General features: G+C 46.6%; 3 protein-coding genes across 8 annotated transcripts; 1 reads left to right on the top strand and 2 right to left on the bottom strand.

Moving 5' to 3' along the window:
• Positions 1-31,144: 31,144 nt before the first annotated feature.
• On the bottom strand, positions 31,145-92,249 carry TMEM67 (transmembrane protein 67). Of its 2 annotated transcripts, XM_029063309.2 has the most exons (28): positions 92,020-92,245; positions 88,308-88,396; positions 85,820-85,913; positions 84,542-84,641; positions 80,419-80,488; positions 80,247-80,321; positions 71,334-71,396; positions 69,466-69,620; positions 69,265-69,367; positions 64,616-64,702; positions 62,687-62,752; positions 60,905-61,061; positions 59,233-59,356; positions 53,289-53,394; positions 52,774-52,830; positions 52,590-52,688; positions 49,989-50,087; positions 49,605-49,691; positions 47,289-47,388; positions 47,052-47,191; positions 44,839-44,979; positions 41,122-41,202; positions 40,493-40,609; positions 38,846-38,962; positions 38,600-38,704; positions 37,679-37,781; positions 33,523-33,665; positions 31,145-31,420 (listed from the first exon to the last, which is right to left on the bottom strand). In XM_029063309.2, exons 1-28 carry the CDS (start codon positions 92,228-92,230, stop codon positions 31,340-31,342), a joined length of 2,970 nt encoding a protein of 989 aa, XP_028919142.1. In that variant the 5' UTR covers positions 92,231-92,245; the 3' UTR covers positions 31,145-31,339. The 2 variants fall into 2 exon arrangements, with proteins under 2 accessions (XP_028919142.1, XP_028919141.1); XM_029063308.2 differs by lacking the exons at positions 31,145-31,420; positions 33,523-33,665 and adding an exon at positions 35,078-35,331 and having other exon boundaries at positions 92,020-92,249.
• Positions 92,250-103,848: 11,599 nt separating this feature from the next.
• On the top strand, positions 103,849-115,023 carry RBM12B (RNA binding motif protein 12B). Of its 5 annotated transcripts, XM_039911806.1 has the most exons (4): positions 103,914-103,994; positions 107,931-108,005; positions 109,999-110,043; positions 110,729-113,532. In XM_039911806.1, exon 4 carries the CDS (start codon positions 110,754-110,756, stop codon positions 112,830-112,832), a length of 2,079 nt encoding a protein of 692 aa, XP_039767740.1. In that variant the 5' UTR covers positions 103,914-103,994; positions 107,931-108,005; positions 109,999-110,043; positions 110,729-110,753; the 3' UTR covers positions 112,833-113,532. The 5 variants fall into 5 exon arrangements, 3 of the variants coding, with proteins under 3 accessions (XP_028919630.2, XP_028919629.1, XP_039767740.1); XR_005659944.1 differs by lacking the exons at positions 107,931-108,005; positions 109,999-110,043 and adding an exon at positions 114,663-115,023 and having other exon boundaries at positions 103,849-103,994; positions 110,729-113,325; XR_005659945.1 differs by lacking the exons at positions 107,931-108,005; positions 109,999-110,043 and adding an exon at positions 113,940-114,492 and having other exon boundaries at positions 103,849-103,994; positions 110,729-113,325.
• A 2,940-nt stretch (positions 115,024-117,963) lies between these two features.
• On the bottom strand, positions 117,964-143,154 carry CIBAR1 (CBY1 interacting BAR domain containing 1). The gene is given in 10 exon segments (XM_029062870.2): positions 117,964-119,225; positions 120,863-120,982; positions 122,270-122,383; positions 125,420-125,443; positions 125,445-125,525; positions 127,299-127,304; positions 128,265-128,366; positions 134,697-134,765; positions 141,258-141,492; positions 143,040-143,154. Coding segments are annotated over 10 exon segments (861 nt in total). The 5' UTR covers positions 143,066-143,154; the 3' UTR covers positions 117,964-119,141.
• Positions 143,155-144,179: the final 1,025 nt, after the last annotated feature.

The following is a 144,179-nucleotide window of genomic DNA, read 5'->3' as shown; positions in this document are numbered from 1 at the left end:
TAGTGTACTCTCCCAAGCGTTTAGTACAGTGCTTTGCTCAGTAAATACGATCGAAAGATCGACTGACTGAACATCTGTCCTCTAATAATGCAGTCTCAGAACGGAGTTGGTGGGTCCCGTTTCTGACTCCGGGCGCGAACGGGAGTTTCCTGGGGGCCGAGTCCCGGTAGCAGAATTCCAGCCTGCAACCTCCGAGGCTTCTCCTCTCTCGGAGCGCCACGGTCTGTGGAAGAGACGTGGATGTGGCCTGGGATAGAAGCTGCTCTACCCCCTCGCCACCCTGGAAAGTCCTGCGTGATCCCATTTGGGTGGGTCGGGAAGAGACAGCAGGAGCAGTTCATTTTACAATTTTAAAAGTTCTGAAGTTTGGGATTGTTGGCTCTAAGGGGCCAGCCAGAGAGATGAGAGAGGGAGACTCCTCCTTGAGCTACAGATAAATGTGGATTCTAATCCTGGCTCTGACAATGCCTGCTGTGGAACCTTGGGCAAGACACTTGTCTTCTCTGGGCCTCAGTATTTTCGGCTGTAAAACGGGGATTCAGTACTTGTTCGAGCACCGGCTCAGACTGTGAATCCCGAGTGGGACAAGAACTGTGTGTGGATTCCCCCTCTAGACCATCAGATAGTTGTGGGCGGGGAATGTGCCTACCAACTCTGTTATACTGTACTCTCCCAAGCGCTTAGTCCAGTGCTCTGCACACATTAAGTGCTCAAAAGAGACGACTGATTGGTCTTGTATCATCCCAGAACCTAGCACATAAGGAGCTAGACCGTAAGCCCGTCAAACGGCAGGGACCGTCTCTATCTGTTGCCGACTTGTTCATTCCAAGCGCTTAGTACAGTGCTCTGCACATAGTAAGCGCTCAATAAATACTATTGAATGAAAGGAGCGCTTACCAAATACCAAAATGATTATTTTTTTAATTGTTGTTCCCGTTTTCTTATGCGGGCTTTTATTATTTCGTTCCCTCCTTGGGTGTCCTGCACTACATTTCCTCACCAGCCTTTTCTTTTAGATTGTGAATTCTCTGTAGACCATCGATCATGTCTGAATTAATAATCTTCCAAATTCCTCTCACTCTTCCTCTGGTCATTTATCTTCCCCCCTCCCCATACAGAGAAGCAGTGTTCCTTAATGGATAGAACAAGACCTGGGAGTCAAAAGTACAGTTGGATGTCCTCCCGTCACCTTAAATTTTACAAGTCCAAAACAGAACTCCTTATTTTCCCACCCAAACCCTGTCCTCCCTCCAACTTTCCCACCACTTCATTCATTCATTCATTCATTCATTCATTCATTCGGTAGCATTTACTGAGCACTTACTATGTGCAGAGCACTGTACTAAGCACTTGGAACGTACAATTCGGCAACAGTTAGAGACCATCCCTGCCCAGTGACGGGCTCACGGTCTAAACAGAGGAGACGGACAGCAAAGCAAAACAGAACAAAATAAAACATCATCATCAAGATAAATAGAATCAAGGGGATGTACACCTCATTAACAAAATAAATAGGGTGATAAATAATATATACAAATGAGCACAGTGCTGAGGAGAGAGGAAGGGGGAAGAGCAGAGGATGGGGGGAGGGGAAGGGGAGCAGAGGAAAAGGGGGGGCTCAGTCTGGGAAGGCCTCCTGGAGGAGATGAGCTCTCAACTTTAGACGGCACCACCATCCTTCCTGTCTCACAAGTCCAAAGCCTTGGCGTTATCCTTGACTCCTCTCTCTCATTCACCCCACATTCTGAATCCATAACTAAATCCTGTCGGTCCCACCTTCGCAACATCGCTAAAATCCAGCCTTTCCTCTCCATCCAAACGGCCACCACATTAATACAATCACTCATCCATCCCGTCTGGCGTACCGCATCAGCCTCCTTGCGGCCTTCCCAGCCTCCTGTCTCTCCCCACTCCAGTCCATACTCTGCTGCTCCGATCATTTTTCTACAAAAATATTCAGGACCCGTCACCCTGCTCTTCAAAAAACTCCACCGGTTGCCCATCCACCTCCGCATCAAACAAAAACTCCTCACCGTTGGCTTTAAAGCAGTCCGCCACCTTGCCCCCTCCTATCTCACCCCACCACTCTCCTTCTACAATCCAGCCAGCGCACTTGGCTCCACTAATGCTTACCTTCTCGCTGTGCCTCGCTCACGCCAGTCTCGCCACCGACCCCTAGCCCACCTCCTGCCTCTGGCCTGGAACGCCTTCCTTCCTAAATCTGACAGACAATTGCTCTCCCCTCCTTCAAAGCCTTATTGAAGGCACATCTCCTCCAAGAGGTCTTCCCTAAGCCCCTCCTTTCCTCATCTCCCACTCCCTTCTGCGTTGCTCTGACTTGTTCCCTTTGACTCCCTGCCCCACAGCACTTAAGTACCAATATGTAATTTTATTCATTTATATTGATGACTGCCTCCCCCGCTCTAGACTGTAAGCTCGATGTGGGCAGGGAATGTGTCTATTGCTATATCTTACTCTCCCAAATGCTTATAGTATAGCTTCCTGCCTAAAATGAGCACTCAATATATACAATTGAATGAATGAATGAAAAGGACCTGGGTTCCAATCCCTGCTCCGCCACCTGTCTCCTGTGTGACCTTGGGCAAGTCACTTCAGTACTCTGAGCCTTACTTCCTTCATCTATAAAATGGGGATTAAGACTGGGAGCCCCATGTGGGTCAGGAACCGCGTCCAACATGATTTGTTTGTATCCTCCCCACTGCTCAGTACAGTGTCCGGCGCATTGTAAGTGCTTAACAGATATCATTATTATCATTATTCATATTATGATTATTTTCTTCTGGAAGTCTGTAATAGTTTCTCCAGCTGACAGTTATTCACGTTCTAAGCTACTTTTCAAAGGGATGTAACAAATGAAGAGTTGGGCTCCTCCGCGACGCTACAGTTCGGGTGATTTCCCTAGACGTATCTGTTCGCTGGTCCTCGTTAATTTATGTAGTTGCAAGACAGGGAATGATGTAGGCATAGTAACTGCTGCTGTTTGGGTACACCCTTAAAAGTGGTGCATTTACTATAGTTTATGCCCTCTCGAAGTGGATATTTTGCTGTTCCATCATCTGTTTCCCCTATAATAAATTCTACTGTCTTTAAACACACAAGTGAAAACCACAGCTGACCTCCTTGTTATCTCCATTACCAATACGACTTCTCACATCTCTTCATAGAGGGCAACACAGAGAATTCGAAAGGTAAAATATGACCCACAGTTCCTGCCAGAGTAATGCCTCGTTATGAATGGATCTCAGTGGCCTTGGCAGGCATTTAAGATATGAAACCGCTGTTTTAATGCAGAGCGATGCAAAAGCAGGCTTGACTTTCAGGAAGCCAGGAAGGAGTACGTTTAACATTCTTAAAAGCAACCACTTGAACCTGTGTGAATTTCAATCTTTTCAATTTTCAAAATTATAACAATGTTTCAAGAACATTGGGCTTAATGGATTTTCTGGGTAGAGACTGAGTAGGCAGGGTTGATCTTACCTTAAAACAGCTCTTCTTAGCTGGGTCCTCATTTTGATTCTGCCTTTGGATATGAGCAGCTCCTTAATCGTGGTCCTTGTTAAACGTTAACTATGCGCCAAGCACTGTACTAAGCGCCGAGGTCGATACAAAATGATCGGGTCCCATATGGGGCTCACAGTCTAAGTAGGAGGGAGAACAGTTATCGAATTCCCTTTCTGCAGATGAGGGAACTGGGACACAGAGAAATTAAAGACTTGCCTAAGGTCGCAAAGCTCGTTGACATGGTCAGGGAACATGTCTACCAACTCTGAGAGACTCTCTCAAGTGTCTAGTCCAGTGCTCTGCACACGGTAGGCACTCGATAAATTTGATTAGTTGGCAGGGAATAGTTCGGGGAATCCATGGATCAGTCCAAAATAGGGTAACAGTCACACCAAACTAATACCTAGTAGGCTTCTAAACTACAGATGGGTATGGCTGGGGCTTGTATCTTTATCTCCGAGGGGAATAAAGAGATGGTTGTCGATGGATTTCACCGCTGCCAGTTAAAAGCCCTGAAATATACCTCAATACATCTGGGACAGTCAGAGAGAGATAAGCAGGTCCAGCGTAAAAAGGATAGACCCGCGATGTAGGAGAGTCCTTCTAGTCTCAGTTCTGTGTGACTCTGGGCAAATGATTTAGCTGCTCTGCACCTCAGTCTTCTCACCTGCGGGACAGAATTCCTGCTCTCCCTCAGCCAGTAATGCTTCCGCTAAGTGATGAGAACAATGATAAATTCATTTACCATCTCCTGTCTGCCTAAAATGCCAAGGGATGAGAAGCTAGCCTTTACCGTTTCCCATGAGCTGCAACACATCAGGGCTAATCTCTTTTTTGGGTTATTCACTTCCCTTTGAAGTGAAGTGACTTGCCCAGGATCACACAGGAGACAAGTGGAAGAGCCAGAATTGGAACCCGTGACTTTCTGACTCCCAGGCCCGTACTCTATCCACTGTGCCATGCTGCTTCCCAGATGTACCAGAGAAAAACCAGGGAATGTAGTAAGGAGGGGGAGGGACCCTTAGAGAAAGCCTGGAAGGATACCTACTCAGAAGGGAAGGTATGAGAAGCCATGGAAAGAGACACTGAAAGAGGGGTTGAAAGATACGGAAGATGTCATTAGTTCATATTAACTGATATATCAGTTGACTAGCTGTAAGTTCCATCAGTTCCTCTCGGTGAGATGGGACAAGTCACTTGATCTTCAGTTACTTCTTTTTTTTTTTAAAGATAATAATCTTAAAGAGTATTCTGAAAGTTTCTTGAAGAAGGTTATCATTGAAATGCAAGGTGTACTCATCTATTTGGATTGCTGAAAAACCTCGTCAATTTTAAGTGAGTCTCTCAAATAGCCTACCTGAAAGAGCATGTCTTGTTTCGCTTTACTGTCTGTCTCCCCCGTTTAGACTCTGAGCCCTTTATTGGGCAGGGATGGTCTCTCTCTGTTGCCAGATTGTATTCATTCAATAGTATTTACTGAGCGCTTACTATGTGCAGAGCACTGTACTAAGCATTTGGAATGGACAAATCGGTAACAGATAGAGACAGTCCCTGCCCTTTGACGGGCTTACGGTCTAATCGGGGAGACGGACAGACAAGAACGATGGCAATGAATAGAATCGAGGGGAAGAACATCTCATTAAAGCAATAGCAAATAAATAGAATCAGGGCGATGTACCTCTCATTAACAAAATAAATAGGGTAATGAAGATATATAGAGTCGAGCGGACGAGTACAGTGCTGAGGGGTTGGGACGGGAGAGGGGGAGGAGCAGAGGGAAAGGGGGGAGAAGAGGGTTTAGCCGCGGAGAGGTGAAGGGCGGGGGGGGTAGAGGGAGCAGAGGGAAAAGGGGAGCTCAATCTGGGAATTGTACATTTCAAGCGCTTAGTACAGTGCTCTGCACATGGTAAGCACTCAAAAAATACAATTGAATGAATGAATGATTAATATTAATAATAAAAATAACAGATTATATTTGTTAAGGGCTCACAGTATGCTAAGCACAGAGGTAGATGCAATATAATCAGAACACAGTTCATGTCCCACGAAGGGCTCAGAGTATAAAGGGGAGGGAGAAGAGGTACTTAATACCCACGTTACCAATTCTGTTGCCCAATTGTACGTTCCAAGCGATTAGTACAGTGCTCAGCACATAGTAAGCGCTCAAAAAATACTACTGAATGAATGAATGAATGAATATTACAGATACGTTTTACAGGCACGTCCCATTTTACAGATGAGAAACCTGAGCTAAAGAGAAGTCAAGTGATTCACCCAAGGAGCCAAGTGTTTGACAGAGCCAGAGTTAGAATCCAGGCCTGCTGACTCCCAGGCCCGTGCTTTTCTCACTAGGCCACACTGTCTCTCTCTTGCTGTTTCAAGAACCTCCTTTCATTTAAATTCACCCAGCAAGGGATAATAATGTTAGTATTTTGTTAAGCGCTTACTATGTGCAGAGCACTTTTCTAAGCACTGGGGTAGATACAGGGTAATTAGGTTGTCTCATGTGAGGCTCACAGTCTTCATCCCCATTTTACAGAGGAGGGTACTGAGGCACAGAGAAGTTAAGTGACTTGCCCACAGTCACACAGCCGACAAGTGGCAGAGTGGGGATTCGAACCCATGACCTCTGATTCCTAAGCCCATGCTCTTTCCATTGAGCCACGCTGCAACAGAGAATTTCCACAGCACCCAATTCATCTGTAACCTGCATCTTTCCTCTTCCCTGAGTGTCAGCAGCTTGGAGGTGACCCCACGGAGGTACTTGTTAATAATAATTGTGGTATTCGCTAAGCGCTTACTATGTGCCAGGCACTGTACTGAGCGCTGGGATAGATAGGAAGCTATCCAGGAAGTCGGTCAGTCAGTCAATCGCATTTACTGAGCGCTTACTGTGTGCAGAGCACCGTACTAAACACTTGGGGAAGTACAATACAATAATAAACGGACACATTCCCTGCCCTCAACGAGCTTTCAGCCAAGAGGGGGAGACGGACATTAATATAAATAAATAAATTAGGAAGCTTGAGGTCCTGAAGGTTAGTAAGACCTTCAGTGTTGGAGAATTGCAGCTGCCCTCAAAACCTTAACGATCCAGTTCTCGCTGCTCCGTATGGCAACTCTAGATAGCTGCCGTTACCGCGGAGAGAGAATTCCTGAAAAGGACTATCCGTCTCGCGTGAATCATCGGCATCAGAATTAGGGCAACGTGTACCTTTCTAACCTCTCATTATTCTCTTCTGCAAAGTGAAATGGTTTCAGTGTGTTCAATCATCCGATACCCAATTTCTAAAAGGAAATCGAAATAACAAGCGGATGGAGATAACGAGAGGAACAAGAGTAGCAGCTTGGCTTAGTGGAGACGGCACAGGCCTGGGAGTCAGAAGGACCTGGGTTCTAATCACAGCTCTGCCCCTTGTCTTCTGTACAAGTCACTTAGCGTCTCTGAGCCTCAGTTATCTCATCTGTAAAATGGGGACTAAAACTGTCAGCGTCAGGTGGTACAGAGACTACAGCCAAACTGAGGAACTTGTACCTTAGTACAGTGGCTGGCATATAGTAAGCGCTTAAGAAATACCATTTAAAAAAAGAAGAAATAATCCTCACTGCACCAAGCAACTCACTGATCTTTGATTATGAAGATGCTTCTGCTGAATGGGAGAGGTTAGGCTAACTAAAGATGCCGTTATGTCTCTAAAGACTGATGCTCATAGGACACGGGCAGGGAATAGGTCTGTTAAAGTGTTAGATCAAACTCTCCCGAGCGTTTTGTACAGTGCTCTGCACAGAATAAGCGCTCAATAAATACCATTTACTGACTGACACTCCATAGTCCACATGTGCTTCTGTAGAGTGGAAGCTCCTGTTGTATTTTCCCAAGTGCTTAATGCAGCAACGTGGCTCAGTGGAAAGAGCCCGGGCTTGGGAGTCAGAGGTCATGAGTTCTAATCGCGGCTCCGCTGCTTGCCAGCTGTGTGACTTTGGGCAAGTCACTTCGCTTCTCTGTGCCTCAGTTACCTCATCTGTAAAATGGGGATTAAAACCGTGAGTCCCAAGTGGGACAACCTGATCACCTTATATGCCCCCAGTGCTTAGAACAGTGCTGTGCACATAGTAAGCACTTAACAAATACCACCATTATTAGTATTATTATTATTACAGTGCTCGGCACCCAGTAAGCACTCAAAAAATACCATTCATGAATTGATTGATATGCCCAGAGAGTTTGTTTGTCATACTGATGTATTTACCATTGACGGTACACTCCTTTTGGGCAGGGAACGGCTCTATCTACTCGGTTGTACTCTCCCAAGTGCTTAGTAATAATAATAATTAATAGCTGTGGTATTTGATAAACACTTGTTATGTGCCAGGCACTCTACTAAGCGCTGGAGTAGAGACAAGCAAATCGGGTTGGACACATCCCTGTCCCACATGAGGCTCACAGTCTTAATCCCCATTTTACAGAAAAGGTAAGTGGGGTACAGAGAAGTGAAGTGATTGCCTAAGGTCAACCAGCAGACCAGTGGCAAGGCCGGAATTAGAACCCAGGTCCTTCTGCCTCCCAGGCCCATCACTATCCACTGGGCCACGCAGTGCTCTGCACATAGTAAGCACTCAGTAAATGTGATGGATTGATTTTTCACAGTGCCAGTTGCTGTTTGAAATCTCCCTCTTGGTCTCCCTCTCTTTCAAAACCTTCTGTTCAAGGGGAGCAACCCCTCTTCTGTATACAATCTGTCAGCTAGATGGTCTGCTTCTGTTTTCTCCCAGCAACGCACTGTTCCTCTGCATCGTCTGACATCAGGTTTCTTTCTCTGTGCTAAAGTGTTTGCTTGTCTTTCTTGACCGCGCATTCCTCTTTCAACTGACCATTCAGAAGCTGCTTGCCTCCAGCAAGTAGGGGAAAGCAGCAATCTCGCTTATAGAGCAGGTCAGAGATGAAAGATCAAATACCTGAGCCTCCGCCCTGCCTCTGGCCTGGAACGCCCTCCCTCCTCAAATCTGACAGATGATTACTCTCCCCTCTTTCAGTGCCTTGTTGAGGTCACATCTCCTCTGGGAGGCCTTCCCAGGCTAAGCCCCCTTTTCCTCTTCTCCCACTCCCTTCTGTGCCTCCCTGACTTGCTCACATGGGGCTCACTCACAGTCTAAGAGGAGGCGGGGGGATTTAATCCCCATTTTAGAGATGGGGCAAATGAGGCGCAGCGACTTGAAGTAACTTGCTCAAGGTCACATAACAGACAAGTGGTGGAGCCGAGATTAGAACCCAGGTCTTCTGACTCCCAGGCCTGAGCTCTTCCCTCTAGGCCAGGCTGTATCTCTAGTCTCTTATAATTCTTTGATTTCTAGCCCTCTGTCTAACCTGCCGTAGGTCAGGCCCCGTGTCCTTGCTTCCGAGAAGTCTCTAGACCTTGGCCCCTCCTGAACTTTGTTTGGCCAATGCTGACCTGTTATTAAGGATGGTTTTCTGAGTGTTATTTCACAATCTCAGTAAGGAAAACAATGAAGTATTCCAGAATTATCTTGTCAGTCGGTCGATCGTAGTTATTGAGAGCTTACTATGTGCAGAGCACTGTAGTAAGCACCTGGAGTTGGAAGGGAGTAAGTGGAGACTGCAGGTGAATACAATCCCTCATTCCAGGAGTTTGGATCAGAATAGGAGCAGCAATATAACAGACATATTCCCTGTCCATAGTGAGTTTACAGCCTAGAGGGGAAGACAGAAATTAATATAAATAAAGTACAGATATGGGCATAAGTGCTGTGGGGCTGAGAGTGGGGAGAAGAAAGGGAGCAAGTCAGAGCGATGCAGGAGGGAGTGGGAAAAGAGGAAAGGTGGGACTTAGTCTGGGAAGGCCTCTTGGAGGAGATGTGCCTTAAATAAGGCTTTGAAGGAGGAGAGAGCAATTGTCTGTCAGATTTAGGAGGGAGGGCGGTCCAGGCCAGAGGCAGGACGTGGGCCAGGAATCGGCGGCGAGACTGGCGTGAGCGAGGCACAGTGAGAAGGTTAGCATTAGCGGAGCCAAGTGCGCTGGCTGGTCTGTAGAAGGAGAGTAGCGAGGGAAGGTAGGAGGGAGCAAGGTGGCGGACTGCTTTAAAGCCAACGGTGAGGAGTTTTTGTTTGATGCGGAGGTGGATGGGCAATCGGTAGAGTTTTTTGAGGAGTGGGGTGATATGTCCTGAATGTTTTTGTAGAAAAATGATGAGGGCAACAGAGTAAAGTAATAATAATGTTGGTATTTGTTAAGCGCTTACTATGTGCAGAGCACCGTTCTAAGCGCTGGGGTAGGCAGAGGGGAATCAGGTTGTCCCACGTGGGGCTCACAGTCTTAATCCCCATTTTTACAGATGAGGGAACTGAGGCACAGAGAAGTTAAGTGACTTGCCCACAGTCACACAGCTGACAAGTGGCAGAGCTGGGATTCGAACTCATGAGCCCTGACTCCAAAGCCCGTGCTCTTTCCACTGCGCCACGCTGCTTCTCTGTATGGACTGCAGCGGGGAGAGACTGGAAGCTGGGAGGGCAGCAAGGAGGCTGATGCGGTAATCCAGGCGAGATAGGATGACTGATTGTATTAATGTGGTGGCGGTTTGGATGGAGAGGAAAGGGCAGATTTTAGCAATGTTGTGAAGGTGGGACTGACAGAATTCAGTGATGGATTGAGAACGTTGACTGAATGAGAGAGAGGAGTCAAGGATAATGCCAAGGTTTCGGGCTCGTGAGACAGGAAGATGGTGGTTCCTTCTACGACGGTGGGAAAGCCAGGGGGAGGGCGGGGTTTGGGTGGGAAAATAAGGAGTTCTGTTTTGGACATGTAAAGCTTGAGGGGACGGGAGGACATCCAAGTAAAGATGTCTTGAAGGTAAGAAGAAATGTGAGACCGCAGAGAGGGAGAGAGATCGGGGAGGAAATGTAGATTTGGGTATCATCCGCATAGAGGTGGTAGTTGAAGCCATGGGAGCGAATGAGTGCTCCAAGAGAGTGGGTGTAGATGGAGAATAGAAGGGGACCCAGAACTGAACCTTGAGGGACCCCCACGGTGAGAGGGTAGGAGGAAGAAGGGGAACCTGACAGAGAAATTGAGCCGGAGAGGCCAGAGAGATAGGAGGGACAGTGTCAGTGAAGCCAAGGTCAGGTAACGATTCCAGGAAAAGGGAGTGGTCCACGACGTCAAAGACAGCTGAGAGGTGGAGGAGGATTAAGATGGATAAGAGGCTACTTGATTTGTCAAGAAAGAAGTCATTGGTGACCTTAGAATGAGCAATTTCCTTAGGGGGCAGAAGCCAGTTTGGAAGGGTCAAGGAGAGAATTGGAGGAGAGGAATTTGAGATGGCGGGTGTTAATGACTCTCTCAAGGATCTGGGGGAGGAATGGTAGGAGGGAGATGGGGCGATAACGTGTGGGAGCCGTTGGGCCAAGGGAGGTTATGGTTTGTTTTTTTAAGGATGGTGGCTACATGAGCTAGTTTGAAAGCAGTGGACGTAAAGGCAAGGAGGGGAGGCAGAATAAGGGCCAACAATAGAGACTGAGAAAGAGCAGCTGGAGAGGTAGGAAGGAAACCAGGAGAGAAATGGACCAGCCAAACCAAGATTAGCTAGAAATACAAAGAGGAGGGAGTATTCCACAGTGCTAAACGTGGCTGGGAGATCAAGGAAGCAGAAGCAGCGTGGCTCAGGGGAAAGAGCCCGGGCTTGGGAGTCAGGGGTCATGGATTCGAATCCCGGCTCTGCCACTTGTCAGTTGTGTGACTGTGGGCGAGTCACTTCACTTCTCTGGGCCTCAGTTACCTCATCTGTAAAATGGGGATTAAGACTGTGAGCCTCATGTGGGTCAACCTGATTACCCTGTATCTACCCCAGCGCTTAGCACAGTGCTCTGCACATAGTAAGTGCTTAACAAATACCAACATTATTATTATGAAGGAGAATAAGCCTGAGTAGAGATCATTAGATTTGGCAAAGCAAGGGCATTGGTGGCCTAGGAAAGTGCAGGCTTAGTGGAGGGAAGGAGGTAGAAACCAGATTAGAGAAGCAGCGTGGCCCAGTGAAAAGGGCACAGGCTTGGGAGTTAGAAGTCTTGAGTTCTAATCTTGCTCCACTGCTTGTCAGCTGTGTGACTTTGGGCAGGTCACTTAACTTTTCTGTGCTTCAGTTATCTCCTCTGTAAAGTGGAGATTAAGACTGTGAGCCCCCCGTGGGACAACCCGATTACCTTGTATCTACTCCAGTGTTTAGAACAGTGCTTGGCACATAGTAAGTGCTTAACAAACACCATCGTTATTATTATGACTGTTATTGAAATGCCTCAAGGAGGGAGTTGGAAGGGAGCAAGTGGAGATCGCCAAGATCCGCCCTTTCCTCTCCACCCAAACGGCTACCTTACTGTTACGGGCTCTCGTTATATCCCGGCTAGACTACTGTGTCGGCCTTCTCTCTGACCTCCCTTCCTCCTCTCTCGCCCCGCTCCGGTCTATTCTTCACTCCGCTGCCCGGTTCATCTTCCCGCAGAAACGATCTGGGCACGTCACTCCCCTTCTTAAACAACTCCAGTGGTTGCCTAACAACCTCCGCTCCAAACAAAACCTCCTCACTCTAGGCTTCGAGGCTCTAGATCACCTTGCCCCTTCCTACCTCTCCTCCCTTCTCTCTTTCTACCGCCCACCCCGCACGCTCCGCTCCTCCGCCGCCCACCTCCTCGCCGTCCCCCGGTCTCGCCCGTCCCGCCGTCAACCCCCGGGCCACGTCCTCCCGCGGTCCCGGAACGCCCTCCCTCCTCACCTCCGCCAAACTGATTCTCTTCCCCTCTTCAAAACCCTACTTAAAACTCACCTCCTCCGAGAGGCCTTCCCAGACTGAGCTCCTCTTCTCCCTCTACTCCCTCTGCCACCCCCCCTTTACCTCTCCACAGCTAAACCCTCTTTTCCCCCTTTCCCTCTGCTCCTCCACCTCTCCCTTCCCCTCCCCACAGCACTGTACTCGTCTGCTCAACTGTATATATTTCCATTACCCTATTTATTTTGTTAATGAATTGTACATCGCCTCGATTCTATTTAGTCGCCATCGGTTTTTACGAGATGTTCTTCCCCTCGACTCGATTTATTGCCATCGTTCTTGTCTGTCCGTCTCCCCCAATTAGACCGTAAGCCCGTCAAACGGCAGGGACCGTCTCTATCTGTTGCCGACCTGTTCATCCCAAGCGCTTAGTACAGTGCTCTGCACATAGTAAGCGCTCAATAAATACTATTGAATGAATGAATGAATGAATGACTGCAGGTGGATACAACCCCTCATTCCAGGAGTTTGGACCAGAATAGGAGCAGGGAAATGGAGACGAGAGAGCTAGAGAACCATGGGATCTAGAGAAGGTTTTTTTTTAGTTTGGGGAATAATAATAGTAATAATAATGTTGGTATTTGTTAAGCGCTTACTATGTGCCGAGCACTTTTCTAAGTGCTGGGGGAGATACAGGCTAATCAGGTTGTTCCATGTGAGACTCACAGTTAATCCCCATTTTACAGATGAGGTCACTGAGGCCCAGAGAAGTGAAGTGACTTGCTCACAGTCACACAGCTGACAAGTGGCAGAGCTGGGATTCAAACCCATGACCCAAGCCCGGGCTCTTTCCAGGGAGCCACGCTGCTTCTCTATACTTGAGTGTGTTTGGAAAAGGAGTCAGCGGACACTAAATGACTGACGATGGTGGCTAGGGAAGAAAGGGTAGGAAAAACTGTTTTTAAAGGCGAAAGTGAGTGGGGTCAGAGGCACAGGTGGAGGAGGGCCTGGATTTTGAGAGCAGGAGGTGAAACACCTCTTGAGAAATGATTGGGAAGGATGAGAAAATGAACGTAGGGGAACGAGGGAATTATGGAAGTGAGAGGAACTTCAGCGAGCTCATGTCTAACGAGGTTGCCTTGGGCAGGAAATGTCACCGGTTTTTGTTGTATTGTACTTTTCCAAGCACTCAGTACAATGCTCTGCACACAATGTGTTCAATAAATATTAGTGAATCAATGAATGAATTTCAATTTTGTTAACAGAATCATTGGTGAGGTCACCAGAGTAAGAGAAGTGAACAGAGAGGGTATTGGGAGCTTCAAGAGGGAGATTTAAAGTCTGGAATAATTTGTGGGAACAATGGGCTTGGAAGTCAGTGAATTCCTGAAGATTGTTGAATAGAAGAGTTACAGCGAGTGAGGATGAGTTTGAATTGGCCAAAGTTGGCCTGGTGTCTATATTTTCTCCAATAGCTCCTTGCAGCTCAAGCACCAGAGCTGAGGAAGAAGATCCAGGGCTGGTGGTAGCTGGTACAAGACTGATGGAGTGACAGAGGAGTGATTGAGTTTAGTTCACGGGATAGGGCAGTGTCGAGGGGTCGGATTTGCACACCAAGGGAGGGGAGACTAGATAGGAAGTCCACGAGGAGCAAGATAGCTTGGGATAACCGTAAAGGGTCTATAAATGCCAAAGGTCTCTGTGTGGAGCGTCGGTGTGGGTGAATCGGCAGGTTAGAAACTTGGGGTCAGAGAAATGAATTTCAGAGTCGGTGAGGAAAAACAAGCTAAAATGACTGGTAATGTTCAAAGTGGCTCATGGAATCCTTGAGCTCCATGTAGGGAAAGTGCTGTAGAAATGCATGCTAACCTTCTCATTGTCTCTCGATCTTGTCTATCTCACCATTGACCTCTCGCCCACATCCTGCCTCTGGCCTGAAATGCCTTCCCTCCTCAGATCCATCGGATATCAGATTGCTCTCTCTTCCAAAGCTTTAGTGAAGGCCCATCTCCTCTAAGAAGCCTTCCCTGCTCTTCTCCCACCCCTTTCTGCATCGCCCTGACTTGCTCCCTTAATTCATCTCCCCTCCCAGCCCCACAACACTTAAGTACATATCTGTCTTTTATTTATTTATATTAATGTCTGTCCCCCCCTCCCCCCAGACTGCCCATTGTGGGCAGGGAATGTGGCTGTTTATTGTTATACTGTTCTCCTCCAAGCGTTTAGTACAATGCTCTGCACACAGTAAGTGCCCAGTAAATATGATTGACTGACCGACATTAACTGCTTGAAAAGACGAAAGGAATCGGGAGTCACATTTTTCAACATAATTCTGAATGAATAAATTTGAGATTCCAGTTCCTGGATAGAACAAAGGACTGAGGCCTCATGGAGGCTGACAGAGTTATTTTAACCGAACGTCACTCGGCTTACGTGCGTATGAGCTAATATGAGAGATGGCAGCCCACACGGTGATTGAGCATAGTCAAGATACCTTCCGTTTCTGGACCTAGTTTGAGGTTTAATTTACATTTAGCCACCTATATGGCTTGCATTAATAAATGGTAGTGGGTTGGAAAAAGGTTGGTACTTTTTTCATCAATTTTTTTTCTACTTTTCCATAAGAGGAAACCGTTAAGGCTCTATTCAAAAAGTATCCTAGGCATGAATCACCTCAAAATTGATGATACAGTCAGTTTTAGCATCCCGAATATAGATAACTAGGCATATGTATTATAATGCCTTAATTTCTCTCTCTCCATACATATCCATATCCATATGGATATACATATCCATATATGTATATCATTATATATTATTTAGTTCATTGACAACTTGCTTATTCAAAGATCATACCAATCACTGCGAGGTGATAATAATAATAGTGTTCATTTAGTGCTTACAATGTGTCAAGCACTGTTCTAAGCTTTGGGGCAGATACAAGCTGATAATCAGGTTGGACACCGTCCCTGTCCCACATGGGGCTCGTAGTCTCGATCCCCATTTTACAGATGAGGTAAGTGAGAAACAGAGAAGTTAAGTGATTTGCCCAAGGTCACACAGCAGACAAGTGTCGGAGTTGAGATTAGAACCTTGGTCCTTCTGACTCCCAGGCCCGGGCTCTATGCATTAGACTGTGCTCCTTCTATTCACGCACGGATATGTGAAAAATTCAGCTCTGTAGATGTACAATATTATTTTCCTAAGAAATAATATTGGTACATCTGATCCATTTTCTAAATATGACATCAATAATACTTGGTTGGCTAGGGAGCAGCTTTTTGAGTACGGGTAGGATAGTTTGGGAAATGCAGTAGCTCTTTCAGATACTAGGAGGTCATTGTTCTAGAGCACTAAATACTCAAAGAATATGAAAGCCTCAGTATAGTGATATATATATTCCGCACATAATATCCGTGGCCATTATAGAAAAGAAGATGGCATGCAGTTGATCTGAAGCAAGAAAAGCAAGGTGAGTTAGTGGAAAGATCATTGGTTTGGTAGCCAGAGGACCAGGGTACTAATCACAGCTCTGCCAGCTCTGCTGTGTGACCTTAGGCAAGACACTCAATTTCTCTGTGCCTCAGTTTCCTCATCTGTCCCTCCTCAAATCCAACAAATCACTCTTCCCTCCTTCAAAGCCTTACTGAAGGCACAGCTCTTCCAAGAGGCCTTCCCAGACTAAGCCCCATTTTCCTCATCTCCCCCTCCCTTCCGCATCACCATGACTCGCTCCCTTTGCTCTTCCCCCCTCGCGCTGCCCCACAACACTTATGTATATATGTATATATCTATAATTCTATTCATTTATATTGATGTCTATTTACTTGTTTTGAAGTCTGTCTCCCCCCACTCTAGACTTTAAGCCCTTGGGGGCAGGGACTGTCTCTCTTTATTGCTGTTCTGTACTTTTCAAGCACTTAGTACAGTGCTCTGCACAAGGTAAGCGCTCAATAAATATGATTGAATGAATGAATCTGTAAGGGATTAAGACTGTGAGCCCATATGGGACACGGACTGTACTCAACTTGATTAGCTTGCATCTACCCCAGTGATAATAATAATAATAATGATCCTTGTTAAGCACTTACTATGTGCTAAACTCTGTTCTTAGCACTGGGGTAGATACAGTTAATCAGCTTGGACACAGTCCCCATCACACATGAGGCTCACATTCTTGTTTCCATTTAACAGATGAGGTAACTGAGGCACAGAAAAGTGAAGTGACTTACCCAAGGTCAAACAGAGGACATGTGGCAGAGCCGGGATAGAACCCCAGTCCTTCTGACTCCCGGGTCCATGCTCTATCCACTAAGACGTGGTGTTTCTCCACTGTTTAGAACAGTGCCAGATGCATAGTAACCACTTAACAAATACCACTGAAAGAAAAAATAGTAAAAAAAATTTTTTTAATGAAAAAAATGAAAAAAACCCTACTGAAAGCTCACCGCCTCCAGGAGGCCTTCCCAAATGGAGACCTCCCTTTTCCTCTGCTCCTCCTCCCCTCCCCATGGCCCCTACTCCCTCCCTCTGCTCTACCCCCCTCCTTGCCCCACAGCACTTGTGTCTATTTGTACATATGTATTATTCTGTTTATTTTATTAATGATGTGTACAGACCTATAATTCTATTAATTCATATTTATGCTATTGATGCCTGTCTACTTGTTTGGTTTTATTTTGTTGTCTGTCTCTCTGCTTCTAACTTGTGAGCCCATTGTTGGGTAGGGATCGTCTCTATTTGTTGCCAAATTGTACCTTAGTACAATGTCTGCACAGAGTAAGCGCTCATTAAATACGATTGAATGAATGAATAAATAATAAAAATAAGAGGTGAGTGATTGGGAAACAAATCCCAAAGTTTGCTATCAGGGCCTGCGTGACCCACCAGGATACCAGGAAAGTCCAGGTGGGCAATCTCGGTCATGCCTGGCTCCTGGATTCTTCTTGCTAGTTTGGAGCTGGGAGCCAGTAAGAAGACGCTTGGATCTTCCATGAAGCTTGGGAGGAAGGAACCCAGGTTGGGGTGTGTTTTCATCCACTGTTCTGGCTCATTTTCCCAGGCTTGTGAGCGGCAACTGCCAAGGGAGAAGCAGGAGGACGCGTTTCCCTCCGGTGGAGAAGCAGCGTGGCTCAGTGGAAAGAGCCCGGGCTTGGGAGTCAGAGGTCATGAGTTCGAATCCCGGCTCGGCCACTTGTCAGCTGTGTGACTGTGGGCAAGTCACTTCACTTCTCTGTGCCTCAGTGGCCTCATCTGGAAAATGGGGATTAACTGTGAGCCTCACATGGGACGACCTGATTACCCTGTATCTACCCCCGGCGCTTAGAACAGTGCTCGGCACATAGTAAGCGCTTAACAAATACCAACATTATTATTATCCTCCTCTCTGGACTGTAAGATCGTCCCTCTAGACCGTAAGCTCATTGTGGGTAGGGAATGTCTGTTTATTGTTGTATTGTACTCTCCCCAGAGCTTAGTTCAGTGCTCTGCACACAGCAAGCGCTCAACAAATACAATTGAATAAATCAATCAAATGAAGCTATAGAAGGAATAGACTCTGTCTCTTCCCTTGTTCTCTGTTTTCCACCTGGGAGAAGATTAACCAGCAATGATTCCCAGTTCTGTTTTTGATGTCAATTTAATCCCGCTTGGCATTCAATCAGTGGCGTTTATCGAGTGCTTGGGAGAAAACATTATAACAGAGTTGGACAGCATGTTCCCTGCCCATTAGGAGCTTACAGTCTAGGCCAGTTTACTTAAAGGAGGGAGGATAATCCTGCCATTGCATCCAGTACACTGCTGTGCACTTAGTGGGTGCTCAGTAAGAACAATTGACCTCCTAATACTGGACTGATTGGTTACGAAGCCTCTACGAGTCTATTTGGTAACCTTAGAGTTTAAGATACATCATTGCTGAAACTTCCTATCTTATTCAAAATCTACCCACCATATTTCTCCACACATTTCTTTGCTAAACCCTTTCGGAAACAAGCTATAATGTAACTATAATTATTTCCTGTGTTACTTCTAAGAATTTTGAAGGGCCGCTCTAACAGAAAACACTCCTGCCAGCATTTGGGAACTTTAATTTTATGTGTCATTCAAGCATTTTGAAAAATGTGTTTGATTTTGCCTTTTTCTTTTGCAAGTGACCTGGTTCAATTGTCAACTAAGCAGTCAATCAATGGCATATATTGAGCGCCTACTGTGGGATGAGCATTGTATTAAGTGTTTTAGAAAGCTTACAGCACCTCTCAGGACATTGCAAACTTCCTAAACATGGGGGGAACAAGAGTGACTCCATTTTGTGACATTTGTGACCATTTTACGAGTGACCATCACTTGACTCTGGCAACAACAACATAGAAGGAGGAATCTGTGGAGGAAATGACCACCTAGAAAGAGGACTTTGAGGCGGTACTGAAGAAAGACTGCAAGACGTACACGAGATAAGCTACCTTGCAAAAACAGCCCGCAGGGTGGGCTCAGCCGCCCTCTCAGTAACGGGCTTGAGACAGCAGATGAATCGAAGTAGCGAATCAGGACCCGCTGCGATGCCTCTGAAACAACTTGACAACAGTAGATAAAAGGAGGAAGAAACAGTCCGTGGAGGCCGAACAACTGAAACAGGCGACGGTACCATCTAAGATGGTGTGGCCGAACAATGGAAACAACGTGGTCACCATGAGTTAAGAACCGGACCCTGCGCGGCGGCGGAAGACCACCCAAGACCCTTGCCGAGATCCCTATGGCACGGTTGCCGGGGACCACCTAACACTCGAGACGGAGTCCCACAGAGAAGCAGTGACACCCGGAGACACGAGCTGCCTCCTCTTCCCTAGGCGACCCGACTTGATTCTGGGTTTCCACCTCAACTGTCCGCCTCCCTAGCCTCGAGATGCCTCTGGTCTTGTCATGTTTTCGACTCGTCTCTGACCCATAACGGATCCATGGACACATCTCTCCCAGAACGTCCCACCTCCATCTGCAATCGTTCTGGTAGTGGATCCAGAGAGTTTTCTTGGTAAAAATCTGGAAGCGGTTTCCCACTGCCTCCTTCCGCGCGGTAAACTCGAGTCTCCGCCGCCGACTCTCTCCCGTGCCGCTGCTGCCCAGCACGGGTGAGTTTTGACTTGTAGCAGGTGGCCTTCTGCTCCCTAGCCACTGTCCGAGCTAGGAATGGAATGGATAGGCCTCTGCTTGACTCGCCCTCTCATCGTCGAGACTGGTAGAGGACTGGAAACTCTCCCAGTGCGACCCTGAGAGGGTGGCTCTGGTGTCCTATGAGAAACACAGTCAGGATCCAAGAGCTCCATGGTAGGCTTGGAATTTTGGACCTGGAGGGGGGAGGCAGAGTTGGAGGCCGCTCTGGGATGGAGGGGGAGGTGGCAATCAATCAGTGGTATTTATTGAATGCTTACTGGGTGTACAGCACTGCCCTAAGCAGCGTGGCTCAGTGGAAAGAGCCTGGGCTTCGGAGTCAGAGGTCACGGGTTCGACTCCCGGCTCTGCCACTTGTCGGCTGTGTGACTGTGGGCGAGTCACTTAACTTCTCTGTGCCTCGGTTACCTCATCTGTAAAATGGGGATTAACTGTGAGCCTCATGTGGGACGACCGGATTACCCTGTATCTACCCCAGCGCTTAGAACAGTGCTCTGCACAGAGTAAGCGCTTAACAAATACCAACATTATTATTATTACTAAGCGCTTGGGAGCGTACGACAGAATTAGCAGGCACGTTCGGCGGCCGCAACGAGCAGTGGGACGAAGACAGAGGCAGACCTTGGTTGGTTCTATGGCACCCCAATCTCTTCAGTCAGCACGGGGCTCTGCTTGGCTCCAAGAGACCGTCCCATTTGCCCTCTCCTTCCCCTAGCCCTGACAAGAAAGCCCATGACCATAAAACACCTACTTCAGAGTGTTTAAATAAAGTAGAGTGCCGAGCCCTTTTTACAGTCATCTTCCGGACAGAATACCAATTAGCGCGGGTGCCTCGGTGAGAAGTGAGCTGATTTTAGCTGGTGTTATCCAAAGGTGACTTACATTTGAATAGAAAGTCAGCGCAATCCCTCTACAGCTAATACAGGGGAACCTCATTATCGTCTCCCCTGGTAAAGCATTTTCTTAAGTTTAATGTTCCAAAAGGACTAGCCCTTGAAAGATGTTACTTAAGGTCTCTGGCACCATCCAAAAAGAAAAATAAAGGCATACACGAGAGCAAGACTATTGGGGTTTGGGGTTTGCCTCAACAGCTTTGGCTTGTCTTGGTGGGAAGGTAAAAGTCAGGCTGAGGATCTTAAATTTCTAGAGAATCTATTCACCGTTGGCTTCCAGCCTCCACCCTACCTCTCGGAGGGAGAAGAAGCAAGGCCAACCGGATAGAGCATGAGCCTGGGTATCAAAAGGACCCAAGTTCTAATTCCAGCTCCCCTACTTGCCTGCTGTGTGACCTGGGACAAGTCACTTATCTCCTTTACAGTGAAGCCCATGTGGGACATAGACTGTGTCCAACTTGATTAGCTTGTATCTACCCCAGTGCTTAGTAAAGTGCCTGGCACATAGTAAGCCCTTAACAAATACCATTAAAAAAGAAAAAAACTGAAGAGTCCAACATTTTCAGGGCACAATTTCTCATGTGAGGAAATTCCATTTTTGAGACATTGACCGATCTTTCCCCGGACACTATGCATCGCTTATTTTATCTCATCATCTTCCTCCCCTGGCATCCCTGGATCCTTAAAATTCTAAAATCTCTCCCTCCTCTCTTCCTTTGTCTAGTTTTCACCATCAAGTGGAATTTTCTGACATACTCCACCAACCCAAGCAAGGGCCAGGTCACAGAGGAGGACTCTGGAGATACTGCTGTCATTTCCAGACAGAAACTCCCTGCTCCAGACAATTTTTTGGGTTTTTTTATGGTATGTGTTAAGCACTTACTAAGTGCCAAGAGCCTTACAAAGCACTGGGGCAGATACAAGACTGGACACAGTCCAAGTCCCACATGCGGTTGGCGGGGGAGGTCCCAGTCATAATCCCCATTTTACAGATGAGATAACGGAGGCACAAAGAAGTTAAATGACTTACCCAAGGTCACCCAGCAGACCAGTGGCAGAGCTGGGACTAGAACCCAGGTCCTTCTGACTCCCAGGCCCGTGCTTTACCCACTAGGGCATGCTGCTCAGTAAGTAATTTTTTTGCACAATCTTCCCTGACCCCATTGTCTCCCACTCCTATCCCTTTGTCACCTCATCTCCTTCCTCTCTATACCTTCCCCGACCCTAATCTGGGATGAGCTCCTCTTCTCATCCGCCAGCCCCTGCCCCTGCCTATAATAATAAGAATTACAGTAATTATGGAATTTAAATACTTATTCTATGCCAGGCACTGTACTATGTGCCGGGGTGGACACAAGCAAATCGGGTTGGACACAATCCCTGTCCCGCATGGGGCTCACAGTCTCGATCCCCATTTACAGATGAGGTAACTGAAACTCTGAGAAGTTAAGAGACTTGCCCAAGGTCACGGAGCAGACAAGTGGTGGAGCCGGGATTAGAACTCATGACCTTCTGACTCCTAGGCCCACGCTCTTTCCAGTACGTCATGCTGGTTCTCTGCCCCTCTCTGCCTAATCTCCATCCCTGGTTGGGAAGATGGAACTGAGGAGAAAAGGTAAGGAACAGAAATAGCATGAAAGGAGTTGAGACAAGGTGCAGGTAGGGAGTGAGCCTGTTATTGGGCAGGGATTGTCTCTATTGTACATTCCAAGTGCTTAGTACAGTGCTCTGCACATAGTAAGTGCTTAATAATAATAATAATAATAATAATAATAATGTTGGTATTTGTTAAGTGCTTACTATGTGCAGAGCACTGTTCTAAGCACTGGGGTAGACACAGGGGAATCAGGTTGTCCCACGTGGGGCTCACAGTCTTAATCCCCATTTTACAGATGAGGTAACTGAGGCACAGAGAAGTGAAGGGACTTGCCCACGGTCACAGAGCTGACAAGTGGCAGAGCCGGGATTCAAACCCATGACCTCTGACTCCAAAGCCCGGACTCTTGCCACTGAGCCATGCTGCTTCTCTAAAGAAAGAATAATAATAATAATAATAATAATAATCGTGGTATTTGTTCAGCCCTTACTATGTGCTGAACACTGTAATCAATCAATCAGTTGTATTTATTGAGCACTTACTGTATGCAGAGCACTGTACTAAGCACTAGGGAGAGTACAATATAGCAATAAACAGGCATTCCCTGCCCACAACGAGCTTACCGTCTAGAAGGGGCAACGGAACACCAACAATACCTGTGGGAGCTTCTGGCAGGGGCAGTTGCTCCTCTTCCTTGATTTTTTCTTTAAATAGTATTTGTTAAGAACTTACTACATGCCAGGTACCGTACTAAGCACTTGGGGTAGATGCGATATCGTCAGGTTGGACACAGTCCGTGTCCCACATGGGGCTCACAGCTCAAATCCCCGTTTCACAGACGAGGCACAGAGAACTTAAATGAGTTGCCCAAGGTCGCGCAGCAGACGTGTGGCGGAGCCGGGATTAGAACCCAGGTCCTCTGACTCCCAAGCCCATGCTCTTTCCACGAGGACACACTGCTTCTCCTCTTCCTCCCGCTCTCCTCCAACCTTCAGACCTCTCACTTTCCGGGCCTCCGCACACCGGGAAAACATTTACATTTCCCAGATGTTAAGGGATGATGTGTACAGTCTGGTGAGACGGGCCTCCTGCATTCCTGGAATTTTTATACTGTGCCAGGAACAGCCAAGGAGGTACCAAGGGAATTAAATGTTGAAAATGTTTTGAATGAAAAGCTCCTTGTAAGAACAGTCCGATTATGGTTCTTTCGAAGGTTTACATTTGAAGGTCAGTTCTGATGAACGAGAAGTGATATTAAAATATATATATATATATATATGTATAGGCATATAGAGAGAGCAGGAAGGGCGCAGGGGAGGCCACGTGAATTGAAATGGCTCCGCGTCTGACAACAGCCGATTTTACCTGCTGAGTGAGTTCAAACAATCTGCTTTCCCAGAAGGGGCTGCTGTAATTGAAAACTACCAGTATGAACCCAGACTAATAGCATACCTCAGCAAGTGGCTATTCTCCTTCAGCAAAGGGAACCATTAGGTCACAAGCTTTCCTCTTTGTGTTTTGATCTCAGCCATTCCACCTTCTACCTAATGATCTTCTGCCACCGTATGTAATAACGGGTACGTTGGAGGCTCGAGAGGAGTAACGGGAGAACAAGAGCACGTACAATGGAGGAATGACAGAAACACAAAATATTTACAGGGTCCTTTATTTCTTCGGTGTTTCATTTCTATGGCATTTGTTAAGTACTTACTGTTCATTCATTCACTCACTCGATGGTATTTATTAAGCTCTTAGCGTGTGCAGGGCAGTGTACTGAGCGGTTGGGAAAGTGCAATACAACAATAAACAGTGACAATCCCTGCTCACGGTGAACTCACAGTCTGGAGGTGGGGGAGACAGACACCAACACATATAAACAGACATAGATATAGATAGATAAAATGACAGATATGTACGTAAGTGCTGTGGGGTTGGGGGTGGGGGAAAGAGCAAAGGGAGCAAGTCAGGGCGGTGCAGAAGGGAGTGGGAGATGAGGAAAAGTGGGGCTTAGTCTGGGAAGGTCTCTTGGAGGAGATGGGCCTTCAGTAAGGCTTTGAAGCGGGGGAGAGGAATTGGTGAATTTGAGGAGGGAGGGCGTTCCAGGACGGAGGCAGGACGTGAAGCAGGGGTCAGTGTCAAAAATGGAGATATGGAGGCACAGTGGGAAGGTTAGCATTAGAGAAGCGAAGTGTGCGGGCTGGGTTGTAGAAAGAGAGAAGGGAGGTGAGATAGGAGGGGGCAAGGGGACGGAGAGCTTTAAAACCAATGGTGAGGAGTTTTCGTCCGATATGGAGGTGGATGGGTAGCCACTGGAGGCTCTTGAAGTGGGTGGTGGGTGGGGGTGGGGAGGAGGGTTGACATGTTTTGAACTTTTCTGTAGAAAGATAATCTGGGCAGCGGAGTGAAGTATGGACTGGAGTGGGGAGAGACAGGAGGCTGGGAGGTCAGCGAGGAGGCTGATGCGGTAATCGAGGCAGGATAGGATGAGTGATTATATTAACATGGAGGGGAAAGGGCGGATTTTAGCGATGTTGTGAAGGTGGGACCGGCAGGATTGGGTGATGGATTGAATATGTGGGTTGAATGAGAGAGAGGAGTCAAAGATAATGCCAAGGTTAAAGGCTTGAGAGGGGAAGGATGGTGGTGCCGTCTACAGTGATGGAAAAGTTCACGAGTTGACAGGGTTTCGGGGGGAAGATAAAGAGCTCTGTTTTGTACATGTTAAGTCTGAGGTGATGGGAGGACATCCAAGTGGGCATGTCTTGAAGGCAGGAGGAGATGCGAGCCCGGAGGGATGGGGAGGAGATGTAGATTTGGGTATCGTCCATCCAGAAGTGGTAATTGAAGCCATGGGAGCGAATGAGTTCTCCAAGGAATGACTGTAGATGGAGAATAGAAGGGGACCCAGAACTGAACCTTGAGGGACCCCCACAGTTAGGAAGGGATGGGTGGCAGAGATAAAGCCCGTGAAGGAGACTGAGAATGAACGGCCAGAGACAAGAGGAGAACCGGGAGAAGACAGAGTCGATGAAGACAAGGTTGGATAACGTTTCTGGAAGAAAGGGGTGGTCTAAGTGCATGGCTCAGTGGAAAGAGCCCGGGCCTGGGAGTCGGAGGTCATGGGTTTGAATCCTGGCCCTGCCACCTGTCAGCTGTGCGACCGTGGGCAAGTCATTTAACTTCTCTGTGCCTCAGTTACCTCATCTGTAAAATGGAGATTAAGATTGGGAACCTCACGTGGGACAACTTGATTACCCTGTTTCTCCCCCAGCGCTTAGAACAGTGCTCTGCACCTAGTAAGCGCTTAACAAATACCGACATTATCATTATTATTATTAAGTGTCGAAGGCAGCTGAGCGGTCAAGGAGGATTAGGATGGAGTAGAAGTCCAAGTAGATTGCCAAGCACTGAACTAAAAGCTGGGTTTTATACAAGTTAATGCAAGTCGGATGCAGTCCGTGCCCCACATGGGGCTCACATTTATGCCTTAAGCAAAATTAATATAATTCATTTTTAAGAAAAGTATGCTAAACTTAATTGCTAATAAAGGGCTTTGATGCTTCTGATGAAAGGCGCTATAGAAACTGGAGCCAATCAATCAATCTATAGCCTTTATCGAATGTCTTCTGAATGTAAGTCACCGTACTAAGCAGTTGTGACGTAAAGTACGACAATAACGAAGCACATTTCGTGCTCTAAAGAATCTGACAATCTAAAGGGGGAGATACACAAAAGAGATTTACGGAGAGTGGAAAGCCAGAAGAACAAGCTAAAAGCAAAAGGCAGTATGGACACATCAGGGGAAAACAATTGAACGATTGAATGTTCACTAAATATAATAGTAATAATGGCATTTATAATTATGGTATTTGTTAAGCACTCACTATGTTCCAGGCACTGCACTAAGCACTGGAGTGGATACAAACAAATTGGGTTAGATACAGTCCCTGCCTCGCACGGGGCTCACATTCTTAATCTCCATTTTGCAGAGGAGGTAACCGAGGCCCAGAGAAGTGAAGTGACTTACCCAAGGCCACACAGCAGACAAGTGGCGGAGCTAGGATTAGAACCCATGTCCTTCTGACTCCCATTCATGCATTCATTCATTCATTCAATAGTATTTATTGAGCGCTTACTATGTGCAGAGCACTGTACTAAGCGCTTGGAATGTACAAATCGGCAACAGATAAGGCTCCCAGGCCTGTGCTCGATCTACTAAGCCACCTTGCTTCTCCAAACAGGGGACCCATCCCTACCCCCCAGTGCTTAGTGCTTAGTAGCTTTGCACGCAGTAAGCGCTCAAAGTCACCTTGCTTCTCCAAACAGGGGACCCATCCCTACCCCCCAGTGCTTAGTGCTCAGTACAGCGCTTTGCACGCAGTAAGCACTGGATAATTAGGTTTAAAGGAATGACTGAATGAATAAATGAATTCTAGAACTCTGAACTTTACTGCCATCTGATGCTCACCAAGTAGCTCTGCAAGGTAAGGGATTTCTCTCTGTAGCCGCACAGGCCCGACCAACTCACCATTTCTTTCCAGGATTGAAAAGAAGGCCTTTTGAGCTTTTCTTTTATAGGACATGGAGAAACTGAGTCAATTAAATGATGTTATTTAACTGCTCATTCTCCACTGCTTTCAAACATGTTCACGTATCCCCTAGGGTTAAAAACACAAACAAACCCTCTCTGACCTTTGACAGGCCGGAGCTGCCGACACATCTCCCCTCCTCCTTGAGGTGGCCATTTCCATCTGCTGCCTCCACGGCCTCTTCTCCAATTCTCTCCTCGACCCCCTCCAATCTGGCCCCGTCCCCTTCACTCCACAGAACTGTTCTAAGCGCTGGGGTAGATACAGGGTAACCAGATTGCCCCATGTGAGCCTCAGTCTCCATCCCATTTTACAGATGAGGGAACTGAGGCACAGAGAAGTGAAGTGACTTGCCCACAGTCACACAGCTAAGTGGCAGAGCCGGCATTCGAACTCGTGACCTCTGACTCCCAAGCCCGTGCTCTTTCCACTGAGCCTCGCTGCTTCTCACACTATTTGCATATATTATTTATTACTCTATTAATGATGTGTCTATATCTATGATTCCATTTATCTATTTTGATGGATAAATTTCAGCTTCCACTCAGTTGTGCAGGAGGTTGGACTCTGGCCAGAATAATCTGACAAATTCAGCCCCAGCTATGTTAACTGAAGCATAGAGTTCAGGTTGATTAAATCCCTCATGGCTCTGAGGGGGTGGAGAAAATAAATGAAGTAATAAATAAATGTACCCTAAAACTAATTCTACAAAAGGATGACTATAAAAGTAATGATAATTATGACATTTGTTAAATGCTTAACTATGTGCCAGGCACTGTGCTAAGTGCTCGGCTGGATGCAAGCAGATAGGGTCAGACAAGGTCCCTGTCCCACGTGGGGCTCACGGTCTCAATCCCCGTTTTACAGATGGGGTAACTGAGGCCGAGAGAAGTGAAGCGACCCGCCCGAAGTCACACAGCGGGCAAGTGGCGGAGCCGGGTTTAGAGCCCACGACCTTCTCCCAGGCCCGTGCTCTATCCACTACGCCATGCCGCTCCTATAGCTCCAAGATGAACTCTTCCTCTGAAACAAAATATTCTTTAAAAAGGCCAGTTTAATAATGCGCATGGTATGAAACTGATAAATGTCAGTTATTCTGGGGTGGACTTTTAATATAGCCAGGAAACCTGATCAATCTTGGTGTTATTTGGGGACAAGCAGGAGGAAGTTCCTGGCCAGGGGCACAGCTTGGCTATGGGGTTAAAGTTGGACAAATACAAATTTAAAGGCTTTCACCTGGCCCCCCGTCCTGCCTCTGGCCTGGAACGCCCTCCCTCCTCACATCTGACAGGCGATTCTTCTCCCCACCTTCAAAGCCTACTGAAGGCTCATCTCCTCCAAAAGGCCTTCCCAGACTAAGCCCCTCCTTTTCTCATCCCCTACTCCCTTCTGCGTCGCCCCGACTTGCTCCCTTTGCTCCTTCCCCCTCCCGGCCCCTCAGCACTTATGTACGTATCTGTCATTTTTATTTATTTGTTTCGATATCTGCCTCCCCCCTCTCTGGACTGTAAGCTCACTGTGGGCAAGGGTTGTCTCTCTATTGCTGTATTGTACTTTCCCAAGGGCTTAGTCCAGTGCTCTGCACACGGTAGGTGCTCAATAAATACGACCGAATGAATGAATGTCTGTCTGCCCCTCTAAACTTTAAGCTCTTTGTGAGCAGAGAATGTTTATTGTGATATTGTACTCTCCCAAGTGCTTAATACAGTGCTCTACACACAGTAAATGCTCAATAAATACAATTGAACGAATGAAAAGGCAACATAAATATACCAAGTGATTTATTACAAAATACACATTTCTGAGCAGTATAAATATATACACACTGTTTGAAAAAGCAAAAACAAATTAATATTTGCCCAAACCAAGATATCCGAAGTGTCTTTAGGGTCTAAATGATCAAATCAAACACACGACGGGACAACAGAAGTCGTGAATTTTACAGGTTAAATACCTTAAAATTGATTATTCTTCTACCGTACCTATAATTACGAAGTTCGGTGTTGAACTCTAAAGTCGAGCACCTTAAGACGATGTTATTTAATTTGTCGGTTCTGAAATCAGCAGTTGGAAAAACACATTTGAATATTTTTCTTATGTAATAAAACGCTGTTGGGCCACGACTTTAATACACCGACAACTTAAGACAGTTTCATTTTTGTTTTTAAAACCCAAAACTACTTAGAGCTGATTCTCCTCGTCATTCCTTGGCACAGAATCGGGTTGTCACAGGGAAAGAGAGAGGGGTGTGAATTCAGGGAGAGGGCCAGCTGGAGGTTTTCTGGGCTCCCACAAGTGACCACAAGTAGCCCAATGAGCCTAGACCACCCTGTTGTAAGAATTTTTAAAATCTTCACTGCAATTGAGGGTAGTCTATGTCCCAACCAAAAACGCTTCCTCTTTTAAAACAAGTCTAATCTAATATCCCGATAGCAATAACTAGGGTATTTGGTAAGCACTCACTGTGTGCCAAGCACTGTACTGAACACAGGGGTAGATACAAAGGAATCAGGTTGGACACGGTCCCTGTCCCACATGGGGATCAGAGCCTAATTTACCTCATTTTACTGATGAGGTAACTGAGGCATAGAGAAGGTAAGCGACTTGCCCAACGTCTCACAGCCGACATGAGGCACATCTGGGATTAGAACCTAGAACCAGGTTTACCGTAGTAAATATTTTTTTAAATGGCAGTAGCCTCATTCTTATAGTGCGGTGACTTTTTCTGCTTACAAGGAGGCCACTGAGTGCATTGCAGCTGTTATGCAACTAAGAGTGATTTTAAAAATGCCTTCAAGGGCATGAAGGGGAAGTCTGAGGAGAATGCCAACCCACTTCTCCATCGCCACAGAAAGGAAACGCCCTTAAATTATACATGAGTGGGTCTGATGAGCTGCTAAGGGGATTAAACATTGAGCAGAAAACCCTAGGGGGTGTAAAGTCTCTGAAGAGTTTGGAAAATAGACAAACCACCTTTCTTCTGACGGTTTAGACAATCCCCAGGCAGGGGCAGAATGCTGGGGGAGATGATGATCTCTTTAAGTTCTTCTGAGCTTTGTGATTTAAGGATTCTAATAATGAATTAGTCTGGCTTAGTGTTTTTCAACCTGAATGTGGGGGTGATTTGTGGTGGGCAGGGAACATGTCTGTTAATGCTGTTGCATCGTAATCTCCGAAGGGCTCAGTACAGCGCGGCTCAGTGGAAAGAGCCTGGGCTTCGGAGTCAGAGGTTGTGGGTTTGAATCCCAAAGCTGTGTGACTTCGGGCAAGTCACTTCACTTCTCTGGGCCTCAGTTCCCTGTAAAATGGGGATTAACTGTGAGCCTCACTTGGGACAACCTGATTACCCTGTATCTACTCCAGCGCTTAGAACAGTGCTCTGCACAAGGTAAGCGCTTAACAAATACCAACATTATCATTACAGTGCTCTGCATACAGTAAGCGCTCAACAAATACCACTGGTTGATCGATTATAGGCCCCGTCATAGTTTTTCTCTCTTTCTGCCAGAAGGTCTCCAGTGATGGTACAAGAGGTCAAAGGTCACCTAAATAGGTGCCCTAAAAAAGAGAAAAAGAGCCCCAGTCCAGCAGAGTAATTTCTTTGAGAAGCCTGCAGTGAAGTGAGTGAGGAAAGAGTGTGCAGCTGGGAGCCAGGAGCCAGGGTTCTGCTCCCTGGTTTTTCTTGATCTACTGAGTAAACTCAGGCATATCCCTTTTTTTCCATATGGTGTTTGTTAAGCGCTTACTATGTGTCAAACATTGCTCTAAGCGATGGGGTAGGTACAGGTGAATTAGGTCAGACTCTGACTCTGTCCCACGTGGAGCTCACAGTCTAAGTAGGAGGGAGAACGGGTATCGAGTCCCCATTTTACAGTTGAGGCGACTGCAGCACAGAGAGGTCAGATGACTTGCTCGAGGCCGCACGGCAAGCAATTGGCAGAGCCGGGATTAGAACCCAGGACTCCTGACTCCAAGGCCTGAGCTCTTTCAATCAGCCCGTGCTGCTTCTCTGTGCCTGTGTGTGTGCGTTTGCTTGTGTGAGTGTAAAATAACACCTGGCTCCCTGTAACTCACAGTGATGCTGGGAGGGTGAAGTGAGATAACCGATCTACCAATCGACCGATCGACGATATTTATTGAGCATTTACCGTGTGCAGAGCCCTGTACTAATTGTTGATGTGAAAACTCTTGGGACTAAAAAAGGTTTTCTACCACCTCAAGGTAATATTAGCAACAATGCAATTTGAAACCTCCAAAGAATCTTTAATATAATTTGATTGAATATATTTACTAGACTGAAATTTTAGTGGTCCTCGGGTGAAACGATTTTGGAAGACTGCGTGGACAAAATCAGGAACTCTTGTAATACTAAAATGTACTCTGATTTAAGTCCATTAATTCACTAATATCCCCATTAGATTGTAAACTCCTTGTGGGCAGGAATCTTCCAGAAACTTAGCACAGTGCTCTGCACGCAGTAAGCACTCAGTAAGTACCACTGACTGATTGACTCTCTGAATGTAAGGTACGGATTTAAATCCCAGGGAGATGTACCTTATTTAACTCATCAGGACGTTACTTTCAAATAAATCGGCCTCTATGCATATTCACCACTCTTTAGACAATTTGAAAATTTATGAAAATGTATAGGTCAACAACATTATATTTTTATACCACACAAAAAAGAATAAAAAACGATCACTGACATTAACATTTAAAACATCGACAAACCGACCTAAAGGTCATGACTTGTGTGTCACGATTAACACTGGACTAAATGCTGCATTGCTCCACTTAATGAATTAAATGAGAAATCTTTGGTCCACCAAGGTTTTGGAAGCCAAATTCCTCCGACCTACTATATTACGGACAAATCTAAAAATCTGAAAAAGAAAAAAATCAACAAAATTTCAGAAAGAACAATATAGAAAAATCAAGTAATTAGATTCTGAGCGTTTCTAATAATTGCATTATTTACCGTCATCTTCTGAAGATCTGGAATACGATTCAGTCTCATTTAGAAAGATCTCTAGTTTTAATTGATCAGATGCACAGAAGTGAATCGAATATTCATATCATCCCCCCTCTAAACAATGTCAAGAGCTTTCCTTTCTCAATAGATGTGACAGAACTAATTCATTTCACGTCATACAAGGTTCAATCTAGACTCTTGTGCCTGCAGGAGTCTGAAGGATTCATTTCAATTGTGTCTTTCTGAGCACTCTTTTTCATTTTTCTACCTTTAGGTGAGTATCTGTCTAACAAGGTACATTCCGTCTGGAATTTAATATGGAGAGAACCTGAATACGAGAAGCAGCACGGCCTAATGGACAGAGCACGGGCCAAGGAATCAGAGGACCTGGGTTCTAATTCCCGCTCCGAGATTTGTCTGCTGTGTAACCCTGGGCAAGTCATTTACCTTCTCTGTGCTTCAGTTACCTCATCTTGTTCTTGTCTGTCTCCCCCGACTAGACTGTAAGCCCGTCAAAGGGCAGGGACTGTCTCTGTTACCGATTTGTAATAATAATGTTGGGATTTGTTAAGCGCTTACTATGTGCCGAGCACTGTTCTAAGCGCTGGGGTAGACATAGGGGAATCAGGTTGTCCCACGTGGGGCTCACAGTCTTCATCCCCATTTTACAGATGAGGGAACTGAGGCACCGAGAAGTTAAGTGACTTGCCCAGAGTCACACAGCCGACAAGTGGCAGAGCTGGGATTCGAACTCATGATTTGTACATTCCAAGCGCTTAGTACGGTGCTCTGCACATAGTAAGCGCTCAATAAATACTATTGAATGAATGAATCTGTACAATGGGGATTGTGAGCCTCATGAAGGACTTGGATTACATCCCACCTGATTAGCTTTAGCCTAGCCCAGTGCTTAGTACAATGCCCGACACACATTAATCACTTAACAAATACCATTAAAAAAAACAAAACACCATGCAGCTTTGAAAACAATATGAGCAACAGAAATGATTATATTCATATGTCAAAAACACATTATATTAGATAAATTCATAACCTTTAAAATGTATACATGGCTAACCTTTTGGTGAACGGATCGCCATGTTTCAGAATTGAAAGTAGGCAAGTATTTCATTGGGAATGGAAGAGAAAAAAACATCATAATAATAATTGTATTCTTTAAGCACTTACTGTGTGTTAAGCACTGTACTTAACTGCTGGAGTAGATTTGAGGTAATCAGGTTGGACAGATGGGGCTCACAGACTTAATTCCCATTTTACAGATGAGATAACTGAGGCACAGAGAAGTTAAATGATTTACACAGGGTTACTCAGCAGACAAGTGGCAGAGCTGGGCTTAGGACCCAGGTCCTTTGACTCCGAGGCCACACTGCTTCTCAAAAACATTTTGGAACATTTCACCCTAGGGTGGCTTGGGGGTGGTGACCGAATCCTGGGTCCTCGGTGAAACTGGATATCTGATTTATCAAAGTGGTGGAAGTGATAATCGATCAATCAATCAATTGGGTTTATCGAATGCTGTGAGCAGAGCACTCTACTAAGCTCTCTACTAGACACGGTCCCATAGGATCTAAGTTCAAAGTCCTTAAATGTGTCACCAGATCTGTTTCGCCCTGCTGATGCCAATTGCTCCTGGTATTAGGAGAATGGGGGACCAGAGACCACCTCCACCTCCACCGCACCCCGACTTTTGCACGTCTTCTTTGAGAGAAGGATGAGATGGCGGTGACAGGCTACGCTAAGGGGAACTGGCAATCCATTCTGCTGACCCTTCAGGCTCCTAATCTTCAGCCACTCAGTCAATCGGATTTATTGGGCGCTTACCGTATGCTGAGCACTGTACTAAGCACTCGGGAGAGTACATGATAAACGGACACGTTCCCTGCCTGGCCAGACACACCTAAATTGGACCCCATTTCCTAACCGAAAGAAAACTCATTTTAAATTCTTCAGTATTACGTAGGGAAATCTGTGATATAAAATCTTTATCTTTACCTCCTGCTGTAAATACGTGAGGAGGGCCGCTAAGACAAAATTCTGGGAAGCCAAATCCACCACGGAGAAAAACAGTATATCGAAAAGGAGAAGGGTAGCTTCATTTCCATAATAGAGCACATGGCTGAAAGAATAACGTTCATCTGTGAAAAACAAAACACCATTTTATACAACATGAATTGGAATTCTTTTTAAGAGTAAGCAAAATTTTCGATTCAATTCTTGAGGTGTAGGTTCTTAAGAAAAGCTGAGGTTCCAGGCAAAGGAAAACAAGCCCCAGAGAAAAACTGTAAATGCTAAAAAACAAAATAAAACATTTTGATTAAAAACATTCCTTCTCGACAACCCCTCGAATCACAAGTTATTAACTTTAAAGCAGATTTTAACAAGACTTTGCACAAACTGCCTTTCAGCTAAAAATTAAATTAGAGAAGATAGGTTTTACAAGACCAATACCTGAGTAGGGCGATGACATTTACGTGAGTGAAGGAGAGCAAACTAAGTTCTAGGAAAAGGTAGCAAAATATACCAATGCTTCAAAGGCTAGATATTTAGAATGAGGATGTTGGATTGCAATGGCCTGAAAGCCTGTGAGCCCCATATGGGACTGGGCATTCCAAGCGCTTAGTACAGTGCTCTGCACACAGTAAGCACTCAATAAATACTTTTGAATGAACGACTGTGTCCAAGTTAATTTGCTTGTCTCCACCTGAGTGTTTAGTACAATGCCTGGCACGGAGTAAGCACTTAAATACCACAATTCTTCTTCTTTTTATTATTATTATTAATAAAGGCGGTCAGGGTATTGGGTTTATTATCCAAAAATAGTGCTCTTTCCCAAAATTTGAAACATACATGCTAAATTATCCACGGGTGAAGCCAATCAGACCAGAACACTCTGAAACAGTTAAATGGGTGACATGTGCAAAAGAAGAGGGAAATTATCAAGTAAACTGCTAAGTCATTGAGTTACAGTTGAAGGTGATTTCATGATGGATTGGCACTTTTTGTGCTACGGGATGCTAATAAAGCAAAATCTTTCAAGACTTTGAAAGATCAACGAGTGGTTTATGATGTCTCCTGATTGGCTGTCTTCATAGCTTAAATTATGAAGGCTACCGATCTTCCGACCGGGGGCAGGCGCCAGGGATAAGGGAGGTGGGATTTTCCACGAAGCTCCTTAGGAGGAAGGGAGCCGGGCTGATTGTGGGTGTGTGGGTCACCAGCGACACGGCCTAGTGGATAGAGCACGGACCTGGGAGGCAGAAGGACCTGGGTTCTAATCCCAGCTCTGCCCCTTGTCCGCTGGGTGACCTTGGGCAAGTCACTTCACTTCAAACAGCGTGGCGTAGTGGAGTCAGAGGACATGGGTTCTAACCCTGGCTCTGCCACTTGTCTGCTGTGTGACCTTGGGCAAATCACTGCACTTCTCTGGGCCTCAGTTACCTCATCTGTAAAATGGGGATTAAAAGGGTGAGCCCCATGTGGGACAACCTGATCACCCTTTATCTACCCCAGTGCTTAGAACAGTGCTTGGCACATAGTAAGAGCTTAACAAATACCATCACCGTAATTATCATCATCAGGGTATGTGCATCAGGAGGCAGGGACTGCCCACCAGAGGTGCATTCATGCATTTTCCTCCCGGCCCCTGGCTCTTGGGGAGGGCTCGTGCCACCGGTGGTCCAACTGCTCCTGGCTCCGGCCAGGGTGGGGAAAGCACCCACGGCTCCTCCTCAGAGCCCGGATCACGTGGCTCTGCCCTGGGGTGGGAAGAGGACATCAATCGAGAAGGCTTGTCTTGGTTTCCTTTTCATTTAAAAAAAACAAAAGACAAAAACAAGATTCCCTGGGGCTAGCAGCGGACTGAGGCAGGGACGACCCCCGGACCGGGGCCACTGCCTGGTCAGAGGGACGGCACCCGGGACTCCATCGCCGTGGAATAGACATACGGGGGTGGTGGTGCCTGACTGCATCACATAAAAAAACGTGAACCCCACGTGGGACAATCTCATTACCCTGTATCTACCCCAGAGCTTAGAACCGTGCTCTGCACGTAGTAAGCGCTTAACAAATACCAACATTATTATTATTATTGTTATTACTGGCAGGGAAAGGCAGCACCATGGTTGGTCGTAATTGAGAAGCAGCGTGGCTTAGTGGATATAGGTTCATGGCCATGGGTTCTAATTCCAGCTCTGCCACTTGTCTGCTGTATGACCTTGGGCAAGTCACTTCATTTCTCTGGGCCCCACTCACCTCATCTGGAGATTAAGACTGAGCCCCATGGAATAAGGACTGTGTCCAACCTGATTACCTTGTATCTACCCCAGTGCCTGACACATAGTAAGCGCTTAACAAATACCATTATTATTATTATTATTAATAATAATTCAAGCCCTTCTACTAGGGACTAGGAGAACTGATTGGATGCCCAGATGAATTTGTCATCCAACCAAGCGCCTCTTATGCAGATAATTATTATTATGGTATTTGTTAAGCGCTTACTATACACCAAGCACTGTTCTAAGCGCTGGGGTAGATACAAAGTAATCAGGTTGTTCTGCTTTGGGCTCACAGTCCTCATCCCCATTTTACGGATGGGGTAACTGAGGCACAGAAAAGCGGCTTGCCCAAGGCCACACAGCAGACAAGTGGCGGAGCCGGGATTAGAACCCACATCCTCTGACTCCCAAGCCCGGGCTCACTACTCCCACACCCTGTCGCGAATATCCGAGGGTCAGTGAGCCCAGGATTGGGCAGGAATGCCACATTTTCAGAACTTTAAGCTTAAGGACCAAGCAGAGCTCCTCAGTTACCTCATCTGTAAAATGGGGATTAAGAGTGTGAGCCCCATGTGGAACAGGGACTATGTCCAACCTGATTACCTTGTATCTACCCCAGCACTTAGAATAGAGCTTGGCACATAGTGAGTGCTTAACAAGTACTCTAATTTACTTTGCCATCCCAAACTGAAGATGATCAAGGAAGGAGAATAGGCAAAGTGACAGGGGTATGGGTTGTGAATATGGCAAAACACACTGTGTCAGAGTTATTATTATTAAGAGTAATAATAATAGTGACACTTGTTAAGCACTTACTATGTGCCAGGTACTGTACTAAACGCTGGGATACATACAAGCAAATCAGGTTGGATGCAGTCCCTGCCCCACGTTGGGCTCACACTTTTAATCCCCATTTCACAGCTGAGGTAGCTGAGGCGCAGAGAAGTTAAGTGACTTGCCCAAGGTCACACAGCAGACGAGCAGCAGAGCCGGGATGAGAATCCAGGTCCTTTTGACTACTAGGCCTGTGCTCTAACCATATGGCCATGCAGTTTCTAGCTGCCTCTCTACTGGTACCAACACATGTATATGCTCTTATACAATGCGGAAGGGGCATAAATGGACTAAAGACGGTCCACAGATAGGAAAATATGGAGGAACTGTGTCTCCCTTGTTAAACTTTTACCCGTGACTGGTGATCCCCAGAGGAATCGGTAACCTTGCTTTTAATCCCGCTGTAGGTTATCTGCTAAGAAAAGAGCTCTCACTGTTGTGAGAAAAGGACCAAACATTTTGGCAACCTGGAAATGAATTCAATGAACAAACTTGAATTTGATGTGGAACCTGTATTTATTGCTTTCCGAAATACAGGGCTGACATTGAGAAACTTCTTCCCCTTTTAGTCAGAAACTGAGAGACATAAAGTACTCCGTTTTTCATCTTCAAAGCCAGAGCCATGAGTAAGGTGGCAATTTGGCAGCCCAGGAATCTCAATTCAATTCAATTCATGGAATTTCAAATTCTTTGGCTGCTAAGACTTATTTTCGGGTTGCCCAGTTTGGTCTTCTTCCCGTGCAAAATCCCATTTGACAGCATTTCAGGGAGAAAAATTATCTTCTCAAATGAAAATTTCCACAGTAAAACTTGTCCTAATTTCACAATGACAAAAGCTGACAAGGAACCAACTCCCTTTCATTAATTACTAGAGTTTTCTTTCTCGCCAAATAAGCTGGTTAGATATGCCACACATTGTACAGTATCCAGAAATTACCAAGCAGGAAATAAATTGAGAATAGTGAGCTGCAGTCAATGCGCTACGGGGGAAACTTTATATGAGAAAATAAAGTGCATCGAAGGAGAGAGAAAAATACCATTGTAGAAGATGCTTTTTTCCATCGGTTCCATGAACTCCATACCAAGAATTCGTTCTAGGAGCAGTTTGTCTTTCACAAAATAATCCATTTCTTTATGGACCTAAGAAACAGGGAAGATAGTTTTTGGGTGAGCTAAATTAAGTTTAACCAATTATTAAAGTTACTCCTTAGCCTGTATTTACACAATGTGTTTTGGATAGACTGCTATGGAGGAATTAGGGAACATTCTTTCCACGACCCAGTTCTTTCTTCCCACAACTCAGGTCTGCTTGCATACTACGCAACGCGATGCCAGAAGAAACGGTTTTGCCTTTGAGCTCGGTGCTCGTCAAGGTGTGAGGAATACGATGCCAGTTTTTGCAACGTGTGGTCCTTTAGCCACATAATCCCCATGTTACAGGGGAATTGACTATATTTATTATACTTGGAGCAAAGGACTCTACTAAGTATTAGAAACACTAGGTACCAGGATAATAATTCAGCCTCAGATCCTGGCCCACAGAAAGCTATCTTAAAGAATGGAAGCTAGAAATAGATGGGAGATCATTGGAGAAGCCATGAAATGTGAAAGAAAATAAGGTAAATGATGAACAACAATGTGCAAAATATTTTTGGGCCCTGAGAACAAGTAGGACAGATTTTTCTTTTTAAATCTAGGAAAAAAAAGATCATATCTTTTTCTGATGGACAGAACTCACCCCGACATTTTATTTTGATCATCTCTATCCTTGTCTAGTTAATATCTAGTTAATATTTTAAAAATCCAATCTTTACCCATTCTTTAGGTAAATTTTTAGAAGTAAAGCAAACATCCTAAAAACATTTTTAATACATCTCCATTTCTGGCACCATCAGTTCAGTCATTTTACTTGCACAGTACCATTTTTATTTCAACATTAAAAAACCGCAAATACATACGTGATCTATGAATGAGCCAAGGAACTTATTCATGGTATGATATGCTTTAATACTCTGTTCAAAAGAAGTTGCGGAAGAACTCAAGAGCCTAGATGGGCCATTTTTCTAAAAAGAAAAGAGTGAGTTAGATGGGCTCAATATGCTTCTGGAGTTTTAATTTTATTAAATAACATACTAAGATATACCATAATTATATATAGACGGATAGATGTGTGTGTACGATGCATAAATTATAGTCATACTTACCCTCATTAGAGTTTCATGAATTTTATCATAATGCTGTCTCATCTTGTTTGAAATGGAAATCTGAAATGTCTGGCCATCTGTGCTGGGAAGCAAGCCTCTTTGGCTACAAAGGTTTTCCTGCACAATTGAAATAATTGACATTGAGACTGATAAATTTGTAAAATGCACGACCTCACTGAAGATCCTCAAAAAGGGATAGCATTTTTTCTTTATTAGGAATTCAGTTTCATTCTAAATCTCTGGTCCTAGTAGATCTTGTTTTTCTAGTCCAAGACATTTTTATTCAGTTTATCAAAGGAATATTTTGGTCTAGTTTGAGAAATCTTCAGTTGTTCACTGATCGAGTTCCTCTATCAGATTTCAACCCAAACCTTCATTTTCATTTTGCAAACTGTGCATTCAATTTGAAAGCTTTTTTACAGGGGACTGGTTTTTCTCTCTCTTTTTTAACCCTTCTCCTTTCAGATGCACAGAGAAAAAGTCTGTAAACTAAAATTAGTGCTAGGCAAATTTTGACAAAAATTTAGATTGTTTCCATTAAACAATATTTAACAAATATTTCATCCTATTTCCTAAATTAATTGTAATTTAAAAATACAATTTATTTTTATCTTCCTTTTCTCTTGAAAGATGACCACTTTGGAGAAAAGCCTCAAAATCTCATACTATAGCATGGCTGAAGATTTTTTCACATTAACATGCCAAATAAATTTAGCCGTACCATTTCAGTAGGATTTTGATTTGAATAGAGAGATTCTTCCCCTAAAGACTGTAAGATCCCTTGTAGGCAAAAAATGTCTACCAACTCTGTTCTACTGTACTCTCCCAAGCATTTAGTGCAGTGCTCTGCACACTGTAAGCATTCATGAAATCTGATGATTGATTCTCTCAGAACTAGCTCTTCTGAAATGTCTCTACATTTTTTATGGTATTTGTTAAGCACTTATTATGTGCCAGGCACTGTACTAAGTGCTTTGGCAGATACAGGGAAATCTGTTTGGACACAGTCCCTGTCTCCTAAAGGGCTCACAGTCTTATTTCCCATTTTACAGATGAGGTAGCTGAAGCACAGAGAAGTTAGACGACTTGCCCACGGTCACACAGCAGACACGTGGTGGATCCAGGATTAGAATCCAGGTCCTTTCACTCCCAAGGCCCGTGTTCTTTCCACTAGGCCACGCTCCTTCCTGGTTTTGTGAAAAGCTACAGTTTAACGTGAGAAATACTTTTGTGAACCCTCATACCAAAACAAATGACAATGTATAAGTTCACTGGTGTATAAGCAGCAACTTATGCATATTTTACTCTCAAACGTCTTTAAAAACTGAACAATAATATAGATAGAAATGCCACTTCATATGAAAGAACAAAAACATTGCTTAAGAATTTAAATATGATTCAAAAATATTTATCTCAATGATGGGTATGTAAACTAGTAATGCTGGAAATAAATTGAAGTTCCAAAGGTTTGGAAATCAGTCTGTGCAGCAGCAAAGACATCATTTACCAATATTAGAATCTCTACAGTTCAATTTTTCTTCTCTTCTGCAGGCATGGTATAATAACCTACAGACCAAGAGAGACCATCCCTTCCTACTCACTATAAAAAGAAAAGGATTACAAATATTTGGTACTATTTTTTCATACCGCTTCTCTCCTTAAATTCATATTCATTTCTTCCATATTGGTATCTGCATGTCCATGTACAGATCGACCATGTATATAATAACCAAAACATCTGTGTGATAAGAGAAATACTGAAATCTGCAAGGTAGGGGGAAAAAACCAACGGGTTAATATCCACATTTTTTTTTTAATTCCTTATAGAAATCCTGTCCCTGAATAGTTATCAAGTAAATAGAAAATGCTATACAAGAGGTTAAAAAAAAGTTGCAAAAGGCTTTTGAGAAATATTTGAAAATAAAACTTGACCCAGTAGAAAATTTTAAAAATATATAATTGATTGAAGGGTGTCAAAGGGTTTGTGCAAGGTACTACGTGCTAGGATTATGGGAGGGGAAAAGAGATGTTACTAAAAATCAGGCCTTAAATCACAAAACCATACAAAACAAAACCATACAAAACGAGGGCATCTGAACAGTCACTTGGAATGGATAATTATTTGTGGAAATATAATTCCTTGTCAATTTTAATTATGTGTAGAATGAACAGTTAACGGAGAAGCACTGAAAATTTATTAATTCCCAACCCCTTTCATCTCTAGTTTACTGAGATGAAAAGTACTCTCGACAAAGATAAGGCTAAAAGGTACTCACATTGCTCATGCAGCACAAATCAACAAATTGTCTTATTTTATCTTCCACGAATCTCTCAAAAAAGATAGCAAAGAACCCGATCTGAAACATTAAATCAAGTTTATACTTAATAGTCTCCGCCTTTTAATTTCCTTAAATAGCTAAAGTGCAGTCAGCTGAAGAGTATGGAAGTTGTAAGTGAGAAACTGCAATATTCAGAATGGCTCCCACCGGGTTCGTGGAATCCCAGTTATCATTTCTGATTCCTCCTTAGAAGATGAGAAAGGATCTTAAGAATACTTAAGGAAGCCCGGCTTTACACGCTGCTGGAGAAGCAGCGTGGCTCAGTGGAAAGAGCGCTTCAGGGAGTCAGAGATCACGGGTTCTAATCCCGGCTCCGCCGCTAGTCAGCTGTGTGACCTTGGACAAGTCACTTAACTTCTCTGTGCCTCAGTTACCTCATCTGTCAAATGGGGATTAAAACTGTGAGCCCCACGTAGGACAAACTGATCACCTTGTATCCCTCAGCGCTTAGAACAGTGCTTTGCACATAGTAAGCGCTTAACAAAAATACCACATCTCAAATGCTTCTTAGAGTTTCAAACCAAATCATTTGGGTTATTCATTCTGATTTTAGGTTAATTTTTGACCCAAGCCCAGGCCCAATTCTGTTGAGAATTTCTGATCACTATAAAACATGCCTTCAATTGGGTAAGAGAATAATGTTGGTATTTGTTAAGCGCTTACTATGTGCAGAGCACTGTTCTAAGCGCTGGGATAGATACAGGGTAATCAGATTGTCCCACGTGAGGCTCGCAGTTAATCCCCATGTTACAGATGAGGTAACTGAGGCACAGAGAAGTGAAGTGACTCGCCCACAGTCACACAGCTGACAAGTGGCAGAGCCGGGAATCAAACCCATGACCTCTGACGCCGAAGCCCGAGGTCTTTCCACTGAGCCACGCTGCTTCCCAACATATGTGAAGTTCATATGTGAACAAATATAGCTTTAATCATCAATGCTTGCATGCACTTTGAAGAAAGCCAATGAATTTAGGGATGCAGCGTGACCTAGGAGATACAGTACTGGCTTGGGAGTCCGGCTCTAATCCTGGCTCCTCCGCCTTTCTGCTGTGTGACCTTGGATAAGTCACTTCACTTCTCAGTGCCTCAGCGACCTCCTCTATACAATGGGGATTAAGACTGTGAGCCCCATGTGGGCCATCCAACCAACCTTGTATCTACCCCAGAGTACAGTGCCAAGGTCACAGAGCAGACCAGTGGTGGAGGCGGGATTAGAACCCAGGGCCTCTGACTCCAAGCCTGGGCTCTTTCCATAGGCCACGCTGCTTTCTAGGAGTTCAAAGGTGTACACAGGGGTTTAAGGATATCTCTACCTGGATGTCCCGCCGACACCTCAAACTAAACACGTCCAAAAGAAAACTCCATATCTTCCCACCCAAACCCTATCGACCCCTGTCTTTCCTATCAGTGTAGAAATACCACTATCTTCCCTGTCTCACAAGCCAGTAACCCTGGCATTATCCTCCACTCCTCTCTCTTATTCAACCCACATATTCAACGTCACCAAATCCCGTAGATTCTACCTTCCTAACGTTGCCAAAATCCACCCTCCCCCTCCATCCAAACTGCTTCCCCCCTTCCCTCTCCTTCCCACCCTCTACTACTCCCCCTTCCCCTCCCCGCCCTACTGTGCTCATTTGTATATATTATTTATTACCTGATTTATTATATTAATGAGGTGTACATCCCCTTGATTCTATTTATCGTGACGATGTTGTCTTGTTTTTATACGTCTGTCTCCCCCCGCTTAGACTGTGAGCCTGTCATTGGGCAGGGACTGTCTCTATCTGTTGCCAAACTGTCCATTCCAAGCGCTTAGTACAGTGCTCTGCACATAGTAAGCGCTCAATACATACTATTAAATGAATGATTCAAGCACCTATCTTACCCCACATGGACTCTTGCATCTGCCTCCTTGCTGACCTCTCTGCCTACTGCTTCTCCCCTCTCCGGCCCATACTTAACTCTGCTGTCTGGATCATTTTTCTAAAAGAGGGTTCGGTCCACCACACCTCCCTCCTCAAGAACCTCCAGGTGTTGCCCATCCTCTGCGTGGCTCAGTGGAAAGAGCACGGGCTTTGGAGTCAGGGCTCATGAGTTCGAATCCCAGCTCTGCCACTTGTCAGCTGTGTGACTGTGGGCAAGTCACTTAACTTCTCTGTGCCTCAGTTCCCTCATCTGTAAAATGGGGATGAAGACTGTGAGCCCCACGTGGGACAACCTGATTCCCCTATGTCTACCCCAGCGCTTAGAACAGTGCTCGGCACATAGTAAGCGCTTAACAAATACCAACATTATTATTATTATTATTATCAAACGGAAATTCCTCTCCTTTGGCTATAAAGTACTTGATCAGCTCCCTCCCTCCAACCTCACCTCACTGATTACTACTACCCAGCCCACACACTTTGTTCCTCTAGCAGCAGCTTGCTCACGGAGCCTCCGTCTCGTCTATCCCGCCACTGACCCTTTCGCCACCTCCTTACTCTGGCCTGGAGCTCCCTCCTTCTCCATATATGCCAACCCACCACTCTCTCAACCTTCAAAGCCTTATTAAGATCGCATCTCCTCCCTCCAAGAAAGCCTCCTGGAGGGGACTTTTCCTCGTTAAACCCTCTTTTCCCCGACTCCCTCTCCCTTCAGCATCACCTGTACATTTGGATCTGTACCCTTTGAACACTTGACAGTCACCCCACCCTCAACCCCACAACACTTACGTGAATATCTGGAATTTATTTACCTGTACAGTGCTTGTACAGCATAACTAAGGCCTTCTAGGCAGTCAATAATATTATGTGCTTACTGTGTACAGAAAACACTTAACATTAATGATTGACTGATTGCTTAGATGGTTTTAGTTAACTATAAGGCATTTATTCGGCCCAATGGAAGCTATTTTTCACTAAGGCTGAAAAACCACTCTGGCAGTCAACGCGTAGCTCTGCATCCTCCTGGGAAGACTAATAATGATAATAATGTTGGTATTTGTTAAGCGCTAACTATGTGCCGAGCACTGTTCTAAGCGCTGGGGTAGACACAGGGGAATCAGGTTGTCCCACGTGGGGCTCACAGTCTTAATCCCTATTTTACAGATGAGGTAACTGAGGCACGGAGAAGTTAAGTGACTTGCCCAAAGTCACACAGCTGACAAGTGGCCGAGCAAGGATTCGAACCCATGACCTCTGACTCCAAAGCCCGTGCTCTTTCCACTGAGCCACGCTGCTTCTAATCATCATCTTGTGATTCTTTATTTAGTTGATATTGTGATATGATGTGCTGAATAACTTTAATGGAAATTGAATAATAACTTAGTGGTATTTAATTTTACAGAACATCTGTATGTAAAAGAATTTCAGGTAGCTTTTCCAGATGTTCTGGAACTGATAATTCATAACCTACAATTCTCCGGGACAACGTACCCCATAATACAGCGGTCATGCTACCTCCCTGTAGACTGTAAGCTCCTTGTGGGTAGGGATCCCGTCTACTAACTCTGTTGTATTTTACTTTTTCAAGTGCTTAGTACAGTGCTTTGCGTGGTATGCCCTCCATAAAGACCACTGATTAATTTTTGATGAATATGTTATGGCTCTACTGTGAGGTATACCTGTATTTGAGAGACAGTGTCATTTTCAGAATAAAATACGCACAAACCTGTATCACGGCGATGGCTAGCCACAGGGCAGTAGACACAGCGTATCGCAAAATACGGCTAGAAGGAGCTATGTAGCTATCTGCGCTTCTCGTAAGATTAGATGACGAATCCATTAAAGCCAAATTGCTGAATCCGACAACCTAAAAATACAAAACAGATAATCGTTGGAACCTGAAAAATGTTTCCGCGTTGTGAAAAATTTTCCAGAAATCACGCGTTCTGAGTCATACAGGTATCGGAGGGACTTGGGGGGCATTAGCTTTTACCACTATTGTTTAGGATTTTTATTTATAAACAGATTCGAATCCCGGCTCTGCCACTTGTCAGCTGTGTGACTGTGGGCAAGTCACTTACCTTCTCTGTGCCTCAGTTACTCATCTGTAAAATGGGGATTAAGAATGTGAGCCTCATGTGGGACAACCTGATTACCCTGTATCTCCCCCAGCGCTTAGAACTGTGCTCTGCACAGAGTAAGCACTTAACAAAGACCAACATTATTATTATGATTAGTACAGGCTCTAATCACCAGCTATTTCTTAGGTGACCATTAGTTTTGTTGCTATTAGGCACTTTTAATCGGTGAGGACTCCTACCTAGCCTCTCCGTATCTTGCACTGGCAATGTGCGACAGAATTAGAATGTAAGAACCAAGCCTTTGCTTATTAAGAGGTAGCACACTGAAGACATTAGGCGAAGAACTTCTACAGGCATTCAGCTCTTCACAAGTCAACTTCCCTTCAAAGGAAGAAGAGATAATCCTTTGAATGAAAACTTACTACAAAACACAAATGATGATAGACGCTTCTAACGATGCATTTTCTGCAGTGAGCATCTTCAACGGAGAAGAGATATTTTGATCACCTAAAACCCTGCTACGGAATTCCAAAGAGTTCATGGAATCTCCAGTCCTGGAGCTTTTTATATAAAGAACAGAGAAACCTCTGTCCAGAAGCTTTGGCCATGCTATTACTCTACTCTATGAACACCTTCATAAAAACTACCTTAATACAGTTTCTCAAAAGACGGGGATTCTTCTCAGAAAAGAGTAGTTCCAGGAGTGAAAAGTAAACTCTTGCAGTGGGAAAGTGTGTGGGAAGGGTGAAGTGAGGAAATACCAGGTGATAATTTATTTTCAAATTTCAGACTTCTTTGACTGTAAATTGGGAAAATTCCTGAGATTATTTTCCAATGGGAATGACAGACTAAGAAGTTATTGGGCAGTGTTTTTATCATTTTTAAAAAATATTTATTAACTTTTAGTATGTGCCAGGCACTCTACTAAGCACTAAGGCTGATACATGCTACGCTGGTTGGACACTGTCCAAGTAATGATAATTATAATAAGAACTGTGGCATTTGCTAAGGGTTACTATATGCCAAGCACTGTACTAAGCGCTGGGGTAGATTCAGTATAACCAAGTCCCACTTGGATCTCAAAGTCTTGTGGCTCAGTGGAAAAAGCATGGGCTTGGGAGTCAGAGGTCATGGGTTTTAATCCCGGCTCCGCCGCTTGTCAGCTGTGTGACTTTGGGCAAGTCACAACTTCTCTGGGCTTCAGATACCTCATCTGTAAAATGGGGATTAAGACTGTGAGCCCTATGTGGGACAAGCTGATCACCTTGTATTCCCCTCAGCGCTTAGAACAGTGCTTGGCACATAGTAAGAGCTTAACAAATACCATCATTATTATTATTAGTAGGAGGAGGAAGAATAGGTATTGAGTCCCCATTTTGTAGATGAAGAAACTGAGGCACAGAAAAGGTATCTTGCTCAAGGTCAGACAGCAGGTAAATGGCTGCTAGGATGTGTGGCTCACAGTCCCACTTGGAGCTCACAGTCTTAATCCCTATTTTACAGATGAGATAACTGAAGCACAGAGAAGTTAAGTGACTTGCCACGGTCACACAGCAGACAAGTGGCGGAGTTAGGATTAGAACCCAGGTCCTCTGACTCCCAGGCCCGTGCTCTTCCACTAGGCCTCGCTGCTTTTTGATTATTACCTCATTATGATCCCGGGGACCGCTTTTTAGGTATGTTCTATGCTTCAGCCAAACTAAAAAAAAATCCCTTCTTCCTTGGTTACATTGGAGCACTGGGGACCGTTGCTTTTACAAGGTAGATCTGCTTTAACTTTGGATGATTTGAAAACAGTGTCACTGAACATTTACTGAAGTATTCAGGATGCCCATCATGTACTAAGCGTTATGTATACCTCCAGAAAGAAGAGGACGGCAAGCACTTGAAAGAGAGGGTTAATTTTTCTCACAGTCTGAATTTCATTCCATTCATTTGCCACAAAATACGTCCTCCATATGCTCACAGGAGCAGTCGTGCTTCGTACACCCCCTTCACCTGTTCGGGACAGGAAAAACAAACGAGAAAGCTCTCACCTTTCTTTACTTGGAAAGCATAACCGAAGAACTGCCATACAAGTGATCACTTAAATTACCTTCGACGGCTTTAAGAACTTTGCCTTTGGGTCGCTCCCAATCAATAAAGAAGATATCGATGGTCAGTTGGGATATAAACTTGTGCAAAAACTGCAAAGCCTAAGAATGCCAATCAAATACAAACACAAAAATGACTTGGTTAGAAATGTTATTGGGGGAAAAAAACCCAACAAACCCAAGGATAGTACTTAACATACAGCTGTCCATACTGAAATTTTTACACTCGTGATATTTCAATTTGGGGCATCTTTTCTCTACAGTATACTTGGACAACTCTATTAAAGGAAATATGGATTCAATGTGACAGATTTTAAAGAGATGTCTGAGGCTATTCCTCTCTTCCATTTCTTTGGACAACTTAAGGCACACTAATATTCATAATAATAATAATGTTTGCTAAGTGCTCTCTCTGTGCCAAGCACTTAGTAGTGGGATAGATACAAGATAATCAAGTGGGACATGGTTCTTATTCCACATTGGGCTGGCTGTCTAAAAATGAAGGAGGACAGGTAATTAATTCCATTTTGTAGATAAGGAATCTGAGACACAGAGAAGTAAGTGCCTTGTCCAAGGTCACACAGCAGGTCAATGGCAGAGCCGGAATTAGAATTCAAGTCCTCTGACTCCCAGGCCCACTCTTTCCACTAGGCCATGCTGCTTCTCTTCTTACACTTTTGCTCTAACCTTGGAAGAACTGAGGAACAACTGATCACTCTCCTTTAGACTACTTTACAATAATCTTTCACATTCTTGAAATCCACGATTAAATCCCACACTTATTCTTCTTTTAATAATTCCTTTAGCCCTTATCTATAAGGCTTATTCTCCAAACTTTTCGGCTTTTATTGCATCTTCCTGGATCTTTTATTTTCTCTATATCTCACTTAAGCTGTGAGACTCGCTGTGAGACTCCCAAACTAGACACAAATTCTACTAAATGCCACATCCGTGATGGATATAAAGGGACGATTGTCTTAGGATTCAAAGACACTAGCAGAATGCAGGATCAAGTTTGCTCTTACTTAGATGACTAAGTTTTACCAATTTCAATTATTGTGGGGTTTTTTTTTCCCCTTGGGTTTTATTTAGGGTGATTTTGCAGTGGGACAGCACTATCAATTGCATGACTTTTTCATGAAACATAAAATAAATGTTCTTGAAATCACCCAGAGTTGCTTGTCTTGATTAGAAACTGTTCCTTTTCTCTTTTCATTGGAGCGAGGCTCTCAATCCCTTCACTTAGAAAGGAGATCGTTGGCATATAAACACTCAGATATAGGCACCCTAAGGATGCTAAGTAGTGGTGCTGGTGGGAAGATGGATGGAACGGAGGGTCGCAAGAGCACAGGGGGAGGTAGGTGGAGAAAGGAGGTCGAAAAGATCTTGGGAAAATGGGGCAAGAGAAGGTGAGCCCCACATGGGACAGGGACTGTGCCCAACCAGATTTGCTTGTATCCGCCCCAGCGATTAGTAAAGTGCGTGGCATACAGTAAGCACTTAACAAATCCCGGCTCTGCCACTTGTCAGCTGTGTGGCTGTGGGCAAGTCACTTAACTTCTCTGGGCCTCAGTTACCTCATCTGTAAAATGGGGATTAAGACTGTGAGCCCCACGTGGGACAACCTGATTCCCCTGTGTCTACCCCAGTGCTTAGAACAGTGCTCTGCACATAGTAAGCACTTAACAAATACCAACATTATTAATACCACAATTATTATTATGCAAACTTCAGCCTTGGGAAGCCCAGTTTTTGGGTTTTTTTCTTTTATGGTATTTGTTAAGCACTTACTATGTTCCAATGCACTGTACTAAGCGCTGAGACAGATACAAGATAAGTTGGACCTAGTCCATGTCCCACGTGGGGCTCACAGTCTTCACCCCCATTTTCCAGATAGGTAACTGAGGCACCGAGAAGTGAAGTGACTGGCCCAAGGCCACAGAGCAGCAGACAAGTGGCAGAGCTGGGATTAGAACCCAGGTCCTTCGGACTCCCAGGCCCGCGCTCTATCCACTGGGCCACGCTGCTTCTCGACAGGACAGTTCTTCTGGCCTTTCGTTGAGCTCTTTAGAGAGAGCTCTGTCTCCTCTGCCATTCCATCCCAAAGCTCCTTTAGGTTGGCTCTCTCTCTCTCTCACCCTTTCCCCTCTCTTCAGGAGGAATGGTTGAATGGAGTTCGTTGGTCAGAAACTCTTATCATATGCAAAAGATTTTCTAGTTGCTAGCAAGCATCCTTACCAGGTTGTTTTTAAAAAATATATAGATTTCTTACATATATATGCATACATATATATATACACAGCCATTTGAGCATCTACCTTTAAAGCAAAAGCACATCCGACATACGTAACAAAATTTTCTTCTTGAGCTGGTACCGGTAAGAAGACGGAGACAAACCGTTGTGCCTGCAATGAAAACCAACCACTGGATAAAACAAGATGTGTAGGTCAAGTTTACTCTTAAAACACGACTTGTTGAGTAAAGCTAATGGTGAAGGGGAGTGATGAATCCGTAGTTCTCAGATACAGCACACACAACAGGAGGTGAAAACTTGCCTCAACTGTCTGATCAGAAGTGCCCAGAAAGGAAAAATAAAATAAAATTCAAATCAGTGTATTAACTTTTCAACTCCCCTCTTTCAAAAATGTATTTTTTTTTAAAAATCAACACTCGGATATACGTAACGTGACAATTTCACTTACTTTGAAAAAAATCAGCCAATAAAGACCTGTGCCCACTGTGATGACAAAGAAAACATTGGCCAGGTCTCCAGCATAGTACATCAAGAACTTCATAACAGTCTGCAATCAGAAATATTAGAGCACTTAAAAAGCGACGGTGGCTAGAAAGATGTCAAACTCCCTCCCCCTCTACGTGAGTTACACCACTCGCGTAAGCCTTATTAAGGTCATCTCTCCTCCAAGAGGCCTTCCCCAATTATGCCCTCTTTCCCCCAGCTCCCTCCCCTTCTGCATCATCTACATACTTGGATCTGCTCCGTTTGGGCATGACTGACAGGATAGTCACCCCATCCCCAGCCCCACAGCATTTATGTGCATATAATTTATTTATTTAATGTCCGTCTCCCCCTCCAGACTGAAAGCTCACTGTGGGCAGGGAAAGTGCCTACCAACTCTGTATTGCGCTCTCAGTCAGATGGTCAGTCAATCTTATTTGTTGAAGGCTTACTTTGTGCCAAGCACTGTACTTAAGCATTTGGGAGAGTACAATATAACAATAAGACAGACATTCCCTGCCCACAGTGAAGTTACAGTCTGGAGAGGGAGACAGACATTAATATACATAAATAAATTATAAATAAGCAAGTGTTTTCCCAAGCTCTTAGTACACTGACCTGCACACAATGGGAGCTCCATAAATACCATTAATTGAGAAACAGACTTCAAATAATGCTTCGTAGAACAAGACAACTGGAATTTTAATAGTGCAGACTTTGAATGCCCAGGCAATTGCAACCCAGCACATATTACAGCTGGGAGGTGGGCAAATTTCAGTTCCGTATGATATATGCATGTATTCAAATGTCTCTCTATCCATAAAAACCTCGCTAATGGTGGAAGGCAACCCAAATTTGTGTTCACCATCAGACTGCTGCTTAGTATTTTGGCAACTTCTGAGACAAGCATCTAAGTCTCATGCAATAAAAAGGTAGCTGTTTTCCTTGCACCTCTCCATGATTGATCCTGGGTAAAATACCAGGGCGTAACTTTAGGAGTCTAGGTTTTCTTTCGAGCTTCTTCTGAAATCCAGGACTAATGGCCAAAATACTACCTTGACTGTAACCTCGTCTCTAGGCTGTAAACACACTGTGGGCAGGGAATGTGTCTGTTTATTGTTTTATTGTACTCTCCCAACCCTTAGAACAGTGCTTTGCACATAATAAGCGCTTAATAAGTATCCTAATTACGATGGAGAGGAAAGGGTGGAATTTAGAAATGTTATGAAGAACGGCACTCTCCCGATCTTCAAAGCCCTAATGAAATCATATCTCATCCCCCCTCTATTTCCTCTCATTACTGTCTCTCCCAGATACTTAACCCCCACCCCACAGGGCTTAGGTACACATTCTTATACTTGGTTTCTTCCCTTTATTTAATAATAATAATAATATTGGTATTTCTTAAGCGCTTACTATATGCAGAGCACTGTTCTAAGCCCTGGGGTAGATACAGGGTGATCAGGTTGTCCCACGTGGGGCTCACAGTTTTAATCCCTATTTTCCAGATGAGGTAACTGAGGCAGAGAGGTTAAGTCACTTGCCCACAGTCACACAGCTGACAAGTAAGTGGCAGAGTGGGGATTTGAACCCATGACCTCTGACTCCCAAGCCCGGGCTCTTTCCACTGAGCCATTCCCTGAAGTTTATTTTAAGGTCTGTCACCCCCTTTACACTGTAAGCTGCTTGAGGGATCATGTCTATTGTACCCTCCTAGGCACTTAGTACAGTGCTCTGCCTCAAGAGTACTCAATAATTACCACTGATGGATTGTCTGATTGATCGAAGACTAGGCCGGACCTTCTGAGGCTACGTCAATTCTGAGCCAGGCTATGGCTGCTAAGTGTAGACTGTCCGCTCGGTCTGGGCAGGGAACGTGTCTACCGGATCTGTCATTCTATACTCTCTCAAGGGCTCAGTTCGGGGTTCTGTGCACCGTAAATGATCGATCAGTACCACTGATTGATTGGAGTGATATTCACCATACTTCACAGGAACGGAGACAGAAAATGGAGGCAAGCTACGAAATGGAAATTACCCTTGGCTTTTGGTGAGCACTAGTTTGGTAGGAAACTGGGAATTACAGAACCAGTAAAGACTGAATTTCAAAGGGCGTTTAATTAGGACCTCCCACTTCTTTTCAAAGCTATTACATAGGATCAAGAAGCAATAGGCTAGTTTGCTATTAATCACAGGATCTGGCCTTCCTGTTAACTAGTGGTAAACGGAAGTTGGAATCAATCAGTGGGAGTGGTGGAGGGGTTTATTGGGTGTGCGGACCACTGTACTAAGTGCTTGGGAGAGGACAATACAGCAGAGTTGGCAGATGTGTTCCCATCTGTCAGGCAGCTAACAACACACTGCTAACTAAAAAGAAAAGCAGTGCTGAATTATGGACTGCAATCCCACCAAACAACCCATAAAATTTACTTAAGAGACTTCACAGAAATTTGGTCCGTGCGGTCTTATGAGCCCAGTGGAAGCACAGCAAAGGAATGGAATAACACCCCCAAAATGAGTTAGGGGAACAGCTTAAAAAGCTGGATTAACTTTTAAAATGACCAACCTGCAAATCAATCATAGGACTCCCTATGCGCCTCTTCCATCCTGCAGTCTTCAGGAGAGACCAAAGAACAGCCAGTCCTCCCAAAACCCCCAATGCAATCTGAAGAACATGAAATGAATTCCTTCTCAGAATGTGTACAAACCACCAATAAACGATAAGTAGTCTAGTAAATTCATCAACTCACATCAGTTTGGATACGTGCCTCTCCTTGGTTCATTTCGTATTTGACCGAGAAAGAAGCCTGACGTTCAAAACAAAATGACAAATTCACTTTCCTTCAGACCTCCACCTCTCTGAATTCCCCCGGCCATAAGAAGAAAATAGCACACATCATCACTAGAGATGGACTCCAATTATTACCGCTACAACTGCTAAATAATTTTGGTTCTGTTATTTGTGAACAAAGCCTCAGTGGTTCACTTTTGGGAAATAAACGTTTTCCCATTCATAAAGCAGAAGTCTGTTTCTAGATGATGGTTCCCTTTAATTGCCTACCTTATCCTGAGCACTCGATAAAACTAAAAAGCTAAAAAAAACCAAAACAAAACAAAAAAAACCATATAGGAATTAATGATTTATAGTGGCATTTACATATAAACTCATTCATGCAGGACCCTGCCTCACTTAATAATAATAATAACGATGGCATTTGTTAAGTGCTCACTATGTGCCGAGCACTGTTCTAAGCGCTGAACTCACCATCACAGTCTGGGTTTCAGGATTTTTGACCGGAACGTCGCTGTACAAAATGGTGATTAGAGGCGGGTAGATGTTTCCTTTATGAGTGTTGGTTACGAGACGGATGCTGTTGAAAGAAAACATATTTTAAATTGGTAAAGCTCTGCAGACACCAAGTTCAAGACCAACATAAAGAGCAAATGGGGTCTCACAATCGTTATCCACTTTGTCATCTCACAAGAATCTCTTCTTCAGGGTGTTTAGAGGAGAATCATGTCATTCTATCCATTTATAATATTATCTACGGTATCTGTTAAGCACTTTCTATGTGCCAGGCACTGAACGAAGCACTGGGGTGGATACAAGCAAATCAGCTTGGACGCCGTTCCTGTCCCACGTGGGGCTCAATCCCCGTTTTACGGATGAGGTAACGGGTACAGAGAAGTGAAGTGACTTGCCCAAAGTTACACAGCAGACAAGTGGCGGAGCTGGGATTAGAGCCCATGACCTTCTGACCCCCAGGTCCGTGTTCTATCCGCTACGTCGATATGCGAAATTGTTTAAGATGAATTAAGAGGGATGAAGACATAAAATACCTATCATAATTCACCACTGCTCTTCTTTTCTGTTGGCAATGCACTGCTAACTGCCTGACAAATGGCTCTGACATGCTCAATCTCTGCTCTCATAAATCAACTCTAAATGATATGAACTGTGGACATACTTTTTTTGGCTCCAACATTAAACCCTGGGTTGTACTGGTAATGACAGTTCTGAGTAAGAAAGATGGGAAAAGCTTCTTAATAGAAAAATCTGTTAATCAAAGTGGAATCAATTTAATAATATAATGATATTTGTTAAGTGCTTACTAAGTGTCAAGCACTGTCCTAAGCACTGGGGTAGATATAAGGTAATCTCTTCCCCACATGGGGCTCACAGTCTCGATCCCCATTTTACAGATGAGGGAACTGAGGCTCAGAGAAGTGACTTGACCAAGGTCACACAGCAGACGAGTGGCGGAAGTGGGATTAGAACCCATGACTTTCTGACTCCCAGATCCATGCTCTATCCCCTAGACCATGGTGCTTCTCTTCATGGATAACATATGTTTAATAGTTTAGAGGAGCAGCGTGGCTCAGTGGCAAGAGCCTGGGCTTGGGAGTCATAGGTCATGGGTTCTAATCCTGGCTCTGCCACTTGTCAGCTGTGTGACTTTGGGCAAGCCACTTCACTTCTCTGTGCCTCTCTTACCTCATCTGTAAATATGGGGATTAAGACAGTGAGCCCCAAGTGGGACAACCTGAGAACCTTGTATTTTCCCCAGCGCTTAGAACAGTGCTTCACACATAGGAAGTGCTTAACAAATACAGTCATTATTATTAATTTGGATTGACCAAACTGTTAACATCCTGACTCTGTTTAAAGTAAAGCTTACATGCTGCATCTCGCACAGCCGGGAACTCAGACAGAAATGAGGTTTTAAGAAACCTGTGAGGCAACTTGTAAATAACATTAAAAAACGTGTGACAAGTGGTGGATTATCAGATGGGAAAAGATCCAGGGCTGCGCAGTCCACCATAAAGCCAAAAACTTCTACCCATCTCTAAAGACCCGTTTGTGCCATCTAATAATAATAATAATAATGATGATTATATTTGTTAAGCGCTTACTATGTGCCAAGCACTGTTCTAAGCACTGGGGTAGATGCAAGGTAATCAGGTTGTCCCACGTGGGGTTCGCAGTCTTAATCCCCATTTTGCAGAGGTACCTGAGGCACAGAGAAGTTAACTGACTTGCCCAAAGTCACACAGCTGACAAGCGGCGGAGCCAGGGTTATAACCCACAACCTCTGACTCCCAAGGCCGGGCTCTTTCCACTAAGCCTCGCTGCTTCTCGCTGATACTCTCCCAAGTGCTTAGTACAGTGCTCTGCACATAGTAAGTGCTCAATAAATAGAGTTAATGATGATGACGGTGTCAGCCCTGAGACGTTCACCAAGGTACTTCACCTAATCTTCAATGGCATGGTTGGTACTGACTGAACGTTGAAGAGCTCTGAGTATAAGCTCCTTGCGGGCAAGCAACCTGTCCCGGTGCTCTGTACTTCCTAGGCGCCTAGTACAGTACTCAGCACCAAGTGGTCAATAAGCACTCCTGTAGCTACCGCTACTTAAGTCGTTCTCCATAAAGCAGGACAGAAAGGGAAATCGGGAAAGAAGTGCTTATACATCTTGGGAAAGCAAGGCCTTAATCTGGAAAGACCGAAAGGGTTGGTGTTCCCACTCCGTGCCTCAGTGGGAACACGACAGGCAGGGACAGGAGAGGTGAGTGGCATTGGGCAAACCACTAGTGCTCTAATCAATTCTTGTGCACCATCTCAGTAATGAGCCACATCTGTCTTTCCTGGAGTCTTACAACATCATCCCCATCACCCGAGTGCCTTGTGGTCCACGAAGACAGTCGGTTAACTGATGACATCATGCTCTGCAAATTCAGCTTGTCTTTCCTAGGTGTGATTGTTTTTTCTCAAGTGATATTTCTTCAGTGTTTACTATATACCAGGCACTGTAACTAGGTTAGATACAAGATAATCATAAGAATAATAATAATGATAATGTTGGTATTTGTTAAGCGCTTATTATGTGCCGAGCACTGTCCTGAGCGCTGAGGTAGATATAGGGTAATCAGGTGGACCCACGTGGGGCTCAGTCTTAATCCCCATTTTCCAGATGAGGTAACTGAGGGCCAGAGAAGCGACTTGCCTAAAGTCACACAGTTGACAAATGGCAGAGCCAGGATTAGAACCCGTGACCTCTGACTCCCAAGCCCGGGCTCTTTCCACTGAGCCACGCTGCTTCTATTGTACTCTCCCAAACACTTATTAGCATACTAGAAGCAGCCTGGGGTAGTGGATAGAGCACGGACCTGGAAGTCAGGAGGTCGTGGGTTCTAATCCCGGCTCCGCCACTTGTCTGCTGTGTGACCTCGGGCAAGTCACTTCAGCTTTCTGTGCTTCAGTGACCTCATCCCACATAGGACAGGGACTAGATCCAACCCGATTTGCTTGTATCCACCCCAGTGCTTAGTACAGTGCCTGGCACATAGTAAGGGTTTAACCAATACCCAAATTATTATAGTAAGCACTCAATAAAGGCCAGTGATTGATTACGTTTTCCCTCAATTTCAATGAGGGTATTTTTTAATATTGCCCTTCAAAATGGAAGTTTTAAATGAAAAAGCATTAGTAACTACATTAGCCCTGACTGAACAGAAGATTATTGGAAAGCAGGTGAACAGAAGAAATAGTGGGGGTGGCAGAAGAGTTTTTACTTCTTCGTTCAATACTATTTACTGAGAACCTACTGTGTTCTCAGAGAGAACTAGGCACTTGGGAGTTTACAATAATCAGTGGTATTTATTGAGCACTTCCTGTGCGCAGAGCACTGTCCTAAGCACTTGAGAGAGTACAGTGCAACAGAGTTGGTAGTCATGTTCCCTGTCCACCAGCAGTTTACACTCTAGGGGACTGCAAAAGTAAAAACAAAACAAATAAAAAACAGGGTACTGGGCCTTGAGGAGCTTATAGTCTAAAAGAAAAGAAAGGAAGACTCATTTTTTGCAGGTCCAAAAAAAACATACAAACAACTGGAGGAGCCAAAGCAATCCGTGAAATGAATAAACCCACATTCATATATGTGTTAACGGTGGCGGATTAGGTGACGAGACCGATAAAGGTAGGAATGAGTCAGGGGATGCCTCCCCGAGGAAGTAGCTTTGAACATGGGTGTGGATGCGATCTGGAAGATTTGTAGGGGGAGTTTTCAGGAAGGATGTGAGAAACGGATTGGAAAATGAGAAAAGGATGGGAAGAATGGGTTTCCTATGTGCGGCAAACACTGGAAACCAAAAATCGTTTATAATCCACAGGTGGACCTAAAATTAAACAAAAAATTTACACTATAAATTGGTAAAAGGAATCACAAGATGCTTCTAGTATACATCCGTGTACTAATAGAGTTTTCATTCCAATTAGACTAATGCTTTCACACTCATATTTGTGTTAACATAAGTCTAAGAAACCTGCAATTTAACTTGAAACCTGATTAATTCTACTCAAACCTACTAATTAGTGTCCCTACCCCTCTTCCTCGTCAACAGCTGCCAGTCAGGATAATGCCATATGTTATTTTCAACCTCATGCTCTGAGTCTTCCTTTGCTGATTTACGACAAAAAACACTTCTGAATGTATCACCGTTATTCTAAACTTCCCAAGCACCCAGGACATGGAGAAGCAACATGGCGTAGTGGATGGAGCAGGGGCCTTAGAGATAGAAGGTCATAGGGCCTAATCCCGGCTCTGCCACGTGTCTGCTCTGTGACCTTGGGCAAGTCGCTTTACTTCTCTGTCCCTCAGTTACCTCCTCTGTAAAATGGGGATTAAGACTTTGAGCCCCACGTGGGCCAAGGACTGCATCCAACCCGATTGGCTTGTCTCCACCCCAGCGCTTAAAAATGATGATGATGGCATTTGTTAAGCGCTTACTATTTGCCAAGCACTGTTCTAAGCGCTGGGTATAGTGCCTGGCACAAAGTAAGTGCTTAACAAATACCACAATTATTATTATTACATTGCACCACCGCACCCAATGGCTGTTCAATCGATGCTATGACTACTACTTACCAGGCTAACAAGTCAGCTCTGTGTTAGCACGTTTAGGGAACCTGTAAATACAGTAAAGATTTCTCAACTTCCTTAAGGTTTGACCTTAGGAAACACATAGATATAATTTATCTATTTTGTTTAATCTCCATTTTGTTTTAAAATAATGAGAAAAGCTGAGTGCTCGGTTAGTAAAACAATGTTTCCTAGTGGAGAGAGCAAGGGCCTGGGAGTCAGAAGCACCTGGGTTTTCACCCCAGTTCTGCCACTTGTCTGTGTGACCTTGGGCAAATTACTTCACTTCTCGGTGCCTCTGTCACTTCATCTGTAAAATGGGGATTAAGACTGTGAGCCCCATGACGGCCAGGGACTGTGTCCAGCGCAATTTGCTTATATCCACTTCAGCATTGAAGTCCAGGGTATATAGCGAGTGCTTAACAAATACTACAATTATTAAATAGGACTGGAGGCAGCGGGTTGGCTTTATCAAAACCAGGTAACCCAGAGTGACAAAAAAACCCCAAAACGATGCAATTTTTCCACAGGGCAGATTAAAACCCAATGCATCCTTCCCAGTTCGCCTCAGAGCATACATAGCCCTGCTTTTACTAACATGTTCCCTTTCACAACACTACTACAAGGTCTATTTTAACACAGAAAATTTCAAGGAGATAAAGGGAGAGGAAAATGAGGTGGCCCCATCCAAATAATTACAGGGTATCCTCTGAGGTTGATAGAACTATTAAGAGATTCCCATTTTGCCCTGTCCAATCAATTAATAGTAAGTAATGACAATAGTAAATAATAATAATATATGGGTCAGGCACTATTCTAAGCACTGAAGTAGATACAAGCTAATCAGGTTAGACACAGTCCCCGTCCCGCACGGGGCTCACAGTCTTAATCCCCATTTTACAGAGGAGGTAACTGAAGCACAGAGACATCAAGTGACTTGCTCAAGGTCATCCAGCAGATGAGTGGCGGAGCCGGGATTAGAACTCAGTTCCTTCTGACTCCTAGGCCCATGCTCCATCCACTACACCACGCTGCTTTTCCATTAGCACCCAGGTGCAGAGGCTGTACTAGGTGCCTGAAAGAGAACAGAATTAGTAAATGTGACCCTTGCTCTCAAGGAGCTTACAATCTAATTGGGGGAAGACAGATAGTAAAATAAATTATAGGTAAGAGGTAGCAATAAAATATAATGATATGTTACCGCAGGGCTATCTGATGAGGAAGGGTAAAGGAGGGTGGAGAACCCAGGCCCACCGACTCATCTCCATGAATATTTATACATTTATTCACCTTATCGTGATCTCACTGGCAATTCTGATTACTTTTGGTTGGCTCGCCAAGTCTTTCTCTCGTCCACTTAAGGCATCCACCAAGAATACGCGACGGGTCAAAAGCCAGTTTTGGGGACTATCACCTTGGTTTGGAAAAAAGAATTAAAAAAAAAAATCCCATTCAGAAAATTCCAAGGCATGCAAAATGACCTGGGAAGAGAAACACAATTATTTTCTATTACTATCCTATACGGTACCTGAAAGATAATAACAACAACAACAATAATAAAAAATAATAATACATTTTGGTGCCAAGCACTGCTGGGGTAGATTCAACATAAACAGGTTAGACCCAGTCCCTGTCTCCCTTGGGACTCACAGTCGAAGAAGGAGGAAGAATAGGTATTAAATCCCCATTTTCCAGGTGAGGAAAGCGAGGCACAGAGAGGTTAAATGACTTACCCAGAGTCACACAACGGGCTGGGATGAGAACCCAGGTCCTCTGACTCCCAGGCCCGTGCTCTTTCCACCAGGTCACCCTGCTTTGCTCCACAGGCGATGTTCCTAGCAGTGAACCCCGCAACCCCAGACGTTTGACGTGGACATGAAGCTGGAGTTGCAATCTCCATCTCCTCAGAGCCACCCCACTGACACCAACGACGTCTGCTTACGAAGGCTAAACCGCTTAGACGGCCAAGTGCGGTGGCTGGAGCACTGGATTCGGAAGATTTACGTTCTATTCCCCATTCTTGGGGGCCGGCTCCATTCGTTCCTTCATTCAGTGGTGCTTATTGAGCGCTTACTGTGTGCAAAGCACTGCACTGAGCGCTTGACAGAGTGCGATAACATAAAGCCCCACCCACAACGAGCTCACAGTCTAGGGAGGGACGTTAATATAAATTACAAATATGTATGAAAGTGCCATGGGCCTGGGCAGGGTGGCGGGGTTAAGAATAAAGGGAGCACGTCAGGGTGGTGCAGAAGGTGGAGCCGAAGAAAAGGAAAAGAAGGCTTAGTCTGGGAAGGCCTCTTGGAGGAGATGTGCCTTCAATAAGGCTTTGAAAGCAGGGAGAGTCATCATCTGTCGGGTGCACGCTGAAGGTTACATATTAGCACTGTAAACCATAATCAAATCATTTTCAAAATTACCCATTCCATATGTAATCATCATCATTAGGCTTAAGAAAGGGTTCATTAAACCAGGGTGGATCCAACTGTGCTCACAGAGTAACTGAAAAAATGATTTAAACTCTACCTTGAATATAAACTTTAAAATAATTTCAGATTAAGTTTTGCGGGAAATGGTAGAAATTATCCCTTCAAATGCTGGAGAAAATCCATAATTATTTATAATTCAACTTGTTTCCTTAGGAAAATCCATTTTCAAAGGTCTATACTTACTAAAGCTCCCAAAATGATGAAAGGAACTTTTCAAATGTATAATAATTTGAGAATAATTTCTTTTAGTCATTTACCAGTGATCATTTTATTGAGTTTGTGATATTAAATAATCCTGTGCCGTCTGGAAAGCAATAAGTCTCGCATAATCACTGAGGAGCCAATTCTATACAAAACAGTTATCTCTAAATCGAAAAGTGGTGAGTCGCCGGTAAATTGGATTCCCATTATATTTACTGATTTGTCTATTGGGATTTAGTTCAAGGGATGAGTGATTAATATGGAATTCTCACCTTGATTCACAAACATTCCATTGTTCTGAAGATTTAGGTTTAGAACCGGTACAGGCCAAAGGTATTGCTGTTGATTTTCATCAATATATTCAAGATACACATCATAAAAAATCGGACTAGCCAAGTCGGTTAAAATCTTGGACATAGATATTTCACACTGTTGAAAAATTAAAATATGAATTTAAATCACATCCAAAATAAAAATTGATATTTACATTCCCTGAAAGTAGGGCAGAAAAGAAAATATTTCCTTTTTCCTGTAATAGTTAATGAAACGTATATATTTTCACAATGCCCCTTTCATGGAAATGATATGCTCCTTTTTGGGTAAAAAAAAAAAAAGAGTCAAGAATAGTTTAGAATAAACAGATCCAGTTAGGCTTATGAATAGGAAGATGATTCGTCATTTAATTGGAATGATTTAATTTTCAGGTTCCCGGAGAACCGTTTAGTTGAAGTAGTCCTGCTACTAATATTCTTAGTAATAATCATCATCATCATCATCACTGTGGCATTTGTTAAGCACTTATAATATGCCAAGTGTTGTAGAAAGTGCTGGGATAGATGAAAGATGATGAGGTTGAAAACAATCCCTATCCCCAAATGGGGCTCCCAGCCTAAAGAGGAGGGAGAATTAATAATAATGTTGGTATCTGTTAAGTGCTTACTATGTGCAGAGCACTGTTCTAAGCGCTGGGGTAGATACAGGGTAATCAGGTTGTCCCATGTGAGGTTCACAGTTAATCCCCATTTTACAGATGAGGTAACTGAGGCACAGAGAAGTAACTTGCCCACAGTCACACAGCTGCCAAGTGGTAGAGCCGGGATTAGAATCCATGACCTCTGACTCCCAAGACCGGGCTCTTTCCACTGAGCCACGCCTCTTCTCTAATTAATATTGAATTCCCATTTTACAGATGAGGAAAATACAGGCCCAGAGAAATGAAGTGGTAAGTGACAGGGCCAAAATTAGAACCCAGGTCCCAAGGACTTCCAGGCCCATGCTCTTTCCACTAGGTCGTTCTCTCATCATCATCAATATTAGGCTGATTTTACCTTCTTTTTAATGCCAGAATGGCTTTGTTCGAGGCCTAAGTATGCAAAAACATTTGCTCATCTGTTTAAAAAAAAATCTATTAATAGGTCTATCTGGATTAACCTTTCTGGATTTACCGGTTTATATTATTGTTCGTTGTAGTAGATGATGATGCTCCACTATTTAGAACTTAGTTCAATGTTCTGCACACAGCAAGTGCTCAATAAATAAACTGATATATTATTATTATGAACAATGATAATAAGAACGGTTTTTTGTTAAGCACTTAGTGTGTGCCAGGCACTGTATTAAGCGCTGGTGTGGATACAAATGGGGTTGGACACAGTCCCTATCCCATGTGGGGCTCACAGTCTCAATCCCCATTTTATAGATGAGGTAACAGGGGCACAGAGAAGTGAAGTGACTTGCGCAAGGTCATGCAGCAGGCAAAAGGCGCAGCCAGGATTAGAACCCATGACCTCCTGACTCCCAGACCGACATTCTACCCACTAGGCCACACTGCTTCTGCCCACGCTGCTAGTAATGAAACTGAGGGTGAATCAGGTCGAATAGAGGGCATTTCTCTTCACTTTTGAAAAGATGGGAAAAACATTTACAAAAAAGTCTTTCACAGAACATCTTGACAAGGATTAGTTACTATTTTCCTTCCTGTGTCACTAGGGTAGTTAAAAAACACTAAATTAAAATCCCGAGTCAAAAAGCGACGGAATACATTCCGAACTTACTTTCTGATGATAAGTTGTTCCAAAAATAAAAGCCGCATTCAGCCTGTCTTTTGTATCTGGACAAAGCTGAAAAAGCAAATTAGTAAACCGAATTATGAGAACCAGATAAAGACTCCACAGAGCAATTTTCTTTCATACTCAGTATGGAAAATTACCTGACCACTAAATATTTTTTACTGTGCTATTAGTTAAGCGTTTACTCTGTGCCAGGCGCTATACTACGCACAGGGGTAGATAAAGGATAATCAGGTTGGACACGATCTGTCCCACATAGGGTTCACAGTCTTAATCCCCATTTTTTACAGATGAGGTAACTGAGGTACAGAGAAGTGATGTGCCCACGGTCACCCAAGCAGTCAAGTGGTAGAAGTGGAATTAGAACCCATATCCTCTGACTCTCAGGCCCATATTCTTTCCATTACACCAGGCATTTTAACCAAACACTTATCCTATCCCGCCTCGATTACTATATCAGCTTTATTCTGTCCACTACACCATACTGCTTCCCCAGAGGGTATGCATTTTAATCGAAGCACTTATCCTAACCCGCCTCGATTACTCTATCAGCCTCCTAGCTGACCTCCCTGCCTCCTGTCTCTCTCCACTGCAGTCCATGATTCACTCTGCTGCCCGGATCATTTTTCTACAAAGCCCAAGTTTCCTCACTCCTCAAGAACCTCCGGTGGTTGCCCATGGCATAGTGGCTACAGCATGGGCCTGGGAGTCAGGTCATGGGTTCTAATTCCAGCTCCACCACTTCACTTGTCTGCTGTGTGGCCTTGGGCTAGTCACTTCACTTCCCTGTGCCTCAGTTACCCTGTCTGTAAAAATGCAGATTGAGACTGTGAGCCCCACGTGGAACGGGGGACTGCGTCCAATTTGCTTGTATCCACCTGAGCGCTTAGTAAAGTGCCTGGCACACAGTAAACATTTAACAATTACCACAATTATTATCATCATCCACCTCTGCATCAAACAGAAACTCCTCACCATTGGCTTTAAAGCGTTCAATCATCTTGTCCCTTCCCACCTCAGCTCGCAGCTCTCCTTCTACGACCCAGCCCACACACTTCACTTCTCTAATGTCAACCTAATCACTGCACCTCGTCTCTCTCGCCACCGACCTCTCGCCCACATCCTGCCTCTGGCCTGAAACATCCTCCGTCTTCATACCTGTTATTTTCCCTCACTTCAAAGCCTTATTGAAGGCCCATCTCCTCCAGGAGGCCTTCCCTGATTAAGCCCTCCTTTCCTTTTCTTCAACTCTCTTCTGCATCACCCTGACTTGCTCCCTTTATTCATCTCCCCCCGCCATCAGCCTCACAAAACCAATGTACTTATCCATAATCTATTTATATTAACGTCTCTCTCTCCATACAGACCGTGAATTCACTGTGGGCAGGGAATATGCCTGTTATACTGTTGTATTGTAATAATGTTGGTATTTGTTAAGCGCACAAATACAGGGAATCAGGGTACAGGGTAATCAGGTTGTCCCACGTGAGGCTCACAGTCTTCATCCCCATGTTACAGATGAGGGAACTTGGGCACAGAGAAATGAAGTGACTTGCCCACAGTCACACAGCTGACAAATGGCAGAGCCTGGATTCAAACCCATGACCTCTGACTCCCAGGCCTGGGCTTTTTCCACTGAGCCACGCTGCTCCCAAGTGCTCAGTACAGTGCTCTGCACACAGTAAGCGTTCAATAAATGATGGCTTGATTGACTGACGTTAAGTTTATGTAATAATGACATGAAAAGCTAAAGGGGAAATCTAACTTTAGAGTTAATAAAATCAGAAGAGGATTTTCAAAATAACTTCACAAGACTAAATTCTGTGGTAAATTCATGATATAAGTTGGCATTCTATTCACACACTAAGAAAAAAACTAAGTGTATTAATGATTTCCCAATTAAAAGATATTCACCTGAAAAACACCTCCTTCCAAAGTTTGCCACTTGAGAAAATTTCCACTTGCATCATAGGAAGCTGCAATGAACTTCAATCTCATATTCTAGCAACAAAGGAAGAATTATAAAAAAATCAGTGTTCCATATTATCATATGTCTAAAATAGAAAAAACACTTAAAAGGAAAAGGACATTCTCTTCCCGAGCCTTCCTTTTTTGAAAAAGTCTTACATTTTGCTCCATCTTTTGTTCCACGGCTCGGTGAATTTTAACAAATTAAGCTGAATCTACTGTGAAGCACATCAAATATAATTTAAGAATCTGTTGTTTTTACAGCTAAACCATCACATCTTGCCCGAGAAGAGAGGTTGAGGAACTTTGGGTCTCGGCCCAAACTTGACAATCTCCCCTAGAAATGTGGTTGGACCTAGTGCTGTGGTAAATTTGTTCATTCAAGAGTATTTATTGAGCGTTTACTGTGTACAGAGCACTGTCCTAAGCGCTTAGAAAGTACAATTGGGCAACAGATAGAGACAATCCCTACCCAACAACAGGCTCACAGTCTAGAATACAAGCTAACGAGGCCGGGCACAGTCCACGTCCCAGATGGGGCTCACAATCTTAGTTTCTCTGTGCCTCAGTGTGACCTTATCTATAAAATGGGGACGAAGTGCCTTGCCCAAGGTCCTGCAGCAGACAGGCAGCAGAGTTGGGATTAGAACTCAAGTCCTCTAGTGGCTTTTTCCACTAGACCACACTGCTGCTTCTACTTCCAGAGTGCAGAAAGTGCGAGTGCGTAACACCTTTTTCCCTCCTTTCTATTCCCTGCCTCGTTCAACCCCACATCCTTTAAAAACACACGTACACACACACCCGCACAGTCAAGCACACAGTCAAGCAGAGAGACCGACATATTAGCTACGGAAGTGACCGCCGAGTAGAACACACCGGATCAGCCCCGGTGACAGTCTCTCTCTAGACTGTCGGCTCCAGGTGGGCAAGGGCCGACCTTCTTCTGCTCAACGGCTCCCCGAGGAACCATTCTATTATCGTTATTATTATCATTATTATTATCATTAGCTGCTAACGCTCATCATTATCATTAGCTCCACACGTGTTAATACTATTAGTATCGTTTTCATCCGTCTCCCCCGATTAGACTGTAAGCCCGTCAATGGGCAGGGACTGTCTCTATCTGTTGCTGATTTGTACATTCCAAGTGCTTAGTACAGTGCTCTGCACATAGTAAGCGTTCAATAAATATTATTGAATGAATGAATGAATGAATGGAAAGCATCTACCGACCCTGTTGTATGATACTCTCCCCAGTGTGTAGTACAGTGTTCTCCACCCAGTAAGAGTTCAATAAATACTATTGTTGAAGATGAGTAAGTCTGGGAATAGCCTTTCCCTTCCTGTCTATTCCCTGCCCCGTCCTCCCACACACACACTCATTCACTCTCTCTCTTATTAGCCCCCAAATGTAACCTCAGAGTAGAGCACATCAGACCAGCCCCGAAGACGGTCCCCCTCTGGACCGTCAGCTCGTGTGGGCAGGGAACGTGTCTACCGACTCTGTTGTATTGTACTCTTCCGAGTGCTTAGTACAGTGCTCTGTACCTAGTAAGTGCTCAATAAATACCACTGACGACAAGGAAGGCAAAGTAAGTGAAACAGGTGCTCCGACTGGCCTGAAATCCCAATAATAATTATTAAAAAGAAGAAGAATGGCATTTAAGCACTTATTATGTGCTTAGGAATCGTATTAAGCGTTGGGGTGGATATAAGCAAATTGGGTTGGACACAGTCCCTGTCCCACATGGGGCTTGTCGCGAGCCCACCCGGCTCGTACCAACCAGGACCTTCCCGGACCAGGGGAGCCTCGGTGACACGTAGTAAAGTCAAAACACATCTCTGATCGCCAAGGTTGATGTGGAAAGTTTTTTACTTAGCTTTATCAACGTGCAAGGGAGTGACATAAACATACACTCACTCCACTCCACCAAGGGTTCATTCATTCATTCAATAGTATTTATTGAGCACTTTACTATGTGCAGAGCACTGTACTAAGCGCTTGGAATGAACAAGTCGGCAACAGATAGAGACAGTCCCTGCCGTTTGACGGGCTTACGGTCTAATCGGGGGAGACAGGCAGACAGGAACAGTGGCAATAAAGTCCAATACCAGTGTGTGGTCAAAGGAGCCCATTCTGCCAATCCTTCTTCTTTCTGCTTCCAAGTGCTGCTCTCCTACTGCTATAACGCTTGCTTCTCTGTGCTGCCTCTGTGTGCCTCGGTGGTGCCACCAGGTGCCCTTTTTATCCGCCTTAGGCGTTTCCACTGTGGATGTACGGGGCAGTCACTGTGTGGCCGAGGCCCATTATCGGATAGAACGGGGAGAGAAAGACCCGTCTCCCTCCACGCTCCACCCCCAGAGGCCAGCAATCACCTGTCTCAGGTAGAGCCCATCAGTGGCTTCGCAAAGTCCGGGATCACAAACAGTCTCTAACAAGGCCTCTTGCTGTGGGCTCCCAGTCTTAATCCCCATTTTATGGATGAGGGAACTGAGGCACAAAGAAGTGAAATGACTTGCGCGAGGCCACACAGCAGCAAGTGGTAGAATCCATGACCTTCTGACTCCCAGGCCCCTTCTCTATGCACTACGCCACGCTCTTCCTGTGAATTCCACACACGTTGGCACGGCCAAGTGGCCGGTGGGCCGCGAGCCGCCGGCCGCCATGGCATGGGGCCTGCCGCGGCAGTTGGGAAATTGAACCGAAGTTGTAGCTATCGCCACTAACTCAACAACGATTAGCCGCGTTCCCGTCACCTGCTTCTCTCGGGAACACGTGAGGATTTCAGGATAGCCAGCGGCGAGTCCGAGAGCGGTGCCCGTGTGGTATCATTTTTCCAGTCGTCGGGCTGCTAAAGCCCACTTTCTGCCAAGCACAGCCCCTGGACGGATGTGCGTCCGAGCCAATCTGGCTAAATATAGCACCGTCAATGGTATTTGAGCGCTTACTGGCTGCAGAGCACTGTGATAAACACTGGGGAAAGTACAATACAGCACCATTGGGAGAACTGTTCCCTGACAATGACAAACTTACAGTCTAGGTGCAGTAATAACAATAATAATTATGGTACTTGTTAAGTGCTTACGATGTGCCAAGCACTGTTCCAATCACTGGGGTAAATATAAGTTAATCAGGTGGACACAGTCCCTGTCATTCATTCATTCATTCAATAGTATTTATTGAGTGCTTACTATGTGCAGAGCACTGGACTAAGCGCTTGGAACGTACAAGTCGACAACAGATAGAGACAATCCCTGCCCAATGACGGGCTCACAGTCTAAATGGGGGGAGACAGATAGCAGAGCAAAACAGAACAAAACAAAACAAACATGGGGCTCACACTTTTAATCCCTATTTTACAGACGAGGTAACTGAGGCCCGGAGAAGTTAAGTGCCTTGCCCAAGGTCACAGAGCAGACATGTGGTGGTGCCAGGATTAGAACGCAGGTCCTTCTGACTCCCAGGAACGTGCTCTATCCACTAAGCCACACTGCTTCACTAAGGTGCAAGTGAATCTGAGGGATAGATGTGTGTGTGTGTGTGTGTGTGTGTGTGTGTGTGTGTGTGTATACACACTTACGTACCTATTCCTGTCCTTTCTCTAGTCTCCACTCATGTCGTCCATGGTATTTTCCTGTTTCCTTCTCACTTCCTCTAACATATTCTGCTTCATAGGTTCTAGACAATAAATTCCTTGTGGCAGGGAATATATCTACAACTCCATTGCATTATTATTATAGAGAGGCAGCGTGACTCAGTGGAAAGAGCCCAGGCTTGGGAGTCAGAGATCATGGGTTCGAATCCCGGCTCTGCCACTTGTCAGCTGTGTGACGGTGGGCAAGTCACTTCACTTCTCTGGGCCTCAGTTGCCTCATCTGGAAAATGGGGATTAAGACTGTGAGCCTCACGTGGGACAACATGATTACCCTGTATCTACCCCAGTGCTTAAAACAGTGCTCTGCACATAGTAAGCGCTTAACAAATACCAACATTATTATTATACTTTCTCAAGTGCTCAGTAAAGTGCTCTGCACACAGCAAATGCTCAATAAATACCACATTGATTGATATGCACATGGGAGGCAGCACGGCGCAGAGGATAGAGCGCAGGCCCAGGAGTCAGAAGGGCACAGGTTCTAATCCCAGCTCTGCCACTTGTTTGCTCTGAGACTTCATTTCTCCGTGCCTCAGTTACCTCACCTGTAAAATGGGGTTCAAGACAGTGAGCCCCAAGTAGGACACGGACTGTGTCCAATCTGATTTGTTTGTATCTACCCCAGCTCAGTATGGTGCCTGGCACATAGCAAGCACTTAAATACCAAATTATTATTATTACTACATCAGGAATAGATCTTTCTATTAATAACACTGTATTTCCAGATGTGCTACTTGGAAGCACCCGCAAACCTTCACTTAGACCTTACAAACAGTAGATATTTTTAAATCGGATTTATTTTAAAATCGACCACAGACCTTTCTAAATATGAATCCTCCAAAAGAGCAACATCGGTTCACGAATCGAGTCTCACATCTCTTTGCTACTCATTCAATCTCAGTCAAAATCTAAGTTCTACAAAAAATGAGCAAGGTATACCTGGTCCATTCCTTTAAAGCTGAAATTGGTAGGAAACGGAATTGAGGTGAGCACTTGAGTGGCTTGTGACTCTCCATAGAAAAGCCAGGGAAGATTCTTTCTCCTGAAAAGAGTTGGAAAGTTAATGTTCCCAACACTAGCGCTTGCACACAATTTGTAACGGAGATAACCAAGAAAATGAAGCAATAAAAAGTCACCCACCAGGTTGCTACTAGATGAACGATGCCTAATCTGCTGGTACTTTTAAAGACATACTGAAACAGATCACATGCATCGTAAGTGGCAGGGTTCAAAGAATTCATGTTCATCACACACATATTTCCCAGGGCTTGGCAAGATGTTAGATTGGACAATATCTGGAAGACATAAAGAGGTAAGAAAAATTAGAAATACGAACAATTTAGGGAATCAGCGTGACCTAGTGGATAGAGCACAGGCCTGGGAGTCGGAAGGACTTGGGTTCTAGTCCTGCCTCTGCCACTTGTCTGCTGTGTGACCTTGGGTAACTCACTTCACTTCTCTGGGCCTCGGTTATTTCATCTGTAAAATGGGGATTAAGGCCGTGTGCCCCATGTGGGACAGGGACTCTGTCTGACCTGATTACCTTGAATCTACCCCGGTGCTTCAAACAGTGCCTGGCACGTAGTAAGTGCTTAACAAATGCCATAATTATCATCATTAGCATTATTAAATATAAAGAACAATTTTTTGTGGGTTTTTTTTTTAAATAAAAAGAAAACAAACATGAGGCTTCTGATTTTGTCTCTTCCTCCCCCCCATAGGGAGATGGGCTTCAGGTGGCACAAACCTTCCCTAGCTCTCCGTGCCCCGCCGGAAAAGCCCAATCCACTCCCTTTCTCCCTCCCTCCCTCGTAACAGTCCCGAGCACGGCCGTGGTGGTGGGTTTAGGGGCAGCAGCTGCGGCAGCTCTCCCCACCGGCTGCAGGGATCTATGTGGAGAAAAATGATTCATTTTCATTCAGTGGTATTTATCGAGCGCTTACTGTGTGCAGAGCACGGCACTAAACACTTGGGAGAGTACACTACAAGAAACAGACACACTCCTTGCCCTCAACAGGCTTACAGTCTAGAGGGATGAGTTTACAGACTAAAAAGGTGGAGAGCGGAGACGGAAGGGAAACGCGTTCCCCTGCTTTGCCCTTGGCAGCTGCTGCTCCCGAGCCTGGGAAAATGAGTCAGAACAGGGGACGAAAACACACCCAAGCCCACGATCACTCTTGGTTCCTTCCTCTCAAGCTTCAAGGAGGATCCCACCTTCCTCTTCCTTGGCACCACCCCTGCTCACCAGCAATTCCCATTCTGAGGTATGTCGATCCATAAACATTTAAAAATGCCTGTTTGATAAGTCATCTTGAAGGTGTTTTTTTTAATGGCATTTGTTAAGTGCTTACTATGGGCTAAGCACTCTAGGCACTGGGGTAGATAAAAACTAATCAGACTGGATACAGTCCATGTCCCATATGGGGTTCACAGTCCTAATCCCTGCTTTAGAGATGAGGAAACTGAGGCACAGGGAAGTGTAGTGACTTAATAATAATGATGGCATTTGTTAAGCGCTTACTGTGTGCCAAGCACTGTTCTAACCACTGGGGTAGATACAAGGTAATCAGGTTGTCCCACATGAAGATCATAAACTTAATCCCCTTGTCAAAGACGAGGTAACTGAGGCACAGGTTTAGATTAGAACCCATGACCTCTGGCTCCCAAGCCCGGGCTCTTTCCACTAAGCCACTATGAAAAGTCACACTGCAGACAAGTGGTGGAGCCAGGATTAAAACCCAGGTCCTTCTGACTGACAGATCCATGTTCTACTCATTGAGCAATGCTGTTTCTCTAAGTATTTCACTGAATCACCACAGTGCAAAATTGTCACCCCACCATGGAACCCAACTACCACTGTTTGTTAAAATACCTGAATATTCTGAAGGAACTCATAAATTTTAATTAATATTTTTCTCTAGTGCTCACTTGGACTATTTCAAAAGAGACCGGTGTGTCAATTCTCCAGCAACAAAAGAGATTTAAAGAAAAAAAAAATCAAACATTACCAAACAAGCAGCTGCTGATGACTGTAAATATTCTGAAAACCAAGCTGAGGGAAAAGATGAACCCTGGAGACAGAAAAGAAAAATATATTAAATATTATTGGTTGAAAGTTGAAAGGCAGTAAAAAGGCTTAGTTTTTCAATAATTGTCTAGTGGCTTTTTGGATAGGTTTTTGAATGGTTTTACTAGGATGATCCACAAGCCACCCCAGCACTGAGAAAATGCTCACAGCATCACAGCTTCACTAGTTGGGGTGAGCAGAATAACAACAACAATACTAATACCGCTTGCCAGCTGTGTGTCTTTGGGCAAGTCACTTAACTTCTCTGTGCCTCAGTTACTTCATCTGTAAAAGGAGGATTAAAACTGTGAGCCCCACGTGGGACAACCTGATCACCTTGTATCCTCCGGCGCTTAGAACAGTGCTTTGCACATAGTAAGCGCTTAACAAATACCACCATTTATTTTTATTTTAATAATAACAATAATAGCATTTATTAAGTGTTTACTACGGGCCAAACCCCATTCTAAGCACTGGGGTAGATACAAGGAGGTAAGATCAGACAAAGTTCATTCATTCAATAGTATTTATTGAGCGCTTACTATGTGCAGAGCACTGTACTAAGCACTTGGACTGTATAAGTCGGTAACAGATAGAGACCGTCCCTGCCTTTTGACGAGCTTACAGTCTAATTCTAATGCTTAGAATTCCTTAACTATGCTTAGAATTCCTTAACTCCCATTCTCTCCTAGACCCCCTCCAATCTGGCTTCCGTCCCCTCCACTCTACCGAGACTGCTCTCTCTAAGGTCACCCGTGACCTCCTTCTTGCCAAATCCAATGGCTCCTACTCCATTCTGATCCTCCTTGACCTCTCTGCTGCCTTTGACACTGTCGACCATCCCCTCCTCCTCCATACCTTATCTCACCTCGGCTTCACGGACTCCGTCCTCTCCTGGATCTCCTCTCACCTCTCTGGCCGGTCATTCTCAGTCTCCTTCGCTGGCGCCTCCTCCCCATCCCATCCTTTAACTGTTGGAGTTCCTCAAGGGTCAGTTCTCGACCCTCTTCTGTTCTCCATTTACACTCACTCCCTCGGTGAACTCATCCGCTTTCACGGCTTTGACTACCATCTCTACGCAGATGACACGCAGATCTACATCTCCGCCCCTGTCCTCTCCCCCTCCCGTCAGGCTCGCGTCTCCTCCCGCCTCCGGGATGTCTCCACCTGGATGTCGGCCCGCCACGTGAAACTCAACGTGAGCGAGACTGAGCTCCTCATCTTCCCTCCCGAACCCGGTCCTCTCCCAGACTTCTCTATCACCGTGGATGGCACGACCATCCTTCCCGTTTCTCGGGCCCGCGATCTCGGTGTCGTCCTTGACTCATCTCTCTCGTTTACCCCACGCATCCTATCCGTTACCGAGACCTGCCGGTTTCACCTCTACGATATCGCCGAGATCCGTCCTTTCCTCTCCACCCAGACGGCTACCTTACTGTTACGGGCTCTCGTTATATCCCGGCTAGACTACCGTGTCGGCCTTCTCTCTGACCTCCTTTCCTCCTCTCTCGCCCCGCTCCGGTCTATTCTTCACTCCGCCGCCCGGCTCATCTTCCCGCAGAAACGATCTGGGCACGTCACTCCCCTTCTTAAACAACTCCAGTGGTTGCCTATCGACCTCCGCTCCAAACAAAAACTCCTCACTCTAGGCTTCGAGGCTCTCCATCACCTTGCCCCTTCCTACCTCTCCTCCCTTCTCTCTACCGCCCACCCCGCACGCTCCGCTCCTCCAACACCCACCTCCTCACTGTCCCTCAGTCTCGCCCATCCCGCCGTCGACCCCCGGGCCACGTCCTCCCGCGGTCCCGGAACGCCCTCCCTCCTCACCTCCGCCAAACTGATTCTCTTCCCCTGTTCAAACCCTACTTAAAACTCACCTCCTCCGAGAGGCCTTCCCAGACTGAGCTCCTCTTCTCCCTCTACTCCCTCTGCCACCCTGCCTTTACCTCTCCACAGCTAAACCCTCTTTTTCCCCTTTTCCCTCTGCTCCTCCACCTCTCCCTTCCCCTCCCCACAGCACTGTACTCGTCCGCTCAACTGTATATATTTCCGTTACCCTATTTATTTTGTTAATGAATTGTACATCGCCTCGATTCTATTTAGTTGCCATCGGTTTTTACGAGATTTTCTTCCCCTCGACTCTATTTATTGCCATCGTTCTCGTCTGTCCATCTTCCCCAATTAATAATGTTGGTATTTGTTAAGCGCTTACTATGTGCCGAGCACTGTTCTAAGCGCTGGGGTAGACACAGGGGAATCAGGATGTCCCACGTGGGGCTCACAGTCTTAATCCCCATTTTACAGATGAGGTAACTGAGGCACAGAGAAGTTAAGTGACTTGCCCACGGTCACACAGCTGACAAGTGGCAGAGCTGGGATTTGAACTCATGACCTCTGATTAGACCGTAAGCCCGTCAAATGGCAGGGACCGTCTCTATCTGTTGCCGACTTGTTCATCCCAAGCGCTTAGTACAGTGCTCTGCACATAGTAAGCGCTCAATAAATACTATTGAATGAATAATCGGGGGAGACGGAGAGACAAGAACAATAGCAATAAGTCCGATATTGTGAAGGTTGAACCAACAGAATTTAATGTCAGACTGAATATGTGGGTTGAATGTGAGCGAGGAGTCAAGGATAACTCCGAGGTCACGGGCTTGTGAGACAGGAAGGTGGGTGGTGCTGTCTACAGTGACAGGAAAATCACGGTGGGAAGATAAGGAGTTCTGTTTTGGATATGTTAAGTTGGAGGGGTCGGCAGGACCTTCAAGTAGAGATGTCTTGAAGGCAGGAGGAAACGGGAGACTGCAGAGAGGAGGAGAGATGAGGGGTGGAGATGGAGATTTGGGAATCAGCCAAATAGAGATGATAGTTGAAGACGTGGGAGCAAATGAGTTCTCCAAGGGAGTCAGGGTGGAGATGGAGAACAGAACTGAGCCTTGAAGGACTGCCACATTTACAGGATAGGAGGCTAGAGGAGGAGCCCACGAAAGAGACTGAGAACCAACAGCCACAGAGACGGGATGAGAACCAGGAGAAGACCGAGGCAGTGAAGCCGAGGTCGGATAATGTTTCCAGGTGAAGGGGGCGGTCGACAGTGTCGAAGGCAGCTGAGAGGTCGAGGAGGATTAGGATGGAGTAGAGGCCACTGGATTTGGCAAGAAGGAGATTATCTGTGGCCTTGGAGAAAGCAGTTTATTCGGAGTGAAGGGCACAGAAGCCAGATTGGAGGGGTCAAGGAGAGAATTGGAGGAGAGGAATTTAAGACAGCAGGTGTAGAAAACTCGCTCAAGGATTTTGGAGAGAAGGAGGGAAATGGGGCAATACCTGGAGGAAGCCATTGGGCAACTCTAAAGACAGCTATTTTGTTTTTCGTTCAGATTAATGAGGGTGGGCATGCTTTTTTGGGTTTGGGAGAATAGGCTGTCCTCCCCATTTAGATTGTTGGGCAGGAAGTGTCTCTATCTGTTGCCAAATTGTACATTCCAAGCACTTCGAATGGTGCTCTGCCCATAGTAAGCGCTCAATAAATACGACTGAATGAATAAATATAGTACAAAAAGCCGGACATGCTCTTATTAACAATGCCGGCTGCACTAGCACCAGTTTCCTTACCTTCCAGAGACAGTCAGTCATTCATTCAACCATATTTATTGAGCACTTCCTGTGGGCAGAGCACTATACTAAAAACTTGGGAGAGCACAATACAACAATAAACAGACACATTCCCTGCCCACTTTATCCAACTTCCATTTAGGGATAATTTAAAATCGCCATAACCCTCAGAACCTCATTGGGGTTCTGATCATTGTCTCTACCAATGGTTGGTAAATTGGAGACCGAAGTCCTTACCAGAGGCTATAAAGTACTCGCTCAGCTTGCCCCCTACCTTACCTCACTGATTTCCTACTACAACCCAGCCCGCCCTCTTCGCTCCTATAAAGACAATTTATGTACTGTACCTCGATCTCGTCTATCTTTCCGCCGATTCCTCGCCCACGTTCCTCCTCTGACCTGGAACTTCTCCCCCATCACCACCTTCATATATGCCGGACTACCACACTTCCCCACCTTCAAAGCCTTATTAAACTCAGTCCTCCTTCAAGAGGCCTTCCCCAATTAAGCCCTCATTCTCCCCTCTGCCTCTCCCTTCCGTGTCAACTATGCACTTGGACTATACTCCTGAAAAACCTGATATTCTGCCCATCCCCACAGCACTTATGTATAGATCTGTAATTTATTTTAATGTCTGTCTCCCCTTGTAGACTGTAAATTCCTTGTGGGGAAGGAACGTGGCTACCAATTCTGTTGTACTGTACTCGCCCAAGTGCTCAGTACAGTGCCCTGCACTCGGTAGGTGATCTATAAATTCCACTAATATAATAAACATCCTGAAAATGAGCCCCAAAGAGAAAATATACTAAAGGAAGAATTGGATCTCACCAGGGAGGATCGATTATTATTGAATTATCATTGGTCAACACCAATAGAAACATTCTGGCCAGTGGACCAGAAGAGAGTTTGAAAAGGTGATGGTGAGAGTTAATCAAAAAAATGGACGTGAAAAGTAAGCAAACAGAAAGGTGTTCCAATATTTTAATTATTGAAGCTAATTATCTGAAAGAAAAGAAAAAAAAGCTTCTGAAGAGCAAACCATCAGCATGTCCTTAGAGCATATAGATGGAGAAAATAAAAAGTTCATGGCACAGTAGATAAGATATTGGAAACACAGAGGTTGAACCTGTCCAAGTTAATAAATGGCGTGACTGAAGATGAAAGACAACATGAATAGTAAAAGAGAAACTCAAATTAAAAACCAAGACAGTTAGGTAAAAATTGACAAAAGAAAACCCATAGAGCTTCATGATGAATGGGTAAGTGTGAAAATAAGACTCAGTCAATGACACCCGATGGAAAAAAATAATAGGCTTGCTTAATAAGGCTGCACAAAAAAGATGGTAGGCTTAGGCAAGCTACATAAAAATGAAAGATTTTTGAGGGGAAAAATGATAATTTTTTGCAAAATTAAGTAGTCTTGCAACTGTAAGGCTGACCCCATTATAATCTCTAGATAGATAACGGATCGTTTTTCACAGAAAGCCCTTGCCAGCACAATCATTCCATTGCTTTACAAAAAGGCTTCTGCTCTCATGGTTCACAGTACCTAAAAATCACAACAGCAACCTCCAGATCACACTAATGAATATCATAACTCAAAATGGTCTCCGTGGTGTGCCTCTTCCCTGCTAAGGTTCATCCAAGATTAATGTTATTTGGAAAATACAGCACAGTTCGACTTTTACATGAAATCCTTATTTCCATTTGAAATTATTATCCATCAACATGCCTGGCAAGAAAGGATGTTTTAGCATGAGTGGAATAAACTGAAAAATTGAGGAGCAACTGTCTCTTTTGTCTATAAATTACTTAAGTATGCTCCTTTCTATTGAAGTTCTCCTGTTGCCTGTTTCCTCTCACTCCTCAACTCCATCGACCTCCTGCTCCACTCCATCCCCTGATACTGAACAATTGCTAATCTCATCAACTCTGAAGTTCCACAAATCTGCCAATTCCGCTCCCCCTCTTCAAAGCCTTACTGAAGGCACATCTCCTCCAAGAGGCCTTCCCAGACTAAGCCCCACTTTTCCTCATCTACCCCTCCTTTCTGCATCATCCTGACCGGCTCCCTTTACTCTCCCCCCACTCCCCACCCCACAACACTTATGCAATATCTGTAATTTTATTTATCTGTATTTATGTCTGTTTATTTGTACTGATATCTGTCTCCCCCAACCCCCTTCGAGACTGTGAACTCGTTGTGGGCAGGGACTGTCATTATTTATTGTTGTATTGTACTTTCCCAAGTGCTTAGTACAATGCTCTGCACACAGTAGGTACTTAATCAATATGATTGAATAAATGAATAAGCCCAATCACTTGACCTGTGGTCAGCCCCATGTCTGGATTACTGCCAGCAGACTGTAAACCCATCAAAGGGCAGGGACTGTCTCTATCTGTTGCTGATTTGTACATTCCAAGCGCTTAGTACAGTGCTCTGCACATAGTAAGCGCTCAATAAATACTATTGAATGAAATACTGAATGAATTCCACAGCTCAAGCACAAGAGTGGAAGACATGTACTGTGGTGGTGATCCAGGGCTGTAGGTTTGTTACAGATTGACGGAAAGATGGGGGGTGAGGGAGCTGACATACTAGAAAACATATCCCCTACTTACTTCACTCCCTGACCTGCCAGTCAGTGAGTCAATCATATTTATTAAGTGCTTACCGTGTGCAGAGCACTGTACTGCGCGCTTGTGAGGGTACAATATAACAATAAACGGACACATTCCCTGCCGATAATGAGCTTACAGGCCACCATCTTCAAACGCTCATTTTCCAATGGTTCCTTCCCCCCTGCTTTCAAATCCTCCCCTGTATTCCCTATCCTTAAAAAAACAAACTTCCTTGACCCCAAGGCAACCTGCAGCTCTTCAGCTCTTGACTCATCGCCCACCTACCATTCCTTTCCAAACCTGCTCTTTCCACTACCTCTCCTTCAATCCTCTCCTTGTCCCAGTGCAACCTGGCTCTGCTCCCTTCATTTCATGGACACCGCCCGCTCTGAAGTCACCAGTGACCTCTTTCTTGCCCAATGCAATGGGCTCTACTCCATCCTAATTCTCCTCTACCATTCAGTTGCCTCCAACTTTGTGGACCACCTTCTGGAAACATTACCCAACCTTGGCTTCGCTGACTCTGTCCTCTCCTACTTAACTCAATAATCAATCAATCATATTTACTGAGTGCTTACCGTGTGCAGAACACCGTATAGGCGCTTGGGAGAGTACAGTATAACAATATAACGGACACATTGCCTTCCCACAAGCTTACAGTCTAGAGGGGGAGACAGACATTAACATAAATAAATTATAATACGCATTTAAGGGAGAGGGGAAGAATAAAGGGACCAAGCAGGGTGATATAGAAGGAAGTGGGAAAAGAGGAAAAGGAGGGCTTAGTCAGGGAAGGCCTCTTGGAGGAGGTGACCCTTCAATAAGACTTTGAAAGTGGACAGAGTAAGTGCCTGTCGGATATGAAGAGGGAGGGCATTTCAAGCCAGAGGCAGGACAGGGGAGAGAGGTCAGCGGTGAGAAAGAAGAGATCAAGGTACAGTGAGTAGGTTGGCATTGGAGGAGCAAAATGTGTGGGCCAGGCTGTAGTAGGAGGGCAGCAAGGGGAGGTAGGAAGGGGCAAGGTGATTGAGTGCTTTATAGCCAAAAGTGAGGAGTTTTTGTCTGACACGGAAGTGGCTGGGCAACCACTGGAGGTTCTTGAGGAGTGGAAAAACACAAACTGAACCTTTTTGTAGAAAAATGATCTCCACAGCAAAGTGAAGTATGGACTGGAGGGCGGAAAGACAGAAGGCGGGGAGGTCGGCAAAGAGACTAACCCGATAAATCAAGATGGTATAGGGATAAGTGCTTGGATTAACTTGGTAGCAATTTGGATGGAGAGGAAAAGGCAGATTTTAGCGATGCTGTGAAGGTGGTACCGTCAAGATTTAGTGAGATGGAATATGTGGAACGACTGGGAGAAAGCAGTCCTCATCTCTCTGGCCACTCCTCCTCTTTCGCCAGCTCCTCTTCTGTCCCTACCCCCTTTCTGGGGGAGGCCCTCAAGGCTCAGTTGATAGCAGCTATCCTCTGAACATAGTAATGGTGTTTGGAAGCGCGAAATACAGTGAGAAGGCATGGTCCCTGCCCTTGAGTAATTTATAATCTAGCTGGGGAGATGAACCCTTAAATACAGTTAAGGAGAAAGAAAGTGTAAAGATACAGATATCTATGTTGAGACATCCCGGTGGCAGGAGGGAAATATGGGACTGCAGAGAGAGTTGGAATTGGCAGGTTAGATTTGGGTGTCATCCACACAGAGATGGGGCCGTGGAGACAGATGAGTTCTTCAAGTGAGTCAGTGTAAAAGAAGAAAGGGAGCCAGAAGAGAGCCTTAAAGGACACCCACAGTTAGACAGAAACATGAGTCTGTGGCGGGCCAGATGAGAACAAAGTACAGTGAGTACGTTGGCATTAGAGGAAAGACGGGTGCAGGCTGGGTTGGAGTAGGAAATCGGTGAGGGAAGGTAGGAGGGGACAAGCTGATTGAGTGCTTTAAAGCTGATGGCAAAGACTTTCTGTCTGATGTGGAGACCGAAGGACAGCCACTGGAGGTTGTTGAGAAGAGGGGAGACATGCACTGGACAGTTTTTTAGATGTGATTTGGGCAGCAGAGTGAAGTACGGGGTCTGGAGAGAGACCAGTGGCAGGGAGATCAGCGACGAGGCTGACGGAATAATCAAGGTGGGATATAACGAGTGCTTGGATCAGCATTGCAGCAGTTTGGATCAATCAGTCGATAGGTATTTACTGAGCATGGGGAAGAAAAGGCGGATTCTGTAGACGTTGGGAAGGTAGGACCGAGAGGATCTGGTGACAGGCTGAACATGCGGGTTGAATGAGGGAGGTGAGTCGTGGATAACGCCAAGGTGAGTCAGTGGTGTTGAGGGAAAAGAGGGAAACGACAGCGAGAGGGAAAAGGGAAAAGTGGGGAGAGAGGGGACAGAGGGAAAAAGGGAAAAGTGGTGTTGAGGGAAAAGAGGGAAAAGACAGCGAGAGAGCAGGGTTTGGGTGAGAATGAAGAATTCTCCTCTGGGCATGTTCCGTCTGAGGTATCGGCAGGATCATTTACCACAGTAGGTTTGAGAATCCCTGCTTTAAAAACTAAAAAATTAGTTAGTGGGTAAAAATGGAAGAGGCTTTATATCATCAGAAGAAAAAATTAAATTGTACTTACAAGTTGTCCATAATGCACAATTGGGCTTCCTCGAGGAGGAAAATTCCCTGGGCCACTGAAACACAACCCTCCTGTCTTTATAAAAAACGAAAGAGAGAGTCCAATTAGCCAACAGAGTAAATCATTTAGCACAGTGAGTTTTTTCCTTAAACTTAGGTTCATTTTTCCTTACCAAATCATTAGAACTTGAACATTGACAGGTCTTTCTTCTACTGATGACTGTGTGTTCACATCTGAGACACCTAGTGAACACAACCCAAAGGAGTGAAAAGATCATTTTAAAGTAGCCAGAGGTGCACAGAACAAAACCAGTGCTGGTCTGAAACGGACAATAAACGTTATACCGCACATGAAGGTGCCTTAATAGCAGAGGCCTATCGGTCTTGTTTTTATGCAACATTAAAAGGTGACTGAAAAACGGTATCACTTTGTAATCATTTGAAATTACTGAAGGATCTAATGGAACTGCCCCATGCTGAAGTCTATATGGACGATTAATCAATGGTATTTTCAGCACTCCTACCGTGTGCAAAGCACTGTACTAAGGGCTTGGGAGAGTACGATGCAACAGAGGTGGTAGACATTCCCTGCCCACAAGAAGATGACAGTCTACAAAGTATACTTCCAATTTACCTCTCTAGCCCTGATCTTTCATCAAATTGCAATTCCATAACCCTCTTACCTCCAGGACTACGTGGCTCAGTGGAAAGAGCCTGGGCTTGGGAGTCAGAGGTCATGGGTTCGACTCCCGGCTCTGCCACTTGTCAGCTGTGTGACTGTGGGCAAGTCACTTCACTTCTCTGGGCCTCAGTTACCTCATCTGTAAAATGGGGATTAACTATAAGCCTCACGTGGGATGACCTGATCACCCTGTATCTCCCCCAGCGCTTCGAACGGTGCTCTGCACATAGTAAGCGCTTAACAAATACCAACATTATTATTATTATTATTAGAGAAGCAGCGTGGCTCTGTGGAAAGAGCACGGGCTTTGGAGTCAGAAGTCATGAGTTCGAATCCCAGCTCTGCCACTTGTCAGCTGTGTGACTGTGGGCAAGTCACTTCACTTCTCTGGGCCTCAGTTACCGCATCTATAAAATGGGGATTAAGACTGTGAGCCCCACGTGGGACAACCTGATTACCCCGTGTCTACCCCAGCGCTTAGAACAGTGCTTGGCACATAGTAAGCGCTTAACAAATACCAACACTATTATTATTATTATTATTATCATTATTATCTTCCCTCCTAATTCTCCTAAGTTTTCTATCTCAGTTATTCAGACCACCATCCTTCCCATCCCAGAGGCCTCCAAACTTGGTGTCACCCTAGACTCCTCGCTCTTTCACTCATTCAATAGTATTTATTGAGCGCTTACTATGTGCAGAGCACTGTACTAAGCACTTGGAATGTACAAAGCGGCAACAGATGGAGAAAATCCCTGCCCAATGACGGGCTCACAGTCTAATTTTCTCACTTTCAAGCTGTGTGGCCTAGTGTGGATGGCCTAACTCAATGGAGCAGAGCCTAATTGCAGTCCCAGCGCCTTCCTGTTTCTCCTACTTTCATTCATTCATTCATTCAATCAGTCACATTTATTAAGTGCTTATTGTGTGCAGAGCGCTGTACTAAGCACTTGGGAAAATATAACAATAAAAAGTGATATTCCCTGCCCGCAATGAGCTCACAGTCTAGAGCACGGGTTTAGGAGTCAAAGGACCCAGGTGTGGGCTGGGTGACTTTGGGCAAATCACTTAATTTATCTGGGACTCAGATATCTCATCTGCAAAATGGGGATTAAGACTGGGATCTCAATGCGGCTTAGGGACCGTGTCCACTCTGATTATCTTGTATCCACTCCAGGGCTTAGTACAGTGCCTGGCACAAGGTGAGCGCCTACCAAACACCACCGAAAAAATTATATAAAACCAACGGCCAAAGCTTCCTGCTCTTCCTGCATAACTTCCTAGATCTGCCCTTTTTTTCCCCCACTCAACAAGCCCTCACAAACAACTGCCAAGATGTCACTTCACCGTGGCCTAGTGGAAAGACCACGGGCCTGGGAGCCAGAGGACCTGGGTTCAAAACCCGGCTCCACCACTTACCTGCTGCGTGATCTTGGACAAGTCACTTAACGTCTTTGCAGCTCAGTTCCCTCATCTGCAAAATGGGGATTCAGTACCTGCCTCTTCCTGTGGCCCCATGCGGGGTCATGTCATGTCATGGGGGGATTATCTTGTATCTCCCCCAGAGCTTAGCTAGGTGCTTGGCACACAGTTAGCGCTTAACAAATACAGATATTACTATTATTATTATTATTTCAGTCTTCACCCTGACCAATGGAGCAGAGCCTAATTGCAGTCCCAATTCATTCAATAGTGTTTATTGAGCGCTTACTATGTGCAGAGCGCTGTACTAAGCGCTTGGAATGTACAAATCGGCAACAGATAGACAGTCCCAATGCCTTCCTGCTTCTCCTACTTTCATTCATTCATTCAGTCACATTTATTAAGTGTTTAGTATGTGCAGAGCACTGTACTAAGCACTGAGGAAAATATAACAATAAAAAGTGACATTCCCTGCCCGCAATGAGCTCACAGTCTAGAGGGGCGGGCTGGGGGGAAACGGACATCAATATAAATAAATAAAATTACAGATATATAGATAAGTGCTGTGGGGCTGGGACTTCATTAACTGCACCTTCTCTATTTCTTTTGTTGGTTCCTTTTCCACCTCAGATTCCCAAATCTCAAGTGTCCCGCCGGCTCCGTGCTGGAGCCCCTGACCATTTTCCCGTGTTTCACTGTCTGGGAGAACACACCAACTTGCGTAATTCAACTGCCAACTACTACGGGGATGACTCTCGACTGCAAGTTTTGGCTGTTTTAATGGTATTTGTTAAGCGCTTACTATGAGCCAGGCATTGTAATCAACACTAGGATAGATACGAGATAATCAGGTTGGACACGGTCCACATCCCACTCAGGACTCACAGTTTTAATCCTCATTTTATAAATGAGGTAACTGGGCACAGAGAAATTAAGGTCACACAGAAAAGAGGTGGTGGAGCTGAGATTAGAATCCAGGTCCTTTGTGTCTCAGACCCGTGCTCTATCCGTTAGGCCACATCACTCTTCCTTCCTCAAAAAAAAAAATCTATTATTTATTAATATTCTCCCGCTTTTAAATATGTTTGTGCTTTACTCCTCTATTAGAATATTAGTTCCTTTTGTGCAAGGAAAGTGGTTTATGTTTCTGTATTACTTTCACATGTGCTAGGGATATCGGTTATCAATTGTACGAAAAAAGCCACAAAGAAGAATACCCAGTTATAAGTTTCCCTTGCCAATCTACATAAAAACGGGGAAAACAAGCAAAAGCCATTCTTCGCCTATTTTAAGGATAATACTCTGCTTCTCCTTTCTCCATATCAATAGTTGATTAGCATTATTCAGGGAATGGGTAATGGCTTGAAGTTCATATTGCCAGGAGGCTTACGATAACAGAGCATTTTAAACAGTTATAATTAATTTCCCTGTGTCAGAGAAGCCCAGCGTCAAAGCGCCCGAAGAAGCCGGCATATAACCATATAGTGTAATCCACCACCAAAAAGCCAAAACTAAACAGAACGAAACAATAAAAACGGGCTTATTCAGAGCTCTAAGCCACGACGGCCAAAATGATCTATGGAAAATTCAACATGGACATTCAAAACTGCAATTGGAAAAACTGGCTGGAAAGAGATAATAATAATAATGTTGGTATTTGTTAAGCGCTAACTTTGTGCCGAGCACCGTTCTACACACCGGGGTAGATACAAAGTAGTCAGGTTGTCCCACGTGAGGCTCACAGTCTTAATCCCCATTTTACAGATGAGGGAACTGAGGCACCGAGAAGTGTAGTGACTTGTCCACAGTCACACAGCTGACGGGGCGGAGCCGGGATTAGAACCCATGACCTCTGACTTCTAAGCCTGTGCTCACTCCACTGAGCCATGCCGCTTAATTATACTAGTCCACTGCGGAGCCAGACCTTTTCTGTGTTACCTGCTACAGAGAAAAAGGGGCCCATTTAAAGCATCACATTATCGTTTTTCATTCAAATGCCCCAAACTGGCCACCTCCAAAACTAATTACTGACCTCTAGACTGTAAACTCGTTCTCTAGTCTGTAAGCTCACTGTGGACAGGGAATGTGTCTGTTATATTGTTATACTGTATTCTCCCCAATGAACAGTCCAGTGCTCTGCACACAGTAAGCACTCATTAATACTACTGACTCAAAAAATACGTTCGACTTACCTGTTTCCTATATCATTGGCAGCTAAGAGAGAGTTTTCCGTTCCATTGCAAGGTACGCACAACGCTGAAGCCATCAACTTTCCGTCGGCATCCCTTTCCACTGGTTTCGAAACAGAAATCAGGGGAGCAATCAACATGATTTATCCCGTAAACCATTAATAGTCATTTTTTAATGGCATATGCTAACCATTATCGTCATCATCAATGGCATTTATTGAGAATTTATTGTGTGCAGGGCACTGTACTAAGCCCCGGGATAAATGCACGCTAATCAGGTTGGACGCCGTCCACGTCCCACGTGGGGCTCGGTCCTAATCTCCATTTTACAGATAACTGAGACACGGAGAAGTTAAGTGACTTGCCCAAGGGCACACAGCAGACAAGTGGTGGAGTCAGCATTAGAATTCAGGTCCTCTGACTCCCAGACCCATATTTTTTAATAATAATAATACTAATGTTGGTATTTAAGCGCTTACTATGTTCAGAGCACTGTTGTAAGCGCTGGGGTAGGTACAGGGTAATCAGGCGGTCCCACGTGAGGCTCACAGTCTTCATCCCCATTTTCCAGATGAGGTAACTGAGGCCCAGAGAAGTGAAGTGACTTGCCCACAGTCACACAGCCGACAAGTGGCAGAGTCGGGATTCGAACCCATGACCTCTGACTCCCAAGCCCGGGCTCTTTCCACTGAGCCACGCTCCTTCTCTATTTACTGACTGAGTGCTCACTGGGTGCACGGCACTAAACTAAGCGCTTGGGAGAGTACAATATAACAATACAAGTTGTTCTTCCTCTCCCTTGGCAGCTTACACAGTGAGCGCCACGTTGGACCCACCCTCAGCTTTTAGGACAGTGCTTGGCACATAGAAAGGACTACTACTACTGATAATTATAATAATAAAAAGTTCTGAGAAATAGAAATCACCTCGCTTCTGAATTGAGGCCTGCAGCCCCTAGATGTTTTTTGATCATCATAATAATCATAATTATGGCATGTGTTAAGCGCTAAGTGTCAGACACTGCTCTAAGCACTGGGGTGGACACCGCAAATTGGGTTGGACGTGGTTCCGGTCCCACGGCGGGCTCACGGTCTCAATCCCAGATGAGGTTAGGCAAGATCCAGAGAAGTAAGGTGACTTACCCGAGGTCACCCAGCAGACAAGCGGCAGGATTAGAACCCAGGCCCGCGCTCCATCCACTCCGCCGTGCTGCTACCCAATTCGGTTGACGGCTCTCACACGTTCGAACATACAAATGAACGGGAACGGTTTGTTTCTTACCCAAGGTATGTTTGGCGGGACACTGGCATTTTCCCTCTGGAGTTAAATCATGAGGGCAAGAAATGCAATTCCAGCCATCTTCAGTAACTCCTTTCTACAGAAAAAAATGCAGATTTAAATGTCTCCCAGGGACAACATATCGTACAGTTGTCACTTTAGCACTTGTGGGTCACCAAACCACTTGGCTACACCCACTCCCCAACCACCCCTGGGGGTTGGCACTGAGGGTATTCATTTATTCAATCATATCCATTCATTCGATAGTACTTATTGAGCGCTTACTATGTGGAGAGCACTGGACTAAGCGCCTGGAATGGACAATTCGGCAACAGATGGAGACCATCCCTGCCCAATGACGGGCTCACAGGCTAATTGAGCACTTACTGTGTGCAGAGCAGTGTACTAAGCGCTTGAGAGGTACAATTCAGCAACAGATAGAGATGATCCCTGCCCACGACGGGCTCACAGTCTCGAAGAGGGGAGACGAGGCATCAAAACAAGTAAACGGGCATCAGTAGCATCACGATAAATAAAAAGGATTATAGATATGTACACATCATTAATAAAAACATAGAGAATTATAAATGTGTACATATATACACAAGTGCTTTGGGGTGGGGAGGGGGTAGAGCAGAGGGATTGGGGCAATGATGGGGGGGAGGGGAAGCAGAGGAAAAGGGGGTCTTAATCTGGAGAGACCTCCTGGAGGAGGCGAGCTTTCGGTAGGGCTTTGAAGGGGGGAAGAGAGTTAGTTTGGCGGAGGTGAGGAGGGAGGGGGTTCCGGGACCGCGGGAGGACGTGGCCCGGGGGTCGACGGCGGGACGGGCGAGACCGGGGGACGGCGAGGAGGTGGGCGGCGGAGGAGCGGAGCGTGCGGGGTGGGCGGTAGAAAGAGAGAAGGGAGGAGAGGTAGGAAGGGGCGAGGTGACGGAGAGCCTCGAAGCCTAGAGTGAGGAGTTTTTGTTTGGAGCGGAGGTTGATAGGCAACCACTGGAGGTGTTTAAGAAGGGGAGTGACATGCCCCGATCGTTTCTGCGGGAAGATGAGCCGGGCAGCTGACTGAAGTATGGGCTGGAATGGGGTTGGCTGAGCTGTGGTGTAATAAGGAGAAAAGAGCGTATAAGGTCAGGAGAGAGCAGAGGGAATGCCTTAATGGCCAGGAGTTTCTGTTCGATGCAACAATGAACGGGGAACCATTGGAGGTTTTGAAGAGACGGAGAAACGTGCAGAACAGCAGTTTCGAAAACCATGAGAGCGGAGAGCCTGGCCGGGGGAGAGACTGGAGGCAGGGAGACCAGTGAGGAGGCCGATAACATATCAAGCTGGGATATGACCAAGACCTGGATCAGAAGAGCAGCTGTTTGGACGGAGAAGATGGGGATAGAGGAAATATTGGGAAGGAAAAACTAACCAGATTTAGCAACAGACATAAGCTCCTTGTGGACAAGGAACGTGCTGACCTACTCGGTCGTACCGTCCTCTCCCGAGCGCTTGGTACACAGTGTGTGCTCACTGTGCTCATTCGTATATATTTTTATGATCTTATTTATTTTGTTAATGAGATGTCCGTCCCCTTGATCCTATTTATCGTGATTATGTTGTCTTGTTTTTGCCCGTCCGTCTCCCCCGATTAGACTGTGAGCCCGTCATTGGGCAGGGATTGTCTCTATCTGTTGCCGAATTGTATATTCCAAGCGCTTAGTAGAGTGCTCTGCACATAGAAAGCGCTCAATAAATACTACTGAATTAGCGAAAATCCCACTGATTGATGTGAGAGTTGGAAGAGAAGAATCAAGGACGCTGAGACGATTGTGGCCTTCTGTGACGCCAGGAAAGGTGGTGGAGTTGTAGACTGTGAGGGTGAAGGACAGGATTTAGGAGGCAAGACGAGCAGTTCGGTGACATATTGAGCTTGGAGTGTCTGTGGGACTTCCATGAGGAGAGATCTTGCGGGGAAGAGAAAACGCGAGATCGCAGACGGCGGTAGAGGTGGGGATTTCGGAGACGAGCACACAGAGCAACCAGTTGAAGCCTTGGGAGCGGATGAACTCCAGGAGAGAGTGAGAGAAATGGAGAAAGAAGGGATCCCCGCTCGCCCCTGCAGAGGAGAGCCTTGAGGGCCCTCCACTTAGGAAGTGGGAGGCAGGGAAAGAGCCGGCAAAAGGAAAGGACGAAGAGCAGCCAGGGACGTAGCAGGAGAACCAGAACGGAATTTCGCTGGTGAAACCAAGGTCAGATAGCGTTACCAGGCGGCGAGTGTGCTCCACAGTGTGAACGGCAGCCAAGAGGTTAAAGAGGATGAGGACAAGGTAGAGACCGTTAGATCTGGTGGAGGAAATCCCTGATAAAATGGAAAAAACTAAACCTGGGAAGATGTCCACTCTTTTTTAAATGGGGTAGATCTGATTACATAAAAGCCTCCTTAGAAAGTTGGTTAAAATGTAGTTCCCTGTTAATTTTAACTGATTTTTTTTTAGTTTTTACTCACCATGTTGTCTGGACACTTTTCGCAGATAATAGAGGGTCCACTGTTATTAGAAACCAGCTTAAACCCCGGTAGACACGTACATGAAGTACCTCAAGAGAAAAAAAAAATTCCATCTGGTGCTGTAGTCAGCAAACGTACTCTCTCCCCCGGAGATGGGCAAAACCTTAACAGCTCTTAAACTATAACCTTAAGTGGAGGTTTATGATTGACAGAAAGGCCAGAAAAAAGTCATAAACTTTTAACACACGGAGGTGTATGGGAACAGAGCGCCGAGGAAGGCAAGTCGGTAAAGGGAAAAAGGCATCACGCTATGGTTCGGCTGGTCTTTCGTTTGTCAAAGTTACCCAAATGAACAAAGGGGTCGATGAAATAATAATAATAATAATAATAATGGTATTTGTTAAGCGCTTACTATGTGCAGAGCACCGTTCTAAGCGCTGGGGTAATAATAATGTTGGTATTTGTTAAGTGCTTACTATGTGCAGAGCACTGTTCTAAGCGCTGGGGAGATACAGGGTCATCAGGTTGTCCCATGTGAGGCTCAAAGTTAATCCCCATTTTACAGATGAGGTCACTGAGGCGCAGAGAAGTTAAGTGACTTGCCCACAGTCACAGAGCTGCCAAGGGGCAGAGCCGGGATTCGAACCCATGACCCGACTCCCCAGCCCAGGCTCTTTCCACTGAGCCACGCTGCTTCTCTAGACACAGGATAATCAGATTGTACCACGTGGGGCTCACAATTTTTTAATCCCCATTTTTGCAGATGACGGAACTGAGGCCCAGAGAAGGGAAGTGACTTGCCCAAGGTCACACGGCAGACGAGGGGCGGAGCCGGGATTCGAACCCACGACCTCTGACTCCCAAGCCCGGGCTCTTTCCACTGAGCCCCGCCGCTTCTCTATGACATGTAATCTCAGCTGCTGACGGCGGGAACGAAAAACGGGAGCCCCTCCACCCGCCCTCCCCACTCTAGACTGTAAACCCAACGTGGGCGGGGGAATGCGTCCCGCAACTCTCGTCTCGTACTCGCCCCAGCGCTTAGTACAGTGCTCTGTTCGTAGTCAGCGCTCAATAAATACAATTGATTGATCGACCGGGCCCTTCCACGGCTCCCCCCCCTCTCCTGGGGAAGGTAAAAAATAACTACATTCTCCAATTGTCTGTTAGGAAAGGCAGCCTAAGGGGCAGGGACGGTCTCCTCGCCTCCGCCTCCTCCTTCTGAACTCTTCCCTGCCCTGTTCCTCCAATGCAACTTAATAATATAATAATGTTGGTATCTGTTAAGCGCTTACTATGTGCAGAGCACTGTTCTAAGCGCTGGGGGAGATACGGGGTCATCAGGTTGTCCCACGTGAGGCTCAGAGTCTTAATCCTCATTTTCCAGATGAGGGAACTGAGGCCCAGAGAAGTGAAGTGACTTGCCCACAGTCACCCAGCTGACTAGTGGCAGAGCCGGAATTCGAACCCGTGACCTCGGACTCCCCAGCCCGGGCCCTTTCCACTGAGCCACGCTGCCTCTCTGCCCAACACGAAGAGCATCGCCGATCCCCCCACGGCTACGACAGTTGGCCCGGCGCTTCCGGGCAGGGGTCTCTCAGCCGGCCGCCATCAGAGTTTCGGTCTCATTAGGGAAGCAGCGTGGCGCGGTGGCGAGAGCCCGGGCTTGGGAGTCAGAGATCATGAGTTCGAATCCCGGCTCTGCCCCTTGTCAGCTGGGTGACCGTGGAAAAGTCACTTCACTTCTCTGGGCCTCAGTTCCCTCATCTGGAAAATGGGGATGAAGACTGGGAGCCTCACGTGGGACAACCTGATCACGCTGCATCTCCCCCAGCGCTTAGAACGGTGCTCTGCACGTAGTAAGCGCTTAACAGATACCAACATTATTATTATTATTATTACTGCGGGAAAATGGGAGGCGGCCGGGAGCTTTTCTGGGGGACGTGGAGTGGGGTAGGGGAGGAGGTCAGAGGACATCAGGAGGGTCGGGGCACGGGAGACGCAGCGCGATCCAGCGCGTAGCGCGCGTGGGCCTGGGTTCTAATCCCCGTTACCCCCCCGTCTGTCGTGTGACCTCGGGCAAGTCTTTTCACTTCTCCGGGCCTCAATCACTCATCTGTGCGGTGGAGATTAAAGGCTCCCGTGGCCCATGGGGGACGGGGACCGCGTCCAATCCGACGGTCTCGTAACCGTCCCGGCACTTAAAAATAATAATCACGGCATCGGTTATCACGGTACTAGTCAAGCACTTACTCTGGGACAGGCACCGTACTAAGCGCCGCGGTGGATCCAAGCAAACGGGGTGGGACCCAGTCCCTGTCCCACGTGGGGCTCCCAGTCTCCATCCCCATTTTCCAGATGGGGGAACCGGGGCCCAGAGGAGGGAGGCGACTCGCCCCGGGTCCCCCGGGAGACGGACAGCGGAGCCGGGATTGGAACCCACGACCTTCCGACCGGCTTAGCGAACAGTACTGTGAGGAAGCAGCGCGGCTCGGCGGAAAGAGCCCGGGCTCGGGAGTCAGAGGCCGTGGGTTCTAATCCCGACTCCGCCGCCCGTCGGCTGGGCGACCTCGGGCAGGTCACTTGGCTTCTCTGTGCCTCAGCTCCCTCATCTGCAAAAATGGGGATTAAAAAAAAATGTGAGCCCCACGTGGGACGATCCGATTCTCCCGTATCTCCCCCAGCGCTTAGAACGGCGCTCTGCGCATAGTAAGCGCTTAACAAATACCATTATGACGATGATCATTTATTCAACCTTTCATTCGACGGGATTATCGAGCGCTTCTGTGTGCGGAGCACCGGACTAAGCGCTCGGGAAGCATAATTCGATTACGGCGTTTGGTCCTCGGCCTGCAGGAGAGCTGGGGGGCGGGGGGGGGGGGGGGGAGAACCACCGTGCTCCCGCCCCCGGCCCCCGTTCCCCGGCCCTCGGCCTCACCCCCAGCCCATCTCACTCCCCAGCCTCAGCCCCAATTCCCCAGCCCCCAGCCTCACCCCAACCCCAGCCCATCTCACTCCCCAGCCTCACCCCCCCCCCATTTCCAGCCTCACCCCCCAGCCCCCATTCCCAGCCTCACCCCCAGCCTCACCCCAACCCATTTCACTCCCCAGCCTCACCCCCAGCCCCAGTCTCACCACCCCCCCCCAGCCTCACCTCCCATCCCATCTCACTCCCCAGCCTCACCCCCAGCCTCACCCCAACCCCGGCCTCATTCCCTATTCTCCAGCCCCCCGGCCTCACCCCCCAGCCTCACCCCAACCCATTTCACTCCCCAGCCTCACCCCCAGCCCCAGTCTCACCACCCCCCCCCCAGCCTCACCTCCCATCCCATCTCACTCCCCAGTCTCACCCCCCCCAGCCCCAGCCCCTATTCCCCAGCCTCATCCCTCATTCCCCAGCCCCCAGCCTCACCCCCAGGCCCCAGCCCCCATTCCCCAGCCCCCGGCCTCACCCCAACCCCAGCCTCATCCCCTATTCTCCAGCCTTGCCCCCCAGCCCCAGCCCCTATTCCCCAGCCCCCAGCCTCACCCTCCAGCCCCAGCCTCACTCCCCGGCCCCCAGCCTCATCCCCCCGACCCCAGCCTCATCCCTCCTTCCCCAGCCCCCAGCCTCCCCCCCAGCCCCCAGCCCCCACTCCCTAGCCCCACCCCTAGCCCCAGCCTCACCTCCCTGCCCCCCGTCTTGCCCCCCCCACCCCCTCCCGGGGTGTCCCACCTGTGGGGTCCGGTCCCCTCCCGGGGGCGCAGGGGGCGCAGGACAGGGAGGAGAAGTCGAAGAAGTGTCGGGGGGCGCAGGCGGCCGGGCCCCGCAGGGCCAGAGGCGGGGTCTGGGCGCCCCCCGGGCCCGGAACCACGGCCCAAAACCAACACCACCAACTCCACCACCGACGCCCACCCGGCCTGCTCGCCCGCCCCACGGCCGCCATGAGCCCGCCGCTCAGGACCGGCCCGACACGGCTTCTCGCCCGCCCCTCCTCGGCGTCATGGCACCCGCCCCGCCCCCTCCCCGTCGTCGTGACACCCGCCCATCCCCCCCGTCGCCATGGCACCCGCCCCTCTCCCCGTTCCCATCGCCATGGCACCCGTCCATCCCCCCCCCGTCGCCATGGCACCGCCCCTCCCCGTCGTCATGGCACCCGCCCATTTTCCCCCCGCCCGTCGCCATGGCACCCGCCCCTCTCCCCCTTCCCATCGCCATAATAATAATAATGATGATGTTGGTACTTGTTAAGCGCTTACTATGTGCAGAGCGCTGTTCTAAGCCACGGGGTAGACACAGGGGAATCGGGTTGTCCCACGTGGGGGGGGGTCCCAGTCTTCATCCCCATTTTCCAGATGAGGGAACTGAGGCCCCCGAGAAGTGAAGTGACTTGCCCACAGTCCCACGGCTGACAAGGGGCAGAGTCGGGATTCGAACTCATGACCTCTGACTCCCGAGCCCGGCCTCCTTCCACGAGCCACGCTGCTTCTCTATGGCACCCGTCCGTTCCCCCCGCCCTCCATGGCACCGCCCCTCCCCGTCGTCATGGCACCCGCCCATCTCTCTCTCTCTCTCTCTCTCTCTCCCCCCCGTCGCCATGGCACCCACCCATCTCCCCCATCCATCGCCATGGCACCCGTCCATCCCTCCCCGTCGCCATAGCACCCGCCCATCTCTCTCTCTCTCTCTGCCCCCCACTGTCGCCATGGCACCGCCCCTCCCCGTCGCCATGGCACCCGCCCCGCCCTGATTGGCCCGTCCCCGCCCCGCCCCGCTGTCCCGGCCAATGGCGTCCCCCCGCTTCAGCGTCCCCCCCGTCACTAGGGGCAACCGGGCTCAGCCCGACGGTGGGCGGGGCGGAAGGAGGACGGAAAGGAAGGGGGGGGGCGGAGACATTAATTCGTTCATTCAATAGTATTTATTGAGCGCTTACTCTGTGCAGAGCACTGGACTAAGCGCTTGGAATGGATAAATCGGTAGCAGATAGAGACGGTCCCTGCCCTTTGACGGGCTCACGGTCTAGAGAAGCAGCGTGGCTCAGTGGAAAGAGCCTGGGCTTGGGAGTCAGAGGTCATGAGTTCGAATCCCGGCTCTGCCACTTGTCAGCTGGGTGACGGTGGGCAAGTCACTTCACTTCTCTGGGCCTCAGTTCCCTCATCTGGAAAATGGGGATGAAGACTGGGAGCCCCACGGGGGACAACCTGATTCCCCTGTGTCTCCCCCAGCGCTTAGAACAGTGCTCTGCACAGAGTAAGCTCTTAACGAATACCAACATTATTATTATTATTATTAATCGGGGGAGTCGGACAGACAAGAACGATGGCAATAAATAGAATCGAGGGGAAGAGCATCTCATTAAAACAATAGCAATAAATTAATAATAATGATGGTATCTGTTAAGCGCTTACTATGTGCCGAGCGCTGTTCTAAGCGCTGAGGTAGACACAGGGGAATCAGGTTGTCCCCCGTGGGGCTCACAGTCTTCATCCCCATTTTACAGATGAGGGAACTGAGGCACCGAGAAATGAAGTGACTTGCCCAAAGTCACACAGCTGACAAGTGGCCGAGCCGGGATTCGAACCCATGACCTCTGACTCCAAAGCCCGGGCTCTTTCCACTGAGCCACGTAGGGTGATGTCCGTCTCATTAAACAAAATAAATAGGGTGATGAAGATAGATACAGTCGAGCGGACGAGTACAGTGCTGAGGGGATGGGAAGGGAGAGGGGGAAGAGCGGAGGGAAAGGGGGGAGCGCTAATTCTAACGCTAACCGTAAGAAAAACAATAATAACAATGAGGGTGCTTCTTAAGCGCCTTCTATGTGCCGAGCACTGTTCTAAGCGCTGGGGGAGATAGAAGGTGATGAGGTGGTCTCCCTTGGGGCTCCCAGGCTTCATCCCCATTTTGCAGATGAGGTCACTGAGGCCCAGAGAAGTGAAGTGACCTGCCCACAGTCACCCAGCGGACCGGCGGCGGAGCCGGGATTAGAACCCACGACCTCTGACTCCCAAGCTCGGGCTCTTTCCACTGAGCCATGCTGATGATGATGAGGGTACTCCTTGAACGCGTACTATGTGCCAAGCATCGTTCTAAGCGCTGGGGGAAAGACAGAAGGTCATCACGTTGTCCCCCGTGGGGCTCACGGTCTTCATCCCCATTTGCAGATGAGGGGACTGAGGCACAGAGAAGTGAAGCGACTTGCCCAGATCACACAGCTGACAAGTGGGGGAGTCGGGATTAGAACTCGGGTCCCGACTGCCAGGTTCACGCACTGCCCATTTGGGCCGTGCTGCTTCTCTAACTCTGCTAATTCAAGAGCGCTAACTCTGTAAATAGCACTCTGCTAAGCATTCGGGAGATTATCTCCGTCGTCAAGCCTGTCCTCTTACATAAATTACAGAAAAAATACATGAATTACAGAAAACACAGAAATTACGATCTCGTAGATCCTCCTGCCTCTAGAACGACTTCAATTGGATGACTCCACGTGGGACAACCTGATCACCTTGTACCACCCCCCCCCCCACCCCAGTGCTTAGAACAGTGCTTGGCACATAGTAAACGCTTAACAAATACCATCGCTATTGTTATTTTTGGGCCCAGCTTCGGGTAGTAAATTAGGTGAGTGGATAGGGCACTACCAATCTTTCATTCATTCATTCAATCGCGTTTATTAAGCGCCTACTGCGTGCGGACCACTGCACTAAGCGTTTGAAAAAGTACGATACGACAATAAACGGTGTAGATCCCGGCTCACGGTCTAGAGGGGAAATCCTCCCCCGAAGTCCACTGTGTGTGATTGAGGCAGAGAAAATGTCTGTTTTTTGTTACGTTGTCCTCTCCCGAGAGCTTCGTACGGAGATCGGGGCTGAGAAGCAGCAGGGCTCGGGTTCTAATCCCGACTCTGCCACTTGTCTCCCGTGTGATCTTGGGCAAATCACTTCAACTTCTCTGTTCCTCAGTTACCTCATCTGGAACAAAATAATGATAATAATTCTAGTGTTTGGTAAGCACTTAATATGTACCAAGCACTGGAGGAGGCGCAAACAAATCGAGTTGGACACAGTCCCTGTCCCACGTGGAGTTCACAGTCTCAATCCCCATTTTACAGGTGAGGTCACTGAGGCACAGAGGAAGGGAAGTGACTTAGCCAAGATCACAGAGCAGACGAGCAGTGGGGCCGGGATTAGAACCCATGACCTTCGACTCCCAGGTCCATGCGATATCCGCCACGCCGAGCAGTAAGACTCTGAGCCCCATGTGGGATAAGGACTGTGTCCAACCTCATTGTCTTGTAGCTGCCCCAGCGCTTAGTAATAATAATGTTGGTATTTGTTAAGCGCTTACTATGTACAGAGCACTGTTCTAAGCGCTGGGGGAGATACAGGGTCATCGAGTCATCCCACAGGAGGCTCACAGTCTTAATCCCCATTTTACGGCTGAGGTGACTGAGGCACCGAGAAGTGAAGTGACTTGCCCACAGTCTCCCGGCTGACAAGTGGCGGAGCCGGGATTTGAACCCATGACCACTGACTCCCAAGCCCGGGCTCTTGCCGCTGAGCCACGCTGCTTCTCTACTGTGCCTGGCACATAGTAGACGATTAACAAATACCAAATATAAAGAAAAAAGACTGAAGCTTCCTTGCTCATGGTGAGAAGCAGCGCGGCTCAGCGGAAAGAACCCGGGCTTGGGAGTCGGAGGTCATGGGTTCGAATCCCGCCTCCGCCACTTGCCAGCTGTGTGACTCTGGGCAAGTCACTTCACTTCTCTGGGCCTCAGGGACCTCATCTATACAATGGGGATTTAGACCATGAGCCCCAAGTGGGACAACCTGATCACCTTGTATCCCCCCCAGCGCTATGCACATAGTAAGCACTTAACAAATACCACCATTATTAGTATCTACAGAAGAGTCCAACTGGTATTCATTCATGCATTCATTCATTCAATAGTATTGATTGAGCGCTTACTATGTGCAGAGCACTGGACTAAACGCTCGGAACGGACCACTGGGCGACAGATAGAGACCATCCCTGCCCCGTGACGGGCTCACAGTCTAATCGGGGGAGGTGAGGAGACTGCAGATCTACAAACGGTAGACGCTCAGTAAATACTATCGAATGAATGACATCCACCCGATTCATGGAGGAGTCATTTGCATTAACCCTTTTAATTAAACGAATCACTTTATCGTCATTACCATCCAACTCCCGTGGGTTGGAGACCTAGCTGGGAGGTGTGGACCCAAGTCTTCGATCAATCAGTCGTTCTGACTGAGCACTTTCTGCACAGCACTGTGCCTCAGTTATCTCACCTGCAAAACGGGGGTTGAGACGGCGAGCCCCACACGGGTCAGGGGCTGTGTCCAGCTCCATTGGCTCGTATCCACCCCAGCGCTTAGTAGAGTGCCTGGCACTTAGTAAGAGCTTAATAAATACCATTATTATTAAGCACTTGGAAGAGTGCAGTATAACAGAGTCGGGAGACACGTTCCCCGCCCGCGCCGAGCTTACAGTTTCGAGTGGGGTTTACAGTCTGGGCTTTTATTTGATTTTATTTTGGCCCCTGAGTTCCCCAGGGGCTAAACTGAGGCAGGCCATGCCCTAGAAACACAAAACAGAAGCTGGAAGGCTGGGAACACTTCACTGTCTGGATTCACAGGGAGGTGAGAGGTGGCGAAGCCGGCCACAGACTGGAACGCTGGGTTTACTGAGAAAACCACGTTTTTCCCATAGGTCTGAATCCTAGTCGGCAAAGACCTCGAGCTCGGGATGTTTTCAGGATTATTTTTTTTTCTGTAAAACCCTTAGCGTTGTGTCTGCGGTTCAAACCGTGCGGTGCTATGGCGTGCTTCCAAACCGGAATCTTCAAAAATCCCAAGTAATCATAATGATCGTAATAGGGGTATTTGTAAGCGCAGCGGGTGGAAACGCTCTCTCGGAGAACTCATCTGCTCCCATGGCTTCAATTGCCAGTTCCACGCAGATGATTTCCAAATCTACATCTTCAGTCCTGATCTATCTCCTTCTCTCTCCTTCTCTGCCGTTTTGCGTTTTCCCCTGCCTTCAGGCCACCTCTACTTGGATGCCCTCCCGTCACCTCAAACTTAACATGTCCAAAACAGAGCTCCTTATCTTCCCACCCAAACCCTGTCCTCCCCCTGTCTTTCCTCTCACTGTAGACAGCACTACCGCCCTTCCTGTCTCACAAGTCCGTGTCCTCGGCATTATCCTCGAGTCATCTCTCTTATTCAACCCCTATTTTCAATCTGTCACTAAATCCCGTCCGTTCAACCTTCACGTCGATAAAATCCGCCCTTTCCTCTCCATCCGAACGGCTACCATGTTATTCCAAGTGCTTATCCTCCCCACCTTGATTATTCCCATAAATAAATAAAAATGAATTGCGGTATTTGTTAAGCGTTTACTAAGGTGCAAAGCACTGTTCTGAGCGCTGGGGGATACAAGGTGAACAGGTTGTCCCCCGTGGGGCTTACAGTTTTAATCCCCATTTGACAGATGAGGGAACTGAGGCACAGAGAGTTGCCCAAGGTCACACAGCTGACCAGCGGCAGAGCGGGGATTAGAACCCGTGACCTCTGACTTCCAAGCCCGCGCTCTTTCCACCGAGCCACGCTGCTCACTGTCCTCCCTGCCTCCTGTCTCTCCGCACTCCAGTCCGTACTTCACTCTGCTGCTCGGATCGCTTTCCTACAATCACATTCAGTCGGCGTCTCCCCACTCCTCAAGAAGCGCCAGTGGTCACCTCCGTATCGAACAGAGATTCCTTACCGTCGACTTTAAAGGACTTAAATCACCTCGCCACCTCCTAGCTCAACTCGCTACGCTCCTGTTACCATCCGGTCAATCCACTTCACTCTTCTAACGCCAACCTACCCCCTCTACTTCCATCTCACCCAGCTCGCCACCGACCTCTCGTCCATATCCCACCTCCGGATTGGAACGCCCTCCCTCTTCACCTCCGACAGATTCTCTCTATCTGTTGCCGAATTGTCCATTCCAAGCGCTTAGAACAGTGCTCTGCACACAGGAAGCGCTCAATAAATACTATTGAACGAATGATCACCCGCCCCGCCTTCAAAGCCTCACTGAAGGCACATCTCGTTTAGACCGTGAGCCCGTTATTGGGGAGGGATTGTTTCTATCTGTTGTCGAGTTGTCCATTCCAAGCGCTTTGTCCAGTGCTCTGCACATAGTAAGCGCTCAATAAATACTATTGAACGAATGATCACCCGCCCCGCCTTCAAAGCCTTAGTGAAGGCACATCTCATCTAGACTTTGAGCCCGTCATTGGGCAGGATTGTCTCTATCTGTTGCCGAATTGTACATTCCAAGTGCTTAGACAGTGGTCTGCACATAGTAAGCGCTCAACAAATACTTTTGAATGAATGAATGAATAGTAAGTGCTCAATAAATACGATTGAATGAATGAAGAGGCCTTCCCTGACTAGACCCTCATTTCCTCGTCTCCCACTCCCTTCTGAGCTGCCCCTGCACTTGAATTGGCACCCTCTATCTACCCCTCCCTCACCCCCAGAGTGCTTCTGTACATATCCATCATTTTTTCATTTATATTAGTGTCTGTCTCCCCCTCTAGTAGGCTGCAAGCTCTCTGTGGGCTGGGACTGTGTCTACCAACTTTGCTACATCGTTATATTGTGCTCTCCCAAGCATTCAGTACAGTGCTCTGCCTAGGTAAGGGCTGAATAGATGCAATTGATCGATAAAATACAATTCATTCATTCATCCAGTTGTATTTATTGAGCGCTTCCTGTGTGGAGAGCACCGTAATAGGAGCTTGGGAAGGTACGATACGACAATAAACAGCTTGATTAAACAAGATAATGGGACACTCTCCTTCTATCCTGTTTCACTAACCCAGAGGCCCAGGGGTGTGTTTTCTCTGTCAGTCAATCAATGCTATTTACCGACAGCTTACTTTATGCACAGCATTGTACTGAGCACTAGGGAGAGTACAAAAAAACAGAATTAGTGGACATAACAAGCCGGCCCATAACAAGCTTACAGTCTCTGTCCCCCCTGCAGAGCGGGCAGGATGAGAGGTGAACATTTTTGCAGGATTCGTTGGGGAAATCAGCACGACGTTCTTCTCCCCATTGTCCCATCACACATTCCCTTTTTGCCTCCAGCATCCAAGGCCAGATTTCCAGGCTTGGGGTGGAGTCGGTTGAAGATGGTGGAGGATTATCTTGGACGGTCTTCGCCGTCACCAACAACCGCTGTGGCATTTGTTGAGTGCTTACTTCGGTCAGAGCACTGTACTAAGTGGTTGGGAAAGTACAGTCTGGCAGCCAGGAACCAGGCCATAAAGGTTTCGGATAGATTCTGTAAGAGCACTGCCCTAGCTTTTCAGACTTTGCTTAAAGCTTCTCCTTTTCCACCTCAAATCTTCCCCATTCTCCCTTCATTACACAGGCCGTGAAGACCCAAAGGAGAGAATGAACGGGAGAATTAAATAGGCCACGAAGACCCAAAGGGAAGCACCAAGTGAGACCATTAAACCTGCCGTGGAGACTCGAATAGAAAAATTATACACGCCATGCAGATCTGAAAGGGAGAATGAAATAGGAGAACTGAACAAGAGGTACGGCATAAAACCAATTTCTCATTTTCCACCTCGGATATTAACTCTCTCAGGCTTCCAGGCCTTAAAGACCTGATGGAGGATATTTAATGATGATATCTATAGGCTACAGAGACCCGAAGGCAGGGAATAAAAGGGAAAATTAAAAGGCCGTAAAGCCCGAAAGGGGAGAATTGAATTGGAAAATTGACTGGGTGTGACACTCCCTAAGAGAAAATAAAATGGGAAAATTAAATAGGCTGTGAAAACCTGAATGGGAGAATGAAATGGGAAGAGTTCACAGGATATCTGGCATAAAGCCAATTTCTTCTCACCCTCAAATTTTCTCATTACTTTCTGGAGCATGCAAGCCATGAGATCCAAAGGGAAGAGTAATACAGGCCACGCAAAACCAGAGGGGAGAATTAAACGGGAGAATTAAACAGGAGATCTAACAAAAAGTCCAATTTTCCTTTTCCACATCAATTATCCTCTTTGCTCTCTCAATCGCCCAGGCCCAGAAGACCCAAAGGCAAGAATTAAACAGCCCGGGGAGGCCTTGAAGGAGAGAATGAAATGGGAAATTAAACGGGAGATGTGGTACGAAGTTAATTTCTCATTTTCCACCTCAAATAATCTTTTTGTTTCATCGCGTCTGCAGGCCGGAAAGGCCGGGGGAGAAACAAATGGAAGAACTGAACAGGTGAATTGGCATACAAAACCAAGTCTTTCTTTTCAACCACATATATCCTCTCAGTCATCTCAAGCATCTAGCCTGCATGACCTGACGGGGTGAATGAAATGGGAGAATTAAAAAGGCCATGAAGACCCAAAGGGGGAGAGGGAGATGGAAGAACTAAACTGGAGTTTTAGCATAAAATCAAGGGCTCATTTTCCACCTCATATATTCTCTTGGCTCTCTCCAGCAGCCACGACACAAAGCTCTGAAGGCAAAAACGAAGAGGCAGAACTGGAGACCGTGAACACCCTACAGTGAAAGTGAAGTGGTCAAATGAAACAGACCCCGAAGACCTGGAAGGGAGACGGCAAGCGCACATCCAATTTCTCCTCTTCCACCTCAAATATTCTCTCTGTTCTCTTTCCAAGTACCTGGACCATGAAAACCCAAAGAAGGCCCAAAGAAGAAAAATAGAAAGGTCATGAAGACATGAAGGAGAGAATCGGGAGAAGGAAGATTCTTCCTCTCCCCAGTAAAGACATAAAGATTTGGGTGGATTTTATTTGGGCTGTGAAGACGAAGAATAATAATAATAATGTTGGTATTTGTTAAGCGCTTACTAGGTGCAGAGCACTGTTCTAAGCGCTGGGGGAGATACAGGGTCATCGGGTTGTCCCACGTGAGGCTCACAGTTAATCCCCATTTTCCAGATGAGGGAACTGAGGAACAGAGAAGTGAAGTGACTTGTCCGCAGTCACACAGCTGACAAGTGGCAGAGCCAGGATTCGAACCCATGACCGCTGACTCCCAAGCCCGGGCTCTTTGCACTGAACCATGCTGCTTCTCTTAAACCCTATCCTCCCCCTAACTTTCCTGCAGCACGGCCCAGTGGATAGAGCACAGGCCCGGGAGTCGGAAGGTCATGGGTTCTAACACCGGCTTCGCCACGTGTCTGCTGTGTGACCTCGGGCAAGTCACTTCCCTTCTCTGTGCCTCAGTTCCCTCATCCGTAAAATGGGGATGGAGACTGTGAGCCCCACGTGGGACAGGGGCTGTGTCCAACCCCATTTGCTTGTATCCATCCCAGCGTTTAGTAGTGCCTGGCACATAGTAAGTGCTTAATAAATATCATTATTATTACTAATAATTAATACAATCACTCACACTGTCCCTATATTACATATTATACTATATTGAAGCAGTGAGGCCTAGTGGATTAAGCACGGTAGGAGACAAGTCATGAGTTCTAATCCCGGCTCTGCCACATGACTGCTGAGTGACCTTGGGCAAGTCGCTTCACTTCTCTGTGCCTCAGTTTCCTCATCTGTAAAATGGGGAGTGAGACTGTGAGCCCCGAGTGAGACATGGACCGCATCCAACCCAATTTCCTTGAATTCACCCCAGTGCTTAGAACAGCACCTGGCACATAGTAAATGCTTAAAGAATGCCATAATAATAATTATCGCTGTTATCCCTCTTGGATTACCGCATCAGTCTCCTTGCTGATAGTCCAATGCTCTGCACATAGTAAGCGCTCAATGAATACCTGAGGGAAGCAGCGTGGCTTAGTGGAAAGAGCCCGCTTGGGAATCGGAGGACATGAGTTCTAATTCCGGCTCCACCGCTTGCCCGCTGTGCGACCTTGGGCAAGCCACTTCACTTCTCTGTGCCTCAGTTACTTCTTCTGTAAAATGGGGATGAAGACTGTGAGCCCCACGCCGGGCAAACTGATTAACTTGTATCTACCCCAGCGCTTAGGAAAGCGCTTGGCCCATAATAAGCGCTTAACAAAGACTTTTAGACTGTGAGCCGTCATTGGGCAGGGATTCTCTCTATTTAATTCATTGATGAAAAGGGGGATGAAGACTATGAGCCCTACTTGGGACAATCCGATGACCATGCGTCTATCCCAGCGCTCAGAACAGTGCTTGGCACATAGTAAGCGCTTCACAAATACCCACATTAATTAAAAGGGAGATGAAGTCTGTGAGCCCCACGGGGGACAACCTGGTTTCTACCCCGGGGCTTAGAAACGTGCTTGGCACAGAGTAAGCCCTTCACAAATACCCACATTAATTAATTAATGAAAAGGGGGATGAAGACTGTGAGCCCTACTTGGGACAACCTGACGACCTTGCATCCACCCAGCGCTTAGAACAGTGCTTGGCACATAGTAAGCGCTTCCCAAATACTAACATTAATTAATTAATGAAAAGGGGGATGAAGACTGTGAGCTCTATTTGGGACAACCTGATGACCTTGCATCCACCCCAGTGCTCAGAACAGTGCTTGGCACATAGTAAGCGCTTCCCAAATACTAACATTAATTAATTAAAAGGGGGATGAAGACTATGAGCCCCAAGTGGGGCAACCCGATGACCTTTGCCTCTACCCCAACGCTTGGCACAGAATAAACCCTTCACAAATACTAACATTAATTAATTTAAAGGGGATGAAGACTGTGAGCCCTACTTGGGACAACCTGATGACCTTGCATCCACCCCAGCGCTCAGAACAGTGCTTGACACATAGTAAGCGCTTCCCAAATACTAACATTAATTAATTAATGAAAAGGGGGATGAAGACTGTGAGCTCTATTTGGGACAACCTGATGACCTTGCATCTGCCCCAGTGCTCAGAACAGTGCTTGGCACATAGTAAGCCCTTCACAAATACTAACATTAATTAATTAATGAAAAGGGGGATGAAGACTGTGAGCTCTATTTGGGACAACCTGATGATCCTGCATCTCCCCCAGCGCTCAGAACAGTGCTTGGCACATAGTAAGCACTTCCCAAATACTAACATTAATTAATTAATGAAAAGGGGGATGAAGACTGTGAGCCCTATTTGGGACAACCTGATGACCTTGCATCCACCCCAGTGCTCAGAACAGTGCTTGGCACATAGTAAGCGCTTCCCAAATACTAACATTAATTAATTAATGAAAAGGGGGATGAAGACTGTGAGCTCTATTTGGGACAACCTGATGACCCTGCATCTCCCCCAGCGCTCAGAACAGTGCTTGGCACACAGTAAGCGCTTCACAAATGCCCACATTATTACTAGGGTTATTATGAAGGCCCCTTCCCAGGGATGCTGTTAGTGGGGAAGGCGCATGCGCGCGGGTTGGCCTTCGCGCATGCGCCCTCACCCCCGCCCACCCTCGCCCCCGCACATGCGCCCTCACACTCACCCCCTCCCCTGCGCATGCGCCGGCGCCCGCCCTCACCTCCCCACCGCGCATGCGCAGGGCGGCCGGGCCGCGCGCCGCGGGCGCATGAGCAGAAGCGCTCCATGTCGGTTTGTGGGCGAGGAAGGCGCGGGCGCCATTTTGCCGGGGGCCGTCGCCCGACGTGGGACCGGCGGCCGCCCAGAGGAAGGCTCCCTCCCAGGCCCGCCGGCGTGTCGGACGCGGGAGCAGCGGTGTGTGTCGATGGCCGGGGAGCGGGGGGGGGGAGGACGCGGAGGAGGAGGAGGAGGAGGAGAGTCGTCCCCGCCTCCTCCCCCCGGGCAGGTGCGGGGGATGGGGAGGACGAGGAGGTGCGAGAGCGGGCGGCGGCCGCCGGGGGGCGCCGGCGAGGCGGCCTCCCGGAGGCGGCGCATGCGCAGGGGCCGCCCGGCCGGCGCCCGCCCAACGGCGCCCCCTCGGGGTCGGGGCGGGAAGGGCGCCGCCCCTTTTTCTGCGCTCACCCTGTGCCAAACACTCTTCTCCACCCTGGGGGAATGATAACAGGATGGCATTGGATAAGCGCTTACCCTAATAACGAGGATGGTGGTACTTGATAAGCGCTTACTATAATAATGATGATGGGGTTTGATAAGCGCTTACCCTAATAATAATGATGATGTCATTTGATAAGAGCTTACTATAATAATAATGATGATGGCATTTGATAGGTGCTTACTATAATAATAATGATGGCATTTGATAGGCGCCTACTATAATAATAATGATGATGGCATTTGATAGGCGCTTACTATAATGATAATGATGGTGTTTGGTAAGCGCTTACCCTAATAATAATGATGATGTCATTTGATAAGAGCTTACTATAATAAAATGATGGCATTTGATAGGCGCTTACTATAATGATGGTGTTTGGTAAGCGCTTACCCTAATGATGATGATGTCATTTGATAAGAGCTTACTATAATAATAATGATGATGGCATTTGATAGGCGCTTACTATAGTAATAATGATAATGGCATTTGATAGACGCTTACTATAATAATAATGATGATGGCATTTGATAGGCGCTTACTATAATGGTAATGATGGTGTTTGGTAAGCGCTTACCCTAATAATGATGGTGTCATTTGATAAGAGCTTACTATAATAATAATGATGGTGGCATTTGATAGGCGCTTACTATAATAATAATGATGGTGTTTGATAAGCGCTTACCCTAATAATAATAATAATGATGATGTCATTTGATAAGAGCTTACTATAATAATAATGATGGTGGCATTTGATAGGCGCTCACTATAATAATGATGGTGCTTGATAAGCGCTTACCCTAATAATAATAATAATAATGATGATGTCATTTGATAAGAGCTTACTATAATAATGATGGCATTTGATAGGCGCTTACTATAATGATGATGGCATTTGATAGGCGCTTACTATAATAATAATGATGGTGTTTGATAAGCGCTTACCCTAATAATAATGATGATGGCATTTGATAAGAGCTTACTATAATAATAATGATGGCATTTGATAGGCGCTTACTATAATAATGATGATGGTGGCATTTGATAAGCGCTTACTCTAATAACGAGGATGGTGGCATTTGATAAGTGCTTACTATAATAATAATGATGGTGTTTGATAAGCGCTTACCCTAATAATGATGATGGCATTTGATAGGCGCTTACTATAATAATGATGGTGGCATTTGATAAGCGCTTACTCTAATAATACTGATGATGGTATTTGATAAGCGCTTACTCTAATAATAATGATGATGGTGATGATGGTAAGCGCTTACTATAATAATAATGATGGTATTTGATAAGCGCTTACTCTAATAATGATGATGATGGCATTTGTTAAGCACTTAATATAATGATGATGGTGGCATTTGTTAAGCGTTTAATAGAATAATAATGATGGTATTTGATAAGCACTTACTATAATAATAATAATAATAATAATGATGATGGTGGCATTTGATAAGCGCTTACTGTAATAATAATGGTGGTATTTGATAAATGCTTACTATAATAATAATAATGATGACATTTGATAAGCACTGACTCTAATAATGATGATGATGGCATTTTGTTAAGCGCCTAATATAATGATGATGGTGGCATTTGTTAAGCGCTTAATATAATAATGATGGCATTTGTTAAGCGCTTACTCTGATAATAATGATGATGGCATTTGATAAGTACTTACTATAATAATAATAATAATGTTGGTATTTATTAAGTGCTTACTATAATAATAATGATAATGTTGGTATTTATTAAGCACTTACTATGTGCAGAGCACTGTTCTAAGCGCTGGGGGATCCAAGGTGATTAGTCCCCCGTGGGGCTCACAGTCTTCAGCCCCATTTTATAGATGAGGTAACTGAGGCTCAGAGAAGTGAAATGACTTGCTCAAAGTCACACAGCTGACCCGTGGCGGAGCCGGGATTCGAACCCATGACCTCTGACTCCCAAGCCCGGGCTCTTTCCACTGAGTCACGCAAGGTCATCAGGGTGTCCCTCGTGGGGCACACGGTCATCAGCTCCCTGTCACAGATGGGGTAACTGAGGCACAGAGAAGTTGAGTGGCTTGCCCAAAGTCATCCAGCTGATAGGTGGCGGAGCCGGGATTAGAACTCACGACCTCGGGCTCCCAAGCCCGGGCTCTTTCCGCTAAGCCGTGTGCCCGGCACTGTACCAAACGCTGGGGACGGGACGGGACAGTAAGCCATGAGCTCGGCACTGTACTAAGCGCTGGGTGGAGGAGGGAGGTGGATGCGAGCAAATGGAGTCGGGGACCCGGTCCCACGCGGGGTGGCTCAATCCTCATCTTCCCGATGAGGCCACCGAGGCCCGGAGAAGCGACTGGCCCGGGGTCCCCCAGCGGATACGGGATTAGAACCCATGACCTGCCGGACCCCTCGGACACGGCTCCGCTCGGGGCCGGCCCCCCGTGCCCTGCGATGGCCCAGAAGGCAGAAGGCAGGCCCGCGGGCCGCTCGAGGATCCTAGAGAGGACGCCGAGGTGGATTTCTTCTTCGGAAGCGCAAAGAAATAAAATAGTAAAAGGCACCCCCCCCCCCCCCCCCCCCCCCCCCCCCCCCCGAGACACTCGCACGACCGGCTCTCTGATGACGTTATGGCCCGCGGTAGTTCACGCGGCTCTGCGGAAGACAGCGTGCGGTTGGAAGGATGGAGAGCCGAGAGGGGCCGTGGACGCCGAAAGCGGCCGTCGGGCTTTTGGTGACGGGGTTGGATGTCGAATTAGTCAATAGTCCCGCCGTGTCTCCGGCGCCTTTCTGGCCTAGGAAATACCCGCCCGCTCATCACGTCGCTTCCTCCTCGGCGCATCCGGGGGCCTTTCGCTGGACGCTCGGGGAGCTGCCCAGTTATCTCCTTCCCGATTTCACCTCCGAGGTCGACGTTTTCGACCTCGCGAAGGCTTGGGAGCGTTGAGGTTTCGGTTCCTTGGCGAACGTTCGATGGCGTTCCGCTCGGTTGTCGTCGAGGAGGTTGTGGCAGCGAGCGTCACGTTGGGGCGGTTTCGGGAACTTGGTTCTTCGGCGGTGCACGGGATTTCCGTCGTCCGACATGAGAGGTGGTGTTCGTTACCGCCGGTTTGGGCAGGATGAGCGTTTTCCTTGGTGTCTTGGAAAGGCTCTGGGATCGAGAGTCAGGAGGCCGGAGACCAGTCCCAGTTCTGCCACTTGCCTGCTATGTGACCTTGGGGAAATTTATTCAATTTGTGCCTCAGTTTCCTCATCTCTTCTCCCTCCTCCTCATTATACCACACCTCCTGTGTCAGTCGTATTTACTGAGCGCTTGGGAGAGTATAATATAACAATATAAGAGACGCGATCCCTGCTCACAACGAGCTTACAGTCTAGAAGGGGGAGACGGGCATGAATATTAAAGAAAATGAATTACAGATAGGTACGTAAACGCCGTGGGCTTGGAAAGGGGGATGGATAAAGGGAGCGAGTCAGGGTGATGCAGAGAGAGGGGCTGGGTCTGATGCGATCGTCTCGTGTCCGTCCCTGGGTTTAATCAATCAGTCGATCGTATTTAGCGAGCGCTTACCGGGGGCAGGGTACTGTACTAAGCACTCGGGAGAGTACGGCACAACCGGTGATAGATCCCGTCATTAATTCCAGGTGGATCCAAGCAGCTCCCGGCTTCAGGGCCTGAGGCCGTCTTCCCCGAGGGAAGCAGCTGGGGATTGCAGAGAGGTAAGGGGGGAGATTTTATAGTCAGTCAATCGGGCAGTCGGTGGCATTTCCCCTTTCACAGAGGTCTCTTCCCTGACAGACCCTCAGTTCCCCCGAAAAGCTCGGCAGAAGCACGACGTGACCCCTTCGCACCCCTTCCCCGTTGTGGAGAGAGGGGGCAGCTCAGCCGCACGGCCCGAAACCTACCGGGTGGTCCACCCCTGCCTGCGTGGGTCCGCTCAGCCCGTCCGAATCCTTCCCCGACGCCGGCGCCGATTCCGGCCGAGTAGGTGCCGGGCCGGGAGATGAGCCGGAGCTAAACGAGGAATTGGTCTGAGCTGATTTTTTTGGTGATACCCCCACTTTTGTTCCAGGGCATCCCTCTCGACTCTATCTTGCCCTCACTCCTCTCTCCCTGCTCTCCGCAACCTCTGAGATGTGAAGTGGTGGGCCGCAGGAAGCTTTCCCAAACCTGTCGGTGCCCGCAGGGCACCAACCTGACCGAGCCCCACGGTCTGAGGCTTTACAGAGTGGCTACGCCCCTTGGGTGGGGCCCGACTCCAGTGGCGGGATGGTCCTCCGTCAGAAAGTCACCCACCCACCCCCCATCCATAAAACATTCTCGCCGGGGCTCACAGGAATAGATTTACACGCTGGAAGAAATGCATCGGGGACACGTGGAGACCAGGTCATCTGGGGAGGCTAGCGGGGTTAAGATGCTAAGGAAGAACTGTTAGGAAGGGGCAAAGACTGAGAGTTCATTTCTGCATAATATAGGCGAAGGATGGAAGTGAAAAGAGCCTGGGTTGGGGAGCGAGGGGTTGTGCGTCCTGGCTCTGCCACTTACCTGCTCTGTGACGCTGGGCAAGCTTCCCTTCCTCCCTGTGCCTCAGTTCCCTCATCTGCAAAATGGGGATTCAGTTACCCGTTCTCCCTCCTATTTAGACTGATTCCCCCGCGGGACCCGATTGTCTTGGATCTACCCCAGTGCTCAGTACAGTGCTTGATACATAGTATGCACTAAACACCACTGTTAGTAATACAGTGGTCTAAGAGTTCAGGAGTTTGTCGGGCATTTTGGGACAATTCCCCCAATTTTTTTTTTTTAACACCCTCCCCCCCCCCCCCCTGCTGGCCAATTTTGATGGAAAATGGAATCTTATTTCACTAGAAATGCCTTGTGTGTAAAATATTTGATCATGTGTGACAGACTTCATTTACTTGGGTACTTGTGTTTGTGGTTTGTGGTGCCTTTTTGTGATCAAAAGTAGTGTGTGGTGAAGAGATAAATGCATTTGTCAGTAAGAACTTTCAAAGGCATGGTAGACGACTCAGGCCTTAGTTTCTGACACAGATTTAATTGAGTGTTTTCGATTCCGTGATTTTAGTCATTCTTTTGACACCGTTAAGAGATCTTTGCTCCGAGGAAAGATGTGTGCATTTTCGGTTACTTGTCCAGAAGGCGAGCGTTTGCGGACTTAGTGTTCACGGCGTGCTATAAGGCTGGATTTTAAGTGTGTATTCTGCCGGCGTCTAATTCTCGACCGTCGCCTTGAGAGACGGCATGTGGATTCTCATTTCAAAAAGGTGGCGAGTGGCAGAGAAATGGACCTTCCCGAAATTTTGAGCTGGACTCGAGCTCTTTTCAAGAATGGAAGTAACGGAGCGTATTCCGTCAGGCCGGAAGCTCTTGAACGTCAACCGCTCCCTGTGGGTGATGATCGCAGACGCGTCTCCATCGTTCGCAGAAGTCGACGTTGGTTTTGCCTTTTCTCTCGTACCTCTTAAGACAGAGGCAACCAGAGGAATTACATGGTATAGGCAGAAGTCTTTGCGGAAGGATACTGGGTTTCCCCCCCGGAAGATGGAAGGACGTTCTGTAGTACGATAGCCAGAAGACGATTAATTAGCATGCCTCGGTAGACTTTAACGGAACCCTACAGTTACGTGGCGACGTTTAAGACCCAACTGAGGGGGCCTCAGGCATTAATTATGTTTCATTTTCTTTCCACAGTTAAGTTGGTTTTACAGAATTATCAGGTCTTCCAAGCCAAAACAGGTAAGCCGCCTAGAGGTTCACGCCTTCCACTGAGCATTTGCCAAGACCGTGGCTTTTCTCACGGAGCTCCGCCTGGAATAGAGAACCGCTCCTCTTTCCGCCTGCCTTGTCTTGGCCCCGTCTTCAAGGCTAGAGATGCGTTACCGTTAAGGCGGTGCGGGTCGGCGAACGGAACCCGTCCGCTGACAGAGCAACCTGTCCGCTAGACGTACCGTTCATCCCGGTCGGTGAATCACTGTAAATCTCTGCAGGCTTTCATGTTTTTCTTTCACGGCCCGTCCTCCGAAGACACCTCAGTGCAGCGGGGAGTTCCCGACGAGGACCGGGACGATTTGGGCCTTCTGATTTTTCAGCAGCGCTCGTTGGCAGACGGAAGCCAGGCCATGGGAGCTGTTGCTGGTTCGGGCATTCTTTCCTTTTCTGAGTAGGCGTCAGTGGAACGTCTCATTGAGGTGAAAGTTGTCTCAGCTCAGGTCGGGGGCACACCGTCAGAGGAGTTTGTTCGCCTTAGGCGGAAGCTAGTCCATCTCTCGAATCCTCAGGAGAGTCGGTACGTGGTGAACCGAGTCGGCCTGCGCTGTAAATCGCGACCGAGCCAGGAACCTGTTCATTAAAGGTTTAGTCTCTGCCGATTCTGTAAAAGAGTACTAAAGACTTGCTGTTATGTGTGCCTTTTTGTCTGCAGGTTATTGCTGTGGTTTGAGCTCAGCATGGCTGTAGTCATCCGTTTACAGGGGCTTCCTGTTGTTGCGGGGCCCGTGGATATTCGCCACTTCTTCTCGGGATTGAATATTCCTGATGGAGGAGTGCATATAATTGGAGGAGAAATTGGGGAGGCTTTTATTATTTTTGCGACAGACGAAGATGCCCGACGCGCTATGAGCTGTTCGGGAGGGTTTATCAAGGACTCGCTCATAGAGCTGTTTCTTAGCAGCAAGACCGAGATGCAGAATACCATAGAGATGAGCCGGAAGAGATTTGACCGCGGTGGAAGAGACCTAGCTGGCTGTAAACGACCGGGAGCCGGTGCTTCGGGGGCAGCGGGGCTTAGCAGCCTGTCTAATTTAGTCGAGGCTATTAAGAAAGGAATGAGCAAAGCCGGGGCAGATCATCCCGAGGCTGGTTTTCATACCAACGGGACGAGACACGGTGACTCGGGGGCGAGAAAAGAAGCCCGGACGTTCCAGTCGGACGACCGTTACCTGTTCTTACACGGTATGCCTTACTCGGTGACGGAAGGCGAGGTCCACGCTTTCTTTTCTGGATTACGCGTGGACGGAGTGATTCTGCTCAAGCATCACAACGGCCGGAATAACGGCGACGGCTTCGTAAAATTTGCCACGTCCCACGACGCGCTAGGGGGCCTGCAACGCCACAGGCACTACATGGGCCCGAGGTTTGTGGAGATCAGCCCCGCTTCCCAGCAGCAGTGGGTCGAGTGCGGCGGCGGCCCGGACCTAGAGATGGAGGTGGGTCGCATCAGGAGCAAGGAGCGTTCCCCGCCGAGGGGCATGAACGATCTACGCTTAAAAAAGCGCTCCCGCTCCAGATCTCCGAGGAGATTGAGAACGCGCTCCCGTTCCCCCCGTGGCCACGGATTTTACGTGCATCTGAAGAACCTCTCCCTGAGTACGGAGAAGAAAGACATAAAGGCTTTCTTCCGGAATATCGACCTGACCAGCAATCAGATCAAGTTTCTGTACAAGGATCAGAAGAGGACCAGGTCGGCCTTCGTGATGTTCAAGACTCCGAGAGACTACAACGAGGCCCTGTGCTTGCACAAGGCCGTCTTGCGCCAGCGCCCGGTTCACATCGATCCCATTTCGAAAAAGACCATGTTGAAATTCATCGACGCCTATGAGGGGAGAGGGTTGGGAGCCGCGGACAGAGAGAGGCCTCCGCAGGCGGTGCCCGACAGAAGCTATCGGGAAGGGTACCCCGGCCCCAGGTTATGCATATACATAAGAAACTTCCCCTTCGACGTCACGAAGATCGAAGTGCAGAAGTTCTTCGCGGGGTTCTCGGTCGAAGAGGAGGACGTCTACCTGCTGTATGACGATAAGGGAGTCGGCCTCGGAGAGGCCCTGGTGCGATTCAGATCCGAAGGACAGGCTTTGGAAGCCGAAACTCTGAACCGCAAAAGGTTCCTGGGGACCGAGGTGCTGTTGAGGCTCATCTCTGAGAAGCAGATGCGGGAGTTCGGGGTGAACGTGCCGTTGACCCCCAGCGAGGAGATGCAGGAGCACTCCCAGGCCTACGGGCGAGACGGGCGTCTCCGTTCGGTCGACGGCCAGGGACCGCCGACGTCCCCGTTCGGCCCGCCGGGAAGCTTCAGGCGCCCTCCGGACGATTTCGGGCCCCCGGACGGTTTCAGACCCCCTCCCGAGGAGTTCCTCTGCCCGCCCGAGGAATTCCGAGGCCCTCGCCCTTTTATGAGTTTCGGTCGCGAGGGGGAGCCTTTTGGAAGGTTCGAGTTCGGGAAGACTCACCCGGGCGGTTTTCCGGAAGGAAGATTTCTGCCGGATCCAAACTTCAGTGGGGGTCCGGGGCGAATAACGCCTATTAAAATTAGGAATCTTCCATTTAAAGCTACCGTCAATGAAATCTTGGACTTCTTCCACGGGTATAGAGTCATCCCGGAATCGGTTTCCATACAGTTGAACGAGCAGGGCCTGCCTTCGGGCGATGCCATCGTTGCCATGACGGACTACGATGAGGCCGTGGCGGCTGTCGATGAGCTGAATGACAGACCGGTCGGCCCGCGGAAAGTCAAGCTGATCTTGCTGTAGAGGCTGCTTCTGAGGAGGGAAAACTAACGCCTTCCCCCTCTCCCCCCCCCCCCCCAAACCCCACAGTATTGGTGCACTAAGATGCATTCGTGTAAAAAGGAGAGGGGGGTGGGTTAGGGGAGGTTGTTTATTTTCCTTTACCGAAAAGGAAGGATAATTTTTGTGGTTTTTTTTAAATTTTGACTCACTTCCTTGGACGGGATCGACTGTAAATAGTGGAATGTTTAGATTTTGTTTTCACTGAGAGGATTTTTTTTGGTGCACTGTCATCCCCCCCCTTCTTTTTTTTAAGGAACCGTCTTCAGTTTTTAATCTTTCGACAGTGGGATACAGCACCGGTATCCTAGTGGAGTGTTCACTGGTGTTTGTCGATGCCATAGGTATCACCTCAAGATACGAAACAGAGTTGTACTGTTCGGAGGGGAAAGGGAGATTTTAAATTTACCTTTGGTTCCATTCCCTGGCCTACAACGTCTTGTTCGCGATCATTCAGGTAGGATGTCTTGGTGCCCTCGGTCCCCCTCCCCCCCGAGCTAGTAAAAGAAAAAAAAAAAAAAAGATCTAGAATACTGTATTTAACCTATGTGTTCAGAAATGAACAAACTGTAAACTTGAAAATTTCTTATGTGAAAATTTTATTCGACTTGGTTGTTTCATATGTTCACGGGAATTCTCAAGTAAAGTTTTCATGTTCATCCGATTTTGCAATTTTTTTTTAAAATAACGGTACCGACCATGGAATGGACCAAATAGCTGAAGCTTATGCGTCTCTATATGTAGACTCGCATATCTGTGTGTCTAAGGTGTAGATACGTAACTTATAAATATGTATTATTTAAATGTACACGTACAGAGGTAAGGTGGGGAGTGGAGAGCTTGCTTCTGCCCTCCCTTTGGGCTGTTAGGGTCCGGTCAAGAGGCGCAGGGAGCCTCCGATGTCTTGGGACAGATGAGTAGGAAAGCTACCTTTGGGGACAGATGACTTGTGAAGCAGTTCCTCTTTCACTGCTTGAAGGCATTGCAGAGGTCAAAGGGAAAGAGAGGATTTCCTCTCTGCGTTGACTGAATGTAGGCTGTGAAAATGTGTGATAATAGGTTTTTTTTTAGCATCTACTCTGGGCAAAGCACTATTCTAGGCGCTGGGAGAAGCGTCGCGGATGAGCTCCACGCTCCGTCCCTGGCCCCTAATGGGCTCACCGTCTCAGAATTTGGGTGAGGGTGGCCGGTGAGGGGAATATAAATCATAAAACCGGAACGGCATAAAAGAAGGGCCTTTTCTAGATGCCGAAATCCAACAGCTCGACAGTGATCGTAATTCTAAAGAGAAAAACCCTACCCAGGATATCTCTCTTCAGAATTTTGATCCGTCTGTAGTTGTGAGCTTTCTCAACCTCCTGTGGTTGCCGGATCATTTTTTCTGCAGTACTGTAAGACGTGGTTTTAATCATACCTGAACTTCTGGTGGGTTAAAATCCTGTCTTCTGAAATAGTAGTCACCCCTAAATTTGAATAATCTTTTCTGCGTAGAGGGAGAATGGGAGCGTAAAGCAGAAGAAAATACAGGAAGATGCTCTTTGAAATAAGAATTCTGGCATTTGGTAAGCGCTTATTATGTGCCAGGCACTGTTCTAAGCGCTGGGGTGGGTGCAGGCAATTTGGGTTGGGCACAGTCCCTGCCCCTCACAGGGCGCAGTCTTAATCCCCATTTTACGAGTGAGGGCACTGAGGCACGGTGAAGTGACTCGTCCAAGGCCATACAGCAGACAGGCGGCGGAGCCGGGATTAGAACCCGTGACCTTCTGTCTCCCAGACCCGTGCTCTATCCACCAGGCCATGCTGCCGCAAGTGACTCTGCAGCTCTTCTTGGAATGAGACCATCCCGACAGCGATGGATTCAGACCACAGAGACGGTAGCAACCCTCCTGCCAGACGCAAGAGAGGAGGGCTGTGCTGTTATTTTTCCTTCGGCTCTGGGGTCGCACTTGGGCCGACCACCGCCTTCTGGTTTCCCTGTCGTTCCCCACTCTCTGCCTTTGCCTCACATGGGGAGCGCTTCTCCCAGGTAGAAAGATGCTGATGAAAAACCTCCCGAGTCTTATGGGGTAGATTTGGAGTTACAGAGGACAGGAATTCCCACCACCTTTTGGTACCCCCCTTTTTCTTCTTTGAGAAGAAGATGGGAAGGGAAAAGAATGAGGGTGGGACTGGGGGCGGGGGGGGGGGGGTCAGGACACCCAGGCCGTAGTCCTGGCTCCGTCACTGATCTGTTGCGTGACCTTGTCCAAGTCACCTAACTTCTCTGCTTGCTTTCCCAGCTGTAATATGGGGGTAAAGCGTCTGCTCCCCTCCCTCTTAGACTTGAGCCCTAGATGGGACAGGAAATATCTACTCCGTTTATCCTGTGTACCTACCCCGGCACCTAGCCCAGTGTTTTGGCATAAAAGGGCATAAAAAAATGACATTATTATTGCAGATGAAAAGATCATGTGGAATCACAGACTACACTTGCCTATTCTCCGAAATATTAAACTTAAATGGCCATTTAACTATGTGATTTTGATGAGGTTTTTTTAATGGTATTTCTAAACTGCTTACTATGTGCCAGGCACCGTACTAGGCACCTGCGGGGGGGGGGAGATAGAAGATAATTAAGTTGGACACAGTCCCACATAGGGCTCACTGTCTTAATCTCCATTTTACAGATAAGGTAACTGAGGCACAATTCAAGTATCTCACCCAGGGTCACACAGCAGGTATCTGGTGGAGCCGCATTAGAACTTATGTCTTGACCCCCCCCCCTCGGCCTGTGTTCTTTCCAAGGAGGCCACCCTGCTTCTCTAAGGGCTCTCAGAAGGGCCATTTGGAGGGTCGTTAAAAAAAAGAAAAAACAAGCATCACAAGAGTAGTGTGAATGAAAACCAGTCAACATCCCCAAGGTGTAAGTATTTGAAAAGAAACTTGCCTAGAGGTCTTGAGATTTCGGAGATCTGCCTTCAGGAGGGATTCACTAAGATTTACAGACACAGAACAATTTTGAGGCTTTTTAAAGTTTTCAGCATTTTTTTTACAGGACAGTTTTAAACTCGGTCATAATTGGGCCATTTGATTTCCAAGTACATCATCTATTCTTGTTCAGTTCCCCATTCCATGTGCCCAAGGTTGGTGTTTTGTCAAGTTTTCATTATTTCATTCAGAGCAAAATCTCAAAAGGAAGTTTTTAGATTGTTCTTTCGAGGACCAAATTATCAGCGCTGTTAGAAAGTGGTTTGAATTTACTTGTAAGTCAACTCTGATAATTGATACATTTTATCTTTTCTTGTAGATCAAATAACTCTGGTAATTGGTACATTTTGTCTAAGCAGACTAGATGAAAATCTCAAGCAGTGGGCCTGGGGAAAGGGTCTGGAAGTCAGAAGAGTCCCGGCATCTGATCCAACTTGTTTGCCCGCTCTGTGACCCTGGGCAATTCACTTAATTTCTTGCTCCCCATTTTTGGTTTCTGGTCCCGATCTCTTAACTTCCGTAGTAAGTACTCACCTGTCGTTACGTCCCGATCACTTTTATTCCGTAATGCAGACGACTCCGCTGATGAGAAAAATTCTGTTCCTGAAGGTCCTTGAATATTTCCAGGACACTGCCACGGATATCTACTAGGATCCCTTTTCCGGCTTTGTGTGATTTCAGATGAGTATTTTCTCCCTTTGCAAGAGCACAGAGCAAGGCTTGGGAGAAAAGTGGGGAAAGATATCCTAAGCCAGGAGAAAAAGCACTTGAGTTTTTACCGTAATGGTGATGGTTTGTGTACAGACCATCCACGCTCCTTACTCACTGTGATACTCACTGGCAAGACCAGTGACTGCAGCCTGTGACCATGGAACAGTGTCTTTTCTTTCCTTTTAATGGTATTTAAGTGCTAATTATGTGCCAGGACTGTATTAAGCCCCCGGGGTAGATGCAAGCTGATTAGGTTGGACGCAGTCCCTGTCCCACACGGGGCTCTGTCTTTCTTAAGGGGCTCTGTCTTTCTTAATCCCCGTTTTACAGATGAGGGAACGGAGGCGCCGAGAAGGGACTGGCCCAAGATCCCACAGCAGACAAGTGGTGGATCAGGATTAGAACCCAGGACCTTCCAACTCCTGGGGCGTGCCCTACCCGCTAGGCCGCACTGCTTCTCTGTGTGGATTTGGATGCCCTGATACTTTGGTGGTTTAATAGAAAACCTGGCCTGAGGGACTATTTTAGCCCCTGCCTCCGAATCACCCCTCACCGAGACAGGCTCACCCGGGACTGGGATCCTGATTCCATGCCCAGCCAGATAATAATGATAATGGTGGTATTTAAGCGCTTACTATGTGCAAAGCACTGCTCTAAGCACTGGGGGGGATACAAGGTGATCAAGTCGTCACAGTCTTAATCCCCATTTAGATAGCCCTCCGTCCCGGATGATGACTTCATACGGTGCCCTGTTCGGAAAGGGTACGGTTTGAATGTGGAGTGGGAGAGAAAAAAAGGTTAAAAAAAAAAAATCCACATGCTTTACCACGTTAGTCAGTCCCCTCTCCTGGGTCAGGCTGGTGGAAGGACAGCCTAGTGTCCTCCCATTACCTGGATCCAATCGGGCAGAGTTGGATGACCGTCTCTGGGATGAAAAAGTTCTACTGGGGAAGCAAATGATTGGGATGTTCTTAAGGGAAAAGAGCAGAAGCGGAGCAAGAAAAAAACGAGCCAGTTAGAAGGTAGAGAAATAATGGGATGGGAAAGGAACATAGATTGCAAGAAGTTCCTCTAAATAAAATGTCTCCTTCCCTTTTCAGCCAGGTTCACTTGTAATAGCCTTAATGAATGTATTGAGTGCTGACTGGGCAAAGCATCGTACTAAGGGCTAGGGTGAGTTCAGTAGAGTAAGTAGACATAGTCCTTGCCCACGCTATCAATACTACAAAATTCTGCTTGGAAACGTTGTCCCGAACCTCAAAAAATATCCATCTGGAACATCTGATTTGCTTCACATGTTACGGTCTCAGTGTGATGTCTTTCAAACTACACGTTCGATTTTGAATAGACCGCTGTCGCTCTTTCCAGGAACTGTACGGTATAAAATCAGGCCCATAAATAACAAAAACCAAAGGAGCTTTTGTAAACTCTCTTTATTCTGTCTCGTCAGTAATTTGTTTTTCTAGTATTCCAAATGAGTGTTGAATAAATCTCATGAGAAATAAAACGCGCCTCTCTGATTCTCTGAAATAACGTCAAGATTACAGTTCTTTTCAGAGGGAAGTCCTGGAGAGGAAAACATGCTGTATGTGCCAAAATCTTCTAATCCGTCTCATTTCCGAGGTTAGGAATGATGAATAACTGAGATTTTTAAAAAGGTTTCAATATTTAGTTTTATAATCTTGTCATTTATCTATGATGACTATATTTCTGGGGTTCGGTATTTTTTTTTTTACGTGAAGCACATCACAACCAGAACGTAAGATTCCCAGCGCTGTCCATCAGTGTGTGCCGTGCTGCCTCGTCAGTCTGAGGGACACAAAAATCAGGCAAGTTTTTCCAAACTTTAAAAATTTTTTTGCAAGTGTAGACTCTTCCTGGAAAATTGTAAAAACCACATCTGATGCCATAAGAAAACCCTCAACTTTCCACGCTCGGCCCGTGTACTAGCTCCTCCCTTACTTGCCAGTGAAATCCCCCGCAGACGGTTGTTCGAGCAAACAGTCACATTTTTGTAGCAAGTACATAAAAATATTCCAATATAAAAATCTTATCTGCATCATTTGTTTGCATTTAAATACTTCACAAAATGATATGGTTTTATACAGTGGACTTGGAGGGAATGTGAACTGATATAAATGATTCGTTAATGATGAAGGCACAGCTTTTACCTACATAAAGAACCAAATAAGAACTCTCTTGGCTTTGGTTAAATCCATCTTTTGGATATGGCAACCTCTAAATATAGGCACAGCCCAATACTGTGAAATACCTCTAATGTAATCCCACTTACCAAATTAATGTAATTTCAGTTGAGATGAATCACATAACCCTTGGGAGAAGAAAGGAGCTACCGACGAAAGATTTGTTTTTAAATTTTTACCGAATTCCTTTTTTCTGCAGGTAATATTAATAAGGCCATGTCTCAAGATTGACTCTGTAGTTTCTAATCATTCTTTCAATAAAAATATACTTAGAAATATACTTCTCACCCACCTCTTGCTCCTCAGTTAACTACTGGTATTCGATTAACTGAATAATTTGTGGAAATTTTTTTTCAATGGGAAAGTAAAATACTGAAAGTATGTTCAAAAATTAATTTTCTTCTTCTGTAAGGTCTACATCTTCCTCCTCCTCCTCCTCTTCTTGCTGATCCTTTCTTAATTGATTGGTGGAATTCTGCTAAAAGTAAAGTTCAAGAAACACTTTTATCATTTATTTTGCTAAACAGAAGTAAATAATTTCCAGGCACTTTATAATGTAACTGCAACAAGGATCACATAGGAATATTAGAAGAATTAAGGAGCGCGGTGGGAGAGAACCAAAAAACCTTTAATGTCCAGCACTTTGCTCTTTAATAGGATTGTTTCAGTTTTCATGCAATTATAATGATTGGAATTCTTAAGCTTTCAAGTTGTTAATTTTAACAAACACCTCACGTGTCACCCAAGGCCCTGAAACAAAGTATCTGTTCTCCTCAATATCACGCAGGGCCGTGCCCTTGTCCTTTTCCCCCACCGTCACTGAATGTGGAGCTTACTCATCGATAGGAACACTTACGGCCTTCACCGCGTGCCTAACACGGTGAAGCTCACTATTGAAACCGAACAATTCAGGAGATTTGGAAGGAAGGGGAGAGGATGAACCAAAGGGAAAGGATTTACTCTTGGTTCTCTGCACGTCTGGGAGAAATAAATCGAGCACCAACACCAAAAACCGGCCATCTCTGATGTAAAGTGGAAATTCGAGGTCTGGAATAGTTGGTGGGAGGGCAATACGCTTGGGAGTGGGTGATGGAGTGGAAGACAGCACAGTTGTAAGGATGGATTCTGAGTGAACTAGGCCTCCTGGTGCCTTTCAATATACTAATATATTATGGCAATAATGTGTTTTAAAATATTATTAAAAACAAAAATATGCCGTCCTTTAAGGCAATAAAAAAGGTATTTATTGACCGCTTGGGAGAGTAAAATACAACAGAGTTGGTTATCGTGTTTCTGTGATATCGGCTGTCCTTTTCTTTTTGTTTGAGCTCTTTTGGGGCAGGGACTGTGCCTACCAATTCTCTTTTTATTTTACTCTCCCAAGAGTGTAGTACAGTGCTTGGCCCACGGTAGGCACTTAGATTGATCAGTTCAGATGTGTGCATCATACTGAGCTTACGTGTGGGCCCGTTTAAGGTAGATCTCTTTCTAGACCACCCCAGATCTTACCACCCCGGGCAATTATGCATTCGCATATACGTATTCAGTTTTCTTAAAATGGAAAATGAATTAAAGTTTGTCTACTGAAGCTAGAATCAAGTCTAATTGTTTTAAACGTTGTGCCTTCGTTTCAAACCACAGTTAAGGTAAGTCAACTAAATGCTTGAAATACTTGCTCCTCCTCCGATGCATCTGCCTTCACCACCAGCAACCGTTATTGCCCAGGCGAGCATTTCAACAATCGGTGCTCTTCCACTCCCCACCTCAACGTGAACGGCTTTAGGGATGGTATCTTGGATGGCCAAACGCCTCTCGTCAAGACCATTACCACAGTGGAGGCGTGACCTGCTGGACATTATCCCAAATTAAATCTGCGGGGGGGGGGGGGGGGAGGGCGGTCAGGGTGGCCGTGCTTGTCCACAGAGGCCACGTTCCCAAAGGAACCAATGCAGAAGTTTATCTTCCTCATGGGGCAGCCCAAGCAAACCACAGAACCTCCTACGGTGAACATCCAGTGATTTTTCCACCCTCCTGAGTGTCCAGAGGAAAATGAAACCCAGTACAGATAAAAGTTTCCCCATTTCAGGATCTAATTCATTTCTTTTCACGTACCTGCCCCGTTCCAGATACGCATTTTGCTGAAAGAGATCTCTGCAGTGGTGACTTGGAATTTGCTCTCACTATATCTAAACGAGATGGGTAGTCTGATGGATAAAGAGAGCTCCGGAAAATCTGTACAAATGATAAAAGGAAATGCTGTAGGAAGAGAGACCTAGGGAAAAAGTGCAAGACCAAAAGGGAACAGCGTTCTGTGGCTGAAGACCGTCCACGACAACGATTAATGATCATTTTGATGAAGGAGCTAAGCCTAGTCGACCGGCCAGTTACGAACTCCTTTTGGTAAAGGCAACATCTCTTTCTAGTTAGTGCTTCTTGGAACTCTTTTAGAAAGGAAAGAGACCGATGGGCTAGACGTGATTCATACCTAAGGCTGACCTTGCCAAGTCTTTATTGCCATTCACTTTTTTCCATAAGCTAATAATCTTACAGAAATATTAATTTAGGCTAGGCCAATCTGGCAATACGAACTTGAGACCTCGAAGCAACTGTAATAGATCAGCCAAAGGATTCTGCCAGAAATACTCATTTAACAAAGGTGGGGGTTTTGGGGATGAGTGATCCTGACAGCGACTTCCTCACTTCACGCCATACCCCAAGCGGTCCATAATCTCTTAGGAGTCGTTCAGAGTTTTCCCTGCCGGAGACTGGGAGGCGAATAAGCAGAGGAAGAGTTATTCGGAAGGTAGACGGTTTTTGTACGGAAAAAAAAGCAACGGGGAAAGCCACAAGAGCACAGAGTTGAAAGCCAGCTCTGAGGCAAACATTTCAGAATTTTAGGATCAGGGCATTGTCTGTCTCCCCCTCTAGCCTGTAAGCTCACTGCGGGCAGGGAACGTGTCAACCACCCCTAGTATAATATACTCTTCCAAGGGCATAGCACAGTGCTCGGCACACAGTGAGCATTCAATAAACAGCACTGGTGATGACGAAGGCTCGTTTGTTGTCTGTTCTTATCACATCTGCGCCTGAAGGATTCCTCATTTTCACACGGTGATTTCTAGTCCGTAGAACGGGGGATGTTGAGAACAGTCACATAACGCCCAATTTAAAAATCTGTACACATTTGCCATTTTACTCAATATCTAAATATCCACTACCCGGCTTCGCCACTTGCCTGCTGTGTGACGTGGGGCGAGTCACTTACTTCCCTGGGCCCCGGGTTCCTCATCTATAAAACGGGGAAGAAATATCTCCTCCCTCCTACTTACTGAGCCCCATGTGGGACCGGGCTTGCGTCCGACCTGATTATCTTGTCTCTACTCCGGTACTTAGTACGGTGCTAGGCACATAGTAAAGGCTTAACAAACACCACTCATTATTATTAGTAATATTAGAATTTGAACGATTCTGTGTAAGCAAGGAAAATAAACCAATAGGATGTTAGTTTAATACTTATACCTCTAAATCTTCTTCTTCGTCAATCTTTTGTATATTTTGATAGGCAGCAGTGTAGACTTCTAAAGCTTTTCCATGAAACAGCATTTCAATAGTAATAAATTCGGAAAATATATTCTAAAGATAAGCACAATGGATTTTTTTTTATGTTAACATTTTCGTTTATCAAAGCATCATTGACATAGTGTAGGTTCCCCGAATTCTGTGACATCCTATAGAATACCGTTTGCGCTTCACTTCAACACTATTTGCCAGAAAGTAATTTAATGCCTGTCCTCCCCCCCAGACTCCTGGTGGCCAGGGAACGTGTCTCAACATGGCTCACTGGAAAGAGCCCGGGCTTGGGAGTCGGAGGTCATGGGTTCGAATCCCAGCTCCGCCACCTGTCAGCTGTGTGACTTTGGGCAAGTCACTTCACTTCTCTGTGCCTCAGTTATCCCATCTGTAAAATGGGGATTAAAACTGTGAGCCCCATGTGGGGACAACCTGATTACCTTGTATCCCCCCAGCGCTTAGAACAGTGCTTTGCACATAATAAGCGCTTAACAAATACCACCATTTACTGAGCGCTGTGTGCACAGCACTGTACTAAGCGGTTGGGAAAGTACGATACAACAATAAACGATGACAATCCCTACCCACAATGAGCTCTCAGTCTAGAATCGGGGAGACAGGCATCAATATGAATAAATAAAATGACAGATACGTACGTAAGTGCTGTGGGGCTGGGAGGGGGGAAAGCAAAGGGATAAATAAAATGACAGGGGTGCACATAAGTGCTTTGGGGCTCGGAGGGGGGAAGAGATTAAGGGAGAAGCCGGTGACGCAGAAGAGAGTGGGACATGCTCCTCTCAGCCAAAGGTTCGAGCAGCAAGCGCTTAGTAAAACAAGCGCTTAGTATGGTGCTCTGCACATAGTAAGCGCTCAATAAATACGATCGAATGAATGAATGGCAGTTTTGAAGGCTGAGTAAGATCCTGATGCGGCCTGCTAAACACAGGTTCAAAGCAGGCCTGGGACATTTCTACCAACAGATGATCCCTTAGATACAGAAGGGGCACAGTCGATGTCTGCTCCCTGCACATCTTTTTCCTGTGGGCCAAGAAGATCCCTGGATTGTGGGAGAACGAGCCATCTAGCATGAAGAGAAACTTGGAGAAAAGAGCCACCCAACCCTAAGATCTTATCCTCCAAAAGTTCCAGGACCTCACCGATTGATTTGCGAAAAAGTCACGACTCATTTTGGCATAGATGTGGGAGTTACAGAGAGGGCTAAAGCGTACCGGGAGGAAACCGATGTGAAGAAGAGCTATTTTTCTGTGGGTCAAAGAGCACAGGCGCCCGTGTGGGGAAATACGTTAATATCTTAGAAATTCTGAAAAAAATTACTGGCTACCGCGAATGTTCTAATCTTCGCTGATGTGCACCTTTCATTTAAACGCTCTTCGCCACATTTCTATCACCGTTAAGCCTCCCGGTTCACTGCTTATCGGTGCGTCGCGGTGCCGCCCAGCCGCAGCTGTCGGTTCAGCGTTAGCCATGCAAATCTCTGACAGGGAGGACGATTCTTTGAACTGCCTTAACCCTGGCGAAGTAGTTAAAAATCCTCCATTACTACTTTTACAGGCAAAGAGAAGCAGCGTGGCTCAGTGGACAGAGCCCGGGCTTGGGAGCCAGAGGTCATGGGTTCAAATGCCGGTTCAGCCGCTTGTCAGCTGTGACCTTGGGCACTTCACTTCCCTGGGCCTCAGTTACCTCATCTGGAAAAGGGGGATTAAGACTGTAAGCCCCACAGGGGAACAACCTGATCACCTGGTATCCCTTGCCAGTGCTTCGAACGGTGCTTTATACATAGTAGCGCTTAACGAATGCCATAATATAATAATAACAGTAATCTCAGAGCAAATAGCAGCAGCAAATAGCTGCTTACCTCAAAGAGTTCTGATAATACATGCAACCTATTGAATTCGGAGTTGAAGATTCTGCAAGAAGCGTATTCTAAAACCAGCTTCCTGGTTTTGAGCTCGTGAGAAGCAGCACGGACCGGAAAACCAGAGGAACTGGGTTCTAATCCCGGCTCTGCCGACTTCCTGCTGGGTGACCTTGGGCAAGTCACTTAACTTCTCAGTACCGTGCCTCATCTGTAAAATGGGGATTGAGTACCGGTTCTCCCTCCTACTTGGACTGTGAGCCTCATGTGGGGACAGGGGGTCCGACGGGGTATCTACCCCAGCGCGTTGGATATTGCTTGACACACAGTAAGCACTTAACGGAACACCATTTAAAAGAGTACGGCAGCATAAAATAGGGATGAACGGAACTGGTCTTTGATTGTAATTTTTACAATAATGGTGATGGAGACCGGGATCAGGGCACTTGCATTTCGGACATGCCTGGCCTACAACTAAGGCATCGGCTTAGGCTCTTGGTGAATTTCCCAGAGCAGCCAAGTGGCTGAGACACCTCCAGAAATCCAGGATCTACCAACTGTCCTAAATCATTTGTTCAGTTGGCAGAGTTTTGTTTTGCTGTGGTTCCCTGCCCTCCTCCTCCGACTTGACGTGTGGCAAAGATTATGAACGCTGAACCGTATCGTGGTCTAAAACTTCAATGTTTCCAGAGGGCAGTTAGGAAGGATTTTAATGGCCAGCAAAAGGGATCAGTGAGGCGCCTGAAATTTCAGGCTTTAGATTTCTCACCTTTTTTAAAAATCAGAAATGGGAAAAGGTTGCCAGGCTTTAACGTGAGAATTGCCTCGTTTGAGGATTAGCAAATATTCCTATTAAAAAACTCTTCATATAGAGTTCTGCTATTTCTTTTAGGTGTTCTTGAAAAAATGAATAAAACTAAATTTTTCTCTATCTTTGATAATTATAAGATGTCCAAATCACCCTTCAGAAATGGAAACATTGTCAATATCAGATATAAAGTCAATTGAGTCCTTTGGCCAAAAAAAAAAAAAACCCCTTTGAGGCAGGGCGTTCCTCAAGATCTTCAAACCTTCCTGAAACTCAAAATCTGCTTGAAAAACCTTTTCTGAGCCTTAACATATACACTTCTTAAAATCCCCAGAAAAGACAACGTTTAACCTGGAAAATCTGAAGACAGCGGAAATGGAGATGGAAAAAATATCTGTCAACCAGTATGACGTACCTTTATATCCTTTATTTTCTGCTTTTTCAAAATTATCAATAGTTTCCTCGAGCTGCCGACTTGTTCGGGTGGCATCCATTGTAGCCCTCTGTAATTCGGTTTCAGCCTAAAAAAAAAAAATCCCCCAGTCACAAAGAATGCACTTGAAGGAGGGCGTGCTGTGTGTAATAATATGTATAATTTAGTAGGAGTGCTTAACAAATACCGTCATTATTATGTGCCAGGCGCCGTACTAGGCGCTGGGGGGGATACAAGCAAATCAGGTTGGACACAGTCCCTGTCCCCTGTGGGGTTCACAGTCTCAATCTCCATTTTACAGATGAGGCAACTGAGGCACAGAGAAGTGAAGAGACTTGTGCAAGGTCACACAGCAGACCAGTGGCAGAGATGGAATTAGAACCCATGACCACAGTTGCCTGCAATTATTTATATTACTGTCTGTCTCCCTCTCTAGGCTGCTGTAAGCCTGTCGTCGGCAGGGAATACGTCTACCAACTCTGTTATATTCTCCCAAGATCTTACTGCCGTGCTCTGCACGTAGTGAGCGCTCAATAAATACCACTGGTGATTAGGATGACGATGATCTTCCGGGCGCGGGTTCTTGTCACCTTTTATATAATGGCGAAATGCTTTCTCCTTTAACCACGTACTGTCTACTCTAGTTTTTAAATGCTTAATGCGTAGTATCCTCATGCTTTGGCACAAAAACATCTTGAATAATACACTTAAAAATAGTAGGTAGTAATCAGAATATTTAAATTGTACTAATATTAATTGTACTAATGAATGCTACACTGTGTATCAGTAGCATTTAAGTAGCCTAAACAAAGTCTGAGAAGGGATAGGGAATTAACATTCCACAATACCCAATGAGGGATATTTTATAGTTCAAGATTTTCCGGGTTGTTCTGGTGACAGCGGGTCATTTTACATACACATCAATAAAGACTGTCTGCTGCATGACTTTGGGCAAGTCACTTAATTTCTCTGTTTCAGATCCCTCCTCTGGAAAATGGGAATTAAGACTGTGAGCCCCATATGGGACATGGACTGTGTCCAACCTGATTAGCCTGTAATTTCCACAGCACTTAGTACACTGCCTGGCACGTAATAACTGCTTAATAAGTACTATTAAAAAAAGGTATATACATATTTCTGTTATATAACCACTGAGATGTACATTTCTCTGAGAAAAAAACCTTCCGAGGAGGCAATATCTCTCAAACATCAATTTTGAATATATTTCTGTAAAACAAACTTTTTGTACATTCAAATAAAAGAAAAATCCAAATAATTACCTACTAGTAGATCATTTCCATCCGGTTGTACGCCAGCTTAAGGGTTATCAATGCTACAATTTGGTCAGCTTTTCTAATACATCGTACATATAGCTTTTCCCTCCTATTGTATTTTATGATTAACGTTGACCTACATTTGCCACGCCTTTGCCTTGGTGGATTTTTCGTTTACAGCTCTGTGCAATCGAGGGCTGGCAGGATCTGGCCTCAACGCGGGGTGGCGGAGGGTCCCGTCCCGTCCCCGCCGGTCGGCAGTGCGGCCCCCATCCTCTTCGCTGGATAGCCGGCCACCCCATCCCTCCGGGTAGCCTGGGTCGCAGTCATTATATCTACTTTCGCTGGAGGGCCTGCAGAAGGTTTTTCTGCGGTTTCACCATCAACTGTGGGGGCATAATAATCCCACACGGATAGGAAGGGGAGACTGAAGTGGATGGGTACTGAGCAGTTCTGTGATCACTGGATGAAGACACATTGTAAACGTGGCTGCTCGGGTCCTTATTTAAAATTTTTTGGGGAGGAAATATGAACAAAAAAGGCTTTATTTTGAAGATCCATCTCCTGAAATATTGGTCAGAACCCACCTGTGACTGAAGTTATCCATAAAGGAAAAAGAAAAACATTTGAAATAGAATGTAATGTATTCTTTTTATGAACCGTACCTCCGGTTTCTAATAACCGTAACGGTTGCACCATCAGCTAAAAAATCTTGCATCAATTGTCATGAAATTAAGGGAAAATGTACTCCACATTACAACTGTTCATGACATGTCCACGTTTTTGAGGAACGCGTAGCTATCTTGTGGGGTATATCTGTATTATCTAAAGCTCCACTAAAACCATAGAATACAGTTAATATCTGGTTAGAAGGAAAACTTTGTTTGTGAAAAGCCTGAGATTCTTCAAAACTTGTACTTTCCCCAGTGCTTAGTATAGTGCTTGGCACACAGTGTTTATCCAATACTATAATTAATAATAATGATAATAGTGGCATTTAAGCGCTTACTGTGTGCAAAGCACTGTTCTAAGCACTGGAGAGGATACAAGGTGATCAGGTTGTCCCATGTGGGGCTCACAGTCTTCATCCCCATTTTCCAGATGAGGTCACTGAGGCCCAGAAGTTAAGTGACTTGTCCTAAGTCACACAGCTGACAAGCGGCTGAGTGGGGATTGAACCCGTGACCCCTCTGACTCTCAAGCCCGAGCTCTTTCCACTGAGCCACGCTGCTTCTCTAATTATGAATTTATTAGTATTCTTATTTTTATTACTAGGAGGAATTAAAAATTGCAGAAAGGAGTAAAGGTTCAGGGCTAGAGGATTAGATGTAGTAGTTATCCACAGAAAGGTGATAGTTGAAGCCGTGGGAATAGATGAGCTCCCTGAAGGAGTGTGAATCGAAAAGAGAAAGGGACCCAGAACAGAGCCTTGGGGGACACCCACAGTTAGGAAGGGGGACGAGTTGGTGAAAGACACTGGGAAGGGTTGGGCAGAGAGGTAGGATGAATCCAGAAAAGTGTGATAAAGTTTATGATATGAACTGAAAGGATACGATGATGTGTCGGTCTGAAGGGTTCCGCTGGCGAGTTCTCTCTAGCTGAGTAAACTGTTTAGCTTCTCGATTCTTTGCTGTTAACGTTGCTTTGAGATCTTCCTGCCAGAAACATTTGGTTACTGAAATGGTATTTATCCGATGATTAAAACATTCTTTATAAATATAGAAAAGGGAAATTTATTACAAAACTTACTTAGATGGAGCCACGCAATTATTCATACAGTCTGTTTCAGATGCCAAATTAAATATCATTCATTAGGACCCTACTAAGTCATAATTTGGGAAAATTTAGGTAAAATATTATTTTCTAGACTGTGAACTCGTTGCAGACAGGGAATATGTCCATCAACTCTGTTGTACGGTACTCTCCCAAGCACTTACTACAGTGCTCCGCAGACGGTAAGTGCTCAATAAATACTAGTGATTGACTGATTATAGCGGACTAAATGGCAAGTGAAGCTAGCACCCAATCACACGTACCAACTGAAGTAGAACGATTAATCGTCTTCGAGAAACAGAATCTTTGATTTGGTAGCTCTGCGATAAACAAAATCAAATTTTAACACCTGGCCAGAAAAGGTTTAAACTAACTCTATCACTCACGTTGCTGATATTTCCCTCAGTGAAATGGCTCAAACTTCTTCCAAAGCGTAAGTCTCTTTTTGGGTTGCTTGAACTGGAGAATCTAGGTATGGATGTGTTTGTGATAAAGGAGGGGACGAGGGAAGTGGAGAAGGCTGCTCTTTGCTTTAGGGGACAATAAATAAATATAGGACAGTGTTTTGTTTTTTTTTTTTAAACTAGAGACACTGAAACCCAATATAATCAACCAGTGGTATTTATTGAGGGCCTACATGTGCAGAGCTCTCTACTAAGCACTTGGGAGAGTACAATACAGTGGAAGAATCACCGGTTACAGCCTCCGTTAACAACTGAAGGGACAACTAACTCGGAGCCAAGTGGCCTGAGAAGGCTCGGCTGGGGAGATTTCCATTTTTGTGCCCCTATCAGGCCTAAGCCTTCCCATGGTAAAGGTCTTATTAGAGAATATTTCAGGTTAAAAAGGGCATGATCTCCACATTCGAAGGAACCTTTCATCGCTTTAAAAATGCTGTGATGTGTTTGCCTGTCCAGTATTTTGTCCCTTTCTTATTGAGACTTTAAGCCTGTCAAATAGGAATCTAGTCCCATCTGCCAACTAATAACGATACTGACAACGGATGTTTAAAGAAACACAGTATACTCAGCATTGAAATACTGAATACGGATTTCAAAATCGACACGGATGTTCCTGACGGCTTTACTGTTGCCTGCTTCCTCTCACTACTGACCCTCCTGCTCCACCCTATTTTACCCATTCAGCCACCAGGATGCACACTCGATCTCATCATCTCTAGTCCCTGTACAAGCGCTAACCCCTTCGATCGTATTTATTGAGCACTTACTGTGTGTAGAGCAAGGTACTAGTACTTGGGAGACTACAATATAACAATAAAAAGTCATACTCCCTGCCCACAGTGAGCTTATACTCTCTCACACCCGACTCCTGCCTGCCTTCTCTTATTACCCACCCTCACAGATCTGTTCCGTTTCTCCACAGAGTCCTCTGCTCTTTTGGCTCCCTCTAATTTTCCAAATCCAACTTGCCCCTTTTGGTCTCCATACCCATCTTACTTTCTCTCAACACCCAAATCCACACCCTCAATCCAACTACTGAACACAATTCCCTCGGTCTCCTAGCCTTCTGTCGATCTTGTACTACTAACTAATCTTCAACCCTGGATAACATCCACGTTACACTCCGTCTGCTTTTGTGCACGAGCTGGAGGAAATCCAGACACTAAGCTGACCTCATGCCTCTAAACCTCATCCTGAGAAGCAGCTTGGCCTAGTGGATATAGCATAAGGCCCGGGAGTCAGAAGGACCTGGGATCTAATCCCGGCTCTGCCACTTGTCTGCTGTGTGACCTCGGGCAAGTCACTTCACTTCGCTGGGCCTCAATTTATCTCATCTGTAAAATGGGGATTAAACTGTGAGCCCCATGAGGGACAAGGATTAGATTGTATCTACCCCAGCACATAGTATGGTGCTTGGCATATAGTAAGCACTTAACAAATACCATTAAAAAAATGGTATTTATTGAGTGCTTAATGATTGCTAAGAGCTTGGAAGAGTACAGTACAACAGAGTTGGTTAGATATTTTCCCCACCTACCTGAAGCTTTCAGACTAGAGGGGGAGACAGCCATCAAAATAAATTACAGATATATACATAAATCCTGTGGGATTGAAGGTGTGGCCAATGTGAAGAGCTTCAAGGATACAAATCCAAGTGCGTATCAAGCACTGAGCCAGGCATTTATCACACCCTGCTACGACTACCGCATTGGCTTCCTTGCTTCTTCTCTACCCCCTAGTTTTCCCCTCTCCAGTCCATACTTCACCCTGCTTGCTGCCCAGATCATTTTTCTAAAAAACAAGTCAGTCCCTACTCCTCTAAAATCCCTAAAAGTTGCCCGCTCACCTCTGCATCAAACAGAAACTCCTTACCATTGACTTGAAGGCAATCAATTCTCCCCCTCCTACCTTACTTGGTTGATCTCCTACTACAGCCCAACCCATGGACTGCTCTTCTCCTGCCAGCCTACTCTCTGTACCTTCATCTTGTCTATCCCACCACCAACCCCTGCTCATGCTCTCCCTATGACTTGGAATTCTCTCCCCCTTCCTATCATCAACACTCTCCCCACCTTCAAAGCCCTGCTGAATTCCCATCTCCTCCAAGTGGTCTTTCCTGACTAGGCCCCCATTTTCCCTCCTCTCTCTCCCTCTTTGTCTGCTGCGTCACCTTGGGCAAGTCAATTTACTTCTCTGTGCCTCGGTTCCCTCGTCTTTAAAATGGGGATTAAGAGCTCCATATACTTGGTTTTGTACCTATGGACTTTATATTTACCCCACTCTCAGCCCCACAACATTTATCTTTATATTCTCCCAATTCCCCTATCTATATAATTTAATGTCTGGCTCCCCTTTGGACTGTATGAAATTTCTCAAGCACACCATACAGTGCTCTGCACACAGTAGGTTCTCAGTCAATACCACTGACTGATTTATTGGCTAAAGTCAATCTTGATTCTCTTCTAGAGAATATGAGGTGTCTGAACATGGATCAACAAATCTCCAATGTTCAACTTTGGCTAATCTTTGTCCAGTCAAAGCGAAGTATCCTTTTCCAGCTGCTGGAAGTCATTAGCTTGTCAGAGAATAGAAAAAATGCCTTTAACACTTCAGAGCACACCTTCTCCTGAAAAAATGATCCTACCTTGGCTTCACTGACCTGGTACTCTTCCTGTCTCTGTGGTCGCTCAGTCTCTTTCACAGGCTCCTCCTCCACCGCCCACCCCTTAACTGTGGGAATCCCTCAAGACTCAGTTCTGGGTCCCCATCTACACCCACACCCTGGGAGAATTCAGTCGTCCCCAAGGCTTCAACTACCACTTCCGTGCAGATGATTCCCAGATCTACATCTCCAGCCCCGACCTCTCTCCTCTGCCGTCTTGTATTTCCTCCTGCCTTCACAGCATCTCTACTTGGATCTCCCACCAACACCTCAAATTTAACATATCCAAAGCTCATCTCATCTTTCCACCCAAACCCCATCCTTCCCCTGACATTCTCATCACTGGAGCCAGCACTGCCGTTCTTCCTTCCTGTCGAGCCTGTAACCGTGGCACTATTCTCAACTCATCTCTCTCATAAAACCCACATATTCTATCTGTCGCCAAATCCCGTCAGTTCTACCTTCACCTTGCTAAAGTCAACCCTTTCCTCTCCACCACAACTGCACCACCCTGATCCAATCACTTCTAACTAGCCTTGACTACTGCGGCAGCCTCCTCGCTAAATTCCCTGATTCCTCACTTCGTCCATATTCCGCTCTGCTGCCCAGATCATTTTTCTATGAAACTGTTCAGCCCATGTTTCCTCATTCCTCAAGGACTTCTAGTGGTTGCCCATCCACCTCCACATCAAACAGAAACTATGTACCACTATTTTTAATGCACTCAGTCACCTTGCCCTCTCCTACCTTACCTCCAAGATTTCCTACTCTAACCCAGAACACCTCTAACCTCGCTCCTCTAACACCAACCTACTTCCCGTACCTCGGTCTCATCTATCTCGTCACTGACCCCTAGATCAAGTCCAGCCTCTGGCCTACAACTCTTTCCCCCTGCATCTCAAACAGACGATTACTCTTCCCACCTTCAGAGCCTTATTAAAATCACATCTCCTCCAAGAGACCTTCCCGGATAAGCCCTCATTTCCCCTACTCCCTCTCCCTTCCGTGTCGCCTTTGCACTTGAATTTGAACACTTTATTTACCCCGCTCTTAGCCCCTCATCACTCATGTACATATCCATAGTTTATTTTACTGTCTCTCCCTCTCTAGAATGTAAGTTTCCTTGTGGACAGGGAACATGTCTACAGACTCGGTTATATTATACTCTCCCAAAGCACTTAATACAGTGCTCTGCACACAGTAAGTGCTCAATAAATGTGACCGGCTGACAAATGGAGAATGGAGCAGAAGCAGACGTGATTGGGAGAATCCCCGGCCATGAGCAGTGACTAGATTTATGGGAGCCTATTCCAGGAAAATAATCAACCTATTCCAGGAAACAATCAATCAACGGTATTTATTGAGTGCTTACTATGTGCAGAACACTGTACTACATGCTTGGGAGAGCATAATACAACAGAATTAGCAGCCTTGTTCCCGGCCCATAATGAGCTTACGGTCCAGAGGGTTATCTGTTAAATGCTTACTATCTGCCAGGCCCTGTACTAAGAACTGGTATATCTATGAAGTTGACTGTAAGCTTCCCCCTCTATACTGTAAGATCGTTGTGGGCAGGGAATGTGTCTGCTTACTGTTATATGGAACTCTCCCAAGCGCTTAATGCAGTAAGTGCTCAATCAGTATGATTAAATGGATCTGTTTGGATACAGTCCATGTCCCACAAGGGGCTCCCGGTCTCAATCCCCATTTTATAGATGCGGTAACTGAGGAACAGACAAGTGACGTGACTTGTCACACAACAGATGAGTGGCAGAGCTGGGATTAGAACCCAGGTTCTTCTGACTCCCAGGCCCGGGCTCTACCCGGGAGAAGCAGCGTGGCTCAATGGAAAGAGCCCGGGCTTGGGAGTCAAAGGTCATGGGTTCGAATCCCGGCTCTGCCATTTGTCAGCTCCGTGACTGTGGGCAAGTCACTTCACTTCTCTGTGCCTCAGTCACCTCATCTGTAAAATGGGGATGAAGACTGTGAGCCCCACGTGGGACAACCTGATTACCCCGTATCTACCCCAGCGCTTAGAACAGTGCTCTGCACATAGTAAGCGCTTAAAAAATACCAACATTATTATTATTATTACCCACTTAGGCCGTGCTGCTTCTGGACACCCGTTAAAAACTGCTTACTAGGGCTGGGCATGGACAGAGCACCCTCTCTTCAAGGAGGCTATATAATCCTTTGGCTCTGGGAGGAAGGGAAGGGTGGGAAAAGGGAATTGAAAGGATGGGACCGTAAATCCCATCAACGACAGGATTTTGAAGGTCAGCTCCCCTTACTGGTGAAGGTGAGAAAGAGGTGAGTATTCCCAATGAAATGACTCCATTTCTGGGGATACATTTATATAAATCACAATATTCTAGAGCAATCAGATTTTAAAGGAAGACTTCTGCACTGCAAAAAAAAAAAATTCCAGCCATCAAATTTTTACTAGATTTTCCCAAACTTACTGTGCAGTCCTAAAAAGTAAATACTGAATCATTATTTTGAGTTGGGCCCACAATTTATTTTTAATAAAATTTCTCTTGGGCCACGGGCTCATGGGTTTGGACCCATTTGCAGGTCTGGTTGAAAGGTTAATTAAAATGACTTCCCGGACCAGTGGAAAAACAGTCAGTTGGTCCGGATCAGGTTTTTTTAACTAAGGGTTTTGGATAGAACCAAAGACAAAATTAGGGAATGCCCTTCCAAAAATATGTATCTGCTTGGATACAAAGTAACTTGGGATCAGAAGAAGAGCTTGTTCTCAAGTGCACTGCTTCAGACATGGTGCAGCAAACATGTTTTCCTCAAGGAGAGCTCATCAAGAATGTAACCCTTGTGTTCTAGGAGAATTGACTGTCCTGTGCTTAATTCAGTGACATTTTAACCAGTACTTCAAGAGGTTTTGGGGAATTCCATAATTCACATGAGGATTAACAAGCTCTTCTAAGAAAGCACAGACTGTACGGAACAGACTCCGGAATGATACTTCAGTGCTATTTAATCTTTTCATGAAACTTTCAGCTGCAGAGTCCTACCTTTCATCAGAATATTTAGAAATAGTTTCTTAGGAAAAAAATCATACATGAACTTACCCTTTTCATTTTTACTATGGTTCCATACGTCTTCAGCGGTTCAACGACTTTGGCTTCGAGTCTTTCAACCTATGGAGAATGAGCGGAAAAGCGTAAGAAAGCAGCAGAATTCTCCAAGTGTGGTTGGAGAGGTTCCTCTACAACTTGAGGACCAGATCGGGATTCCTCCAACGGGCTACGAAGTCATAGTTTTGACCACCGCACCGAAGTTATCCAGGTACCACCACAGCCATGCATAATAAAGCAAGTCAAGTCTCCTCATTTAAAACGACAGAGATGGAAATTGAGAGAGTCTCAGAAAAGGACCTTCTAGTCCCGGGCGAAGGCAGAGGGGAACATGTGGTGAAGGAGGATGAGGAGTAAGGTCAAAAGCAAGGGGGATGAAGTAAGGGGTGATTGAAGCCTGCGTGGCCTGCTCAATTCACATTCACTATCCTTGTGGAGTTCATCTGGTCCCAGGGTTTTTCATACCACCGCTATGTATAGGATTCTCGAATGTATGTGACTCTCAAAGCTCCCTTTCTAGTCCTGACACCGCTCCTTCTCTGCAATCTCAGCTTCCCGCCTACCGCCTAAATGTCTCTACGTGTCCCACAGGCAACTCAAGCCCAATATGTCTAAACTTAAACTCCTTATCTTCCCTCCACCAACTTTCCCATCACAGTTGATAACGCCACCGTTCTTGCCACCTGTCAAGCTTGATAGCAGCTCTGACTCTTCCCTCGCTTCCAAGCCCCATATCTGGTCTGTTGCCAAATCCTGTTGTTTTTCCTCCGTGATATTATTAGGAACCGCCCCTTCATAGTCAACCAGTGGTATTTACTGAGTGCTTACTGTGTGCAGCACAATCATATTTATTGAGCGCTTTCTGTGTGCAAAGCACTATACTAAGGGCCTGAGAGAGTATAACAGAGATTCCTATCCATAAGGGGCTTAGAGATAACGCCACCGTTCTTGCCACCTGTCAAGCTTGATAGCAGCTCTGACTCTTCCCTCGCTTCCAAGCCCCATATGTGGTCTGTTGCCAAATCCTGTTGTTTTTCCTCCGTGATATTATTAGGAACCGCCCCTTCATAGTCAACCAGTGGTATTTACTGAGTGCTTACTGTGTGCAGCACAATCATATTTATTGAGCGCTTTCTGTGTGCAAAGCACTATACTAAGGGCCTGAGAGAGTATAACAGAGATTCCTATCCATAAGGGGCTTAGAGTCTCGAGGGTGAGACAGATGATAAAATAAATTAAAGATGGGAAAGTGGGAGAGTAGAGGGATATGTACCGTGGGGATAGGTTGAATAGCAAATGCTTACAGGGTATGGATCTGAGTGCACAGTGATGCAGAAGGGAAGGGAACTGGGGAAAATGAGGGCTTAGTAAGGAAGGCCTCTTGGAAGAGATATTACTTTTCAGTAAGGTTTTGAAAGTGGGGAGAGGGTGGTCTGTTGGATATGAAAAGGGAGGAAGGGACAGACCAGAGGGAGGATGTGAGCAAGGGGTTTGCAGCAAGCAATGGGAGAAGCAGAGAAGTGGACACGGCAGACAAGTGTTGGAGCCGGGTTTAGAACCCAGGTCCGTCTGACTCCCAGGCCTGTGCTAGACCATGCTGTTTCTCTGCCTCCAAACCCATAACCAAACTACCTACCCCGACAACCAAACTGAAGCCCTCAACACCACCATCTCACTCGCTCCCCTATCCCTTCACCGTTCTCGTACCACTAACTGACAGCCAGCTTCCTTTGCTCCTCTAGATGAGCCCGAGTGCTGCTGGTGGAAATAAAGGTATCCGGCAGACCTTGTCCGACTCAAACTTGTCCTTGCCTGCTTTAACGCTGCCCTCTCCTCCGCCCTGCAACATTATTTCTCCATCCTTACTGACTACCATGACCTCTGCCCTCGCAAGTTGTTTCAGACACTTAACTCCTTCTGATCGCCACCTCCCCCATCTCTTGCCCTTAATGACGTGGCCACATACTTTACTGAAAAAACTGAGACCATTAGGTGTGACCTCCCTAACATCTCCCCTGCTTTTCTCCAGTTCCTCCCTCCTCCTGCCCCTTCTTCATTTCCTTTTTCTTTTATGGTATTTGTTAAATGCCTACTATGTGCCAGACGCTGTACTAAGCACTGAGGTAGATACAAGAGAATTGGGTGTCCCACATGGGGCTCAGAGTCTCAAGCCCCATTTTACAGATGAGGTAACTGAGGCACAAAGAAGTTAAGTCACTTACTCAAGGCCACACAGCAGACGAGTGGTGGAGTCAGAATTGACTCCACTTGACTTCTCTGTGCCTGAGCTACCTTCTCTGTAAAATGGGGATTAAAACTGTGAGACAGGGACTGTGTCTATCTGGATAACCTTATACCTACCCCAGTGCTTAGAACGGTGCCTGGCACATAGTAAGCGCTTAACAAATACCATAAAAAAAAAATAATAGCAATAAAAAAATTCAACCCAAATATTCAATCCGTCACTAAATCCTGTCAGTTCAACCTTCACAACATTGCTAAAATCCACTCTTTCCTCTCCATCCAAACTGTTATCACATGAACCCAAGCACTTATCCAATCCCGCCTTGATGACTCTATCGGCCTTTTTGCTGAACTCCCTGCCTCCTGTCTTGCCCCCCTCCAGTCCATACTTCACTCTGCTGCCTGGATCATTTTGAACCAAAAATGTTCAGGCCATGCTTCCCCACTCAAGAACCTCCAGTGGATGCCCATTCACCTCTGCATCAAACAGAAACTCCTCACCATTGGCTTTTAAAGCACTCAATCACCTTGCCCCCTCCTACCTCACCTTGCTACTCTTCTACTACAACCCAGCCCACGCACTTCACTCCTCTAATGCCAACCTCACTGTGCCTCCATCTCGTCTATCTCGCCACCAGTCTCTGGCCCAATCCTGTCTTTGGCCCGGAACGCCCTACCTCTTCGTATCCGTCAGTTACTCTCCCCGCCTTCAAAGTCTTATTGAAAACACATCTCCTCCAAGAGGCCTTCCCTGACTAATCCCTCCTTTCCTCCTCATCTACTCCCTTCTGCATCACCCTGACTTGGTCCTTTTATTCAACTCCCCTCCCAGCCCCAGAGCACTTATGTACAAGTCTGTAATTTCATCTGTTTATCTTAATGTCTCTCTCCCCTTCTAGACTGTAAGCTTGATGTGGGTATGGAATGTATCTGTTAAAATGCACTCTCCCAAGAGCTGAGCAGTGCTCTGCACCCCCTCCACCTGCACATCTGACCCCATCCCTTCACACCGTATCAAAACACCTGCCCCTCTCTTCTTCCCTTCCTGACCTGTTCACTCTCCAGTGGCTTCTTCCCCACTGTTTTCAAACGTGCTCGTCTCCCCTATCATAAAAAACCCTCCCATGACCCTATAGCTCCCTACACTTACTTCTCCAACTCCCGCCTACCTCTCAAACTCCTTGAGTTGGCTACACCCGCTGCCTACACTTCCTCTCCTCTAATTCTCTCCTTGAGCCCCTCCAATCTGGCTCCCGCCCCCTTCATTCCAGAGAAACTGCCCTCTCAATGGTCACCAATGATCTTCTTCTTGCTGCCAAATCCAATAGCCTCTACTCCAGCCTACGCTTCCTCGACCTTTCGGCTGCCTTTGACAAAGGCTGTGGAGCACCCCCTTCTCCTGGAAACATTATCTAACATTGGTTTCACTGACACCGTCCTCTCCTGGTTCTTTTATCTCCCTGACTGCTCATGTCTGATGAGTCTCTTTTGTGGGCTCCTTCTCTGCTTCCCACCCCCCAACTGTAGGAGTCCCTCAGGGCTCAGTTCTGGGTCCCCTTCTACTCTCCATCTACACCCACTCCCTTGGAGAACTCATTCATTCACACGGCTTCAACTATCACCTCTATGTGATTCCCAAATCTACATCTCCAGCCCTGATCTCTCTCCCTCTCTGCAGTCTTACATTTCCTCCTGCTCTCAAGATATCTCTACGTGGATGTCCCGCCCAGACCTCAAACTTAACGTGACCAAGACAGAACTCCTTATCTTCCCATCCAAACCCTGGCCTCCCTCTGATTTTCCCATCACTCTTAGACAGCACCACCATCCTTCTTGTCTCGCAGCTCATACCCTGGACATTATCCTTGTCTCATCTCGCTCATTCAAACCACGTATTCAATCTGTCACCAAATCCCGTTGGTTCAACCCCCACGACATCGCTAAAATCCATCCTTTCCTCTCCATCCAAACTGCTACCGTGTTAATCCAAGCATTTATTCTATCTCACCTTGATTACTGCATCAGTTTTCTCACTGACCTCCCTGCCTCCTGTCTTTCCCCACTCCAGTCGATACTTAAACATTCAGTCCATGTTTCCCCACTCTTCAAGAACATCCAGTGGTCGCCCATCCGCCTCAAAGAGAAACTCCTTAACATAGGCTTTAAAGCTCTCAATCATCTTATCCCCTTTCTACTTGACCTCCCTGATTCCCTATTACAACCCAGCTCGCACACTTCGCTCCTCTAACGCCAATTTCCTCGCTGTGCCTCGATCTCATCTACGTCGCCGCTGACTCCTCACCCACATCTTGTCTCGGGACTGGAACTCCCTCTCCCTTCCTATCTGACAGACGATCACTCTAATCACCTCCAAAGCCTATTAAAATCACATCTCCAACAAGCGGCCTTCCCTGACAAGTCCTGGTTTCCTCTTTTCCCATTCCTTTCTAGTTTATTCATCTGTAAAATGGAGATTTAGAACGTCAGCCCGGTGTGGGACAGGGACTGCGTCCAATCTGATTAATTTGTATCTACCTCAGAGTTTAGTACAGTGCCTGGCACAAAGTAAGCACTTAAATACCATAAAAGAACAAAACTCAAGTACATATCTTTTTTACCTTATCGTTTCCTCCTGTTTGTAATTTATTTTGTCATGTATCTCTCCTGCTACACAGTAAACTCTTTAAAGGCAGGGATGTCACCTAATTCTGTCGTACTCTCCCAAGCACGTGCCTTGCACACAATAGGCACTCAGTAAATACTGTTATTGATTAATTAAGTGTGGCTGCCAATGTTTTCCTGGATTTTTAAAATTTTACTTCTTAGAGTCTGTTTCCAAAGGTTTGGGTCAAAAATAATATCCCATTCTTGCTTACTACATGCCAGTCGGGTCTGTCCATTTCATATTTCCACAACTGTTTTCTACAAAAAACCTACCGGAAATATCTCTCGCTCAATTAACATATATTGAGCACCACTAAGTGTCTTTGGCTGGTATCCCTACTCTTCAAATCCACCAGACAACAGCACTATCTTCAAAACCTCTTGGAAACTCACCTCTTTTAGGAAGCATTCCTCACTCATTTCCGCTACCCTGGATGTGTCATCCCAAAAGCCACCTTCAGCACTTATGTACATATCAATTTTACCCTCCACGTATTTATTCCATTTTCCCCTGTTTGCGTCTACCAATTGTATCTAGATTTGTCCACTTGCTCCCTCTGCAAGTATAGAGCTGATATCTGCCTGTACCTCTCATTAAATTGTCATTTCCTGGGGTGCAAAGACCATCGCTTTACACTCCAAGTGTCTACGACAGTTTCGCCACAACCTGTGTTTTCATTATGCCTTCTGGACAGAACGCTCATGAAAAATTTAGGAAATGGTCTTTCTACAGTGTGCGTTTTTCTGGACAGAATACAATCTGATGTTAGAAGAAACAGTTGTGTGCACGTGCAGAGCTTTAATCGAACCAAGAGTACTGTTATGTGATCGCTCCTGAACACGAGGTTAAGAAGACAGTCCTGGTGTTATAAGACAACCCACCATAGCGTACACTGCTCACAGTAGGTGTTCCGTAAATACTCTCAAGTCAATCAAACAATGGCATCTGTCGAGCTCTTACTATGTGCAGAGCACTGTACTTAGCATTTGGGAGAGCACAGTGTGGCAGAGCGGAAAGAGCAAGGGCCTGGGAGTCAGAAGGACCTGGGTTCTAATCCTGGATCCACCACTTGTCTGCTGTGTGACCTTGGGAAGTCATTTCACATCTCTATGCCTCAGTTCCCTCAACCGTAAAATAAAGACCGTGAGCCCTCTGTGGGACAGAGATTGGGTCCAACCTGGTTATCTTATATCTACCCTAGTGCTTCGTACAGTGCTGGGCACATAGTAAGCACTTACATACCACAATTATTATTATTACAACAGACTCAGCAGACACAGAATTAGCAGGCAGATTCTCATTATTTGGAGGGAAAAGAGAATCACGCCACTGATCTACATCCTCAAGGGTACAATACTTAATGATAATTACGGTCCTTGTTAGGTGCTTACTAATACTCATACGATAAATATGATTTTATTTGTTACAGCCTTACTATGTACCAAGCACTGTTCTAAGAACTGGAGTAGATACAAGATAATCGGGTGGGAAACCGTCCCTCCTCTTCATCGGGTTCGCGGTCTCAACGGGAGGGAGAATGGGTGCTTTAAGGCACGTGAACGAACACGGTTCTGCACAACCCGACGCTCCCGTGAAGCCCCGGGGCCGCAGCGTGGGTCAAATTTCGAATCCCATGAACCCCCTACCTCGGCTTGTCGATAATCCTGAAGTTTGGCAAACTCGTCGGCGAAGTTTTTTAGGCCGTGTTTCAAGTTGGGTGTTTCGGTGGAGGCGTACACGTTGATTTCATTCACCAGCAGGTCGGCTTTGTCCCTCAGTCGGGCGGTCTTCCGAACGTACGCGGCGAAGATCTGGCAGAGCTCTCCGAAATGCTTCTCCACGTTCGTGACGGCATCTTGCAGTTGTCTGGTCTGGGTGTCCCTGGAGAAAACAAAGCGGCGTGGAAAAGGCCGATCGATCACCTTTACAGCACGGCGCAGTGGACGGAGCCCGGGCCGGGGAGTCAGGAGGTCACGGGTTCTAATCCCGGGCTCCGCCACTTGTCCGCTGCGTGACCTCGGGCCAGTCGCTCCACTTCTCTGGGCCTCGGTTCCCTCGTCTGGAAAACGGGGATGGAGACCCGGAGCCCCACGGGGGACGGGGACCGCGTCCAACCCCATCCGCCTGGCTCCACCTCAGCGTTTCGTACAGCGCCGGGCACACGGCAGGCGCCGACAAACACCACGGTGGTCGTTATCGAGCGTCGCCGGCGTGCGGGACACTGTGCCCAGCGCTCGGGGGTGGCGTGCACGTCAACGGCCTCCGTTCCCTCGCCTGGAAAATGGGGATGAAGACCGTGAGCTCCAACGTGGGCCAACCTGATGACCTAGTATAATAACAATAATATTGTTGGTATCTGTTAAGCTTTGCGCTGTTCCAAGCACTGGGGTAGATAGAGGGCGATCAGGTTGTCCCCCGGGAGGCTCACAGTTGATCCCCATTTGACGGACGAGGTCACTGAGGCCCAGAGAAGGGAAGTGACTTGCCCACAGTCACCCAGCTGACCGGTGGCGGAGCCGGGATCCGAACCCACGACCTCTGACTCCCAAGCCCTTGCTCTTTCCACTGAGTCCCGCTGCTTCCCCATCCCCCAGCGCTTGGGACAGTGTTCGGCACATAGTAGGCGCTTAGCAAATACCAACCTGATTAGTATTGAGAGAGCTGGGGGATGAGTTACTAATCAGGTTGGTATTTAAGCGCTTGCTATGTGCGGGGCCCAAAGAGCGCTAACTGTCCCGACAGCCGGGGGACAAAGGGGGGGGGGGGGTCAGGGGTCACCACGTTGGGACCCGGCCGGTCCTGGAGATGGCCCCCGACCCTGTTTTCCGCTTCTTCCCCGGGGAGGGGCAGGGGGTGGAGGAGGGGGAGGGGTGGAGGAGGGGGAGGGGTGGAGGGGGGGGAAGGGGGTGGAGGGGGGGAAGGGGGTGGAGGGAGGGAAGGGGGTGGAGGGGGGGAAGGGGGTGGAGGGGGGGAAGGGGGTGGAGAGGAAGGGATGGAGGAGGGGAGGGGGTGGAAGGGGGGTGGAGGACGGGGGGGGAGGGAGGGAAGGGGGTGGAGGGGGGAGGAGGGGGGGAAGGGGGTGGAGAGGAAGGGATGGAGGAGGGGAGGGGGTGGAAGGGGGGGTGGAGGACGGGGGGGGGGAGGGAGGGAAGGGGGTGGAGGGGGGAGGAGGGGGGGAAGGGGGTGGAGAGGAAGGGATGGAGGAGGGGAGGGGTGGAGGGGGAGAAAGGGGAAGGGGGTGGAGGGGTGGAGGACGGGGAGGCGGTGGAGGAGGGGGTGGGGGTGGAGGAGGGATGGGCGCCCCCGGGCTGGGCCCTGTGCCCCCCCGCCCGCCGCCATCACAGCTCATGAGTTGACATGAGTTGACATGAGTTGGCAGGGCAGGGGCAGGGCAGGGGCAGGGCAAGGCGAGGCCGGGCGGCCGTTACCGGTTGTCCAGGCCGCGCCTCAGCATGTCGCCCTTTGCGGCGGTGGTCGAGGAGGAGCAGGAGGAGGAGGAGGAGCAGGAGCAGGCCCAGCGGAGGGCAGACCAGACCAGAGCAGGGCCGGGCCGGGCCGAGCCGGGCGGCGCCGCGCCGGGCAGACGGGCGGGAGGGGGCGGCGCGCACGCGCGGGGTAAGGGGCTGGCTGGGGGGGAGGGGGGGAGGGGGGAGGGGGGGAGGGGGGGAGGGGGGAGGGGGCGCTCCCGAGGCCCAGGGCGCGCGCACGCACGGGGGCACGCCGGCTGCGGCCGCCACAAGCCCGCCGGTTCCCATGGAGACCGGAGCGCCCGCCTTCATTCATCCCTCTCCCTGGGATTCATTCATTCATCCCCTTCCCGCTCATTCATTCATCCATTCATCCCTTTCCCTCTCATTCAGTTCATTCATTCATCCCTTTCCCTCTGATTCATCTATTCATTCATCCATCCCTTTCCCTCTGAATGATGGATTCATTCGTTCATCCCTTTCCCTTGGGTTCATTCACTCATTCATTTATCCCTTTCCCTCCCATCCATCCATCCATCCATCCATCCATCCATCCATCCATCCATCCATCCATCCATCCATCCATCCATCCATCCTTTTCCCATTCATTCATTCATTCATTCATTCATTCATTCATTCATTCATTCATTCATTCATTCATCCCTTTCCCTCTGAGTCACTCACTCATTCATCCATCCCTTTCCCTCTGACTCATTCATTCATTCATTCATTCATTCCTTTCATTCACTCATTCAATAGTATTTATTGAGCACTGACTATGTGCAGAGCACTGTACTAAGCGCTTGCCCTCTGCCCCTCCTCCACTCCCCTATTCCCTCTTCCCCCTCCCTCTGCCCTTCTCCCTTCCCCTCCCCACAGCCCTTTTGCATATTTGTACGTATTATTTATTACCCTATTTACTTTATTAATGACGTGAATACATCTATGATTCTATTGATCTATTTCGATAGTAGTGATGCCTGTTTACTTGTTTTGTGTTGCTGTCTGTCTCCCCCGATGAGCTTGTGAGCCCGTTATTGGGCAGGGATGGTCTCTATCTGTTGCTGAATTGTACATTCCAAGCACTGAGTACAGCGCTCT

This window comes from Ornithorhynchus anatinus, chromosome 4 (assembly GCF_004115215.2).
Source record: "Ornithorhynchus anatinus isolate Pmale09 chromosome 4, mOrnAna1.pri.v4, whole genome shotgun sequence".
NCBI classification, from domain to species: Eukaryota; Metazoa; Chordata; class Mammalia; order Monotremata; family Ornithorhynchidae; genus Ornithorhynchus; species Ornithorhynchus anatinus.
This window is presented reverse-complemented; position numbering and strand designations above follow the sequence as displayed.

Bases quoted from the DNA above. Each gene is read 5' to 3' on its own strand.
- TMEM67 (XM_029063308.2), bottom strand. From the start codon at position 92,230: ATGGCGGCCGTGGGGCGGGCGAGCAGGCCGGGTGGGCGTCGGTGGTGG. The intron at 50,088-52,589 runs GTTGGTCATTTT...TTCTGATTGCAG, and splicing joins GTCCTATGATTGATTTGCAG to ACTGTTATGAAGTTCTTGAT. The intron at 37,782-38,599 runs GTATGTATTTGC...CCTGTTTCTTAG, and splicing joins TTGGCTCATTCATAGATCAC to GTCCATAAAGAAATGGATTA.
- RBM12B (XM_029063797.2), top strand. From the start codon at position 103,849: ATGAGCAGAAGCGCTCCATGTCGGTTTGTGGGCGAGGAAGGCGCGGGC. The intron at 103,995-110,728 runs GTGTGTGTCGAT...TTTTGTCTGCAG, and splicing joins TGTCGGACGCGGGAGCAGCG to GTTATTGCTGTGGTTTGAGC.